Source organism: Balaenoptera acutorostrata, chromosome 3, assembly GCF_949987535.1.
Source record: "Balaenoptera acutorostrata chromosome 3, mBalAcu1.1, whole genome shotgun sequence".
NCBI lineage: Eukaryota > Metazoa > Chordata > Mammalia > Artiodactyla > Balaenopteridae > Balaenoptera > Balaenoptera acutorostrata.
In genome coordinates this window covers 127134456-127278634 of record NC_080066.1, presented here as the reverse complement: position 1 = coordinate 127278634, position 144179 = coordinate 127134456, and the positions used below count along the sequence as shown (strand labels likewise).

General features: G+C 35.5%; 1 pseudogene; it reads left to right on the top strand.

Annotated features, from left to right (window-relative positions):
• The first annotated feature begins 109773 nt into the window (after window positions 1-109773).
• LOC103014810 (ATP synthase subunit g, mitochondrial-like) lies at window positions 109774-110085 on the top strand (annotated as a pseudogene).
• The last annotated feature ends 34094 nt before the right edge of the window (window positions 110086-144179 follow it).

Below are 144179 nucleotides of genomic sequence, written 5' to 3'. Positions count from 1 at the left end.
TGTGTTACTATCTCTTCAATTCTGTCAATGTTTTCATCATTTATTTGGGTGCTCTGATGTTGGGTGCATATATATTTATAATTGTTATATCTTCCTGAATTGATCCTTTTATCATTATATCATGTCCTTTGTCTCTTTTTACAGTTTTTGACTTAAAATTTATTTTGTATGATATAAGTATGGTCACTCCTGCATTCTTTTGGTTACTATTCATATGGAGTATCTTCTTCCATCCTTTCGATTTTATCCTGTATGTGTCCTTATATCTAAAGTGAATCTCTTGTAGATACTATATAGTTGCATATAGGCTTTCTATCCACTCAGCCACACTATGTCTGTTGATTAAGGAATTTAATCCATATACATTTAAGATAATTACTGATGAGAAAGAGCTTACTATTGCCGTTTTGTGGATTGATTTCTGTATTGTTTGCTGATTATTTGCGCTATTGTTCATTCATCATTTTCCTGATTTTCTTTAGTTATCTATCTGTGGTCTCTGGTAGGTCATTGAGCTTCTACATTTTTTTTTGACATGCACAAGGCTTGGCTTGTGGGATCTTAGCTCCTCAACTGCGGATTGAACCCAGGCCCTAAGCAGTGAAAGTGTGGAGTCCTAACCACTGGACCGCCAGGTAATTCCCTCATTGAGCTTCTTTTAGGTGATTATTTTGAATTCTTTTTCAGGTAATTCATATACCTCTGTTTCTTTAGAGTTGGTTTCTGGGTATTTAATTTGTTCCTTTAATTGGGCCAGTTTCCCTGTTTATTCATATGCATTGTTAATTTTGCTGGTATTTTGTCATTTGACAAACAGCCAACTTTTGCTATATCTACAGACTGGCTTGTATAGGAGAAAACCTTCACCATTCACCCTGGCTAGATATTCAAGGGGTCTCTCAAACATTTCTTGCAAATGCATCTTTTCTGGGTCTGTCCATGTAGTTTCTCAATTGGAGAAGTTTGTCAGTTTCTTTTTAGGAGCTTGTAATCTCTTGCTCTTTCTGGTGTTTGTCTGTGATACTGCAGGTTCTCTGATGCTGCAACAAGCTGCAGAGCTCTCCTTTGTTCTGAGTTTCTTCTGGGCCTCCCAAGCATGCAAGTTTTCAATCAGTACCCTGAGTTAGATAAGACAGAAAGTCCCTCGGGCAGCCCCCGAAAAGCTGGAATGTTGAACGTACATTTCTCTTTTCTTTTTCTCTCCAAGGGAAGAGCCATGAGTTGGGCATTTTCCCCCCATAAGGCTGAGCTTTCCTGGCTTGGGGAAAGTGTTATCATGGGTAAAATATAATAGTTTTTCTTACCATTTCAATGTGGCTGTTCTTATCTGAGGTATTGTGACTTCTTAACTGATGTCTGGAGTTTTCATAAATTCTATTTAGACAGTATATTGTTATTAAGTTGGTGTCTCTCAGGAGAATAACGTCTGAGAATTCCTTTTCTCCCATCTCGCTGATGTTACCACCTCCACTGAAAGAACTTCAATATTCATAATGAAGATGTGGATAATACTTTCTTCCCTAATAGAAAATACTGAATGAGATTGAGCAGCCTAGGTTGCCTAGAATGAAGCCACAAAGAGAGGTATAGTGGCCATAGGGGCTGAGCAGCTGAATTTCAATCTTTGAAACTCCCTAAAATCATCCTGTGAGATAATAAATAAATAAATAAATAATCATATTCTTGGTTTTTGGCACAGAGCTCCTAGAACCCTTGTAATTTCCTAAATGACAAGAGCACTAGGAGCAACTTTTTTTTTTTTCTTTTTTCTTTTTCTTTTTTTTTAATATTTGGGCTTGGAGGCCAGTTTCTCACACAGAGGAACTCTCTTGGAATTTCCTGGGTGGTAGCAATATCTTTTGTTGTAATGAGGTGTCTTGGTGGGCCCCTGGATGGAGGCTGGTCACCAGAAAGACCAAGCCATGATTAGCTTGGAATTTTCAAACCCTTCCCCCACCCTTATTCCAGAAAGGGGAAAGAGACCAGAAATAGAGTTAATGATCAGTCATGCCTATGTGATGAAGCTTCAGTGAAAATCTCTGAAGTACAGGGTTCAGAGAGTTTCCAGGTTGTTGAACACATGAAGGTGCTGGGAGAGGGGCCTGCCAGCATAACACAGAAGCTCTGCACCCCTTTCAAGATAGCTTGCCCTATGCATCTGCTCCATCTAGATGTTCACCTGTCTCCTTCATCATATCCTTTTATAATAAACTGGTAAACAGAAAATAAACTGTTTTCTTGAGTTCTGTGAGCCACACAAGATAATGAATTGAACCCAAGGAGGAGGTCATGGTAACCTCTGAGTTATAGCTGGTCAGAAGCACAGGTTAACAACCTGGATTTGTGATTGGCATCTGAAATTGGTGGGAGGTGGTCTTGGCACAGAGCCCTTAACCTGTGGAACCTGATGCTACCTCCAGGTAGACATGTTAGAATTGAGTTAAATTGTAGGATACTCAGCTGGTATCCTAGAATTACTTAGTGTGGGGAAAAAAACCCTACACATCTGGTGTCATAAGTGTTGTGAGTGTGGTAGTAATGTGAGCTTTAAAGGAGAAACACATAGGAGGAAAGCTGAGTTTTTTCTACACACATCCTTGGGCAAAAACTACCATTTTTCTAACCTGAGGAGTGAAATTCGATATGCTGTGTTGTTTTCCTTCTTATAGATCCTGTAAAAGGAGCTCAAGCAGATATCTAAATCATTAGAATTTCTTAACTTCAAGCTCACAAAGACTTTTTATATGGGCATAAATTGAATATTTCTTTCTTTTTTACTCATTGCTCTATGTTGTACTTTTTTTTAATTTAATTTTTATTTTATATTAGAGTATAGTTGATTTACAATGTTGGGTTAGTTTCAGGTGTACAGCAAAGTGATTCAATCATACATACAAATATATCCATTCTTTTTCAGATTCTTTTCCCATATAGGTTATTACAGATTATTGAGTAGAGTCCCCTGTGCTATACAGTAGGTCCTTGTTGATTACCTATTCTATATATAGTAGTGTGTATATGTTAATCCCAAACTACTAATTCATCCCTCCCCCCACCTTTCCCCTTTGGTAACCATAAATTAGTTTTCTACATCTGTGAGTCTGTTTCTGTTTTGTAAATAAGTTCATATGTATCATTTTCTTAGATTACACATATAAGTGATATCCTATGATATTTGTCTTTGTCTGACTTACTTCACTTAGTATGATAATCTCTACGTCTATCCAGGTTGCTGAAAATGGCATTATTTCATTGATTTTTATGGCCAGTATACCATTGTATAGATGTACCACATCTCCTTTATCCATTCATCTATCAATGGACATTTAGGTTGCTTCCATGTCTTGGCTATTGTAAACAGTGCTGCAGTGAACATTGGAGTGCATGTATCTTTTCAAATTATCATTTTCTCCAGATATACTCCCAGCAGTGGGATTGCTGGATCATATGTTAGTTCTATTTTTAGTATTTTAAGGAACCTCCATACTGTTCTCCATGATGGTTGTACCAATTTACATTCCCACCAACAGTGTAGGAGGGTTCCTTTTTCTCCACACCCTCTCCAGCATTTACTGTTTGTAGACTTTTTGATGATGGCCATTCTAAATGGTGTGAGGTGATACCTCATAGTAGTTTTGATTTGCATTTCTCTAATAGTTAGCTATGTTGAGCAGCTTCTCATATGCCTGTTGGCCATCTGTATGTCTTTTATAGAGAAATGTCTAGGTTTTCTGCCCATCTTTTCATTGAGTTTTTTTTTTATTTTTTGATATTGAGCTGCATGAGCTGTTTGTATATTTTGGAGATTAATCACTTGTCAGCCACATCATTTGCAAATATTTTCTCCCATTCGTGGGTTGTCTTTTCATTTGCTTATGATTTCTTCTGCTGTCCAAAGGCTTTAAAGTTTAATATGGTCACATTAGTTTATTTTTATTTTCATTACACTAGGACAGTGGTCCCCAACCTTTTTGGCATCAGGGACTGTTTTCATGGAAGAGTTTTTCCACAGATGGGGGTCGGGGTATGGTGCAGGTGCTAATGCGAGCGATAGGGAGCAGCAGATGAAGCTTCGCTCACTCACCCGCCACTCATCTACTGCTGTGTGACCCAGTTCCTAACAGACCACAGACCAGTAGCGGTCCACATCCTGGGGGTTGGGGACCCCTGCTCTAGGAGGTGGATCCAAAAAGTTATTGCTGTGATTTATGTCAAAGAGTGTTCTGCCTATGTTTTCCTCTAAGAGTTTTATAGTATCCGGCCTTACATTTAGGTCTTTAATCTATTTTGAGTTTATTTTTGTGTATGGTATTAGAGAATGTTGTAGTTTCATTCTTTTAGCTGTCCAGTTTTCCCAGCACCACTTATTGAAGAGACTGTCTTTTCTCCCTTGTATATTCTTGCCTTCTTTGTTGTAGATTAATTGACCATAGGTGCATGAGTTTATTTCTGGGCTTTCTATTCTGCTCCATTGATCTATATTTCTATTTCTGTGCCAGTATCACACTGTTTTGATTACTGTAGCTTTGTCATATAGTCTGAAGTCAGGGAGCCTGATTCCTCAAGCTCCATTTTTCTTTCTCAAGATTGCTTTGGCTATTTGGGGTCTTTTGTGTTTCCTTACACATTTAAAAAATTTTAGTTCTAGTCCTGTGAAAAATGCCATTGGTAATTTGATAGGGATTCCACTGAATCTGTAGATTGACTTGGGTAGTATAGTCATTTTGACAATATTGATTCTTCTAATCCAAGAACATGGTATATCTCTCCATCTGTTTGTGTCATCTTTGATTTCTTTCATCAGTATTTTATAGTTTTCTGAGTACAGGTTTTTTGCCTCCTTAGGTAGGTTTATTCCTAGATATTTTATTCTTTTTGATGTGATGGTAAATGGGGTGGTTTTCTTGATTTTGCTTTCTGATCTTTCATTGTTAGTGTATAGGAAGACAAGAGATCTCTGTGTATATCCTGCAACTTTACCAACTTCATTGATTAGCTCTAGTAGTTTTCTGGTAGCGTCTTTAGGATTCTCTATGTATAGTACCATGTCATCTGCAAACTGACAGTTTTACTTCTTCTTTTCCAGTTTGGATTCCTTTTACTTCTTTTCCTTCTCTGATTGCTGTGGCTAGGACTTCCAAAACTATGTTGAATAAAAGTAGAGAGAGTGGACATCCTTGTCTTGTTCCTGACCTTAGAGAAAATGCTTTCAGTTTTTCACTGTTGAGAATAAAGTTTGCTGTGGGTTTGTCATATATGGCCTTTATTGTGTTGAAGTAGGTTCCCTCCATACCCATTTTCTGGAGAGTTTTTATCATAAATGTGTGTTGAATTTTGTGAAAAGCTTTTCTGCATCTATTGAGATGATCATATGATTTTTATTCTTCAATCTGTTAATGTGGTGTATCACACTTACTCATTTGCAAATACTGAAAAATCATTACACCCCTGGGATAAATCCCACTTTTAATGTATGTATGATCCTTTTAATGTATTGTTGGATTCAGTTTGCTAGCATTTTGTTGAGGATTTTTGAGGCTATGTTCATCAGTGATATCGGCCTGTAATTTTCTTTTTTGTGGTATCTTTGGTTTTGGTAACAGGGTGATGGTGGCCTCATAGAATGAGTTTGGGAGTGTTCCTCTGCAATTTTTTGGAAGAGTTTCAGAAGGATAGGTGTTAACTCTCCTCTAATTGTTTGATACAATTTGCCTGTGAAGCCATCTGGTCCTGGACCTTTGTTTGTTGTAAACATTTTAATCACAGTTTCAATTTCAGTACGTTTGACTAGCCTCTTCATATTTTCTATTTCTTTGTGTTCAGTCTTGGGAGACTGTACCTTTCAAAGAATTTGTCCATTTTTTCTAGGTTGTCCATTTTATTGGCATATAGTTGCTTGTAACAGTCTCTTATGATCCTTTGTATTTTTATGGTCTCCATTGTAACTTCTCCTTTTTTGTTTCTAGTTTTATTGATTTGAGCACTCTCCCTTTTTTTCTTGATGAGTCAGGCTAAAGGTTTAATCATGTTTGTTTATCTTTTCAAAGAATCAGCTTTTAGTTTCATTAATTTTTTCTATTGTTTTCTTCATTTCTATTTCATTTATTTCTGCTCTGATCTTTATGATTTCTTTCCTTTTACTAACTTTGGGTTTTGTTTATTCTTCTTTCACTAGCTGCTTTAGGTGTAAGCTTCGGTTGTTTATTTGAGATTTTTATTGTTTCCTGAGGTAAGATTGTATTGCTCTAAACTTCCCTCTTAGAGATGCTTTTGCTGAGTCCCATAGGTTTTGGATCATCATGTTTTCATTTTCATTTATCTTTAGGTATTTTTTGATTTCCTCTTTGATTTCTTTGGTGATCCATTGGTTGTGTAGAGTGTAGTAACATATTGTTTATCCTCCATGTGTTTTTGTTTTTCACAGTTTTTTTCTTGTAGTTGATTTCTAATCTCATAGCATTGTGGTTGAAGAAGATGCTTGATGTAATTTCAATTTTCTTATACTTACTGAGGCTTGCTTTGTGGCCCAGCAAGTGATATATATACTGAAGAATGTTTCATATGCACTTGAGAAGAATGTGTATTCTGCTGCTTTTGGATGGAATGTTCTATAAATATCAATTGAGTCCATCTGGTCTAATGCAGGGGTCCCCAACCCCTTGCCCTGTTAGGAACTGGGCCGCACAGCAGGTTAGCAGTGGGTGAGCGAGTGAAGCTTCATCTGCCACTCCCCATCACTCCCCACCTCTCGCATTACCACCTGAACCATTCCCTCCATTGCACGCATCACCCCCTGAACCATCCCCCACCCTGTAGTTTGGGGACTACTAGTCTAATGTGTCATTTAAGGCCTCTGTTTCCTTATTGATTTTCTGTCTGGATGGTCTATCCATTGATGTAAGCGGGGTGTCAAAGTCCCCCACTATTATTATGTTACTGTCGATTTTTCCTTTTATGGCTGTTAGTACTTGCCTTATATATACTGGGGTGCTCCTATGTTGGGTGCATATATATTTACAATGTTATAACTTCTTCTTGGATTGATCCCTTGATCATTACATAGTGTCCTTCTTTATCTCTTGTAATTATTTTAAAGTCTATTTTGTCTGTTATGGGTATTGCTATTCCAGCTTTCTTTTGATTTCCATTTGCATGGAGTATCTTTTCCCATCCTCTCACTTTCACTCTGTGTGTGTTCGCATATCTCAAGTGGGTCTCTTGTAGACAGTATGTATAGGTCTTTTTGTATCCATTCAGCCAGTCTATGTCTTTTGGTTGGAGCATTTAATCTATTTACATTTAAGGTAATTATTGATATGTATGTTCTTATTGCCATCTTGTTAATTGTATTGGATTTGTTTTTGTAGGTCTATTTTCTTCCCATCCTCTTTTGTTCTCTTCTCTTGTGATTTGATGACTATCTTTAGCCTTGTGTTTGCGTTCCTTTTTTCTTTTCTGTGTATCTATTGTAGATTTTTGGTTTGCGGTTACCATGAGGTTTTGATAAAGCAGTCTAATACATATATATATATATATGGTGTATGTATGTATATATATATATATATATACACATATACAAGATTGTTTTAAGTTGCTGCTCTCTTAATTTCAAATGCATTTACAATATCCTGCATCTATACTCTCCTCTTCTCATCACTGTCAGTTTTGATATATTTTTGTGTGGATGATTTCCTACTGTTATTGTATGTTTGCCTTTACTGGTGAGCTTTCCCATTCATAATTTTCTTGTTTCTAGTTGTAGCCTTTTCTTTTCCATCTACAGAAGTCTCTGTAACATTTGTTGTAAAGCTGGTTTGGTGATTCTGAATTCTCTTAGCTTTTGCTTGTTTGTAAAGCTTTTGATTTCTCCATCAAATCCGAATGAGAGCCCTACTGGGTGGTGTATTCTTGGTTGTAGTTTTTTCCCTTTCATCACTTTAAACTATTGTGCCACTCCCTTCTGGCCCACAGAGCTTCTACAGAAAAATCAGCTGATAACTTTATGGGGTTTCCCTTGTATGTTACTTGTTGCTTCTCCCTTGTTGCTTTTAATATTTTCTCTTTGTCTTTAATTTTTGTCAAATTGTTTAATATGTGCCTCTATGTGTTCCTCCTTGGGTTTATCCTGTATGGGACTCTGCACTTCCTGGACTTGAGTGTTTCAAGTTTTTGTCTATTATCTCTTCAAATATTTTCTCAGGCCCTTTCTCTCTCTCCTCCTTCTGGGACCCATATAATGTGAATGTTGGTGTGTTCAATGTTGTTCCAGAGGTCTCTGAGACTGTCCTCATTTCTTTTCATTCTTTTTTCTTTATTCTGTTCCACAGCAGTGATTTCCACCAATGTCTTCTGGCTCACTTTTTTGTTATTCTGCCTCATTTATTCTGTTATTGATTCCTTCTAGTGACCTTCATGTCAGTTATTGTACTGTTCATCTCTGTTTGTTAGTTCTTTAAAGCTAGCTCTTTATTTAACATTTCTTGTATCCTCTTGGTCTGTGACTCTGTTCTTTTTCCAAAACGGATGATTTTTACTGTCATTACTCTGAATTCTTTTTCAGGTGGATTACCTATCTTCATTTAGTTGTTCTTCTGGGGTTTTATCTTGTTCCTCCATCTGGAACATATTTCTCTGCCATCTCATTTTGTCTACCTTTCTGTTTGTGGTCTCCGTTCCTCAGGCTGGAAGACTGTAATTCTTCCTGGTTCTGGTGTCTGCCCCATGCTGGGTGAGGTTGATCCAGGGGCTTGTGCAGGCTTCCTTGTGGGAGGGACTAGTGCCTGCCCACTGGTCGGTGGGGCTGGGTCTTGTCCCTCTGGTAGGCAGGGCCATGTTGAGGGGTCTGTTTAGAGGCAGCTGTTGGCTCAAGATGACTTTAGGCAGCCTGTCTGCTGATGGGTAGGCCTGTGTTCCCACCTTGTTGGTTGTTTGGCCTGAGGAGTCCCAGCACTGGAGCCTGAAGGCTGTTGGTGGGGCCAATTCTCGGTGCCAAAATGGTGACCTCTGGGAGAGCTCACACCAATGAGTATTCCCTGGTGTCCACCACCAGTGTCCTTGCCCCCACAGTGAGCCACAGCTGAACCTCCCCAGGAGATCCTCCAAGACCTGCAGGTATGTGTGGCCCAGGCTCCTGTGGATTCACTGCTTTGCCCTAGGTCCCAGTTCATGTGAAACCTTGTGTGCACCCTCTAAGAGTGGAGTCTCTGTTTCCCCCAGTCCTATAGAGCTCCTGCACTCAAGCCCTGCTGGCTTTCAAAGCCAAATACTCTGTGGGCTCCTCCTCCTTATGCTGGACCCCTCGCTGGGGACCCTGACGTAGGGCTCAGAACTCTCAATAGTGTGGGAGAACTTCTGTGATATAACTGTTCTCCAGTTTGTGGGTTGCCCACATGGCAGGTATGGGATTTGATTATATTGGGAAAGCACCCCCTCCTACCATCTTGTTGTGGCTTCTTCTTTGTCTTTGGGTGTAGAATATCTTTTTTGGTAGGTTCGAGTCTTTTTTGTCAATGGTGTCCAGAAGTTGTGATTTTGGTGTTTTCATGAGACGAGGTGAACTCAAATCCTTCTACTCCACCATCTTGTCTCTCCTTTGAATATTTCTTTATTAGAGTAATTTTAATTAACTGAGTAAACACTGTCACCACCTACTTAGTGAGAGACACTGTTCCCAGTACTAGAGCAAATAATGGTAGTAATATGCGACAGATAAATAGATTTAAATAGCTAAATAGATTTAAAACATATTTAATTATTTCATGTACACAACTCTTTAAACCAATTTATATATCCCTTTTAATTTAATCAGGAAAACTCCCTTTAGATCAGTTCTGTTATTATCTGTTTTATAAGTGAGGAAATGAAGTATAGAATGAAGCATAAAGAACATGATAAAGTCTCCACCATCACAGACCTCATAGTATAACAATAAAATGTTCCAGAGGCTATAATGGTGTTAATTTAGCCTGACGAGGACCAGGGAAGGCTTCACAGAGGATGTGATGGTTAATAGCAGTTCAGCATCTGTAATATAGGAAACTTCTGGGAAGATGAGGTGGGAGTGATGGTGAGGTGAGGATGGACTGCAAATTGAAATGTAGGCAGTGGGAGCATTCCAAGCAAAGGAAATTAACTGCCATAGAAAGAGAGGGTAGGATAGTTTTTTGATGTTACTGAGAAAACATATGTCACCCTGTTCTCCAATTTTTTTTAACTCAAATGCTAGTTCAACATCCAGGGAATCCAATAATCTTTTATCCTAATTTTTTTAGTATCCATGAACCTTCAATTCACTTAAAGTCTTCAAAACAACATCCATATAGTGCACACCTGCAGGGTTCAATAAAGTTTGGGGTCACAAGGAGGGTTGTATCATTGTCCTACCCAGAAAATTTACAAATTAAATAGCATTTCTTATCCTTTAAGTTCTAACAAACCTCATCTAGGAATTCTTCACTGTCCATTCCAAGCAGGATCCTATCCTTCAGAGTTTGCTAGGGTTACAATTTTGTTAATTTTTAAGCAGAAGAGTTTTCCCAACTCTTTATGTTGTTATCATCTCATGTTGCTTACACCAAACACTGATTATAAATCTCTTTTCTCCCATGGGAAATCTAACATTTTTTCTGAAACACTTATGTTTCTCTGAAGCGTTTGGGAAATGCTGGGTCAGACGAATTGTTGTATAATTCCCTGAAAAGAGCTGTGAGAGAGAAGCATAGTAATTTACATTAGGACATAAAGAAAACTGAGTTATACAGGAGCAACCATATGAAAATGTCCCACAGGTGGAATGATCTACAGCCCAGAAGCAGACCTAAGTTTGAAATAAAGATAAATTTGGACAAAGGGCCATGTTTGGATAAGATAAGATATACTTATTATACTTATCTTTCATCCTTTTTAAGCATGGCTTTTATACTTTTTTCTCTTTTCAACATGTTTACACTTTTATGTAATATACATTTTTATCATTTCCTTTTTTATCTTAAGAATTTGAAACTTTATTGTAAGAAAAACAAACTACAGCACAGCCTAAGAAATGGAACTAGATATTTTTGCCTAATTACCCATATAAATCCTTTCACTCCTGCAAATCAAACACTACCCTCCACCTAGTTCTAACTTTAGTTCTTCACTTTAAAATTAACCTTCTCAGCTAGTAACTGAATAGGGTTAAGACCAAAGCTGGCTCTTAACATAGGCTCTTACATAGGTTAATTGGGTCTTATCAGTGTCTTACATAGGTTTTTAGGTACCAGAATTGACTGGGACAACTGCTCTATAAAGATTTTTCAGGCTAAAATTGTCTTGTATAATTTATGGAATAACATACTAGGTTCTTGGAAAATCCTTGTGCAGGCATTTAAATGGATTCAAAGTTGATTACAATTTATATTTTATGAACTATATCAAGAGTGGACTTTTAAAAAATTACTTTCTCTTTAATTTTGCAATCTGAGAGTAGAATTAGTGGGGTAGTCAGATAATTGCTGAACCACTGAAGTAGGATAAATTAGCAAACATTCTGTCACATGTACAGACTGATAAATTAGTATTTTTATGTACAAAATGGTGAAAATTTTCACTTTGTTTCATAAAATACTTAGTTATATTTAGGTATGTTAATTAAATACTAATGCATTTTTTCAATTTATACTAGGTGTAAATTTATATTAGGTATAAATCGATAAATGGAATAATCAAAAAACTAATTTAAAATACATGAGAAATAAATACATCCTTTGCATTACTAATATAATTTAAGATTCTAAGAAACTTTGGCTATTCATAATTGTTTTAGTTAACTAGATAATTACCATAACTACTAAATCAATTTTAAAGAAAACTTCAGATGATGGCAACCCAAATGTGTGGTATGGATTTTTTTTTACATTTACATAAGAAAAAACATATTAAGACTGAATATTTTTCCAAAACTAGCAGATTTTTTATACTTTTGCTATATATTTATTTGCAGATTTACCTAAAGCAATTATAGCAACTTTCTGAAGGCTGTTCACTTCCTTAAAATGTTTTTTCATTAATGATACATTAGGCAAATATTCTGTAATAACTATCCTGTTGCATATTGAACAAAGATTAAAAATCAGGAATAATATGAACTTATAAAGTAATTGGTTGCTCACTTTTAAAAATCAACATGTCTAATGTTTTAGACCTAAATACTAAATATTCCTCAAACTTTAAAAATTTTTTTGGAGAGTATTCCTTTAAAAGAATGTGTTTCAGTTAAACTGAATTTAGAGTTGTGTGTTAAAATTTGCCTCTTTCAAGACCCAATCTGCTGTCTCTTTTGGACATTATTTTCGCCTACCCAGATGAGGTGTTTTCTGTTTTTGTTTTTTCTACTTAATGACAACCATATTTTTCAGGGAAACCTCTACTTTGGTGACAAGCTTTAAAACTAAAATTTAATCACCAGATCTGAATACAGATTTCCAAGAGGTGGGGATTTGACGAGGCCTCAAATCCTGAACTGCAGTCTGAAACTATTTTTATAGTTCAGTGTTAAAATAAGTGTTACAGAGTGTGTATGCACAGTGTTATAGTTACAGTGGTAACAACAAAATACAAGTATATTCCATAACTTAAAAAGGAAATAAATTGTGAAAATATTTTCAGAGGAGTCCAGATAACAGTAATAACTAAATTTTTCTGCCCTCTCTCTAACTTGAAAATAACCTAGGACTCACACAGATCACTCAATTATAATCTTATCCAGATTTAGCCCCAGGGTCCCCAGTAGAAGTTACGATTTAATGTGTTTGTTTATGTTCAACATACACTAAAACAACTATGGGAAAAATACTCAATAGAATTGAGGTATATAGTGGTGAACAAGATATACAGTCCCTTTCTTCAAGAAAATCAACAATCTGGATGAGATTTGTGGTACGTAAACAGGTGACTACAAAAGTGGTGTGATAAATGCTCTGCTGGCTGTAACTACAGGGTGCTACATGAGCATACAGTGGGACACCAAATTCAGTCTGATGCTGGCAGATAAGGCTTTTCACTGCCAATGTCTTAGTTAACTCATCCATGTTCTGTTGGTCACAACTAAGTGAAGAGGTGAATTAAGGTAGAATGCTTTGAAAGGAGGAACGTTATATACAAAGCTATAAACATAACAGAGGGCACGGTGATTTCTGGAAAAATAAATTAACTCAATACCACTGAAAAATAACTTCAAGTAGATAATAAATGAGATGAGACTGGAGAGCTAAGAAGAGATTTTTATTTCATTTTAAGCTCAATGAAAAGATTCCAAGAGACGCCATAATGCATTTGGGGCTTTAAAAAAGATTACTGGGGCTGCCATATGGAAAATGTATTTGAGAACATGAAAATCAAATGTAGACACTTTTCCTTAATTAAATCCAAAAGAAGAAAAAAAAAAGCTATAAAAAAACAGGACAACTGGGGAAATTTGAATATGGACCATATACTGGATTACAGTATTCTCTCAGTGTTAAATTCTCAAAGCATAATAATTGTATTGTGGTTATGTAAGAAGATGTCCTAGTTCTTAAAAATAAATAAATGATGGACTATTTAGGAAAGAACTGTCATTAAGTAAGTCTGCAACTAAATCCCAAATAATTCAGGAGGGAGGAAAGGTGGGGAAGGGAATGGGGGAGAGAGACAAACTGAAAGCATTAAATCTTATAATTGGTAAATCAAGGTGAAAAAAATGTAGATGTGTATTGTACTATTCTTACATTTTTCTGTAGGTTTGAATTTTTTCAAAATATAAAAATTTCCAGAGAAAAACTAAAATAATAATGTGTTAAAGGTGGTCAAGGGCTTCCCTGGTGGCGCAGTGGTTGAGAATCTGCCTGCCAATGCAGGGGACACGGGTTCGTGCCCTGGTCTGGGAAGATCCCACATGCCGCGGAGCAACTGGGCCCATGAGCCACAATTACTGAGCCTGCGCGTCTGGAGCCTGTGCTCCGCAACAAGAAGAGGCCGCGATAGTCAGAGGCCCGCGCACCGCAATGAAGAGTGGCCCCCGCTTGCCACAACTAGAGAAAGCCCTCACACAGAAACGAAGACCCAACACAGCCATAAATAAATAAAAATAAATAAATAAATAAATTTAAAAAAAAAAAAAAACAAAAAAGAAACTTTCACTTGTTTTTAAAAAAAAAAAAAAAAAAAAAAAAAAAAAGGTGGTCAAGAAAAGAGAAGGCTATTCTGGTGATCCAGGATTTAGTATGACATATTCCCTTTCCCCCTCCCTCCCTTACGAACCACTTGGATTATTTTTTCTCTTATGGTTTGCTGAAAGTAAAAGTTACTTAAGAGATGATTGAAGTATCTAAGGATATTTCTTAGAACAATTAAAACTGTACCTAGCAGATGGGCTCGACTCAAGATAACTCTATCAGCCTATCATTTCACCTTGTACTGCTATCTTTTTATAATTACTACATAGTTATGAAAGGTCATACTTTTGTGTAGTAGAAAAATAAATGTGGTTCTGGCATTGTGATTGTACCACTGGTGTCTCTATTGTATAATTTTTGGAGGAGGTCATTTTTGTTTGTTCCAGTAAAGCAGGAAACTTGTCATTTGGGGTCTTGGTAACTTAAGTCATTGATCAATTTAAATATATGAAAATATTGCTCTTCTGTTGGCAAGTATGCAGGACTTAGTGAATGAACTTCAGACATTAAAATCTGATTTGTATCTCAAACTGGATATAAATTTATGTTAAACATTTCAAAAAATTGAGTTTAGAAATTTAGTTTTATACTGCCTACTATTTCTTTGAACAAGAATTTAGTCCACCAATGGCATTTTTCACAGAACAAGAACAAAAAGTTTTCAAATTTCTATGGAAACATAAAATACCATGAATAGCCAAAACGATCTTGAAAAAGAACAGAGCTGGAGGAATTATGCTCCCTGACTTCAGACTATTCTATAAAGCTGCACTAATCAAAATAGCATGGTATGGGCACACAAATAGACACATATATCAATGGAACAGGATAGAAAGTCCAGAAATAAACCCACACACTTATGATAAATTAATCTATGACAAAGGAAGCAAGACTATACAATGGAGAAAAGACAGTCTCTTCAATAAGCGGTGCTGGGAACTGAATAGTTACATATAGAAAAATAAAATTAGGACATTTTCTCACACCATATACAGAAATAAACTCAAAATGGATTAAAGACCTGAATACAAGAGTGGAAACCATAAAACTCCTAGAGGAAGACATAGGCAGAACCCTCTTTGACATAAATCATAGCAATATTTTTTGTAGCTGTGTCCTAAGGCAAAAGAAACAAAAGCAAAAATAAACATATAGGACCTAATTAAACTTAAAAGCTTTTGCACAGCAAAGGAAATCATTAACAAATGAAAAGACAACCTACAGAATGGGAGAACAAATTTGCAACTGATTATGACCAACAAGGGGTAATATCCAAAATATATAAACAGCTCATACAACTCAGTATCAAAAAAAGTCTAATCAAAAATGAGGAGGGGAGTGATCAAGATGGCAGAGTAGTAGGACATGAAGCTCACCTCCTCCCAAAATACATCAAAAGTACATCTACATGTGGAATGATTCTCACAGAGTATCTACTGAATGCTGGCAGAAGACCTCAGGCTTCTGAAAGGGGAAGAAAATCTCCACATAACCAGGTAGGACAAAAGAAAAAAGAAAAAAACAAAGAAAGGAACTGGGATGAGACTGGTGCCCCTGGGAGGGAACAGAGAAAGAGAAAAGGTCCCCGCACCCTGGGAAGTACCCTCAGCAGTGGGGAGATCAGCCAGGACAGACAGTGCAACACCTGGTTTGTGGCAGCCAGAATGGAGAGAGACCTGCACAGAGGGTCCATGCCACTGCCCTGTGCTCCCCAACCTGAAACCCACATCTGCCCATGTGGGTGGGGGCTGGATGCTGAAGCTCAGGCTTTGGAGATCAGGACAGCAAGACAACTGGGGTTGGCTGCATGGCAACAGCCCGAAAGGGCTGGAGACTGGTGTGACTGCAACTGAGAGTGTATGTGGAGGAAGCCCAGGCCTGCTTTAGAGGCCAGGCACCATTCTTTGGGGGGTGGGTGAGGGGAGGGGCAGGACCCACCACTGCAGCTTTTTACCCTGCGCATGCTTACAGGTAACAAGACATCACCTCTGGGAGCAGGTGCAAACCATCGCTGCTGCCCTCACGGGCTCCAGGACTGGTTGCTAGCCACTGCTGCCTCCCTTGTGGGCTCCAGAAGCAGTCATGAGCTGCCTCCACTGCCATCATGGGTTCAGGGGGCATGAGCCATCACTGCCACAGAGAGCCCTGAGAGCGAGCACCAGCTACCACATGTGCACAACTGCTATCAAGGGGATAACAGCCAGCACATGCTGAGGAAAGAGGTGGAAGTCATCCATACTAAAAACTGCCCTTGCACCAAAAATATTAAACCCACACAAGCTACACAGGGAGGCGCTAATATATATATAGCCCTCTAAGACCACAGTAGACAGTTGTTTCTCCTGATCTCACAGAGTAAGAGAAACACAAGTTAAATGAAGAAGCAGAGAAACCACTCCCAGTTAAAAGACCAAGAGAATTTTCCTGAAAGAATAAACAATGAAACAGACCTCTTCAGTCTACTAGACACTGATTTCAAAAAGGAGATAATGAAAATACTGAAGGAATTAAGAAGGGCAATTGACAAAAATGCAGAACACTGTAAAAATGAACTAGAAACTATAAGGAAGAGCCAAGAAAAATTAGAAAAACTCATTGGCTTAGACAACAGCTGAGCTAAAGGCAGTGAACAGCAGAATGAATAATGCAGAAGAATGAATAAGTGATCTGGAAGATAAGACTAATGGAAATCACACAGTCAGAACAGCAGACAGAAGGCAAAATGGAAAAAAAAAAAAGCAAGCAATATAAGACACATATGGGATAATATAAAGTGTGCCTATCTATGCATAATAGGGATTCCAGAAGGGGAAGAAAGAGAAAAGGGGATCAAAAATGCATGTGAAGGGCTTCCCTGGTGGCGCAGTGGTTGAGAATCTGCCTGCCAATGCAGGGAACACGGGTTCGAGCCCTGGTCTGGGAAGATCCCACATGCCGCGGAGCAACTAGGCCCGTGAACCACAACTACTGAGCCTGTGCGTCTGGAGCCTGTGCTCTGCAATAAGAGAGGACGCGACAGTGAAAGGCCCACACACTGCGATGAAGAGTGGCCCCGCACCGCGATGAAAAGAGGCCCCCGCTTGCCGCAACTAGACAAAGCCCTCGCATGAAACGAAGACCCAACACAGCCAAAAATAAATAAATTTTAAAAAAATGCATGTGAAGAAATTATGGCTGAAAACTTCCCAAACCTAAAGAAGGAAACAGAAATCCAGGTACAGGAAGCACAGAGGGTCCTAAACAAGATGAACCAAAAAAAAAAACCCTTCACCAAGACGTAATTAAAATGGCAAAGGTTAAAGAGAGGATTCTAAAGGTAGCAGGAGAAAAACAAAGAGTTAATTACAAGGGAACCCCAATAATGCTATCAGCTAATTTCTCTACAGAAATGCTGCAGGCCAGAAGGGAGTAGATATATTCAAAATGCTAAAAGTGAAAAATATGCAACCTAGAATACTCTACCCAGCAAGATTATCATTTAGAATAAAAGAGAAAGAATTTCTCAGACAAATGAAAACTAAAAGACTACAGCAATAGTAAACCTATCCTAAAAGAAATATTGAAAGGTCTTCTCTAAATAGAAAAAAAGCAAGAATCTATAGGAAAGAGAAAATCACAATTGGAAAGTAAATCAGTTAAATAAGCCAGTACACAGATTAATTTAAAAAATTATTGTGAAAGGGATGATAACTACAATGAACAGCAAAAGGAAAACATGAAGATGTAAAAGAGGACATCAAAATCATAAAATGTGGGGGAAGAGAGTAAGAAAACAGAGTTTTTTTGTTCTTTTTTTAAGAATGTGTTTGAGCCTATTTGACTATCAGTCTAAAGCAAGTAGATATAGGAAGGGGTTAACAGACTCGAAAAACAGGGTAACCACAAATCAAAAACATAAAATAGATACACTGAAACCAAAAAAAAAACACGAACATAAAATAAAAGGAAATCATCAAATCACAAAAAGAAAATCAAAATGAAAAAGGAATAAAGAAGAAACACAGAATCAACTGGAAAACAAGGTTTAAAATGGCAATAGATACATACCTATGAATAATTAGCTTAAATGTCAATGGACTAGATGCTCCAAAAGATACAAAGTGGCAGACTGGATAAAAAACAAGAGTCTACAATATGCTGCCTACAAGAGACACACTTTAGAGCAAAGGACATAGATTGAAAGTGAGGAGATGGAAAAAGATATTTCATGCAATTGGAAATGACAAGAAAGCAGGGGTTTCAATACTCATATCAGACAAAATAGACTTTAAAACAAAGCCCTTAAGAAAGATAAAGAAGGACACTATACAATGATAAAAGGATGAATACAAGAAGAGAATTTTACACTTGTATAGGAGCACCCAAATTTGTAAAACAAATACTAACAGACATAAAAGGAGAAATTGACAGGAATACAATAATAGTAAGAGACTTTTAACACCACACTCACATTAATGGACATATCTTCTATACAGAAAAAAACAATAAGACAACAGAGATCCTAAATTATAAAATAGAACGTTTAGACTTAATTGATATTTTCAAGACATAACATCCAAAAAAAAAAAACCCAGAATACACATTCTTTTCAAGTACACATGGAACATTCTCTAGGATTGACCACATGCTAGGGCACAAAACAAGCCTCAACATATTTAAGAGTATAGAAATTATATCAAGCAACTTTTCTTCCCACAATGGCATGAAACTAGAAATCAACCACAGAAAGAGAATGAGAAAAAATTGATTACATGTAGAGTAAACAACATGCTACTAAAAACCCAATGGGTCAACAATGAAATCAAAGAGGAAATTAAAAAACACCTTGAGAAAAATGACAATGAAAACAAAACCACACAAAATCTATGGGATGCTTCAAAAGCAGATCTTAGAAGGAAGTTCATAGCAATACAGGTCTTCCTCGAAACAAAACCTAATGTCAGAAGAAGGAAGGAAATAATAAAGGTCAGGGAGGAAACAAATAAAATAGAGATTACAAAAATAATGGAAAAAATGAATAAAACCACGAGCTGGTTCTTTGAAAGGGTAAACAAAAGTGACAAGCCACTGGCCAGGCTCACCAAGAAGAAAAGCAAGAGAACCCAAACAAAAATAAGAAATGAAAAAGATGACATAACAACTGATACTGCAGGAAATAAAAAACAACATAAGGAAATACTATGAACAATGATATGCCAACAAATTCGATAACCTAGAAGAAATGGACAAGTTTCTAGAAACATACAGCCCACCAAAACTGAATCAAGAATAAATAGATAATCTGAACAGACCAATCACTAGAAGCAAAATAGAATCTGTAAAAAACAAAAAACAAAAAACTCCCTACAAACAAAAGTCCAGGACCAGATAGCTTCACAGGCGAATTGTACTAAACAAAAGAGAACTTTCACCGATCCTTCTCAAACGCTCTCAAACACTCTCAAACGCTCTCAAAAGACTGAAGAGGAGGGAACACTCCCAAAGACATTCTATGAAGCTTCCATTACCCTGATGCCACAACCAGAGAAAGATACCACCAAAAAAGAAGATTACAGGCCAGTATCTTTGATGAATATAGATGCAAAAATGCTTAAAATATTAGGAAACTGAAGCCAACAACACATAAAAAGTATCATACACCATGACCAAGTGGGATTCATCTCAATTTCACAAGGTTGGTTCAACACACACAAATCAATGTGATACATGACACCAACAAAAAAAAAAGACAAAAAACACATGATCATCTCAATAGATGCAGAAAAAGCATTTGGCAAAATGCAACATCCATTCATGATAAAAACCCTTACCAAAGTGGGTATAAAGGGAACATATCTCAACATAATAAAAGCTATTTATGACAAACCCACAGCAAATATAATATTAAATGGTGAAAAGCTGAAAGCCTTCCTGCTAAAATCTGGAACAAGACAAGGACAGCCACTCTCACCACTTCTATTCAGCATAGCATTGAAAATCCTAGCCACAGCAATCAGACAAGAAAAAAAATAAAAGGTATCCAAATTGGAAGTGAAGAGTTAAAATTGTCATTATGAGCAGATGACATGATAGTATAAATACAGAAAACCCTAAAGACTCCATACAAAAACTACTAGAACTGATAAACGAATTTAGCAAGGTAGCAGGATACAGGATTAACATACAGAAATTGGTTGCATTTCTTTACACTAATAATGAAATATAAGAGAATGTAAAAAAAAAAAGACCTATTAAAATAGCACACCCAAAAATAAAATACTTAGGAATAAACCTGACCAAGGAGGTGAAAGACTTACATGCTGAGAACTATAAAACATTAATAAGGGAAATTAAAAATGACTCAAAGAAATGGAAAGATATCCCATGCTCTTGGATTGGAAGAATTAATATTGTAAAATGGCCACACTACCCAAAACAATCAACAGATTTAATGTGATCCCTATCAAATTACCCATGACATTTTTCACAGAATTAGAACAAATTATCCTAAAATTTATATGGAACCATAAAAGACCCAGAATTGCCAAAGCAATCCTGAGGAAAAAGAATAAAGCAGGAGGCGTAACCTTCCCAGACTTCAGACAATACTACAAAGCTCCAGTAATCAAAACAGAAACAGTGTGGTATTAGCACAGAAGCAGACATATGGATCAATGGAACAGAACAGAGATCCCAGAAATAAAACCACACACCTATGGTCAATTAATCTTTGACAGAGGAGGCAAGAATATACAATGGGAAAAAGACAGTCTCTTCAACAAGTGGAGCTTAAAGTTGGACAGCCGCATGTAAATCTATGAAGTTAGAACACACCCTCACACCACATACAAAAATAAACTCAAAATGGCTTAAACACTTAAACATAAGACATGACACCATAAAACTCCTAGTCATGAGCAAAACATTCTCTGATATAAATCATAGCAATGTTTTCTTAGGTCAGTCTCCCAAGGCAATAGAAATAAAAGCAAAAATATACAAATACGACCTAATCAAACTTACAAGCTTTTGCACAACAAAGGAAACCATAAACAAAATGAAAAGACAACCTACAGAATGGGAGAAAATATTTGCAAACGATGTGACCGACCAGGAATTAATTTCCAAAATACATGAACAGCTCATACACCTCAATATCAAAAAAGCAAACAACCCAATCAAAAAATGGGCAGAAAACCTAGACATTTCTCTAAAAAAGACATTCAGATGGCCAACAGGCATATGAAAAGCTGCTCATTGTCACTAATTATTAGAGAAATGAAAATCAAACTACAATGAGGTAACACTTCACACTGGTCAGAATGGCCATAATTAAGAGGTCTACAAATAACAAATGCTGGAGAGGTTGTAGAGAAAAGGGAACCCTCCTGCACTGTTGATTGGAATCTAAGTTGGTGCAGCCACTATGGAAAACAATATGGAGGTTCCTCAAAAAACTAAAAATAAAACTACCATATGATCCAGCAACCCCACTCCTGAGCATATAACCAGACAAAACTATAATTCAAAAAGAAACATGTACCCCTATGTTCACAGCAGCACTATTCACAGCAGCGAAGACATGGAAACATGTCTAAATGTTCATTGACAGTTGAATGGATAAAGAAGATATGGTACATATATACAATGGTATATTAGCCATAAAAAAGAATTAAATAATTCCATTTGCAGCAACATGGATGCAAATAGAGATTATCATACTAAGTGAATTCATTCAAAAAGAGATAGACAAATACCATATGATATCACTTATATCTGGAATCTAAAACATAACACAAATGGGCCTATATATATAAAAAAGAAACAGACTCACAGACATAGAGAACAGACTCGTGGTTGCCAAGGGGGAGGGGGATGGAAAAAGGATGGAGTGGGAGGTTAGGCTTAGCAGGTGTAAGCTATTATATATAGAATGGATAAACAACAAGGTCCTACTGTATCACACAGGGACTATATGTAATATCCTATGATAAATCATAATGGAAAAGAATATAAACAAGAACGTATATATATATATATATATATATATGTATGTATAACTGAATCACTTTGCCATACAGCAGAAATTAACACAACACTGTAAATCAACTATACTTCAATAAAAAAAAAGTGGGGGCAGAGTCAAGATGACGGCACCAGAGGATGCAGAGTTCACGTCTCCCCACAACTAGGGCACCTGCTGGACACTGGTGCATGACCTCAATGCCCAAGGAGATGGGAGGAACCCCCGAGCAGCCCGGTGGGATGAGGGGGTTAATGGGGCAGCAGAAGTGAAGGTTGGACAGGACCGGTGCCCCTGAGGGATGGCTGGGAGAGGGGAGGAGTTCCCACACCTAGAGGAAACCTCAGGGGCTTGAGGATCGGGGGGAGCATGCCTAGCGTTTCCCCTGCCCACTCAGCCCCAGGGAGCCTGCTGGGCTCCTGGGCCTGGTCCTCCACCCTGGGAGGCTCCCTCTGGCCGCCTGGATCCTAGGGCATAGGAGGGAGGGAAGAGGGGGGAAGAGGAGGAGAGGCAGACTCAGGGAGACCTTCCAGGAACAGAGAACCAAGGGAGGTGCAGCAGATGTTTCTCCCGCCCACTGGGGCCCTGGGAAGCCTGCTGGGCTCCCAGGCCTGGTCCTCCGCACTCCGGAGCCCCCTACGGCTGTGTTGGTCTGGGGCTGAGGGGAAAGAAGAGGAGAGGCGGATGGGGAGGGGCCCTCTGGGATCGGAGGATCAAGGTGAAGCGTGCTTAGTGTTTCCCCTACCCACTTGGGCCCCAGGGAGCCTGCTGGGCTCCTGGGCCTGGTCCTCTGCCCTCCAAGGAGCCCTCCAGCCATGTGGATCCTAGGGGCATAGGAGGGAGGGAGGAGGGGGGAAGAGGAGGAGAGGCAGATGGGGGGACTCTTGGGGACCGGAGGATCAGGGGAAGCAACTTGGGCATTTCCCCCACCAACTCAGGCCCTGGGAAGCCTGTTGGGCTTCTGGGTCTGGCCCCTGCTTTCCGGGGCCCCCTCCAGCCACGTGGGTCCCAGAGGCATAGGAGGGAAGGAGGGTGGGGAAGAACAAGAGAGGCCAATGGGGAGGAACCCTCCAGGACCAGAGAATTGGGGGGAATGCACCTAGCATTCACCCTGCCCACTCGGGCCCAGGGAGCCTGCTGGGGTCCGGGACCTGGTCCTCCACCCTCCAAAGCCAGAGGGACTCCTGAGTCTCTCCTGCCATGTGCTGAGCCTAAGCCCCACCCCCCACCCCCTAGGGCCTTTTCTGGCTCTGTGGGTCCTAAGCATAGGCCCCATCCCTGCCTAAACCCCACCCCTGCCTAAGGTCCACCCCCAACAGCCAAGGCCTTTTCCAGCTTTTTTTTTTCTGCTCTTTTTAACTCTTGTGGTTCTCTTTTACTTCCAATTTTTGTTTCATCTATATTTTTATTTTTCTATTTTTTCTAACATATCTGTTAGTTTTCTAATGTTATTTTTTATTCTTTGTTATTGTTCTGCTCCCCTATTTTTTCACTGCCACGTGAAGCTTGCAGGATCTTGGTTCATGAGCTGGGGTGTCAGGCCTGAGCTCCTGCAGTGGGAGCTCCAAGTCCAAACCACTGGACAGAGAACCTCAGAATCCAGGGAATATTCATCAGAGTGAGGTTTCCCAGAGGTCCTCATCTCAGTATCAAGATGCAGCTCTACTCAAAAGCCTACAAAATCCCGGGTTGGAAGCCTCAGGCCAAACAACCAGTAAAACAGGAACACAATCCCACCCATCAAAAAAAAAAAAAAAGACGACAAAAAAATATGTCACAGATGAATGAGCAACATAAAAACCTACGAGACCAAAAAAATGAAGAGGAAATAGGCAACCTACCTGAAAAAGAATTGAAAGTAATGATAGTAAAGATGATCCAGAATCTCGGAAATAGAATGGATGCACAGATCGAGAAAATACAAGAAATGTTTAACAAAGATCTAGAAGAACTAAAGAACAAAGAGAGATGAACAACTCAATAACTGAAATGAAAAATACACTAGAAGGAAACAATAACAGAATAACTGAGGTAAAAGAACAGATAAGTGACCTGGAAGACAGAATGGTGGAAATAACTGCTGAGGAACAGAATAAAGAAAAAAGAATGAAAAAAATTGAACAGAATTTCAGAGACCTCTGGGACAACACTAAATGCACCAACATTCAAATTATAGGGATCCCAGAAGAAGAAGAGAAAAAGAAAGGGTCTGAGAAAATATTTGAAGAGGTTATACTGGAAAACTTCCCTAACATGGGAAAGGAAATAGCCACCCAAGTCCAGGAAGTGCAGAGAGTGCCATACAGGATAAACCCAAGGAGAAACACACCAAGACACATACTAAATAAACTAACAAAAATTAGATTCAAAGAAAAAATATTAAAAGCAGAGAGAGAAAAGCAAAGAATAACATACAAAGGAATCCTCATAAGGTTATCAGGTGATTTTTCAGCAGAAACTCTGCAGGCCAGAAGGGAGTGGCAGGAGATATTTAAAGTGATGAAAGAGAAAAACCTACAACCAAGATTACTCTACCCAGCAAAGGATCTCATTGAGATTCGACAGAGAAATCAAAAGCTTTACAGACAAGCAAAAGCTACGAGAATTCAGCACCACCAAACCAGCTTTACAACAAATGCTAAAGGAACTTCTCTAGACGGGAAACACAAAAGGAAACGGCCCACAAAAACAAACCCAAATCAATTAAGAAAATGGTAATAGGAACATACATATCGATAATAACCTTGAATATAAATGGATTAAATGCTCCAACCAAAAGACACAGACTGGCCGAATGGATACAAAAACAAAACCCAGGTATATGCTGTCCACAAGGGACCCACTTCAGACCTAGGGACACATACAGACTGAAAGTGAAGGGAAATCAAAAGAAAGCTGGAGTAGCAATACTCATATCTGATAAAATAGACTTTACAATAAATACTGTTACAAGAGATAAGGAAGGACACTACATAATGATCAAGGGATAAATCCAAGAAGAAAACATAACAATTATAAATATTTATGCACCCAGCATAGGAGCACCTCAGTTGATAAGGCAAATGCTAACAACCATAAAAGGGGAAATCGACATTAACACATTAATAGTAGGGGACTTTAACACCCCACTTACACCTATGGACAGATCATCCAAACAGAAAATAAATAAGGAAACACAACTTTAAATGACACAATAGACCAGATAGATTTAACTGATATATAAAGGACATTCCACCCGAGAGTGGGAGAATACACTTTCCTCTCAAGTGAAGACAGAATATTCTCCAGGATAGAGCACATATTGGGTCACAAATAAAACCTCAGAAATTTAAGAAATTTGAAGTCATATCAAGTATCTTTTTTGACCACAATGCTGAGATTAGAAATCAATTACAGGAAAAAAAACCTGTAAAAAACACAAATACATGGAGGCTAAACAGTGTGCTACTAAATAACCAAGGGATCACTAAAGGAATCAAAGAGGAAATAAAAAAATACACAGAAATAAATGACAATGAAAACATGATGACCCAAAACCTATGGGACACAGCAAAAGCCATTCTAAGAGGGCAGTTTATAGCAATTCAATCTCACCTTAAGAAACAAGAAAAATCTCAAACAATGTAAGCTTACACCTAAAGCAACTAGAGAAAGAAGAACAAAGAAAACCCAAAGTTAGTAGAAGGAAAGAAATCATAAAGATCAGAGCAGAAATAAATGAAATAGAAATGAAGAAAACAATAGCAAAGATCAATAAAACTAAAAGTTGGTTGTTTGAGAAGATAAAAAAAATTGATAAACCTTTAGCCAGACTCATCAAGAAAAAAAGGGAGAGGATGCAAATCAATAAAATTAGAAATGAAAAAGGAGAAATCACAACTGCCACCACAGAAATACAAAGGATTATCAGAGACTACTACAAACAAGTACATGCCAATAAAATGGACAACCTCGAAGAAATGGAAAAATTCTTGGAAAGGTACAATTTTCCAAGACTGAACCAGTAAGAATTAGAAAGTATAAACAGACCTATCACACGTAATGAAATTAAAACTGTAATTAAAAAATCTTCCAACAAACAAAAGTCCAGGACCAGATGGCTTCACTGGTGAATTCTATTAAACATTTAGAGAAGAGCTAACACCTATCCTTCTCAAACTCTTCCAAAAAATTGCAGAGGGAGGAACACTCCCAAATTCATTCTACAAGGCCACCATCACCCTGATACCAGAACCAAAGATATCACAAAAAAGAAAATTACAGACCAATATCACTGAAGAACATAGATGCAAAAATGCTCAACAAAATACTAGGAAACAGAATCCAACAACACATTAAAAGGATCATATATCATGATCAAGTGGGATTATCCCAGGAATGCAAGGATTCTTCAAAATATGCAAATCCGTAAATGTGATACACCACATTAACAACTTAAGGAATAAAAGCCATATGATCATCTCAATATATGTAGAAGAAGCTTTTGACAATATTCAACACCCATTTATGATAAAAACCCTCCAGAAAATGGGCACAGAGGGAATGCACCTCAACATAATAAATGCCATATATGACAAACCCACAGCAAACATCATTCTCAGTGGTGAAAATTTGAAAGCATTTCCACTAAGATCAGGAACAAGACAAGGATGTCCACTTTTACCACTCTTATTCAACATAATATTGGAAGTCCTAGCCATGGCAATCAGAGAAGAAAAAGAAATAAAAGGAATACAAATTGGAAAAGAAGAAGTAAGACTGTCACTATTTGCAGATGACATGATACTATACATAGAAAATCCTGAAGGTGCCATTAGCAAACTACTAGAGCTAATCAATGAATTTGGTAAGGTTGAAGGATGCAAAATTAATGCACAAAAATGTCTTGCATTCCTATACACTAACAACAAAAAATCAGAAAGAGTAATTAAGGGAACAATCCCATTTACCATCTCAACAAAAAGAATAAAATACCAAGGAATAAACCTACTTAAGGAGGCAAAAGACCTGTACTCAGAAAACTGTAAAACACTGATGAAAGAAATTGACATAAATAGATGGAGAAATATACCATGATCTTGGATTGGAAGAATCAATATTGTGAAAATGACTATACTACCCAAAGCAATCTACAGGTTCAATGCAACCCCTATCAAGTTACCAATGGCATTCTTCACAGAAGTAGAAAAAAAATTTTACAATTTGTATGGAAACATAAAAGACCCCGAACAGCCAAAGCAATCTTGAGAAAGAAAAACAGAGCTGGAGGAATCAGGCTCCCTGACCTCAAACTACACAACAAAGTTACAGTAATCAAGATAGTTTGGTACTGGCACAAAAACAGAAATATAGATCAATGGTATAGGTTAGAAAGCCCAGAGATAAACCCCCACACACATGGTCACCTAATTTATGACAAAGGAGGCAAGAACATACAATGGAGAAAAGACAGCCTCTTCAATAAGTGGTGCTGGGAAAACTGAACAGCTACATGTAAAAAAATGAAATTAGAACACTACCTAACACCGTACACAAAAATGAAGTCAAAAATGAATTAAAGACCTAAATGTAAGACCGGACACTATAAAACTCTTAGAGAAAAACACAGGAAAAACACTCTGACATAAATCACAGCAAGATATTTTTGACCCACATCCTAGAATAATGAAAATAAAAACAAAAATAAACAAATGGGACCTAATTAAACTTAAAAGCTTTTGCACAGCAAAGGAAACCATAAACAAGATGAAAAGACAACCCTCAGAATGGGAGAAAATATTTTCAAATGAAGCAATGGACAAAGGATTAATCTCCAAAATATACAAACAGCTCACGGATCTCAAATTAAAAAAAGAAACAATCCAATTAAAAAATGGTCAGAAGACCAAATAGACATTTCACCAAAGAAGACATACAGATAGCCAAGAGGCACATGAAAAGATGCTCAACATCACTAATTATTAGAGAAACACAAATCAAAGCTACAATGAGATATCACCTCATACTGGTCAGAATGGCCATCATCAAAAAATCAAGAAACAGTAAACGCTTGAGAGGGTGTGGAGAAAAGGGAACCCTTTTGCACTGTTGGTGGGAATGTAAATTGATACAGCCACTATGGAGAATAGTATGGAGGTTGCTTAAAAAACTAAAAATAGAACTACCATATGACCCAGCAATCCCACTACTGGGCATATACCCTGAGAAAGCCATAATTCAAAAGGACACATGTACCCCCATGTTTATTGCAGCACTATTTACAACAGCCAGGACATGGAAACAACCTACATGTCCAATGACAGATGAATGGATAAAGAAGATGTGGTATGTATACACAATGGAATATTACTCAGCCATAAAAAGGAACAAAATTGGGTTGTTTGTAGAGATGTGGCTGGACCTAGAGTCTGTCATACAGAGTGAAGTATGCCACAAAGAGAAAAACAAATATCGATATTAACGCATATATGTGGAAATCTAGAAAAATGGTACCGACGAATCTATCTGCAGGGCAGGAATAGAGATGGAGATGTAGAAAACGGACATGTGGATACAGTGGGGGAAGGGGAGGTGGGACAAATTGGGAGTTTAGGATTGACATATATACCCTACCATGAGTAAAACAGATAGCTAGCAGAAACATGCTATAAAGCACAGGAAGCTCAGCTCGGTGCTCTGTGACAAGCTAGATGGGTGGGATTGGGGGGGGGGGATGGGAAGGAGGTCCAAGAGGGAGGAGATATAGTTATACATATAGCTGATTCACTTCATTGTACAGCAGAAACTAATACAACATTGTAAAGCAATTATACTCCAATAAAAAAATTAAAATGAAAGTAAATGGCAAACAAACAAAACAACAACGACAAAAAAATGGGTGGAAGACCTCAATAGATGTTTTTCCAAAAAAGACATACAGGTGGCTAACAGGCACATGAACAGATGCTGAACATCGCTAATCACCAGAGAAATACAACTCAAAATACAAAATTTATCTCACACCTGTCAGAATAGCCATCATCAAAATGTCTTCAAGTAATAAATGCTGCAGAGGGTGTGAAGAGAAGGAACCTTCCTACACTGTTAGGAGGAATGAAAATTGGTGCATCCAATATGAAAAACAGTATGGAGATTCCCCAAAAAACTAAAAATAGAGTTACCGTATCCTCCAGCAATCCCACTCCTGGGCATATATCTGGTAAAGATGAAAACTCTAATTTGAAAAGATACATGTACTCCAGTGTTCATAGCAGCACAATTTACCAAAGCAAAGACATGGAAGCAACATAAATGTCCATCGACAGATGAATGGATACAGAAGATGTGGTGTGTATACACACACACACACACACAATGGAATATTACTCAGACATAAAAAACTGAAATAATGCCATTTTCAGCAACATGGATGGACCTAGAGATTATCATATTAAGTGAAGTACGTCAGAGAAAGACAAATATCATATGATATCTTTATATGTGGAGTCTAAAAAAGTGATACAAATGATCTTACTTACAAAACAGAAATAGACTCACAGACATAGAAAACTTATAGTTACCAAAGGGGATAAATTAGGAATTTGGGATTAAAGCTACTATATATAAAATAGATAAACAACAAGGACCTACTGTACAGTACAGAGAACTATATTCAATATCTTATAATAAATTTATGATGGAAAAGAATATGAAAAAGAATATATATATTGCTGTGCACCTGACACATTGTAAATCAACTCTACTTCAATAAAAAAAAGTTTAAAATAAATTTTTAAAAATTTAGTCCATCAGGGCTTCCCTGGTGGCGCAGTGGTTGAGAGTCTGCCTGCCAATGCAGGGGACACGGGTTCGAGCCCTGGTCTGGGAGGATCCCACATGCCGCGGAGCAACTGGGCCCGTGAGCCACAACTACTGAGCCTGCGCGTCTGGAGCCTGTGCTCCACAACAAGAGAGGCCGCGATAGTGAGAGGCCCGCGCACCGCGATGAAGAGTGGCCCCCGCTTGCCACAACTGGAGAAGGCCCTCGCACAGAGACGAAGACCCAACACCGTCAAAAATAAATAAATAAATTAATTAATTTAAAAAAAAAAGGAAGTTGGTTTGTGAACTAGGTTCCCACTTCTCCATTCTTTGATCATTGAATAAAGCTTGTGCTGTTCCAGTCTCAGCATTGCTTTAAAAAAAAAAAAAAATTTAGTCCATCAATAAGTTACAGAAGTTCATTATTACTAGTAAAAATACAGGAACAACATGCCATCTTAGACTTTCAAAGTTCAACTGGTAATCTTTTGTGTATGTGTATGCCATGTGTGTACTAAAGTACTAGTCATCAGAAACAAGTCTTATAGATTCTACCAGTTTAAACTGAGGTACTGCCAGTGGGGGAGAGTAATAACACATTGCATTTTCTACCCGCCAGGCATTCTTTTAAGAGCTTTACTTGAATAAATTCATTTAATACTCGCCACAAATCTGCAATACTGATAAATTATTATAATTTTTAGTTTACAGAGAAGAAAGTTGAGTGTAGACAGTTTAAGTTCACAGAGTAAGCATTTGAGTGTGACCTCAAACTTAGCCAGTCTGGCTGCTGGTCCATATTAACAAGCAGAAGATGACTTTGAGAGAGACTTGGGAGTTATACAAGAAATATCTTGGCAATTACATTTCCATAAATAGCTCCACATATATTAATGTTATATTTCAAATGTATCTAAATTATGTTTCTAATAATAACAATCAATGTGATAAGGGTATTCCACAGTGTTTGTCCCAATTGCTAAAGATATTATAGTATGACTTGATAACTTGCTTGATGCCTCTTTGATACATGCAGTATGTTTCTCTTGCAGACAAAAGATTGTGTAATGGATGATTTTTTAAATCCCTAAAATTACATGGTAAGCATACATGTCCTCATCCCACCTTTGTCTGTCTTGAGCCAGTTAACTTATTCACTTACTTCAGCAAACCTTTAATGTCAGATCTCAGATCCCTAACATCTCTTTACTGAGTTTTATTTTATTGAAGATTAAGACTAACTTAACATAGGTTTACATGTTAATCTTTCCGAATAGTTTTCCACATAGAATTTGGTCTTCAGCTTGCACGTTATAAATAATCATTTGCCACTGTTGACGTTTTAGGGCTCATTGTAATAGAGCACAGTATCTATCAATGTTCATGTTTTTGAATACAAATAATGCACATGAGAATGAAAATTGAGTAGTGTTACATTTCTGAAATAATTGAAAATTGAGTAGTGTTACATTTCTGAAATAATCCTTTAGTTTCATCATCCATGTCTTTTTTATGGATCTTTATGGAGTATTTAAAGTATGCAAATCCTAATAATATGTAAATTCATTACACATAATTAGGTGAAACTTAACATTAGAATATTTTAAATATAAATTCATTTTCAAATTAAGCAATATTTCCCAAAACGGTAATCAAGAGAGTCTCATAATTCAATGTAATCGTTGTTAAAGCTTGTGAACTAAAAGAAATAAAAACATAATACTGCTACATTATCAAGTTTTTATTCAATAAGTGCAAGAGATCCAACTACGAATAAGACAAGTGCACTGCTCGTCCATGCGAAGCATAAAATAAAGCATAAGTACTCAAAAGAAGCAGCACAAGACATTAGAGGAGACTTTACAAGGGGCATCCAAAACTGCAGTGGGGACTCAGGGAGGCCATCCCAGAAGGAGTAAATTCATAACTTGAGACCCAAGGCAGCTAGGCTTTGGACCTAGGCTCTAAAAGTGTACAATATTATTCCATTTGAATTAACACAGAACAATCAAGAAATAGTTAAATTATTTGCACAGTGTCTGCAAAAAGAAATTAGAATCTTCTAATTTAATCGTTAAACTCTTCAACTTACTTAGTTTGAAGATATTTAAACCTTAGTTCTAAGGATGCTCATTGCTAAAAGCCTAAGATTATAAAAGCAAAATTTATGCAAATACTTGCATATAGAGTTCTAACAGTTCATTCACACTGAGTAAGCAACCCAAAATAGATTATTTATTTTTGTTCAACTGAAACTACATGAAAAGTTTGTGTTCATTAATACTCTGTGCAGGATGAATGTCAGCAATTCTAGGAAACTTACAGAAAGAAAAACATCAGTGATTAGGACCTCAATTTGTCACAGAAGATTCCTCTCACCAATTTTAAAATTCTCTTTTCATTGTCATAGTGGACTAATGTGGAAGTCATAACTCTGTGATTACATGCAATCATTTAAGTAGAAAACAAAGTTTTAATTTATGGACTGTCATCTCTTCAGGGGGATAATGTCCCCGGAGAGTCAGAAGTAATCAAAGTTAGTTTCATAATAGGAGCACTTATCCACTTTAATTGTATTGTTAGTGGTAAAAATCTTGGGAGCCGGGTGAATTATTACTCCTCCTTAGAGCCCCTGCACCAGCACACCTACTAATACAGAATAGGTGCTCAGTAAAACAGAATGGATTCATCAATTATATTAATCCTAAATATTTCTAATATTTATAATGATGCAGTTTTCTCTTCAGTGTATTGGATTTTTGTGCTTCTATACATTGCTACCAATTTTAAAGGGAAATTAAAAGAAGTAACATTTAGAAAGCACCAATTAAATACCACTTTTAAATTCTGTAACTTGAGGGACCTTCCCTGGTGGTGCAGTGGATAAGACTCCACGCTCCCAATGCAGGGGGCCTGGGTTCAAACCCTGGTCAGGGAACTAGATCCCACATGCATGCTGCAACTAAGAGTTCTCATGCCACAACTAAGGAGTCTGCCTGCTGCAACTAAGAAGCCTGCCTGACGCAACTAAGATCTGGTGTAACCAAATAAATTCTGTAACTTGATAATGTATTTTCCAATCAGGTATAGTCATTCATCTCTCATTTAATTCTTTGGCATTTTTGTCCAAGGAATGCTAATCTTATTTTTCTTTCATATATTATATATTTGATATGTACTGTAATATATATGCACATACACATATATGCTTCCGTGCGAGTATGATAATAGACATACATGATAGATATCTTTAAGACTGGACATGGGAAGCATCTTCTTAAGTCCCCTAACTCCTTTTTTTTAAATTCTATTACCTTTATTTTTTTTAGCAATTCATTTATAGAAATATTCTTTCATAAAGATGAATCTAATAAGAAGTAAATGAGTAGTGGTTATGAAGAACACAGCACAGAAAAACTCAGGAGGCTAACCAAAGAAAATGCTAAAGGATTAAAACACCAGAAAAACATTGTAAACACATACCTTTTTAAAACTACTCATATATCCACACAGTATAGAAAGTCTTTCTTGAATATGTGCACTGTTGATTTATAAAGTTATAACTAGGCAGAAAGTAGGACAATCTAACTGAGATGATGTAAAACCATTCACTTGCAATTTTATGATTTGGTGAAAGGCACATTCTTTCTGAATTTTAAAGGAATCAATAGCACTATTAGACTATTAACATTTGTAAATGTCTGCACCACTGAAGTAAATATAAAGAAATGTTTAGAGTCGGCTTAAGAAAATAAAACTGAACTTTTACATGACAGCAGCACCTCTGATGAACTTGTAATCTTTTTACTTTTAGAAAATTGTGTCACAACATTGTTACAACTGCCATCTAAATAGGTTGGAAAGAAGGATAAAATAATCTTATTAAATGTTGTGGCAAATAGCCTAGCATGAAATATTCCAAACCATAATTCCCAAATTGAGACCCTAGAAAGGCATAGAGATCAAGGGAAAAAAAGGAGTAACTGTAAAATATTAGAAATATAAAGAACACTAAAATGTTTCACAAAGACAGTGAATACCATTTTAAATTACTATTGAAACAGTCAAATCAGTATCCTCCTATACATAAAAATTATGTCAGCCTAAGCTTGTCAGAGAGTTACTATGAATATAAAAACAATCTTTCCTTTTTCTTTACTTTTCACAACAAAGACTGTGAGGTAAAATAATAGCAGTCATTTAAAAAATGTGTTATATTATTACTCATCTCTCATGAAAACATTCAACCTTTACATTTGGAAATATTTGAATAAGTAAAACAGTTTTCAATATTGAATGCCTCTACAAAAATACATCTATGATGAATTTGAAACTACTATGTATTAAATTTCAGCATGCCAATTCATTCAACTATATTTTTGAAACTAAATATATATTTTGAAATGTTCCTACTTAATGAAAGTAGAAAAATACCATATCAAGAAGGAAAAGAGAAGTTTTCCAAAGGTAATTTAGTATGATTCAAATATTGTGAAGAAAACATACATGATTTTCTGCAGTTTTACATATTTCCAAAGATTAAGAAGTACTTGTATATCAAGAAAAAGGTTTATTTCATTGATAATGATGAAGCATTTAAAGATTTTAGACTTAAGGTTTAATCTAGGTAAACTAGTAATTTGCAATCCTCAGTTGTACATGTAAAACAAATAATGTATAGAGAAAATACATTTACTAAAAATAAAGATAATGTTACCAATTTATTAGTAATAAAAATACATGTCTTAAAATAAGTAAGAGTCTAATTAAAATACACCCAACTCACTTTCACTTTAGAAAGAGATATTTTCAATTTTCAACTATGTTTTACTCTTTTTTTTCAGTTTCTTGAAAATTTCCTCATAGATCACAGAACTTCTGAACATTTTTTGCAGAATTAACTTTAATTTTTCAATAAATAAATTTTCCCAAAGAGTGGATACATGCACCTGCAAGCAAAGTACCGTCTGCAAAGTCCATCTAAATTCCTTGTTCATCTAATGCTCTAGTAACTTCAAACACATGGCATTGCATTGGCTATATCTTTAGTAAAAACTGGTGATTAGGAATTTACACTGGAAAAGAAAGGAGAGGATCTGGGGTGGTTCTAGTGATTTATGGCAGAAAAACAAGAAAGGATATGTTCAAGTAAATCATGCCTGATCGATTTTATTTTCTGTGCACAATTAACAGAATATAATATATATTACAGAAGGAAAGGAAAATATACAGAAGAAATCCAGCATGTGACTTCAGACACATAGAAAGTCATAAATATCCCTTCTATATGGGTTTCTAAAAAAGAGATACAAGTGTAGCTCAGGCCAGAAATAGAACATCAGGTGATTGATTATGTGAGACTTTATCATATTCTTTGTGCACAGGTGTGTGTGTGTGTGTGTGTGTGTGTGTGTGCTCCACATACAGTCTCGAGTATTAAAATTAAGGATAAATCCCAATGACTGAATATTTCTCTAACAGATATACCCTAAAGTGGCCCAAAACTAGAAGATACAGTATGACCCTCACAATAATATTCTAGCTTTTAACATAAGGGGAATTCAGGCAAAATGCCAAATGATATATAATTAACAATCTTATCACCACCTAGACCAATTCTTACTGTATCTTGTCCATATGTGATGTATATTATTTTTTCTTAGTTCTGACAAAAATACAATTAATGGAGTGTGATTTCCATTCAATACAGGAAGTTACAACCACTACCTCAAAAATGTTTGTTGAATGAATAAATATTTATTTACATGACACCATTCTAAAAAGGCTTTAAAAAGCTATTCTGCTATAATTTACCTTCATATTTTCTTAGTTATCTTTAAGCATAAATTCTATTACTTTCTACCTGCTGTTGAAAAAGTGATTTTTTATGTTGTGAATTACAAAGGAGGACATTTTTACAATTGCTGAGATAGCGCTGTGCAGAGACAACATCAAATCAAACAGAAATAATGTCACAAAAATATGTACCACATGTGCATCGATATATCGCCCTGGTTTGCATGACTGAATCTTACAAAGCATACTCCAGTAACCATGGGTTTTTGAATATTAAGCCTGTGAGGACTAATGGCAATTTATTGAATATGTCAGTGAAGCAGAACTTCAGTAAATCAAGTCCAAGTAGTAGGTAGATTATAGCACTTTTTTCCCTGTTCTTTTAACCAAATGACAGTTTTTTTTCTTTCAATCAGCGAAAGTTACAAATAGTCTAGGAAACAGCTGCAGCAAAAGAGCAATGATTGAAAGACCAGATGATCCTGTTTTATGACTCTTGGCACAGAGATTAAACCCTCTATTTCCAGCAATGCACAATTTCATGCTATTTCAGGGAGCTTGACCCTGAACTGAACTTCTTCAGCCTGTTCAGTTCAATGTGAATTTATAAGAGCAAGTGACAGTCTGTAGACTGTAATGAAAAAAAACAATGGAGAGACAGCTGTTTGCTTTCACAACCCTGCCATTGATGTTGAGAAAGGAAAAGCTGTGGGGCTGCTGGATTCCGAAGAAAATGAGTTGGGATTTAACATTTGCAAAGAGGAATCCTTTTGTTATGTACTGATTTGGGGTAAATTTCTGGCAGTGGAAGCAAGGGTCAAATTTGGGACGGAAAGGAATGCAGTGCAGAAAGGAATATAACCAAATTTCTAGTAGCTGATTGTGTTCTGTTGATTTGGGCACCTGATTAAAAGTTATATGTTATTTATCTTTCTTAAATTTAATACCATTTTGAATACATAGAAAAAATTTTTGAAAGTTGGCAAACTTGTAAAATTACCAATTCAGGATATGATTATTTTAAATTCCTTATAGAAATATTCTTTATTTAAATTGTTATTTTGGAGAAATACTGAGTTATTTGTATTTGGAATTTAAATATCATAGGTTAGAAATGTGTGTTTTTAGTTGTGTATACAGGACCTCTTATTCTAATATAAACATGACAATAAGAGAAATTTGTCCTTTTTGGGGGAAAAGTTTAAATTTCCCCTACAAAGGCATAATATGCAACAAGTTGTGACATGGATTCCATTAGAACTATCACAAAATCAAATTCCACAGTGACAATTATCGTTGAGCTTTATAACTGAAATCTGTGAAATATAACATTTAAAATTTTGGAGAAGAGAAATTTAGACTGTTAAAACTACTTGTACATTTCTGAATTGGAACATGAGATTTTTAAAAGGTCTCTGAAAGATATAGCACTATCTCTGGGACAAATACAGAAGTTCCCTCCCACAATTTATCCAACTTTAAAGCCCTTGGTACCTAAGAACTTTGATGTCAAGCTCATTCCTATACATGAAAAGTGTTTGGGGGAGAAAACAAGGATTCTTAAGACAGTGAAATGAATGTCTGATACTCTTGCGGAAGAAAACCCCAAAGTATCCTGTGCAAAGTATCGTCTATTTAGTGCACCGTATTTTCCATGAATATTTTTGGGATAGCTTATTAAAAATAGGTGGTTTTATAATTATCTTCTCTATTAAAGACAAATTATTAAAATCAAGCTGTTAATTTCCTTTTGAATCATAGTCATCTCTTATGGAAACAAATAGGACGATTTTCCTGAATACTTCTAGGGGCTGATAGATGACATCTTATCATGGAGTAGACCAGGGATGGTGAAATGGAGTTATGTACATGGCTCATCTACAGCACATTCAGTACATGAGGGGCCAGTAGAAATCATTAATATATGTTATGCCCTACCATGGTCAGTGCTTAATAAACATATACATCTTTACAAAGTTTACAGTCTAAATAAGGCTACTAAATATAATCCCATTATAATGAATGATAAAATCAGTAATGTCTAGAAGTAAATCAATGGTTAATATGACATGGGCTATAGAAACAGAGTTATATTAAAAAATTTATTATTTCAATGATTAAAAAACCTTTATTGAGTGACTGGATTTCAACTGCCTATTACAAGATATTTAGGAGTTCAAATTTTCCTCTTGTGAAATATTTCCAAATGAGTAATTTATGAATGAGACAATCTGAATTATGTAAAGTTCTGAATTATGTGTTACAGTAACTATTAGCTGGGCCATGTTAAAAGCACAGCACAGCAGTTTTCAATTACATTCACAAAATGGAATAATAGATATTGGAACTGATATACTTTATCAGCTCATGTACTTTTTATAAAATCATAAAATATCATTTTAATTAGTATAAATGGTAACATTAAAAAGAATTAACCTTTACTTACAGGGTTAGTAATTCTGTTATATGAGAGCTAAAAACTTGGGAAAAAAGCAATTGAACTTTGACAATTCATATTAAATGGAATAAATGACTTCTCCATTTATTAATACAAAAACCAACTAGTTCTGGCTTTTCTGTTTTTCTTTCTCACTCTCTCAGGGTAACATGAGGTTAAGTATTATAGTGCTGGTATACCTCATTTTATTGCACTTCATTTTATTGCACTTAGTTGATATTGCATCTTTTTACAAATTGAAGGTTTGTGGACCTTGAATCTATGCGAGCCATTTTTCCAAAAGCATAATTTTTAAATTAAGGTATGTACATATTTATAGACATAATGCTGTTGCACACTTAATAGACTACAGTATAGTATAAACATAATATTTTATATGCACTGGGAAATCAAAAAATTCATGTGACTCACTTGACTGCGATATTCAATTTATTGCAGTTGTCTGGAACCAAACCTGCAGTATCTCTGAGGTATGCCTGTACATCTCAGGGTGATATAAATCACAGGCATCTTTGTACTATTAGAAAAGTTAATATGGAGAGAGAGGACATATGTAATTTGACTTCAAGTTAAACTCATATTCTAGACTTAGCCAATCAGAGTGCCTGTTTCTCCAGTTTACAGTGATTGGTCAAAGAGAAGATCATCTGACCCAAACAGAGCCAATCAGTCTCTCAATGAAAGTTGATATATTAAAGTTAGTGGTAAAAGTTTCTTAATATATAATTCTAAGGGGTAAGGATCATGTAATGCTAAAGCTGTCAGAAGACATTGTTTCTCTCTCATGTGTGCACATGCACACACGTGACACATGATAGGAGAGAAAGATTGATTGACTTTAAAAGGAAAAATAATATCTGGGGCAAGTGGAGTTTTAAACACTCTAAACTACTAACTAATCTAGGCACATGGGTTTCAGTTATGTTCTGAATTCCCTAATAAAACTCTTATCTTTCATCCCGAAGGCTCCTTTAAAAATTGACCTTTCATCTTCAAGACATCAAGACTTCTTTGTGATACTGTTTTTGTTCTTTAGGCGTGTTCACAATCCAGGAATCAAGACTCGTAATTGAAAGGATTTTATATGTGTACCATTTAGGAACGCAAACCTCAAAATTAATTACCAAAAAAAGAAAAAAAGAACTGGAATGAAGTATACATATCTTACTAATAGTCCAACCCATTTAAAGATCACTGCTTTTTAATATGGGCATGTCTGAACTTTTAAAAGATTGTTTTTTAGGGCCTGAGGTAAATTGACATTTTCCCTTTACTTCATAATGCCACAGTTTTACTTCCATAGTATTCTGCAGCTCACTTGCTTCCTTCTTGCCTGCTTACACACACACACACACACACACACACACACACACACACACACACACACACACCCTGAAGGGGCTCTGATTCTTTTCCAGCAAAGTCAATACTCAATAATATTATATATATACACACATATAAATTCAGAATATAATGCATTTATTCCTGTCACCCTCTGTTTCAAACACTTTGGAGAGGTGGCATTTCATACCTAGATATTCCAATAGGTTACTTAATACAAAGTTCAGATGAAACTATCCGTAAATAACACCTTGATAAAGTGTTAAAATATGGTCTGTTCATGTGAAAAAAACATGTTAGAAATATCAAGTGCAGATACAGCAACCGGTTCAAACAAGGTTAATATTCGTCCGTTATAAACTTTTAAAGTGCAGTGAAAATTATTTGGGCCTTTGAATGACATTTTCAGTAGACAATTGTTTTCAAATGCTGACGATTTTAATGTAACTCTTACTTAAAACGTTTTAAATGATAATTTATTTCTTTAGGCATAAGAATATAAGCTCAAAGAAAACTTTCCAATTGAATAATTATTCAATTATTGTGGACTAAAAGTAGACATTCATATATATTAATATTAATGGAACAAAGGGTAACTGAGAGATTATAAAAATGAATCATGTGCTAAACCAAAAGCTGACACATAAATGGATTCCTACAGTGGAATCTGGAAAGGAAAATCAGTAATAAAATCTTAAACTGTATGTTTTGTACTCATATACAACAATGCAAAAATAATCTGCTCTTTTTCAACCCAGTATTGACTTTTTGTTAACTACCTAAATAAAGGTCACACAATGTTTGTGTTTGCATATAAAATACAAATAATCAATTTTAGCTTTTGATATAGTATTTCATAAAGTAATAAATGATGCTACTATACAAAATACTTTAGTGAAAAGAGATTTGTATTTGTCTTGTGCCACTTGGGTTCTAGTCAGGAATTCAAAAAAACACTATTTTCAACAGAGATAATTTAAATACAGGGACCTGGTTAAACAGGTGTTAGAATACTGAAAAAATAAAACATTCAGGTAACACAAGAAGTAGCTATGATCGCTAGGATTCAGGGAAGAAATAAAACAGTTTGAGGGGGAAAGTAAAGAACTCAGAAGGACGCCAAAGAATAGGTACTCAGAATTCTAAGGAGGGAATTTTTTTTATTGCCTCAACAGCTAAGAGAAAGGTCCTGTGGAAGGACAGCTGGCTGGCTGGGTCTTAGGAAGGGTTTTGGCAAATTGGTTCTAGGATTACAGAAGAAGCTGGCTACTCTAGCTGTCTGCTGTTGCCAGAGCAGTGAACTATCACTAGGGCGACACTGGCAGAAGAGCAAACAAACAGGAAAAAGCAAATCCTTCCTTCCCTTGCTCTTCAGTGTCCCTTCAGTGCTTGCAGTTTATAGAACCCAACAGAATTCCAGTGAACAAAGGGGAGATGGAATTTGTAGAACCTCAGGTGGAGAATCACAAGGAAAGGTCTTTTTGGACCTAGGAAACCATGGCTTAATTACTGGCACCTTTAAGCTGTCTGGAACCTTTACATAAGAATGTCAAGGAATAAAGATTCTTATAAACTTAAAATAATATTTTTATGGCTATTGTTTTCATTTCTTTTTTTGTTGTTAGCTTATATTTTATTTAGTGTTGTTTTCTGTCTTACTAATTATTTCTGATGATGATTATGATTGGATCAGTTAGGGATCAACAAGAAAAGCAGAACCACTGAGCCATTATGGATGTTGGTTAAACACTGTGAGACTTTTTTGCATCTGTTGCTTGAGGTTCACAGGGTGGCAGTTAAGAAGGAGAGATGAGCGTAAAGTGGGGAGAGCAAGGACAAGCTTAAACCCACAACCGTGATCTGGAATCCCTGAGCACATCTGGCTGGAAACCAAAAGGAGGGACAAGAACATTAGGGTGTCCTGCAGAAGCTTGTTACCCTCCACAGTGTGAAGCACACCCTGACCCAGGAGTCAGAAAAGCTGAAGGAGGATCCAGGGCAAGAGGGAGTGGGTTGCAGCCTGCCTTTTGCCCCACAGTGAGTGAGCCAGAAGATATGTCATAATGTGCAAGAGTTACAAGAGCCCTTGTTCTAATCTTCTGAGCATAAAATCAATAACTACTGTTTTACTCTGGTCCTCCAAATCAGGGCAAAAATATTTCTTGTATTTAATAGATCATTAAAGAGTTCAAAAGCAACACAGATATACAGAAGTGGATTCCTTCAGAGGAAGTGAAAAACATTTTGGACACCAAGTGTGTTCTAAAATGAGAGAGTTGTTAAGAGAATATGTAGATTTTGACTTGAAAAAATTACTTCTTGTTGCTTTAATAACAGTAGACCTAGAAAATATTTGAGATTTATTATTTTAATTCCTGTAAAATATTTCTTTGACCATTTGGTAGCCTGATTCAGCCAGTGATCAATACAAAAAATCATTCAGTGCAATTGCAAAAAAATAAATATGATCTTAATTGATGACTTCTTTTCCTTTGTAAAATATCTGTATGGTTTAATATCAAAATAATATTGTATATATATGTATGTATGTAATTTGCTTTTTATTAAGGTAAACCTATTTCTATAGCCCATATCAATGTAAACACAAATATTTTTATAAAAAGCTTTTCCCCCGATGACAATATGCAGGTGATTTTCCAGGCTATAATGCAAATTTCTTTGGTGTTTGATTTTGTTACTTTTAGAGATCTATTTTAAGTAGTTCATCAAGCTGAAGCTTTTTTAGAAAGCCCCCCAAAGACTATTAAAGAACAATAAAATAACAGTTTTCTCTTCATGCAAGACTACAATTATCTGTATTTTAAAACATTAAGCTCTAGTGACTGCACAAACTCAGTATTATAAATACCTTGCTTTCCATTAAAAAAAATCACTCAAATCCACTCTGTGAAACACATTTACTATGCAGTTTTCTTCTTTAACATGTAACCTGTATTCCATTCCTACAGTACGTCAGGGCAAGCCTTCTGAGAATACAGAATATTCTAAATTGATCCTAGCCCATTTTGTTTTTGCACTTCTGTCCTAAGGAATCTGATACAGTTTCCAGGCTTCTCAACACCTCATTAAAAATTAGAGGGAATGTCAGCAGGCACACAACCTTACAAATGCAGGTCTAACTTTGTAAATTAAACATTCTTTGCCTGTATGTATTATTTATTCCTGTTTGCTTTTAGGTTCCAGCACGTGCATGCTCACCGGCACTATCTTTGCATTTGGAAGTTCTCTGGATTTTGTGGGGGAGAGCAAATGACTTATATATGAATCAGGATTATGAATTATGTAAATCAAGCCACCAAGTCAGGGCAAAGAGGAAATTAAAGTTACTCCAAGAATCTCTTAGAAGAGAAAAGAAAATGCAAGAAAAATTCAGTCCTTAATAGGTAATCCTACTTAGCTACAAAGATTTCATTCAACAAATATGACAAGCTCTATTTATATGGAAGTTTCTCCCTCCTACTCTCAAGGTAACTAAATATGAAAGTATTGTTTGAAGTAATATCCTAGAGTAAATGATACTAGAAGTCTTTTTGATACACATTTTCTAAAGAACTAACCTCCAGAAAAAAATAAATAGTAAGGAAGGGGCCAATAAATTTTCATAAGTGACGTGCCAGGATTCTAAGTCAGTTTTTGTTGACTTCACTTGGGGTTAGGGTTTATACAAACCAAATTTATGTCTTAAGGGCAAAAAAAGGGCAGTAGGCAGAAACAGGGAACAGAAAGCAATAGAAGAAACTAGTTACAGAATGTTTGCCCAACTCCAACCTCTGGTCCAAAATTGTATTACTATTATTTTCAACATATAACATTGCATTAGTTTTACTTGATATAGTTTAGATATAATTAGATAATTAGATATATATGTAATATATTATCAGGTATTATATTATGTAATATTATATTATATATTATATATGATTAGATAATAGTTTGATTTGATATATGTATATAGTGCAAAATGATTACAACAATAAGTTAACATCTATCATCTCACAAATTCTTTTCCTTGTGATGAGAAGTTTTAAGATCTACTCTCTTAGCAATTTTCAAATATACAATGGTATTGTTAAACATAGTCACCATGCTGTACATTACATCCCCAGAACTTATTTATCTTATAACTGGAAATTTGTGCCATTTGACACCTTCACCCATTTCTTCCACTACCCATCCCCCACTACTGGCAACCAGCATTGTTCTCTCTGGGTTTAATTTTTTTTAGTTTCCACATATAAGTGAGATAATAGGGTATTTGTCTTTATCTGACTCATTTCACTCAGCATAACGCCGTCAAGGTCCATCCATGCTGTCCTAACTGGCAGGATTTCCTTCTTTTTTATGAATGATTTTTATATATAAACATACATACATACATACATATATATATATATGTAAAATATCTCAGTTTCTTTATCCATTCATCTGTCCATGGACATTTAAATTGTGTCCATGTCTTAGCTATTGTAAATAATACTGCAAAGAACACTATTCATTCTTGCAAATATCTCTTTGAAGATAGTTGTAGATACTTGTTTGAAATGGTGATTTTGTTTCCTATGGATAAGTAGAATTGCTGGATCATACAATAGTTCTATTTTTAATATTTTGAGTATTCTCCATACTGTTTTCCATAGTGGCTGAATGGGTTTACATTCCTATCAAGAGTATACAAGTGTACCCTTTTTTCCACATCCTCACCAACACTGTTATCTCTTGTCTTTTTGATGAAACCCATTGTAATAGGTATGGGGTGATACCTCATTGTGCTTTTAATTAGTATTTCGTGATGATTAGTGATGTTGACCACCTTTTCATGTACCAGTTGGCCCTTTGTATGTTTTCTTTGGAAAAATGTCTATTCAGTTCCTCTGCCCTTTTTTTAATCAGATTTTTTGTTTTGGGTCTTTTTTTGTTGCTATTGAGTTGTATGAGTTCTTTATATATTTCGGGTACTAATTCCATCTCAGATATATGATTTACAAATATTTTCTTCCATTTGGTAGGTTGCCTTTTCATTTTGCTGATGGTTTCCTTAGCTGCGCAGAAGCTTTTTAGTTTGTTGTAGTCCCACTTGTTTATTTTTGCCTGTGCTGCCTTTGCTTTTGGTGTGCAGTGAGTCTTTTATCAGCAATGTAAAGTTGAATCTTATTGTTGTTGTTTTTCATCCATCCAGTCTTTTGACTGGAGAATTTAGTCCATTTATATTTAAAGTAATTATTGATAGGTATGGACTTACTACTGCCATTTTGTTTATTATTTTCTGGCTGTTTTGAAATTCCTTTGATCCTTTCTTCTTTTTGTCTCTATTTGTGATTTGATGATTTTTCTGCAGCAGTATGCTCAGATTCCTTTCTCTTTACCCCACCAATTTATTATGCGCCATGTGTAAATAGGCTAATGGTGAACAGTCTGGCAGACATTTCTAATGAGCCATGTTTCAAATTTGTGGGATCAGGAAAGTGGGTACAAAATCAACCTCAGATAATGAAGAGTATGAAGAAGTGGAGGGAACACTATAGTCAGGGGTACCTGAGATAAGCAAGGGTTGGTAGGATAGCCACTTGGCAAAGCCTGACAGCATGATGAGAGGCTGTGGCAATGGGACTCTAAGAAAAGACAGAAATGGAAGAGATTTGGCTCTGCTTTGTACCACATACACTTGGGATCAAATTCTAAACTCTATACATTTTAGTTATCTAGGACACTGGGCTAGTTACTTAAACTCTGTGCCTCCGTTCTATCATCTGTAAGATTCATTAATAATATGGACCTTAATGTTGTTGGGAAGATTAATTGTGATGACATATGGAAATAATTAGCTGAGCCTTTGGCACAAAGTAAATGTTCAGTAAAGGACAGCAGTGGTGGTGGTACAGATGGTGATGGTGGTGATAATGATAATTGGAAGAACTAGTCACTCAGTAAAAGAGGGTGGATTTCAAGGAATATTCTATTTCCTGGAGAGGATGTTTCAAATTCAGAAAAGAAGTGCAGTTATTAATAGACTGAGGTACTGGGCAAGTTATCCAGGAAAGAATCCTACTAGAGGAAAACAATGCAGGTATTTAATTGCTTGGAATAAAGATTTGCTCTCAGGAATAATGGAAAGGGAAACTTGGTCTTGGGAATAAGACCAAATCAAACTTCCTAGCAATGGGACACATGTTAAGGCTAAACTAACAGCATATTGGCTGACTTGTGCTCTAAGTCTTACTCATTTTTAGTTTATTAAAACCCAACATTAACTAATAACTTTGAACCACCTTAACCAATAGCTAATGAATGACGTTAAACCTGAACAGCTTGACTGTGCATATTTTTTGAGAAACGTGCATCAAAATTACTGGCATATACCCTGTGAAGAGAAATGAGTAACATACATAACAGATGATACCCACATTTTTAAGTGGTAGTACTAGAGCAGATCTAGTTTGCTATTTGGAATCTGTGATGCTTTTTATTTTTTATTTATATCTGAATCTCAAATTTTATCTATATTTTCTCAATTGAATTGAGTCTGTCAGTTCAAAATCCACTTAATAGCATTTCAAGACTAGATGAGTTTTATTGGTGGGGGCAGATTTCCATTACTAAAAATATCAGAGTAAATTCCTAGTATGGGAACAGCATTTCTTGAAGTCTTAAAATTTCCCAGAAACAAATGAATATAAAAACTTTCATACAACATTGTTATTTTTTTAAAAAATACTGCTAAGGATAATTTGAATAATGTATGTATGTTATATAATAACATAGCATCAGTGCTAATTGTCTGATTTTGATAATTGTACTGTGGCTTTGTATAAGAATATCCTTATTTTTGGGAAATATACACTGAAGTATTAAGAGATAAAGGGCATGATTATGCAAGTTACTCTCAAACAGGTCGGAAAATGTGAGAGGAGCAGAGAGAAAGAACCAATAATAAAGAAAATTAAATTAATTAAATGTTAATAAAAATAAAATAATGCTTCTGGAATCTGGGTGGAGAGTACACCAGTATTATTTGTACTGTATTTGTGGCTTTTCTGTTCTGATATTACTTCAAAATAATAGATAACCAACAAGGACCTACTGTATAGCACAGGGAACTCTGCTCAATATTCTGTAATAACCTAAATGGGAAAAGAATTTGAAAAAGAATAGATACATGTGTATGTATAACTGAATCACTTTGCTGTACACCTGAAACTAACACAACATTGTTAATTAACTGTACTCCAATATAAAATAAAAATTAAAAAAAAATACTAATCAATACTAGTCTCCCAATGTTATGGTGATTTTACAGGAAATGGTATGAAAATAGATGCAAGACTTGGAGAATGCAATATCAGTTATATTAATTATTTAAAGCATGTTTACTTTAGTGTAGGAAACTGTATACTATTTTCTAATATTCTAATGGCAGTATGCTATTATGCTATATGTGAGTTAAACTTACTTTTGAATCCTCATCAACTTTTTGACTTTGATTTTTTTCCTATTAATGATACCTACATTAGACGTCAGCAAAAGGGCTTGTTAATTTAACAGAAAGAAAATTATTAATAATATTCTCATATATTTTTCTCATTAAATTCACATTATAGGAGTAATGGTTGTTTTAAATGGGCATACTTATTAATAAGAAAAATGCACACATTAATTTAAAACCCTAATGGCTCTGGTACTTTTAACTGTTCTAGAAATAATTTAGGCACACTTCCATGAATTTCAGTTCTCGTTTAATCATACTTTTAAATGATCTATGGCAAACACAAGGCAATGTACAGCAAAGGTCATTAGAAGGAGGCATATATATATAGTTGCTTAATTTCTGTGCTACTATGACATCGTTATCTGTGACATGCTGCTATTTGATGTTACCTTAACTAAAGTACATCTAACAATACAATGTCCTCAGTGAAAATGGCTATCCACAGGATGACTTTCTCAGCATAGTTTTATTTTATCTGGAAAGTCCTTCTGTTCATTTTTCTTCTCCACCCCTTTTCCTTTTTCCTTTAAGCCCTTAGGCAGTTAGTTATAAGGAATACTTTTAGGTATTTTTTTTCTGTACAGGGAATAAAATGATATAAAATGAATCAAAATGTTAAGTAGCTTCATTACTTCATTTCTTTAGTACCCATTTACAGGTTAGCACTTTTCAACCAACTTTAAGTCCCCCGTATTCCACTGAAACAGAAATTGTTCTAAGTCATGAAATCCAAAGTCATTTTCTTTGTTCCCATTTATTTTGATATCTCAAATAGCTCAATATGAGGTAATGAAAATAAAAGGACTTTACAATCAGATACACCATTGTTTGACTCCTGGACTTGCCATATAAAGAAGTTTGTTGGTATTTTGAAATATCTCTATGTCTAGGTTCTATCTGAAAGATTAGGATACAATACCTATATTTTAGGGAAGAATTAAATGAAATAATGGATGCCAAACAAATAACATGGGCCTAAAACATATTAAACTTTCACAAATTTAGTGTTATTTAAAAGAAAATTTCATCAGGCAAAAAGTCCTCTAAGGGTTTAGAGGATACTGTAGCCTAAAAAGTATCATTGGAAATGTAAAACTTGAGTTAGCTGTTTAAAGAATGGGCTTTGGTTAAGCTAAGATGAAAAAATAATATATTCTATGTATAAGTGAGCAAGTCATATTGCAGAAATGGTAAACAGACCAGTTCCGCTGAAGCAGAGATTCAGGGGAAAAAGTTGGGGGCTGATTTAGAGAGATGTGAATCTCTGATTGCTATGTCAAGAAGCTTGAACTTTGCCTTTAGACAAGGAAGAACTACTGAAGTTTCCTTTTTGACAGGAGGGCGACTTTATTGAAAGTAGCGATTAATGTAGGTTGGTTTAGAGAAGTATTAAGCAGTATGATTTGGAGATTTGAAAGGAGTACCAATAGGGAAACTAATTACACATACATGAGTTTATAAAAGTTTGCCTTTAGTATTTGCTATGAGAAGTGACAATAAATAATAACTTAATTTATTCAATGATATAAGTTGATAAAATTATTATTTAGCTAATTTTTTTGGATTATAGAAAAGAAAGTTTCACAGACAATTTGGAGTATTTTTGTCTTGAGTGATTAGGAGGAAAAAATATTGTCAAAGACAGAAATTACAGAAATCACGGTGGAGAAAGGTACTTTGTCTAGAAGAGAGTTTGGTTTTTAAGATTGAAATTGGGTTGAAATAACTGCAGAGAAATTCTCTGGAGACAGTTTGTCACACGACTCTGGAACTTGAAAGAAATGAAATGCAAAAAATATATGGATATATGCATTTATTCCCATGGCAGTGACTGAAGGCTAAAATGTCAGTGCTTACCCACTAGTTAGTGACAGCTACAGGAACCAGTAAATCCCAAAATTAAACTGGTAGGGTAATCTGGATAGTACAGTGTGACAAAGGCCAGAGTAAGAAAGAATTTCAAGATGTAAGAGAGAAGTATGATCATGGTAACTTCTACTGAGCCTCCAGAATATTCCAAACACTAAGCCTAATACACAGTATTGCATTTAATACATTCAACAATCCTGGGAGGAAACAGTTTACATGTAACCACACACCCTGTGAGATTTTTTTTCCTGTTGTTCAAGAATTTAGGTTAAAACCCAAACTGAAGGGCAAAAGCATTACCTTCTCCCCACTTTAAGTATAGAAAGTCATGATCAATTGGAATAAGCCACATCCCAGCAGCATTATTGAAAACTGCCATATAGAAATCTAGCCCATTAGTATAAAAAGAGGACTGAAAATTAAGGACGTTATTGAACTTTGGTAAATGCAGTGGCTATTAGCTATTACCTTGCCTCCAAAAGCCAAGAGAAATGAACTCCACAGAGAATCACTCATAAAGACAAGGGATCCCTAAAAGAAGTGAAGAGTAGAATTTTGTTATATGTTAGAGTATATATTAGGGTTTGAAAGTCTCTACTTGGTGATCTCTCCCTGTGCTAACTGATCAGGGGAAAAGGGAACTGGGTAGTGGATTGTTTCCTGAGGGACTGCCAAGTAAGGATAAAACTAGATTCTTCTCTACAAGTTCTGGCTCCTAAACAAGTGCAGAAGATAAAAACTAAAAGCCAATGCAATCTGGATTGTTGGTCAAGAAGGCTAGATAAATTTGGGGGCTGCAGCGTTGGTAGGACCCCCATAGCATTGGGACATACAGCACACATTAGAGGGAAGAAATGTGAATGTCATCAGATGAAATCAGCAGGAAGATGTGTAGGAATAGATAGCACATGCCTGGAGAGAAGCAGGAAAGTGACTCTCCAAAAGTCTTAGTGAAGCCTGTTGTAATTGTTGCCTGCTCCCTTTTAGTTTTTTTGTTTGTTTGTTTTTATAAATTTATTTATTTATTTATTTTTGGCTGCGTTGGGTCTTCATTGCTGCGCACGGGCTTTCTTTAGTTGTGGCAAGCGGGGGCTACTCTTCATTGCGGTACGTGGGCTTCTCATTGCCGTGTCTTCTCTTGTTGTGGAGCACGGGCTCTAGGCACGCAGGCTTCAGTAGTCGTGGCACGTGGGCTCAGTTGTTGTGGCTCGCAGGCTCCAGAGCGCGGGCTCAGTAGTTGTGGTGCACGGGCTTAGTTGCTCCGTGGCATGTGGGATCTTCCTGGACCAGGGCTTGAACCCGTATCCCCTGCATTGGCAGGCAGATTCTTAACCACCGCACCACCAGGGAAGCCCTGCTCCCTTTTAGTTGATAGCCACAAAGATAATCAGAATGAGATTATGCCCAACAAGGAGAGAGCTACAAGCTTGCCAATTTGATATTTTACACATTCCACATTCCACGTTCCACTCTTTCTTCCCCATCCCTATCCTGACAACACACTTTCAAGTGAAGAGGAGTATAAAAAGATTGATCCTGCCTTTTCTTTATACTTCAAGCCCTACAGCCAAGAGAAACCTAGTCAGCATAGGCAGAGAGGAAGAGAAGAGGTAGAAATTCAAGTTTTTAACTTAATAGGACTTAGTCTCTATACCAAAGTGAAACTGTTGATTAAAAAAAAAAACAAAACAAAGTATTAGAATCTAGCCAAGACGTCGAAAGGGACTCACTAACAACTGGATGAAGGTAGAGTCCAACATGGTATATTTGGAAGATAGTTATTATAGGCATGTGTCTGATATTTAACTATATTTAATAGATAAAGAGGTAATTCTTGTATTTAATTAAACTCTCAAGTTGCTGTACATATTAACCCATTCCATTTTTCTTTATTAGTGGGGCATTTTTCTCCATATGGCAATTATATAATAGTTTGATATTTTCAAGTTACCATTAATACTTCCATTTCTTCTACTTTCTAGTAAGTTAATGCTCTAGAACTCTAAATATTTACTTTTTATATTAATTTAAATTTCATGTTTTAAAAACTCTAACAACATTTAAAGTACATTTGACTGGATATTTTAAGGTGGCTTGGTATGCAGAGATAGCGATAAATTATTTAAATGTCAAAGGCTTACTATCTTGATCTAATAAAGCCTCCCTTTAATACTAAGACCCAAACTGGCCAACCAAAATGACCTTAATATTTCCTTCAGCTTGACTACCCTTTAGACTGGCCTCTTCCTGCCTATAGGCCTCTGACTTTCCTCTCACCCAAGTCCTTAAACAATTAAGAAGGTCTACCCACAGAAGTCTCTTCTCTCCCTTTTCTTAGAGTTATAATTGGAAACTTTGCCCCCTTTACATGTATATCTTTTTAAAAGACCTTTTGCCAACCTGAGACTGCCTTAAGGACCTGGGAGCCATCCTGTTGAAATGTAATCCTCAAGGAAGATAATATCCCTTCTTCCAGTCTCTGTGAGATGGTAGGAGCCCAACTTCAGTAGGTACCTCACTCCAAGTTGTAAAAAATGCTTCCTGTTACGAAAATATGAAAAAGTTCAGGGCTTCCCTGGTGGCGCAGTGGTTGAGAATCTGCCTGCCAATGCAGGGGACACGGGTTCAAGCCCTGGTCTGGGAAGATCCCACATGCCGCGGAGCAACTAGGCCTGTGAGCCACAATTACTGAGCCTGCATGTCTGGAGCCTGTGCTCCACAACAAGAGAGGCCGCGATAGTGAGAGGCCCGCGCACCGCGATGAAGAGTGGCCCCCGCTTGCCACAACTAGAGAAAGCCCTCGCACAGAAACGAAGACCCAACACAGCCAAAAATAAATAAATAAATAAATAAAATTTATTAAAAAAAAAAAAAGTTCACTTTTCTTTTACAGTAAGTTCAGTTAGCACTTGCAGGTGGCCTATATTCCGCCTCTCACTTTTCCCCACCTATCCCAGCTCTTAAAAACTCTCAAGCCCTTTGTTAGCAGAGTTGAGTTCAGAGTGCATCCTAGTCTCTTTCCCCTACTGTAATAACCTTGAGTAAAGTCTTCCTCACCTGTTTAACCCTGCCAGAGCAGTTTTTGCTTTGACACTGCCATCCCCTTCTCTCTACTGTTCTCTAAATTATGAAGTTAAAGGAACATTAACAAGCTGCATGTAAAGAATATATGCTCAGTCCCTCCCAGACTGATTCCAACGAAATCTTTAAAAAAAAAAAGTGAACACTAAGAGATGCCTATTCTATTACAAAAATGGTGCTAATGTTAGTAACATAGATTTAGAGGATATTTTTGAGGGGAAGGAAATTAGTAGCCATTGTAATGCTTTATTCCAGTAGTACCATGGGTATTTTCTTTCCCACAGCATGTGCAGAAGTGCTTATTTGACCATTTATATAGAAGCCTAAATATGCATCCACTAGATCCAGACTTTTTCTCCTTTGGGAGTGCTCCAGTTATTACGGCATTACTAGAAATCCATTTTTCTTTTTTCTTTACTTTCCTTTTACCCCTTCCTTTCTTCCTTCCTTCCTTCCTTCCACCCTTCCTTTTCTTCCTCTCTCCCTTCCTTTTCTTATCTCTTTCCTTCTTTCTTTCTCCTTCTTGCCATGGATATTTCAATCAAGTCTTTTGTTGGCACTGTAAATATTCAGCTTTTCATATTTCCCTGATAAACACCTGTTTTAGCTCCTCCACTCCACATAATTTTCCAAATATTACTCACTACTGTAAATGGGAGACAGCATCTCTGAGAGGGGCCTCTTGTCCACTGACTAGGAACTAAGGAAACCAGAGATAAATATTGAGCATATTTGGGTAGTTCAAACAAAAATCTTTAGTCTGAAAACAGAGAAATGTGGAATTTATAATAACAGCAGTATTTACTAATTGCTTAATAAGTGCTAGGCAGTGTTCTAAATGATTTTTTGTGAATTATCTTCCTTAATTCCCACAGCTACCCTATGGAATAATTACTATTATTAGGCCCGTTTTATAGATGGGGATGCCGAGGCACAAAGAGGTCACAAATTTTGCAGTGACTCTAGATTCAAAAACAGGCGATATGTCTCCAATGCCATCCCAGTGCCATATCCTTAGTCTTTCATTTTCTGGCACGGTTCATACAGAATTTTTTTCTGCCTTACACTTGAAATAAGTCATTTCTGAAGAGACAAAGGCCAAGTTTATCCTTTAGAGAGTATTCTTCCTGTCACTCGAAACATATATAACTACGTGTTCTCACGCCTCTCTGGGGACGAAACTTCCTTTAAGTGTTTTCACCTCCCTCTCTTCCAACCCATTACACATAATGCCACTACTGATAGGCAGATAAAAGAGTTCTGAACATGGATCTGTTTTTTTGTCTGACAGCCTGCGTCTCGTTTCAGTTTCTCTCTATTTTATCAGAGAAAGGAGTCTAAAAATCCCACTGAGTAAAGCATGTTGTTCCTTCACTCAGAAACTTATATAGACCCTTATGTGTTATTTCATCAGTGCTTTAAAGAAAATATTTATAACTCTCTACGTAATTGAAATATCCACTAAATTCCTATAATAGTGACTTTTTTTGCATTCTCCTGAAAGATGCCTTAAGCTTGTTATATAACTTTAAACATTATATCCTGAGACGGATTATTTTGTTTCTTGAGGTATGCCATACATTCATCCCTCGAAAAAGGAAGAAGAAAAATAACAGTTCCTGTATAATGAAAATAATTGCAAACATTGTTCAAACAAATAAACAAATGCTAGCAATCATACAAAAGATACAGTTGTACTATGCCATTCTCTTATTTCTTCTTATAAAGGAAACATTTTTTAAAAGTATCCAAAAGAATTTTTTTGGCAGCTGGATACACATTCTTTATATTAGAGGGAAAAACTAACAAAGTAAATATACATTTGAGAAAACAGTAGGAGAGAAATTTCACACACAATTGGGCTCAGAACTCACCCTCAGATAAAGCTGACAAATTAAATTATAATTTGCAAAACAGGAAAAAGTTCAAAGCTCGTATTTAATAACAGTTGTTCTTCAGGTTACAATTTCTTTTTTTTTTTTTAATAATTTGAGTTTCCAAAAAATTTTAAAAATTGATTACATCAATTTATAGCCCATTTGTTTCCTTAAACTCTGGTACTTGCTTATTTCTTACTCAATATTTTTACAGGTTAGCTTGCTTGTGCATGCTGCTCTTGTGCTTTGTTAAAAAACAAAATTTGAGTAAATTTGAAGATCTAATTGGCTATATTAAGCGATTCATGAGTCAGACAGCATCTCATCATGGAAACCTTTTATAGTTAGGGGGAGATACAAGAAAAGAAAGTCATCAGCAAGGAAAAAATAAGAGTTCATTGGAAGAAAGTAAAAGTTCAGATGACAATGGCTTCTCATTGGCCTAGCTGCAGCATTTTCCATTGCCTGGGCTTGTTAGTGGGCAAGAAGGAAGTCTTCCTTCCTCCTGCTGGGGTAGTAAAGTAGCTGTACTTCCCGTTTGGGAATGCAAGATACCTCTCTTCCTGGGGGGGGGGGGGGGGGTCAGTAACTGATGCCTTCCCGTCGGGATAATTAATGTTTTGTTTGGGGTAACTGATGATGAGTAGTAGGGTGTGAGAGCTCCCTCTACTGGTCTGCCTGACTCCAATTTTACTTGTGGTTTATTTTTATTCATTTTCACATCTTATACACTTCAATTTATAGTATTAACAATAATTGTCAAACCAGAGGAACCATCTTTTGTTTCCTCCAGCAACTGACAAAAACATGTTTTCACCAGCAATTTAACAAGGCCAACACCTGACACATAGATTTTGCACTTGAGATAAAACAAAAAGCTATTTTTATTGACAAGATTTTCAGAGAATTACACAGAAAATAATCCTGAAAAACAAATCATAACTGTACATGACTGGATGACTAAAATGTCCTTTTAAACATGTCTATAGTGTAGTATCTGACTTATTAATGTGGGCTAATAGTAAATGATAGTATGTCATCCTAGGTAAATCCTAGTGATAGGAATATATAGAAAATCTTTTGTTGAGTAAGCACTGTGATGACCTATTGAGTCAAACATCTGGTCTATAGCATTTTAAAAATAAAGCTCAACACGAGGTTCAAATTCATACTCTCTACTAGCTTGGGATCTTGGGCAAATTAGCTAATTTCTCTACATCTAGATTTCCTCATTTGTAAAGTTAAGATAATAACAACTCCCCCCCTCATAACATTGTTGTGAAGGTTATCTAAAAACAGTGTGTAAAGTGTTTAGCACAATGTTTGACACACAAAAGAATAATAAACATTAGCTGTAATTATTGTGGCTATTTTTTCCTACATTATCACTATCATCCTACACACATCTAAACTTAGGACCTGATTTTCTATAGCCTTGAAGTGTTCTCTGTCAATTTCTCATATATTTTTCTCTCCAGTAAACTGGCTCTCTTTCTTTCTTTCTTTCTTCTGCTTCTTCAAGTGTCCCAATCAAACATACATACACATACACATTCCTTGCATATCATGACACACAACTGAATCAAAACTCTCAAGTCTATCTTCAAGCCAACTCAACCACTATCTTGGAAGCATCTTGAGAGATCAGAGAACTTACATGAGATATGATTTTCAAGATATATTTTATATTGAGACCCCTTAAATTCTTATTAGAAGCACAGAATGTCTTCCAATCTCATAATTTTCATTTTTATGTCTTCCAGGAATATGTTATGAGTTTGAAGGCTAAAATACTAAGCAACAGTAGCACTTCTGCTTCTAGGGTAGTAGAGTATGACCCTATGAAAAGCCTGCTGCAGCTAACAACTACAACTCGTGATAAAATGCAAAGAAAAAAACACACACAACTATCTGAGGTTTAGAAAGTGAACCAATCAAGGCAGATTTTGGAGAGTGGCCCAAATTTGGAAGAAAGGACCAACAAAGGTTGAATATCCAATTTTTTTAGCTTGGCATGAAAATACTCAGGGTTATAAAAATAATAACTAGAACTAAGAATTGAATGTAGCTGTGGAAGTGAATTTTATGTGTCAACTTGACTAGGTCATGGGGTGCCCAGATATTTGGCTAAACATTATTTCCAAGTGTGTCTGTGAGGAGTTTCCATATGAGATTCACATTGGAATCTATAGACTGAGAAAAGCAGACTGCCCTCCCCAATGTTGATGGGCACCACATTCTATTGAGGGTCTGAATAGAACAAAAAGATGGAAGAAGGGAATATTTATTCTTTCTGCCTGACTGCTGAGCTGGGACATCAGTCTTCTGTCTTCAGACTGGGACTTATACCCTCAGCATTCCTGGTTCTCTGACCTTTATACTTGAACTAGAATTATACCACATTCTTTCCTGGTCTCCAATTTGAAGATGACGGATGTGGGATGTCTCAGCCTCCATACTAAGTGAGCTAATTATTTATACTAAATCTACATATCTATATCTATATGTATCTTCTACTGGACCTGTTTCTCTAGAGAACCCTGACTAATACAGTAGCATTGTTAAGGTAAAAAAAGTCACTTGTATTTTATATACTAATAGCAAACAACTGGTAATTAAACTATAAAAACTCCACTTACAACAGTGTAAAAAAAAAAAAAACCTAAAGTTTAAGAAAATATATACAAGACATCTCCACTAAAATCTAGAAAATACTGCTGAGAGAGATTAAAGACTTAAATAAATTAGGAGAGATACTATTTCATTAAGCAGAAACCTCAATATTATTTAAATATTATTTCTTTTCAAACAGATGTATAGGCTGAAAGCAATCACACACATATCCCCCAAATTCCAACAAATTTTCTGGAAGAAATTAATAAGCTTATTATAAAATTCATATTGAGATGAAAAAGACCCAGAAAAGCCTAACCAATTTTGTAAAAGGAAATGAAGTTTGATGACTTACACTGACTATTTTAAAATAATAATATAAAGCTACAGTAATCAAGGCTTTGCAGCATTAGCATAACGAAGGACATATAGCTCAATTGGACAATACAGAACACAGAAGAAGATATTAAAAATATATGGTCAAATGATGGGACTTCCCTGGTGGTACAATGGTTAAGAATCTGCCTGCCATTGCAGGGGACACAGGTTCAAGCCCGGGTCTGGGAAGATCCCACATGCCGTGGAGCAACGAAGCGTGTGTGCCACAACTACTGAGCCTGTACTCTAGAGCCCGCGAGCCACGACTACTGAGCCCGCGTGTCACAACTACTGAGGCCCGTGCACCTAGAGCCCATGCTCTGTAACAAAAGCCACCGCAACAAAGAGTAGCCCCTGCTTGCTGCAACTAGAGAAAGCCCACACGCAGCAACGAAGACCCAACACAGCCCCAAATTAAAATTAATTAATTAATTAATTTAAAAATATATATATATGGTCAAATGATTTTCAACCAAGATTTTAAGGCAAGCTTTTTTCAGAATATTATTTTTTAAAATTTTGATGGAACAATTGCTATCTGTATAAAAAAAAACCATCAACACTGACATTACAACATACACAAAATTCACTCAAAAAAGAGAATATACCTAAATGTAAAAGTTAAAACTATAAAACTTCAATAAGAAAACTTAAGACAAAATTTTCATAGCTTTGGAGTATGGAAAGATTTGATAAAAAGCATAAAATAAAATTGAAAAATTGTTCTTTATTAAAATGTGAAGTATTTTTCTTGAAATGTCATCATTAAGAAAATGAAAAGAAAGCCACAGGATGAGAGAAAATATTCACAATACCATATCTATCTTACAAAGAACTTTTATTCATAATTTATAAAACTCTTACAAAGTGCAGAGGATTTCAATAGCAAGCCCTGTTCATAAAAGAAGATATACCAATAGCAATTAAGCAAATGAAAAGATGTTCAGCATAATCAGTTATCAGGGAAATGCAAATTTAAGTATAACATGATACCATTATATAGACATTAAAATAGGTAAAATTAAGAGGCATGCAAATACCACATGCTGTCAAGGATGTGGAATAACTGGCACCCTCATATATCTCTGTAAAATGGTACAACATTTTGAAAAAGTTTGGCGGTTTTTTTTTTTTTTTTTTAAGGATTTTCTTATTTATTTATTTATTTATTTATTTATTTTTGGCTGTGTTGGGTCTTCGGTTCATGCGAGGGCTTTCTCCAGTTGCGGCAAGCGGGGGCCAGTCTTCATCGCGGTGCGGGGACCGCTCTTCATCGCGGTGCGCGGGCCTTTCTCTATCGCGGCCCCTCCCGTCGCGGGGCACAGGCTCCAGACGCGCAGGCTCAGCAATTGTGGCTCACGGGCCCAGCTGCTCCGTGGCATGTGGGATCTTCCCAGACCAGGGCTCGAACCCGTGTCCCCTGCATTAGCAGGCAGATTCTCAACCACTGCGCCACCAGGGAAGCCCCAGTTTGGCAGTTTTTTTAAGTTAACTATGCACCTACCATAGGGCTCCATTGTTTCACTCCTGGTTATTTGCCCAAAAGAAATAAAATCATATGTCTACATAAAAAGTGTGGACACAGATGTTTATAGAAGCTTTCTTCATAATATACAGAGCCTCACAAAAATCCAAATGTCAATGAATAACTAAACAAAATGCTGAATATTTGCAAAGACCTAAATGACTGGTACACTCATCAATGTACATAAATATCAAAATTATGCCAAATGACAGGAGCCAAACACAAAAGAATGCATATTCATTTTTAGAAATTGTTAAAAAGTGCAAACTAGTTTATAGGGATAAAAAGCAAATCAGTGGTTCCCCAGGGTCAGGGACAGAGGGACACATAGACTGCAAGGAGTATGTTGAAGTCAGCTTCCAAGAGGGACTACAAAAATACCTGCTTCAGGTATTTCCACTCTTGTGGAAACCCCTCCCACAATCATCAGGGTTGGTCTGTATGACCAATAGGGTGTGACAGAAGTGATGGTATGCCATTTCCCAGATTAGAATATTAAAGACTACAACGTCTGTTGTGGGCTCCCTCTTGGTCACTTTTCAGGTCACCCCCTTTAAGGGTAGTCAGCTGCCATGTAATGCAGAAATTCAGGCAACCTATGGAGAAGCCCACAGAGCAAACACTTAAGCACATTTACCAATGTGGGTGGGTGAACCACCTTGGGAATGGATCACCCAGCACCAGTCAACTTTCAGATGACTGCAGCCAAGGCAACATTTTGACAGCAACTTCATAAGAGACTCTGGAATCCTACCATCCAGCTAAGGTGCTCCTAAATTCCTTATGCACAGAAAGTGTGAGATAATAAATATTTGTTATTTAAAGCCACTGAGTTTTGGGGTAATCTGTTACACAGCGATAAAGAACTAATACAGATTTTGGTAAAAGAACTACAGTGTTACCATAACAAACACTCAAAATGTGAGCATTGCTTTGGAACACAGCAGTGAACTTTGAGAATAATGCTAGCAAACACTTAAAGAGCCTTGACTACATTATTCATAAAATTTGGACTTTAAGGAAGTTGTCAGTGAGGACTTAAAGTGAGGAGAATCTTATTAGAAACTAGAAGAAAAAAGATTATCATGCAGTGGTAGTTTAGCAAGATTGTCACCTATAATAACGTAAAAGATAGAAAACCTATCTGATCAACCAAGTGATCTAGTGTGGTTTTCAATCTACTAGAATCTATGAGCTATCTTGTCCTTTTATGGATTTCTTACCTCTATATAAATATGAATGTATGGACCCCTGAAATAGTCTTGGGATTCCTTGGGTTCCCCAGTTCTCCAGAAGAAACTTTACTGACAACACATTTTATTTTTTTAAGTGGTAGTGGAGATGTCATAGAAAACCTACTAGACAGCTTTAAAATGTCAGTGTTTAAATATTAAACAAATATTCCATTGAAAATATACCAAACTCTGATTTATCAGAAAAACAACTCAATATTTGTCTGCATATGATTTATCGAAAAGGAGAAAGAATAATCAGAGGTGAGGTAAAGAAATTAAATTTACTACTATTTTTATCTTGGTGTATAAAGCAAAAACATGTAAAAACCCCTGAACAATAAAACTGATTTGGAACTTTGTGAGAAAAAATGAAAAGGGATAGAGAAAGTAAAGAGGAAAATAAATTAATTCTCATCCTGAACTCATTTATTTCAGATAAATGAAACTAAATTAAAAAGATCAATCACAAATTAAATAACACTTCATTTTAGGTTTTTATTTTTTTTTACTTTCATGCAGCTGTTTATATTAATTGAAAACAAACTTGTAAACTCTAATATTTTCATGTTCATTTTGGTTCCCAGTGATAAGAATATTAGGTTATTAGCCTTATGTAGAGATGTCATACAATCATTTTCTTGAACTAAAGTGTCACAGTGATTTGAGGAAAAATTAATCTTTTTCATGACATTTTAATTACCAATGGAATTTGGATGGAATAATATTCATATAAGCTTGTACCATTTAATTTCTAACTATGAGGGAATGAATGGTCACTGAGGTTGAACTTGTAAATAACTATATAACCATATCACACAGGGAATAATTTGAGGAAAGGCAAGGGTCAAGTCTTATAAATTAAAATATGCTTGGGGAAAAAAAGAAGAAAAAAATACTACGCTTGGGTTTTCTATCATCTAAACTTATTTGAAGTTAAGAATTACAAATATTCACAGTTATTGTGGAAGGAAAATAACGTATCAATCACTGTACTTGCTGGGTGCTTTACATTTATCAAAGGAATCATATTCATATTTATAAATGCCTCATTCTCAGCATACTGAGATTTAATATCAAAGTAAATTTGGATATGATTTCAGACAGATAACTTTATGTTTACCACTTTTCTTCCAGTATTGTTAAAGCAAGAATCGTTATATGTGGCCAGTCATCTGCATAAACAACTTCCTTTCATTCTTTTCCGTTCTCCACTAATGGTCTTGGACTTTTGCTATCAAGCATATTTTCCTCTCAAGGATTTCTCAACCTTAACATTATTGGCATTTTAGGCCAAATAATTTTTTGTTTTGAGGGGCTGTCCCGTGCATTGTCAGCATGTTTACCAGCACCCCTTGGCCTCTACCCACTAGATACTAGAAACCTCCCGACACACACACACACACCATCTCCCCAGTTACACAAAATATCTCCAGACTTTGTCTAATGCCCCCTGGGGTACAAAATCATCCTCCTCTGGCACTTGAGAACTGTCACTCTAGAGCAGAAAAGGGAGACATTAGGAAAAATGAGATGTGTTTATTTTCCCAATGATTTGCAAAACACAGGTCACTGAGGCTTTCATAGTTGGGACATTAATGAGTTGGTTAGGACCTAATTTGAATACCAGTATCGAGGAAATTCCTTGTATAGGAAAATATCAAAGTTTTCTTTTTTTATACTTTCTTGCTATGAGGATTGGCACAAGATGCGAAGATCCTGTTGAGATGGATAGTTGTGATAGTTCAATTAATAAACTTTGGGAAACTCTACATTTGGATTGGGCCATGACTTGGCCTGAATCACATGTCAAGGAACTACTGATTTAGGGACAACAAAATCCTTCAATGATTTTTTTTTTTGCTAATAGTCAGGTTTAATCTTAAATCCTTATGTTACTCAGCTATTCCCAAAGTGATCCATGACACACTATATTAGCTATACTAAACTGTTGAAACTTATAAACTGTATAAACTAAACTGTATAAGCTTCCAATTAGCTATACTAAACTGTAAACTCTTTGATGGCAGGAAATCTGTTTTGTGTGTGAATAGTATGTACACTACCCTCATCTTGATATTAGTACTGTCGGGACCTTTCTTCCTTGCTGCTCATATATCAGTATCAGGTAACACTAATTAACAATGGCATTCTTTTCTCATTTGATTCCTTCATAGCCCCAGAATCCTCACCAGAGCTCTCTAAGAAATCTCTGTGAATTTATTGTAGTTCCCCTATAAAATGAAAACCCTGTAATTTCTGGTCCAAAAGACAATGATGGACAAAAACTTACATTTGCATTGTTCTTTAAATATGGCAAAATTTGGGTACTCTTTTTTATTTGAGTCTCAAAAGAGCCTGTGATTTACAAAAAGAAAGTCTTATTATATTGGTATGAGTGAAGTTCAAGTTCTTGTGACCAACAGGTCCAATGTACCTTTACTCTAGGAAAGAAATTCCCTATCTCCCCTCTTAAATAATATTCAATTTAAAACAAAATGAAACTATGATATATTCTGTATATTTCCTTTATGGTATTAATAGCAGTCTTAATTTACTAATTTGTTCACTGATTGAATGTCCCCAAACAGCCCTGAGGGCAGGAGACTCACCTAAATAAGTGATACTTATAAATTTTGACATATAACAAAGGTATTTAAGTGGATTTAAGTGAATCAAAAATAGAATCTTACTGTATTTACAAAGCAAACCATTTGTACATAGCAGGAAGCTCAACTTGAAACCAAGCAGTCTTTATCTCAAGATTCATAATTGTCTGGTTATACTTAAAAAACTGCAGACATCAGAGCTCTGGGGTGGTTAAGACTGCCTAGGGTCTAAATGGATGAGGGTCAAAGGAAAGAAAACAAACAACAAACAAACTTGGCTTAGAACAATTTCTCAGAGACAGAGAGGGGACAGGATTCTGAGTATAACATCTACCTCCCTCAAGTTATTGTGTCATCTCACAAAGTCTTAGGGATTTATGCCTGAATCCTTCGGAGAGACTGAGTATCAGCAAACAAAAAAGGCTAACAAATTTAAAAATGTAAACCATTATGATATCAAAAACAAACCCAATAAAGAAAGAAAACTCTTAAGATGCTCAGAGCCCAAGCAACTCTGCCTGGGAGCTTAGGTAACAGAAACACCCCGAGGAGGGGCAGACAGTATTCTCCCATTGTCCATGGAGAAGGTGGCATGCTTTGGCCCATGTAGGGCTCTAGAAGACATGGTAGTGATGCATCAGACATGTACAACTGTGACTCGGCAGAACCCGTCTGTGCCTGCAGGGCTGGCAATAAATGATTTGGCAGCAGCAGCGACAGAACATGGCAGCTTCAGCAAAGGCAGGAAGTGTTGCAAAGATACTTAGAGGACAATGCAATCTGGGGAGTCCCAGCAAGCTAGAAGGAAAATAACACCTGCCACAGGGCAACTGAAAGAATGTGTTCATATATATGTGCAGCATGCCTGAAAGACTCCACTTTTCTTTCCTCAAGTTGATGTGGCTTTGGAAACCTAGGTTGGAGAGAGCTGAATTTATATAAATTTTCTTTTTTCTTTTTTAACACAGTACCCTAAAAACCACATGCAACTAATTGACTACTTTGATTGACTTGACTAAAGAAGCGAATGAAAATCACATTAAATGTAAATGAAGCAAATGGTTTCACTTAACTGATCAATCCCGAGTCAAAATGGTCACTCTGCTGATATGTCCTTTTGAAACAGAGCAGGACCCTATGGTCCTTGCCCCCATGTCCTCAGCCTGCCTTTTGTTTGCAGAAAAACTTTAGCCAAAGAATGAGTTTAATCAGAGAAGTGAAAAATGCAGAAACAAAGGAAAACAGTCAACGAGACCAAATAATAATAGTTTAGTCATTAAGCAAAGTCAAGGACCTTTATTTAGTTCCTCTTCAAGGGCTATAGATAATATTCTGAGCCCTGTCCTTTCAGCTGTATTATACATACTGAAACCTCCATCAGGTGGAAGAAGTTAACTACATGATGACCAGACTGTAGCCATGACATAAGCTGCCACAATTCTGAGAACTGGCCTCAAAGAAATGGGAACAAACCAACCCTGGAACTAAAGACTAACTGTACTTAAAACCATCAAGACAATCCTGAGCAGACCACTGCATGACCGATTTCAAGACGACTGTCAGAGCTGACTGTGCTGTTTTTGCATGTAGCCCTCTCCCTCTGTCTATAAAAGATGTAGCCCACTGATTGTCCTGGGTCGGAGCGGGGGAGTCGGCCTCTGGACAGGGGTCTGCATCCCCACCCACCACCCCCCTTCCAGGTTGCCAGCCTCTGAAATAAAGCAAACTTAAGTTTCCACCAACCTTGCCTTTTTATTGGCTTTAGAGCAGTGAGCAGCTGGACCCCCACTTTCGGTAACACTTTCTTCAACTCTGGGCTGAAGAAAAATAATACATCTTGATTGATTTCCATTTACTAATTCACATCATGAACTAAGAAGCTTTCTGCCCTTCTTAGGTTTTGGGAATAGAGTGGTGACAAGACAGAAATGGTACCTGTTCTCATAAAATTTACATCCTACTGGGAAACCAAGTAAACAAACAAACTGGATAATTTCAGGAAAGGCTAAGTACAAAGCAAAAATAAAATTGAATGGCATGTTAGTGACTGGAAGGTGAGGTGTCTATTTTGCATTGGGTTTGGGGGAGACATTTGAATTGGACCTAAATAATGCCAACAGAGCCACCCAAACAAAAATATGGGGGAGGTTTATTCTGAGAAGGAGGAATGCCAAGTGCCAACACTGAAAGGTAAGAAAAGGTTGCCATGTTCAAAGAAGAAAAGAGATATCAGCATGGCTGGAGCTTAGTGAGATAGAGAAGGGAGAGAGCAGGTTATAAAGTGAGTCAGGGACAAATCATATGAGGCTTTAGAGGTCATAAGAACTATAGAATTCATCTGAGTGTAATGAGAAGCCATCAAAGAATTTGAGGCAGGGGAGTCACGTGATTTTATTAGCTGCTCTGTATGAAGACTGGATTTGGAAGAAATGTATAGTATCTCCACTAAAACAACAACAACAACTATCTCTCTACAGTCCAATGCTGAGAACTGTATAATTAACACTATTTTTTTTCTTCCTGTAAAGATGATTACATTTATTCATTAGTGCCAGAGTTTAATGACAATACTACTGACTTAACAGTAATATTGAGGAAAAGAAAATTACTGTCATAACTATAACTTCTGATTTCCATATCAGTCTCATTTATAATATAATTATGATGCTATAAAATTCAATCATAAGAGAATATCTGTAATAATTATAGAAGTAATTATTGTGCCATTCATTTTAAGGTCATTAAGACAATTGCATTTTTGACTTGAAGATGTGTGTAAAATCAACCATTTATCATTTTATTACCAATTATTGACAAGAGAAAGCCAATATCGCCTTCAATAAATCTATGTATTTGTGATAAGTCCAAGTAAAGGCAATTAAGCTTTCAACAATGTATCTTTATAAATTATGAGGTTTCCTATATTTTAGAACACAAATAATTTGATCCACCAATTGCTGATTACTCACACCTATTTTTACAATGTGAAGTAAATAGACCAATAGTTGCTGGGTTAGAAAATACTAGTTTTAATATTTTTTCTACAAATGTAGACACTTGAATGACTATTTGTAATATAGAGACTATTTCAGCTCCATTCCCTATCCTAACAGAAACATAGTTGTTTGCTCATTGTTGTAACTCAATAAATGTTCATGGTTATTATTCTAAGTAAAATTATTAGATTTTAATTTTCTTTTCTGTAGACATACCAAAGACACATAAATCTTATTTCTGTAAGTGACAGCACACTTTCAGGAAAGTCATTTCCATAAGAGTAAAATTCTAGAATTCTAAAAAATAATTTATTAAAAGCAAGAATTGCTTCTTATTATCTTTCAAATATAGAAAAACAACTTTGTAAATTTTGCCAGTGTTTCCTAAAATTGTCTTCATATTTGAATAATAGTCCACTGTGATACCTTGGGGCAAAAAAAGTATGATGAAAGTAAAATGGGACTCATACATTTTAATGTAACCATTTTACAATTTTAAAGTGAAATCACATGCTCTAGAAGTTACTTAAATTGACTTCCTGCCTTCAAGCATGAGGAACTATTTTTAAGATTGAACTTGAGTGTTTGTCATATCAAAGTATTATTTAATGACATATAAGTCACAAGGAGAGAAGTATCTGAGCTAAGGGAAAAAAAGATGTATCTTGATGTCTAGTATTTCAAACAATACAAAGAATCAGACATTATTATCCCCATTTTATAGATAAGAAAGATCAGACTCAAATGGCTAAAATACAAGTTGAGAAGCCCAGGTTAATTTAGTCCTAAAAGTTTTATGGTACTTCCTGAAACACAATTCTGCCATTGTGCCTATTATATACTTGTCTATTAAATCCTCATCTGTCCTTAAATAGCACTTATATTTTGGCTTATATTTAAGATGTTTTTATTATACATGTTAAACACTAAAGTCATATATAGGGTAGATACATGGGAAATATACTATTTAATTACCTGATATAATTTTTCAGTAGGCTTCTGCCTATAGAATTAGGCTGTAGAAAACTGTGATACTCAAACCTTATTTATGTTCATTTAGAAATGGTAGAAGAATAATTTGTGTAGCTTGCTAAGGTAATCGTGCTGGAGTTGAAAAATGAATCAGTCCATTAAAATGTACATCAACTTGAATAGTTTTTCAGAAAGTCCTCCAGAAACAGGTGGAAAGAGACATACATTCAAACTAGGGAAAACAATGGAAATCAATTGTCTCATTCAATTCACATTCAGATCCTTTCGAATCACCTCCAACCTGTTTTTTCATGCTCATTCCCTTCATGAATCCTCTACTCCAGTGAAATCACATGCTTTGAATTCTTTTTTTTTTTTTTGGCCCTATGTATCTGCCTCACTGAACAGACTCCACTCATTCCCCCTTTGCCTGCCTAAATCCCTCCTGCCCTATGGATCCATGTCAGATATCATGCCCTAACCATGTTGCATTTCTTTATACATTCTTTCTCCTCAGTAATTCGATAGCATTCAAAGCTATGCTGGTACTTACCTGTGTTTTGTTAGTATATTTTAATATTATAAAATGAATGTATAACTATAGATTTTATACATAAATATAACTATTTTTCTATATTTATATATTAACAAAAACCACAATCACTAAATATTTCTCTAAACATATTAACAGATATATAAAAATTTCTTAATCCCTCTTTATATTCTTTTATGTGTTTTTTATATTTCTGTATATTATCTTAGTTTCACTGAAAAAAGAATTCTTGTTTGTTTTGTTCACTGACATATCCCCAGTGAATAAACAGTGCCAGGCGCGTATGTACGGCTCAAGTAATATTTGTTGGATCTCTACGCAGCAGCTAAGTTATGCCAAAAGGCAGAAAATAAAATCTTAGTCAATGCTAAACAAACCCAGGAATTTGAGGTTTAAACCTTGCTAATTCAGGATTCTCAGCACTTTTCTCATTCTTCCTCAGGTTGTAGGAGCCTATGCAGTGCAGGGAAAGTGGAATGGGGGGGAGGTCCTTTGTTTATCTGTAATTTACTGCTTTGTACATCATCAGCCTCTCATGATTATTCTTACCTGGATTTGCCAAGATGTTCAGTCTGTCTCCAAAATCCTGCAAAATAGTCTACAAAGTTGGTGTGAGCACTCCGTGCCTACTCGTCTGTACTCAAGGCCTATTTGAATTTCTCATCCTTCTCTTAGTCACACACTTGCCTACCTTGGGGGTATAAAAAATCTTTGTGCCCTCCAACTCTGAGGCTTATGAAGACTCAGCCACATGACCCCACTACCTAATCTGTGTTAGCGCTAAGAGCTACATAAACTCTTTACTGAAACTTCTTACCTCCTACCTTTGCTAGTGCTGCCATCTCTCTCTTCTGCCTATGAATCATTTCCCTCCCTCTACTATCTGTAACCTGTAGTTTCAGAGCTAGTCCCTAAAGAGAAAGGACCAAAATGAATAGATTCCATGTTGGTATTGTGAGTCATACCATTAAGTAGGCTGTCCTACATCCTGAGCCCATTTGTACCCATAGTTTGAATGGCAGGAGCAGGAAGTGAAGTCCTGGCATGTATGTAAGTGTCTGCTGAGTCCACTGACAGTTCTTTCCTTACCTAAAATTTTCTTAATTGATGATTTACTATAGTCCCAATGTTTTTACCTCATTACGGAAGCCTGCCACTGTTTCTTATTGAAAATTATAGATAGAACATAACAAGCACTTCTTTGTACAACGGTCGGAAAGAATAATAGACAAAAAAGAAAAAACAGAACAGAGAACTTAGCCTGGTTAGCAGCCTGCAAACTCACCACAGATGACAGTGAGGACATTGCATGCCCTGGACCTTGGATCCAGCCACTGAAACACCACTCTGCAGTCTCCTTCATTCCCATCAGGCCTGTGATCTTGTGCCCTTGTGCTAAACCCAGAGAAATCTTACAAAACTTAACTGCAGTGTTTCTCATGCTCTGCGTTTACTCATTCCATAAGCTCTTCTAAGCAAACTCGTCTCCTTCTATAATACAAGATCATAGGGCTAGTGGTTGGAAGAGAAATGATTCAAACCTCCTGACCCCTAAATCTATGCTTGTAACTTCTAAACCAAACAGCCTCCATCCAAAGGTCAATACCCACTGATTTTTGGAGGTGCCTCTGCTCCATGAATCTATACGGTCCCATGCAGTTCCATCACATTTACTGGGCCTTGATTTTAAGGACACATCGTATGAAATCCTAATAAGAGCCTATCAAGGCCCCTGGCTATTCAATTGCCACCTGAATTTTTAAAATATCTGCTATTCCATCGCCCACAGTATTTAAACCAATCAGAATTAAAATGGATACTGTTGCACCTCCTCAGACATCATGTCCCTTTCCAGAGATGTGCTCAGCAGCAGTATAGAAAACCTTACTGGCTCCTGTTCTACAGTGGTTTCCTCCTTGTAGTGACTTTCTTCTGTGCCCACTTAGCTAAGTTGGAACTGTGTTCCCCAGAATCCCCTTCTTCCAATGGTTCTTGGCTAGGATTGGCCACATGATATTTTTGCATGAGCTCTGGAAGGAAGAAGTAAAGCACCAGCCATGTTAATTCTCTGAAGAAGGATGTGGGGTCAGGTGGTGCTGCATCTCATTTACATTGTCTTGGACCTCTTAGCCCACCTTGTTGGCTTGAAGCAGCACCCAACTGGCAGCTCTCTGAGCTCCAATCAGATCTTCTTCAGCTTCTCTGTTGCCTAGGCCAGGAGTGTATTCAGCAACATAATGAAGAATGCCAGTTTTTCGTGCCGGTCAACCTCATCGCTAAGGTGAGAGGCTTGGTAATATTGAGAGGTCAACATGAATTCCACTTCACATACAGGTTCTAGTTTGTCCTGGTCCTCCCCTGCTTCACATTCATCTTTTCTTTCCAAATGCCTGCCTTGTGGACTTCAGGCCAAGTTACAGAAGCAGAAGCATGTAAAGTGTTTAACCAACAACCATAATTGTATAAAATCAAATCCCTATAATAAACCCCTCATCCTGTATCACACCCAGGAGCTCTGCTTCTCTGAACAAACCCTTGTACCTAATAAGCACTCATTGTTTTATTAAACTAACCTAAAAAAACCTGAAATTGATATACACATTAATGTTCTACACAGTCATAAATTTCTTGATAAACGTGGTCAAGAAAGAACAAAAGGGTGAAGGGACATTTGAGTGGACTTTTGGTGTATGAGTAAAACCTGATTGTTAAAGAGAATTCTCCAAAAAGTATCTAAGCTCAGAGAAGAGGCATTCTGCAGTGTCATCACGATAGTGTCATCCGAGAGGTTTACAGGAGAGTGTTTCTCAAGTTTTAAACATCTACTGGATATTTAATGGACATACAAAACAACAAATTTAGAAGCACAAAATCTCTATTTTTTAAAGAATAAAAATGTATTGAAAATTAATAATAGTCATTAGTAATGGCAATAACAAAAGTGGTCTCATGTAAATGTTGGATAAAATTGCATAAGATTGTTCATCATGACTCCTAAATTCAATTTAATGGCAAATAGCTATAAGTGAATGTCCACACCTGATGGGTTTTGTTTCTTATATTTCTTTTATTAAGTCAGAAAATCCTAATTCACAATAATTCAGCATAAACATTTGGTGGCTTCATTATATTTCTGGGCATTATGATTTTTAAAAAAAGTCTGAAAACAAAACTCACAGGTACATTGTTTGCCATCAGTTCTGAGGAAGTAAGGTCCTACGTAGACTTGCATACAGATGCTAGCACATTTTGAGAAGGAAAATCTGGCTTTAGAACTTAAAACTAAGGGTGCTCCACAAGTGTTGACCCCCTGCCCTCTGATCTTGATGAGCCTTTTCTAGTCTACACCATAGATCATAAATTGATAATTTAACCAAATAACAAAAATTATCTTGTATCTTGGTTTCCAGTTATACAGACAGCAATAAAGTGTTCAATACTTCTCCATCACATACATGTATACATGCAAAATTGAGTCACAGTCTGCATGACAGTAACTTAATTCAACTGTAGAAAATGTTAAATTTCTCATCCCATCCCCAGTTAGTACTATTTCTTCCACATTGAATGTCATTAGTATTATGAAACATCCAGCAATGACATCCAATATTTGCTAATGGTCAGATTCCTACTTTTTTTCTAAGAATGTTGGTCCTGAACTGCTGGTTTAAATAGCTCCTAAGTAGCCTAGGACAGGTGACATGGATGAATTTTTGACATGACATGAATGAATTTTTATTCATTCATGACATGAATGAATTTTTAAAATACATGATTACTCTTTATATATATATTTATATATATATATATTTTAAAAATATCAGTTCTATTCGTTTAAACTGTTTTTTTGTGTTTTTTTTTAAATTTATTTATTTATTTTTGGCTGCGTTTGGTCTTCGTTTCTGTGCGAGGGCTCTCTCCAGTTGCGGCAAGTGGGGGCCACTCTTCATCACGGTGTGCGGGCCTCTCACTATCGCGGCCTCTCTTGTTGCGGAGCACAGGCTCCAGACGTGCAGGCTCAGTAGCTGTGGCTCACGGGCCTCGTTGCTCTGCGGCATGTGGGATCTTCCCAGACCAGGGCTCGAACCCATGTCCCCTGCATTGGCAGGCAGATTCTCAACCACTGCGCCACCAGGGAAGCCCCCTATATATATATTTTAAACTTTGTGATTCTCCCACACTAACAGTGCAGTGATATTTAGGGAGACAACTGAAAAATTTTCTATGATAAACTTCACTTTGCACTCATAACTAGAAAAAACTCGGATGATTTATCAGAAGTCACGTACACAGTTTTAATGCTTTTCAAAGTTTCATGAAGAAACTATATTTGACACTATGAGTGAATAACTATTGGCTTCCAGTCCAATAAAATCTAAAGATTAGATATTCACTCATTTTCACTGTTTCCTTTTCAATTACTTGTGTGAAATAATCACCAATATAATAGTTATTTGTGCCAATGTCAAGAGACAATTCCCCATGGGTGTCTCAAATTTCTGCATGCTTTCTGAACAAAGGCATTACCAGTTTTTGTTCTGGACTACCTTTTCATGGATGTTTGTATAGGGCCTCTGGCTAATGGTTGGCTTTCTTGTTCCCTCTCAACTTCACATATTCTAGGGACATAATGTTGAGTATCATTTCCACACTCACATGTCTGATGCCTAAATTGGTTTTCTGAAACATCTGGGACTAGCTACACACTCTGTCCCCATGTGACATCTCCACATATCGAGCTTGAGCCTCTTTACAGCATGGGCTTCTTCACAGTACAGTGGTCTCAGGGTAGTTAGGCTTCTTACCGATGGGTGGTGGTTTCCTCCCTGTCACCTCAAGCAAACATCCCAAGAGGCCAGGGTGAATACTGCAAGACTCTAAGATGTAACCTTGGAAGTCCCAGAACCCTGGAAGCCCACAGCCTTCTATTGGCCAAACAAGTGATAAGACCATTCTAGATATACAAGAATTAGTATTAGGGAATTAGTCCTCACCTCTTAATGAGGCGAAAAGCAAAAAAGATGTAGCCATTTTTATTTTACCACACCCATATGTACATTCCTGAAACTTGGGAAAAAATTACTTCAGCAGTATTAAAATGTTTATGATTTAGGTTTGGCATGCCGACACCTTCTTACAAATATTTATAACATTTACTCATTTATTTCCATAATATCTATCCTTGGCTCCCACAATAAATTCTTAGACTATATAAGTCAACTGAAGCCTCTGATGCAATTTCCATATAAGTAAATTGATGTTATAGATATGGCTGTGCTACCTTTAACATTCTTCCAGAGGGAATCCTAGAAAATAGCATTTCTAATATTTTCCATGCAAATTTTCAATGTAATAATCCACACTGGTGCCAATAAAAAACAGCCACAGTGGCAATACACTTGGGAAGAAAATTGATAAATGTGATAAAAATGTACAGTTAAAGTTATCTTGCTGACTTTAGAACTTTATCAAAGCAGAATAAGGCCAAAGAAAAAACTGCCTTAAAACTTCGCTTTTGTGGAAGGTAATGGGCATGAATAATTGATGAGAAATAAGAATTTAAAAATTAAATTTAATTAGAGATGAAATGTAATAAATTGGAAATATTTAAGAAAAATATCAAACAGAAAATTTTTGTTGAAACAATGAAGGTTACAAAAGGGAATATAAGAATGAAAATTTGATAAAGTCACACTATACAGATAAAAATATGAATTTATTTACAGAGAAAAATGTGCAAGTAACCCTAGACTTATTTATAACATATAGATTCTAGTCTCAGTTCTAGTTTTAATATACTATCAAAATGAACTCGAGCAAATCGAAACCTCTTCAATTCTCTTTTACTGGTTAAGTTAGAATTAGAATTACAAACACTTTTTCCATTTTATAGACTTTTCTGTGTTTTGTTCTTTCTCTGTGTATAAATATACATATGTATATGTATATGTACTATATATATTATACATTGTATATGTATATACTGTAAATAAATATCCATTTGTAATCTTTGTAATAAAGCAAGCATACATGTATATGTATACTTGTACAGTGTGTGTGTATATATATATATATATACATATATATATACACACACTTGCACACATACACATATAGGTAGTCATACAAAAACACATTCACACATGTGTAACATTCAATATATAACAGAAGGTACATAATAGATATAGTATGTGCAATTAGTTTAGAGATACATAATTTATATACTAATTTATAAATAGATACATAGTTTATAGATACATATAGGTCAATTAGTTTATACTTATAAAATAATATATTTGCATGACAAACGTTACAAGGATTACAAATAGATATATACTAAAAAGTTAATCTTCCTCCTATCTCTGTCATCTGGTTCAAATTCCCAGAGTAGAACGGGGATAACAGTTTATGTGACTTCTCAGAAAGTTTCTTTTTGCATGCGTGTGTGCACACACACACACACACCTGTATATATTTTTTTAAAAATGGAGGCATGTTTTCCATAGCATCACAAATAGATTTATTATATTCTTTTCATGACTTATTTCCATAATTTATTTACCTGTAATATTTTTTCTTTTTTATGAAATGTCGTTATAATTCCTTTTCCCAATTTTCCATTCAGTTATTTAACTTCTTAATTATGAGTATTTCACATATTTTATGTGTGTAGTGAATGTGGGTTTTTTTTCAAATTTTTATCTTTTGATTTTTCACATTAAAACAACTTTTGTTTACATAGTCTTAAAAATGATTATGTACACATTTTCTCTCTTTTTTTAATTTGAAAATTCCAAATACCATGTTATATTTGCACTGTTTGATTTCTAAACTCCTTATAGCTTTTTTAAAAAAAACTATTACCTGTCATTTCTAAACTTAGAAGAGAGATCAATAGAGTGACTCTTTCTGAAGTCAGAGAAAGAAACCCAACACATGAAAATCCAGGAAACATACAAAATTTATCCTGAAGTTCTTCAGTGGAGACTAGTAAGTGTGAGCATTTAGCTTCTTGTCTTAGCTCTAAATATTGTGCTTTAGTTTATTCTAGTGGCTCTAACAGAAAAGTTATGTTTGCTCTGAACTCCATACTCTTATCTATGGTCTAGAAACAACTTCATATTTCAGTCAATAAATCAGTAAGTATACTACTGACTTACATATTATATGCCTGGCAGTGTCCTAAGTATGCAAATGGTGACAAAAAAATATAAGACCTAGCTTTTATGTATTTAAGGTATATAACTGCTAGTTTGGGGTAGCGGAGCAGATTACATACATTAAAACAACTAGAGAGTAATAATCTTGTGTCTCAGAGTCCAATTATAAATTTTAAGAGAAGGGATTTATCTATGAGGTAAATTTGGAGGAGGAGAATATCTTAGAGCTTGAGCAGTAAATTAACTTATTTCTATTCTCTAGATAGGAATAAAATAAAAGTTTGGAAATAAAGGGAATTAAAAAAAAATGAATTAGGGTGAATATGGAAACACCTTCCTGCACTGTGATTTTGTGCTGAAGAGTAATGTGAATAAAGATGGAGCTAGGAAGAGTTTTAAGTTGTATGGAAGGAAGGAAAGATCCACATATGTTTTTCAGACATTGCATGATAAATTTGAGAGAGATTAGGTTTATCATTTAATGTGATATATACTGGAGGGGGAGCTAGAAGAAGGAAAATCTGTTGTTACAGTGACATCTGTGCCTTAGCTGGCAAATATCTCTTGTAAATCACTGATGGTAGAAATGGGGCAAGATGATAAAAGTCCCAGGTCATTTAAAATGATTTGGGAATGAGTCAAAGGCGAAAGCCTGACATCCTGGTTTAATCTATATACTGTGTATTGAGAAGAGTGTTAATTTAAACAGGATGTAGTTTTAGGAAATAAATGATGTATTTGTTATGTTGTAGTGTGGAAGGATATTGCTTTTTTTTTTTCTTTTAATTCAATGTCCTTCTAATTTTGACTTAAGCAATAACATTTTCAAATTGTTTTATGGTAGTTGTAATGTGGCTGAAACCACTGAGTAAAATTTGTATTTAATTGGAGTAGTGGGCTCTCATCCACATACTTTCTAGGTTTAAAAAAAAAATTCTACTGCAAATTGACTTAGATGATTAGAAACAGGCAGGATATATCTCATATATTGGTACGAAAGCAGTTTTAGACAATTCCTTCACCTAAATTAAGTCAGAAAAATTTTTTAGGAAATCTTCACAAGTCTTTTTTAAGGTTGTAAGTCTTTTCTCAGGGTGTCTTTTGGACAAAAATATTTTCTTGTTTATTGTCTTGTAAAAAGTGAGGGAAATAAGAAATTTACTAAATATTTGCCTTCCTACTTTCTAAATATTGTTCATTAAAACATGAGAAAAACTGTCCAGCAACATAGTCTGTCTCTGAAAATCTTGTTCCCCAATGATATTTTATGGAAAATTATGCATGTTTGCCAGTGGCCTTGAGGTCCACCTTAAAGTTAGGCCTATTCTCATAATATCTCTCCTTTCTATCAACCCACAATGTTCTACAATCATTTACTGCTAGGCATTACATGGATATAAAGAAATAAAAGTTACAAGCCTAACTTTGAGAACCTATTAAATATTCAACCTATTCAACCACTATATCCTTTTATTACGGTGGGACTTGAAAATCACCGTAAGTGCCCATTCTGATAAGCATTCTCTTAATTGATGGAAACATTCACCTTTACAACTGAATAATATTGACAGAGATTTCTAAGAGTTTCAAAAGAAAAAAATAATATAACTGCTTTATATTCTCTTTTTTTTTTTTTGGCCGTGCCACGCGGCATGTGGGATTTTAGTTCCCCAACTAGGGATTGAACCCCCGCCTCCTGGAGTGGAAACATGTAGTCTTAACCACTGGACCACCAGGGAAGTCACTATATTTTCTTTTTATATCTAAACTTTGTTTCACATGTAACATATAAAAAATTTTTGTCAGCAATTCTAGGATGACTAATTATCCCACTTTGCCTGGAATAAGGAAATTTCTGAGACATGAGACTTTTCGTTTTAAAACTGAGTTGGTTACCCTATGAGACTGGACTACCTTATAATGCTATTTCTATATATTCCGGTTAAGTGGTAGAGATACCGAATGCTGGTAACATGACTTCCCTGCCTTTATGTTTTACTTTTTAATTCATCCAAGAATCATGCTTCTTTTCAAAGTACACTACAAATTTCTAAATTTTATTAACAGGTATTTTTCTTTCATAGGAGTATTATGGAGAAAAGTTAGAAGTTCCTAACTCTTGTAGGCACTGGAACTTACATCAAGTTCATCTAGCTAATGCTAGTCACAGACGTGAAGGGTGGAGACAAATCAACATCTCTTTTGTTTTGCAGTCTTACCTTATGGAATAAGCAAGAGCAATGGATTTCTTAAATGATTTTTAAAAAAACTCACGTTGTGTTGTAAAGCATATGCCAGGGTTTATTTCTTCAAAGTGTTCAAAGCCATCAATATGCAAGGGAAAGATTTTTTTAATGAATAATTTGTGTTCATTACATCTAAATGTACTTTATCAAAACTCTGACATTAGAAAACTCATGGGATTTTCAAAATGAATTTTAATTAAGATCTTCCTGACAGGTTTAAAAGTGTAAATATCAGCAAAAGAAACTTCACCTGTACCAAATTTATCAATTTATATATGTAGACTCTCCCAGTGGTGCTCACTATTATGATTCTGTTACTAGCTAAAAACTGTATTTGGAATGAAGTGCTGATTTCATTTAAAAATGCAAAATTTTAGAAATTCATATCCCAAATTACTTATTAAGATTATCTAAACCATCAAACTTCAGTATTCCCAAGTTCTAGACACATTAGTTGATTCAAAATACAAATATGCATGTTTATTATATAGTTAACCTCAACTGAATTCAAGCCTAATAGAGTACAAAAGCACAAAATCTTGTAGAGAAACATATTTGTGATCAAACACCATTATAATCTATCAAAAATACCCTGGTGGCTTCCCTGGTGGCGCAGTGGTTGAGAATCTGCCTGCCAATGCAGGGGACACGGGTTCGAGCCCTGGTCTGGGAAGATCCCACATGCCGCGGAGCAACTGGGCCCGTGAGCCGCAATTACTGAGCCTGCGTGTCTGGAGCCTGTGCTCCGCAACAAGAGAGGCCGCGATAGTGAGAGGCCCGCGCACCGCGATGAAGAGTGGCCCCCGCTTGCCGCAACTAGAGAAAGCCCTCGCACAGAAACGAAGACCCAACACAGCCATAAATAAATAAAAATAAATAAAATTTTAAAATACCCTTATAATACTAATTGCATCATACCATTTTCTTCTTCAAATACTCTTTTCTCCCAGACATTTCCTGTCACTAAAAATTAAAGCCCAGGATTTTTAGCTTTTGATAAAGTTATAGCCTGGATGTCTTCCTCTGCTCCACCACTTAAAAGTTCTGCTCTGAATTCTATTCACAGTCCACCTTTCAATCTATAGATTTGCGTTTTCAATGTCCCCATATATGCTGGGAAACTCTGTTCTTCTCTGCATCTCTCAGCCAAATATCAAGGTATGACTAAAATCACTTTCTCAATAACATTTCTATAACAATTTCATCCAAAGTTCTCTCTTCTCCCTCTGCGTTCTGATACCATGTCACACATATTCTAAGCTGAAAAATCCATGCTTCTTAAGGACATCCGTGCTATATTCTTTTTTGTTATCAGTAAAAGCACGCAATAGATATTCAATAAATGTTAATGAGTTAAATAACTCATGTAGAAGTACAACGAAAATGTGATAATAAGAGATTATTATCTGCAGGTGATCTGGTAGAGTTGTTTTCAATTGCTCAAAGTAGATGTATAACGTATCGGGTTGGCCAAAATGTTCGTCTGGGTTTTTCTGTAACATGGTACGGAACAACCCGAACAAATGTTTTGGCCAATCCATATGAAACCTTTTGATATATTTCTGAAGATTTGGCAAAAGAAAGAAGGTGACACTTTTCTACCCACAATGTGGAGCAATTTAATTTGCTGTATTCAATACAGAGATGATTTCTTGAGATGATACAGAAATTCTCATTAAGAAATCATTTTAGGACTTCCCTGGTGGTGCAGTGGTTAAGAATCTGCCTGCCAATGCAGGGGACATGGGTTCGATCCCTGGTCCAGGAAGATCCCACGTGCCGTAGAGCAACTAAGCCCGTGCGCCACAACTACTGAGCCTGCGCTCTAGAGCCCGCAAGCCACAACTACTGAGCCCGTGTGCCACAACTACTGAAGCCTGCATGCCTAGAGCCCATGCTCTGCAACAAGAGAACTCACCGCAATAAGAAGCCCACCCACCGCAAAGAAGAGTCGCCCCCATTTGCCGCAACTAGAGAAAGCATGCACGCTGCAACGAAGACCCAATGCAGCCAAAAATAAATAAAATAACTAAATTTAAAAACAATCATTTTACTTTCATTTCTTTTAATAGCACTGCTAAATATAAGGTTGGGCATTTGAACAAGCCTTTATTGAAGAAATCTGTGTAATTATAAAAAAGTAAAAACTTTTCATCAATTGAGAATATATAAATTATGCCATATTCATAGAATATTATTTGTTAGTGAAAGCTAATTAGTGTATATATCAATATATATTTCAAAATTTTAATGTTGAGTGAAAAGCACATTATAAAATTATAGGTATAGTATGTATATTTTTTAAAAAACATTAAAAAGTGAAACTATTTTTTTTAATTGTCTCTACAGAAGTACATAAGTTAAAAAGCTTAAAATTGATTTTTAAGGGAAAATGACATGGCATAATTGAGAAGGGATAAAAGCTATTTAATTTTTTCTGTAATATTTTTACTTTATTTGAAGCAAAAACACAAATACTAATATTTATTAATTTTTGGAGAAAGTCTATGCATGTTTCTTTTGTTATTATCTGAATATTTCAGTATTTTTATACAATTCAAAATAAAAATATAATATTTCACTCCTCAAAAAATTAATGCCTATGCATATGTTGAGAAAATTCTCATTTATCTCAAACACCAACCCCTTCTGTTTGTATGACAGGTGTTAAGTCAGGTGATTTCCCAAAGGTCACATAAGGAGTAAAAGATAGATCCAGATATAGATAATAAATCTGAAGCCTTGCTCCTGTTCTAATGCTTCTTTTATTAAATCAGGCTAAAATATGTGATATGTATTTTACATTGTCTGTGTATATTTTTTTTTATCATCTTCACTGGAAGCCTGGCCAAAACACAATGGAAAACTCTATCATAATAAACAGTGTTTGGAGAAGGAAAAAGCAGGTTGGTGTCAGTGACGTAAAATAGACAAAAGAGTAAATGTAAAAATTCTTCAGATATTTTGTATCAGTTTTTCTATCAAAAAGAATCATGGTCAACCTGGAAAGGTAGACAAACACTGCTGAGAAAAATCTGAAGCTGAAGCTTCATGATGACGTGCTAAGGGACCTCCTACTTATTATAAATTAGCTCAAACATCTTATGCGGGGGTGTTGTTAAGAGTATTTGTTTAAGTGAGGTCATGGAACTGATCTTAGTGATGTTAATGATATATATGTATATAGATATAGATATAATTACATATAAAATGTTATATAAGTACGTATGTATACAGTTGACCTCTGAACAGCACAGGTCCACTTACACGAGGATTTATTTCAATAAGTTTTTACTACAGTACTACACAGTCTGCGGTTGGTTGAAATCACAGCTGCAGAGCCATGGATAAGGAGGGCTGACCGTAAAGTTATATGCAGATTTTCGACTGTGCAGAGGGTCAGCACCACTAACACCAGCTTTGATGTGCAGAGGGTCAGCACTACTAACACCAGCTTTGATCGAGGGTCAACTGTACACATATAAACACACATACACACACACATATATACATGATATGTATATGAATAGAGAGAGCATGAGATTGGAGAGGAATAAAATGACAGCCAATATTAATTGATATTAATCCATATATTTTTTCATTTAATCCTCTCAATAGAGGAAGAAAACTAGCACAAAATGGCTTAAATCATTCAAATTCACATAATGTTTAAGCAATAGAGAAGGGATTCAAGCCCAGACTACTTGACTTCAGAGCCCTAGTTCTCCAGCAACCTCTCTTCCTATTTTCAAAAGGTCTATTTTGAAAAGTATTTAGATCAGTGATTTTGACATTGATTCCTGGCAAATGCTGAATTGATTGTCACATAGATGATCTGTGGATTCCTAGTGTTAATTTATATGGTCGACTGAGCTGCTACGGAAAGGTCTGCCTTGCCTGATATAAACACTTACAAATGCTGGACACACTATAAAAACTTCTTAGCCTGTATTGTCCAAGGAATAAAGCAGCCACCCTTCATCACAATGCTTGTAATGAACATTTTCTCCCATAATGATCAAGTGTAGCATCCATGAACTTTCTAATTAACCACAGGTAAAACCTAGTCATTGTGACGCTGCCATAAATAGCACTACCAACTGTGTGCCTCTTGTGAGATAAATTTCCTAGAAGGTCATCATTATAGTTGAGCAGAACACCATAGTCAACTGAATTCGGGGAAGTACATACACTGGGTCTGGTACAATTTCTAACAAGACAGCATGGAGAGTTTAAGCTCATGCTGGACAACACAGGCATATCAGATCATTCTATAGAACCTAAGTCCAGAGCTTGAGTGCTGAGAAATTGTAATCTAGGAACTTCAGGGAAGAGGATGTCTGACCCCTCTATAAAACTGGTAGCCTCAAAAGATTTTCATCAGTGAAAATTGGACTAGAAGAATTGCTAACTGGCTGAGGAAAACTAAGTAAACCTGTGGAGGTAGCAAAGGTTGTGAAAAGAAGAAGCAAAACTCACTTATGAGTAATAAAAATCCTAGGATAGGGTCTAAGTTTATACTCTCTTCAGAGTTCACTCAGAGCAAAAACAAAAATTGGCTCTTTAGGTCATTTCCACAATGCAGGGTACAGACCTGGGCATAAAGAAAAACAAAACAAAACAAAACCCTGAAGTTGAGTTCATATTCAAAATCATGGATCACACAGGATGACAAACTACCACAAAGGAGAAAGCCAACAATATAAGAATAAGAATATAAGATATAAGAAAAAGATGATTAGACTCACCATAATAATGGAACAATATTTAAAATGTTATATGTTAAAATACCTATATAGGTAAGAAAAGGAATAAAAACGTTCTAGAAATGAAATAATATAGTCACTAAAATTTTAAAACTTAAAGAGATTTCCAGTTTACAGTTTATACTCTATTGTAAACACTGAAAATAATGTTTTTTCTACCTTTACAAGAAAAATGTGCAAAAACACAAACTCCATATGTTTTCTTAAAATCATGAGAAAGAGAAGTTCACAGGGCAATCAGCTAACATAACATCTGGGAAGAAACGGTCAACTATTTACAGAGAGAAACAGTCACCTATTTACAGGGAGAAACAGCATGTGAACCCTTGCCTAGATGAAACAGATATCAGACAACAATTAGAATTTAGCAAGAAGAATTTAGCAAAAATAGTTAACAAATTGGTAGCATGCAGACTGGCAGGTGAGCATGATGACTGCAGATATAGGAGGAGTTCACACCATCTTTCATCTTTCAAGCTCTTTCTAAATAAACCTCACCAAGTGCTCCCAAAAGAGACCAGGGAGAGTTCTGTGAAAACTTCCACATTGGTACAGAAAAGAGAAAGGGAAAAGTAGCTGTGGTGGTTGGGGTACAAATCTCCATGCTGAACAGAATACGGGAGAGGTTAATATAGATTAACATACGTTAGAACAGATGTCTGAACAAAGAATCTCATTAGGGATAAAAGGGGACTTACGTAATGATAAAATGGTCAATTCTCCAAGAGGACAAAAAACCAAACACACGTGCAACGATCAACAGAGTTTCAAAACACGTGTAATAAATATTGATAGAAAGAAAGAAGAAATCAAATCCACATTTATAGGTGAAGATTTCAATACTCTTTCATTACCAATTGATAAAACGAGTAGGCAGATATTTAGTAAGGCTACAGAACATCTGAAGAACACAACCAACCAACTTGACCTGATTTACATTTATAAATCAGTCCACCCCATAACAGAGTATGCTTTTTTTTTTTTCAGGTACAAAAAGAATATTCACCAAAGTAGATTATATTCTATTTGGTCTATCTGGACCATAAAACAAACTTTAACAAATTTAAAGGAATAGAAAACATACAAAAATGTGTTACTGGATCATAACAATTTAACTAAAAATCAATAACAGAAAGATGTATGGAAAACCCACAAATGTTTGGAAATTAAAAGAGTACACTACCAAATAACATGCGATCAAGAAATAAGTCTCAAAAGATACCAAAACTATTTTTTGCTGTATGAAAATGAAACAAATCAAAATTTGTAGAATGTAATTAAAGCAGTACTTAGAGGGAAATCTAGCATTAAATGCTTATATTTTAAAAGAGAAAAAGAAGAAAGATCTCAAGAGTATTCCAAGCTTCCACCTTAGGAACTAGAAAAAGACAAACGCTTATATTCAAAGCAATCAGAAAGAAGCAGATCATAAAGATAAAAGTAGAATGTAATGAAATTTAAAAAAGAAAAATAATAGAGATCAATTAGACAAAAAGCCAGTTATTTGAAAAGATCAATAAAATTTATGAAACTCTAGTAAGATTGATGAAATTTTTTAAAAAATTAAAAAGAAAGGGAAGACAAAATTACCAACACCAGGAATGAAAAATAAAACCTCACTTCAGACCCCATACACATTAAAAGGATAGTAAGAGAATATTAACAACTCTTTTCTGTAACTTGAAAATTTTGATAAAATGGACCAATTTTAGGAAAGACACAAACTACCTAGTCTCACTCAAGAAAGAATACACAACCTAAATGGTACCATTTTGTTAAAGAAATTGAATTTGTAGTGAAAATTTTATTTTAAAAAATCTTCCTAAAATTGGAGGGATTTAGTGGTGAACCTTACCAAACATTTAAGGAAAAATAATACCAATTCTACGCAATACATTTCAGAAAATTAAGAGAATAAAACACTTACCCACAAATTTTATAAGGCCAACAGTATTATAATACCAAAACTAGACCAAGACATTATAAAACTACAGATCAAGATCCCTCATGAATATGGATATAAAAATCCTCACAAAATATTTTAGCAAATCAATTCCAAAAGACAATATAAAAAGAATAACACATTATAACAAAAGGGGGTTTAATCCCAAGAATACAAGGCCAGTTCAAGATTCAAGAATTGATCAATAAAATTAATATTAACACCATATTTAAAAAAATCATATGATCAATTCAATAGACGTAGAAAAGCACTTGACAAAAATTCAGTATCTATTCATGAAAATAAAGCCACACATCAGGAATAGAAGGAAACTTCCTTAATTTATTAAAGGACATATACAAACACATTAAACACATCATATTTAATGGTGAAAGACTGAATGCTCTCACCCAAGATTGCAAACAAGAAAATATAATACTGGAAGTCTTAGTGAGTTGAGATTAAAGGGATACAGATTGAAAAGAAAGAAATAATAATGTCTCTCTTCACAAATGTGATTATCTCCATATAAAATCCCAGAGGATCTTTAAAAAGATTCTAGAACCAATAAGTGAATTTTTAAAAGTCTCAAGATAAAAGGTTACTATACATACAATTCATTGTATTTCCATATACTAGAAATAAGTAATAGTTACTTGAAAAACAAAAACTCTACCATTTTCAATAGAACCAAAAACATGAAATAGTTATATATTTAACAAAAATACATGTAGGTTTCTGTATGCTTAAAATTATGTATCTACTGAAATAAATCAAAGAAGACCAAAATAAATCAAAAGCTATACTGTATTCATAGATTGGAAGACTCAATATTGTTGAGAACTCAATTATCTGCAAGTTAAACTAGAAATTAAATGTAGTATCAATCAAAATGCCAATGGGAGTTTTTCTTTTAAATGTATATCAACAAGCTGATTCTAAAATTTACATGGAAAGACTAACAAATTAGAATAACCAAAATAACTTTTAAAAAGAATTAAGAAGTTAGATGACTCACACTACCAGATGTCAAGCCTTACTATAAAGCTGCATTAATTAAAGACAGCATGCTATTCCCTAAAGAATAGACATATAGATCAATGGAACAGAATAGAAAACCTAGAAATTGACCCACCAAATACAACTGATTTTTTAACCACTACATAATTGACACCAACAGATTTTTTGAGAAAGACATTTCAATAAAGATAGTCTTTTCAACAACTGAAACTTGAAAAATTGGATGTCCTTATGCACAAAAATAAATTTCAACCCATGCCTCGAATCTTACAAAGTTAACTCAGAATGAATCACAGACTAATGTAAAAAATAAAACTAAAAAATGTATAGATGAAACCCAGGGAAAATCTGTGTAAGCTTCGTTTAGGTCAAGAATATTTAGATACAACAACAAAAGCATGATCCATAATAACTGGACTCTATAAAAATTAAACTATTTTAATCTACTAAAGAAAGTGTTATAATAATGAAAAGACACAGACTGAAAGAAACAATAACAATCCTACTCTAACAAAGAGAAATGAAACTTATGTCCACACAAAACCTGCATACAAATGTTTCTAACAGCTTCATCCGTAATTGCCAAAACCTGATTAACAACAAGGACGTCCTTCCCATGTGAATGGATAAACAGCCTATGTGAGATATTGCTCACAATGTAATACTAATCAGAAAACAAAAAGGAACAAACTATTGATTCACACAACATGAATGAATCTTAAACACACTTTGCTAAGTGAAAGAAGCCAGATCCAAAAACCTATATCAGGGTTTCCCAAGTTGTGCACTACTGACTTGCTGGGCTAGGTAATTGTTTGTGCACTGGAGAATATTTAGCAGCATTCCTGACTTCCATGCACTAGAGGCCAGTAACATCCCCTCCACTACAGTCAATAAAAACATCTCCAGATGTTGCTAAATATTCTTTGGAAACAAAATTTTATCTCATTGAGAACCACTGGTCAACATATTGTATGTTTCTATTTATATGACATTCCTGGAAAAAGCAAAACTATAAAGACAAAACAGGTCAGAACTTGCCAGAGATCGGGGAAAAACAAAGTGGTTAACTACAAGGGAATTGGTGGGGAGACTTCAATGGGGCTGTTCTGTGCCAAGGCTATGTTGGTGGATATATTACTCCATGCATTTTTCAAGCTGTACACCACAAAGAATGAAGTTTACTGTTTGTAAATTTAAAATAAATTAAAAAAAGGATGTGAGATGAACACAAAGTCAAATACAGTGATATGGGAACCTAAATGTATTACAAATAAGTAACGTGACCACGATGTAGAGAATGGAAAAGAAAAAAACTGACTTTAGTTAACTTTGGAAAACAGTATTTTGACTGGGTATTATAAGGCTAAAGACAAAAAGAACAGTAGACAAATAATGTACTATAGTTAGTAAATCTGTTTCTCAAATGCATATGGGTTAGGAGTTCTGAAGTTAATTTATGTATATAATAGGGCTGAAAAAATAAGTTAATTGCAGATAATGAGAGACAGGTTTCTCAGTGTCAGAGAAAGAAAATTGCAAATACTGAAAGGGAAAGGCTAGAATAAGACCTATGGGGTTGAACTATAAGTAGAAATATGATGAACTTATGGTCTTTAATATATATATATACAAATATTTAGATACAAAGAGAAATCCAAATATGTTTTTATGTACATGTGCTTAATCTAAGCTTAGTCTGTGAGAGGTCCTGGAATCAATGACACCCTAGCAGCAAAGAGCACACCAAGCATTCAGACCTTAGTGTTTAAAAATTAGATCTTTCCAATAAAAAGAACTTGAGATTCCTGGAGAAGTATTTGATTCCAGGTCTAGGGAAGGAAAAATACAAAATTAGTGGAGCATCTTATGGTTTCAAAAGTAAGAAAATGCTCATAAAAAGATGGGGACACAGAAGACTATGTGAAAGAGCTCCAATAACCAACCTGGATAAATCTGAGCAAAAATATAAATAATGATAGTATTATATTATAACCCATAGAATAATGTAGCTATTCATGCAGCCAACTAATATAAATGAATAATTAGATAAATATATAAAAGTGAGAGAAGGGATAGCTCTTCCTTATAAACTAAATCTAATCAATAAATGTATAAAAACTGAAGAAAACTTTAAAAATTTCCACTGGGACTCCACAACAATAATTATTGATGGCAAGATTACATGCTAAAATTATTATGCAAACTTTTGAGTAGAAATTAAGATCTAGGATGTTTGTATAGTGTCAAAATATCTTCCCCCAGGTACTTAATCAATACAGAATGTAGAAACAGTAATTCTAGAGCATATAAACCTGGCATATACTACATCAAACAAGTGATCAAAGTTAATATTACCAGTTATGACATCTAACATTTTGTGCCCACTGATATGATATACAGAGAAGGACACACCTCTTCTGTGATATTCTTACCAAAAATATTTGTATAACCTCAATCTAATCATGTGAAAACATCAAGCAAAATAAGCCTAAAAAGGGACACCTCCTCCAGAGAAACAATGAAATGGTGGAGAGTAGTAATGACTTAGTGTGTTATTTTTATTTGCACCCAGAAAGCTGAAAACATGGGCAACTAGCTTGATGACACTGTGCATGTGAATGGATCACTGAGCTGAGCTGGTCAGCCCTCCACTCATCAGGGGATGAAGATAAGCTCTCTTCTCCACTATCCTTTTACAATACAATGGGAAAAAATACATAAAAAATTATTTTTTCAGGTGTACATCTGTGCTTTTCTTTCTCCACATCCTTTTTAAAATTATCTTACTTCTGGGACTTCCCTGGTGGCACAGTGGGTAAGAATCCGCCTGCCAATACCAGGGACATGGGTTCCAGCCCTGGTCTGGGAAGATCCCACATGCCACGGAGCAACTAAGCCCATGCACCACAACTACTGAGCCTGCACTCTAGAGCCCGCAAACCACAACTACTGAGCCACAAATACTGAAGCCCGCGTGCCTAGGGCCCGTGCTCCGCAACTAGAGAAGCCCGTGTACTGCAACAAAGAGTAGCTCCTGCTCGCTGCAACTAGAGAAAGCCCACGTGCAGCAACAAAGACCCAACAGCCGAATAAATAAATAAATTTATTTTTAAAAAAAATTATCCTACTTCTTTTTTATCCAAGATTACTCAGGCTCATTAAAAAGACAAAACAGAACAAAAACTGTGGGACTACTGATTCTCTGAAACCTTTAAATGTCTTAGCGGCAGACAGAGAAGTCACTAACCATTAGAGAGAAACTCATTTCTTTTTGTACTAACTTCAGAAGGTGAACTGAAAGTTACCTTCAACTGAACACTCACTTTCAACATCAAGGCCCAGTGAAAGACTCTGAAAATGGATTTGGATATATTTAATTAGAGCTAAGTTCTTTCAAGGACTTTAGATCCTTCTGGTAAAGATCTAATAAAATAGTGTTAGACTGAAGTGTTTGGATATTTTAAGCTCAACAAATAGCCTGTTCAATTATTAAGCCTTTCTCAGTCCCTTAAACTATAATCAATAATCCCTCATCCCCGGGTTCATCTCAACTCCAGAATTTATATATCATTTATTGTATTATACCTTGACCCCACCCTTTACTTAGTATATAAGCCTGATCTAAGGTCAGTGAAGTCTTATCTACCTAAACCATCATAGTGCTTTGACTAATGCCTTGTATATACTGGAGGACAGATAAAGGTCTACTGAATAAAATAAATTGTCAGTAGTTTTATTACCCTTTCTAGCAAGATAATTGCTATCTCTATCTCTATACCCATACTTTTACCTATATCTAGTATCTACCTGTCTATCTAGATATAAATATAGAGATGTAGATATATAAATGGGTATAGACACAAATCTGCATCCGAATTACTTCTTAGCATTTAACTACTGTGTCTCTAAGGATACACAATCTTTATATGTTACTAAAAGTTTTAGTGGTTCTGCCACAATCACAGGTTATAATTCAGATTTAGAGAGGAGTGCAACAGTGCTGCACCAAATGTTTACACAAAGCCATTGTTTTAGGAGAACTTTTAAATAAAAGGTCAGAGGAAATTCATATACTTACTCATTCACAAATTAATGAATTGGTTCTTTTGGCAAATCAAAGAATGAAATATTTAGTAGAATGTGAACCCTGGAGGGAAAGAATTTCTGTTTTGTTCTGGTGTGTTTTTAGAGGCTGGAAGAGTGCGTGGAACATAATGGGGTCTCAATAAATACTTCTGAAGTGAAGGAATGTATGAACTCTAAGAAACATATAAATCAGAAAACATTTTTCAGCAAACCTTCTTTATTCTCTAATCAGAAGTAATAATTGTAATATATTGCCTGCATGGATTCTTAGCCATAAAATTTTTTTCTTGGATGTTTCTACAACATCCAGAAGACGTTCAATTTGACCCTACCCCAATCTCAGTAAGGGAAGACAAAAGATGCTCATCTACAGACAGAATCTGATCACTGTTTTTCCACTTAGAGACGAAAAGCTTCCTTTTTACAGACAAAATGATTGACAGTGATGACATCCAATTAGAACTTTTTTTCTCATTTGGGGGTACTAGGAGGTTTTCTCTCCTCTCAGCTAGCATGTCCTGATTTTTTATGATAAATATAAAGGAGTATTCTTTATAAAACTAAAGACTGTCCTTCCTATTTGTTCATTTTTTGCATATATTATCTCTTGAGAATGGATATTGTCCTGCATACTAGTTTGGATTTCTATAAGCTCACAGATGAAGGAAACGTCACTTGCCAAATGGCCAAAAACTGCACTAGTCCTGCTCAAAAGGTCCTGGCCAAGAACCACTGCAATTCATATCATCTTTCTTTGCCTGCATCAAAATATCAGGAACATTAATCAGCGTAGATATGCCAAATACAATGAAACACTTTTAAAATGCTACCACTTAGAAATCATTTTGAAGCACACAAGAGTGTAAAAAGGAACGCCCAGTTGTTCACTCAGTAGACCTAATATCCAGCCACAGCTTTGTCAATTAATTCCTGGATGATGCTTTTTGAAGAAACAACAAAGGTGGCAATTATAGCATGAAAAATAAAAAGGAAATAACTAAGAAAAAACACACATCCATTAAATGCTAAGATCAAAGTGATCTTTCATATAACTCATAAACAGCTTAAATATTAGTAGTTACGATGACTTTCAAGTTTACTTTTGAGTAAGGGTTCACCATAGTATTAATCAGAGACCTTATAAATTGGGTTTGGGAGTGAAATCTGCTAGCATGGCATTATAACACAGGTATTTACACCCAGATTTACACATTAGTATTTATTGTACCTCATTGTCACTATGTGTAATTTATAACACCATTCTTACTGAAAAAAAAAATGAGATGAGGGTAGAATCTATAGTACAGATTGACGATTTTATCATACTTTGACACATCATTCCTAAAATGTGCTAAGTCTCTTGAGTGAAGATATTTATCTAAATAAATTAATCTAATACTATACAAGTTGATCATTCTAGCTTAGGGATGATTAACTTCCTTGAAAGTGTGAGTAGAATGATTGTGATTTTCTATAATATGTTTTTATCATGAAATTGTCCTGATATTTTACTTTATATTGGCAACAATCCATCACCACTACCATGTCTTCCAATCTGCTGGATTTATAGCCTTGAATCTACAATTCTTGAAGAATTGTAAAAATCAACCTTTTAGTCTTAGCTAAATTAGGAGAGAAAAATCCTTCATTTTCTAAAGGTCAAGATGTTCTTTATAAAGAAGAGTTTATATCAATTCCATAGCATTACATATAGATACACATACTTATCATCCTTTTTAGAAGCGTACTTTCTTTAGTGCACAAGTTTGCGTTAGGGTTGTACTGAGTTCATTTTTTTTCTATGGGATAAAAGGCGCTTTAATGAAATCAATCTTTGGAGATGTAAATTTACTTTTACTGGGAAGGTATCTATACTTTATCCCAATTGCTAAACAGTATTTTCTTTGCATGCTGTCTCACATATAAAATTTTAATAAATTACTGCTTTTGTAAAAGCACAGTGTTTTCAACCTTGTGATAAAGACAGAATTAAGATTTAGTTAGAACAGTGTCGATAAATAGGATAAAAGGAGGAAGAAGAGGAAGAGGCATCAATAGAGCTGGAATTATCGGGTTGACCAAAAAGTTAGTTCCGTAACATCTTACGGAAAAACCCAGATGAACTTTTCGGCCAACCCAATATTTATTATTCTGAGGACATGATAACAGATCTCATCCCCATCATGGAGTTATCCAAATTCTGTCTAACAAATATAGCTGCGTAATCCACATAAACCAACTGAGAGTGCATTTGCCTTTGAGAAAGAACAGAAATTCAGGAATCATGGTGGTGTCAGGAATAAGGGAGAAAGCATGGCTGGTCTAGGGGGTCAAACTTAGATGCAGAGCCACCAGGCATGGTATCTCAGGATGCTGTACAAATCAGGAAGTCATGGCCTAGGGAAAAAGCCAACAAGAGATAGGGACAATTCTGCAGTTTAAAAAGTTATTACTTCTCAAACCCCAACCTTAATCTTGTCCTGGGATTAGCACTTTAGTATTAATTCTAAACCCAGCTGGTTGGAGACTGTGAGATTGCTAATATAGGTATGGTGTGTGTTGATCAGAATTGGTTCAGTGGTTGGATAGGACTGAGTCTAAGGCCAAGGATAGCAGGTGATAGCTATGGAAAGGCAGCAAAGGTTGACACTGGCCTAGAATAAATATTAAAGGCAAATTATATGTTGGATGATGGTTTACTGATCTTTTGAGAAGATATATTCCAATCTAAGTACAGAAGAACAGACTGATTCTATACATCTTGCCCCAAATTATATGGATAATAAAAATAATAGTTCCCTTTTTTGGGTAATCCATATGTGCAGTTACATATGCTGAGTTATTAGTATAAGTTATCCCATTAAATCCCCACAACAATGATACAAAAATTACATACAGTTGTTATCCCATTTTAACAATGTAGAATCTGAGACTTAGAGAAATTAAGTGGGGCCAGGATTTAAATTATGGCCTGTGAATTAGTTACTTATTGCTCCATAACTAATTATCCCAAAATTCAGTAGCTGAAAAAAAATTATCTTACACTTTCAATGGGTTAGGAATCAAGTAGTGGCTTAGCTGGGTGTTTCTGATTAGAATCCTTCAAGCCTACAGTAAAGGTGTCAGCTGGGACTGCAGTTTTCCCAGGGCTTGACTAGAGAAGGATCTCTTAAACGCTCACACATGTGGCTATTGGCAGGTCTCAGAAGATCTCCTTCCAAGCTCACACACATGAAACTCTCCCTAGAGCTGCCTCAAAAACTGGCAAAGTCTTTCAGGCTCGGCAAGCCAAGAGACAGTGAGAGAAAGCACCAAGACAGAAGCCAAACTCTTTTTTATAACCTAATCTTGGAAGCAACATGCCATCACTTCTTCCATATTCTATTGTTTAGAAGCAAGTCCAGTGCACACTCAATGAGAGGGGATTTTACAAAGGCCTGAATACTAGGAGGTAAGGACTCTTGGGGGCCATTTTACAGGATGCCCACCATAATATGTATTCCTCTGAAGCTATATTCTCAACAAAAACACTCTATCACCTTTGTCTTAAATTTTAAACTCTTAACCTCTCCTGCTTGGATTTTTCTAACTACACAGTCATAGATCTATAATATCACAAGCCAAGCAGAATAGCTATTTCTTCATTTTTTGCTTAGTTGATAACTGTCCTTTAGAAAAGATGAACAACTCTGCAAAACGTAGCACGTTCAATCTTCCTGAAGCATATATTTTTCATTGTGTAGCAGGTTCCTGCTATTAAGATAAGAAATAAAATGAAAATGAGCTTTCAACCTTGCCTGTGAGGCAAGCTTTTTTCCGCTGATACTCTCTTTGTGAAATGTAGATGCAAGAGTAAAATCAATGCTTCTTCTATAACAAAACCTGAATGAATGCATGGTGCCTACATTTAGAAACCCCAGTGCATACATTTTTAATCTTTATTTTATTAAATATAATAAATTCAAACTTAGGAAGCTAAGCAACAATGTTGTTTTATTTCTATATGTTTGATACAATTGCATTTTGTGAGCAATTACTTTTTCATGTATTCTGATTTATTAATGTAAAACTAATTCATTTCCTACCTAGTACAGAAAGGAAAGAAAAATAAATTCTACAAAGGTTGTAAAATTTTAATAATTTGTTTTTCAAAATAGTAAAGAAAACTCAATTTCATAAATATTTAAATCCTACTTTCCTTTAAAAAAGTGTTGGCTCTACACAATGATATTCAAACAGGCTGCTCTATCTCAATTCTCATTTGGTTTATCAAGGATTTAGGTTTTCTTCAAAGAAATAATTAGTTTCATTTAATCATTTCTTCACCTTGAAAGAGTAATCCTACTAGCATTATATAATGCAAAAATAAAATGTGAATCAATTTTAGCAATAATCTAGAAAAGTGTAATAAGAAGCTTACAGGACTCATTTTATGAAAGTGTGTCAGAACTGATTCCATTTTTCAATTACATTTTATTTTTATTAAAAATATATAAACATGCTTTTAAAAGGCAAATAGCACTACAAAGTTTATAACAAAATGTAGCTATTTCCTATTCCTCTCTTCCTGACCCATAAGTCTTATTCTCCAACAGCATCCCCTAATACACCTTTAGCTGTTTCCTCAGGCATTTAACATTCCTGTATGGTATTTCTTCAGTTTTCAATTTTAGGCAGTTATTTTGTTTTGAATGGAAGATGAGAATTTACCTCTCTTACAAATAACTCACACACAACAGACACACAAGCACACAGACTCTCATACATAGTCCCCATAGCTTCCTAATGTAGTTACGTCATAATATTAACTAAATCAATGTGCAGTGCTTACATGATTCTGACGAGGTTAATACTGCTCACAGTGAGACTAAGTGGTATACTACTGACCTCAGGTGGCCTCGGCCTGCAGTGGCTTGAAGCAAGGTTTTGGTTCCCAGTCAGAGATTGAGGTCGGGTCACGGAAGTGAGACACCGAATCCTAGCCACTAGACCAGTGGTCAGTGACAAGGCCCTGGCCCTTTGGCTTTGCAGAAAAGAATTCCCACAAAGACGGAAGGTAGTGAAATAAGTAAAGTGCTTATTAGGAGGAAAAAAGTACAGGTACGTATGGAGAGACACACAGGCGGACTCAGAGAGAGTCGCACACTCATAGTAGTTTAAATCACTTATAAGGGGCATTTCTTCCAGGTTTCCTTTAGCCAATCATTTTGCTTTGCCTGGTTCTAAGCCCATATTTGGTTTATCTCAGGATCCTTCCGTGTGTGCGTGCGCATCTCTTAGCCAAGATGGATTCTAGCAAAGAGGGCTATGGGTAGTTGACATCCCTTACTATGGGGTGGCGACCCCTCCCTTTTTGACCTCCAAGGAGCTTTCTAGTCGGGAAGGTCTCCTTGACTTCGAGAATGAGAAATACATGGTCTTTTATCTTCTATCTGGGAAGGGCCCAGCCTCCTCTCTCAATTGTCCTGCTATTCTCATCTTGGAGTATCAGTCCACAGGGAACGAATCTCTAACTGCTTACCCTGGGGGTGCCCATCTACCTCCTACCTCACTACGACTGCAACTCTTTTACAACTTCTTGTTTCTCCTGAAGATAATAATTGTCTTATTACTTTTCATTTCCTGTCCCATAAATTCAAATGCATTTACAAATTGCTGCTAGCCTGTTTTGAGCTACATAAATGTGTATTATACACATACACTGACATACACAGGATGATGTGTAGTGTTTTTGTCACTTGAGACTTATTTCTTCAGGTTCCACTCAGAGATTGTTTCATCCAGGGTCAGTTTTCATCGGGAACTGCCAAAATTTTTCAGGACAAGATGCTAAGTTATAAACCATACAACTTTATACTCAAATGTACTATGTTTGTGGCACTGCATATACAAGTATATGCCCTTAACACACAGGAATTCAGATAAATTGTATTTTTGTACAATTTTCATCAAAAAAATTGTGGTGCATTTATAGTCACGAATTCTATATTATCCAGTACTTTCCCGACTGAAGAGAATGTACATTTTTTTCTGGGCTTTGATGAGAAATGAATGCTCTGCTTACAATTTGCATGCATGATGGTTGGTAGGTTTTTCCGCCTCTGTAAATTTCACATCCTCCATCTCCTTCCCTACCTAGATCTTTCTGGTGTCAGCTGCAAAAGGACACATTCTTATAGTGATAAATCTCTGGCTCTGAACTTTGATGCCACTAAGGCAGTTAGCATAATGGTAACAGGAGATTACTAGAAGCTATTCTTACACTACCACCTGGCAAAACATTAATTACACATGGAAATGACATAAGCCTCATAAATATATCCTACTAAACACAATATAATGTCTCCAACACAGCTTCTTCTTAGCTGGATCCCCAAAATGCCTAACACACCTATACAAGGAAATGTGACTGTCTTAACCAATAGTGGTTATCTTTCTTTAAAATTTTTTCAAAATCATTTGATTATGTCACCACATTGCTAGGGCCCTTTCCATTTATTGAAAGGGGGAACTGTGCAAGTGAGGGATTCTAAAATTGAAGATTCATTAACTTTATAGTAAATCCACCAATCCCCCACCCCTGCCATTTTTATTAAGCATATGCAGCAGTGGCTTCCTGAGAAGGGGATAGGGAAAGTTAACACTTGAGTCCTTGCATGTCTAAAGACGGCTTTAGCCCACCTTTACATTTAATTATTAGTTGGTTATGAATAGAATTCTAGGTTGAAAATCATTTTCCCAAAGAACTTTGAGGGTATACTAAGAAGTCCAATGTCATTCTAAATCCAGTTCTCTCTGTGTGATCTGTTTTATATATATTTTATTTTGGATGATTTTAGGACTTGTTATAGGTTAAATTGTGTCCTCTTAAAAATCCTATGTGAAGTCCTTTTCCCCACTACCTCAGAATATGACCTTATTTGGAAGTAGTGTCGTTATAGATACAATTACTTAAGATGAAGTCAATAGGGTTGGTTCTAATCCAATCTGATTGATGTTCTTATAAAAAGGGAAAATTTGGACAAAGAGTAAACACACATGGGGGAAGACAATAGGAAGAGACACAGAAAGAATACGGTCATCTACAAGCCAAGGAGAGAGGCCTGGAATAGGTCCTTCCTGCACAGCCCTCGAAAGAAACCAGGTCTGCTAACACCTTGATCTTGTGCTTCTAGCTTCCCAAACTGTGAGACAATAATTTTTTTTTTAAGTCACTCAGTTTGGGGTACTTTCTTACAGAAGCCCTGGAAAACAAATACAGGACCTTCTCTTTATTTTCAGTGTTCTAAAATTAGATCATGATATGCTTTTAATTTTTTTTCTTCTGACCTCCCTTTTAATATGGAAACACAGGCCCTTCACTTTGGGGATTTTTTAAAATGTCTTTAATAAGCTGCTACCTTCAGTTTTCTGTTTTTTCTGAAATTTATGTTCACATCTGAATTGAAATTCTTAGTTTAGTCCTTTAACTTTCTCATTTCAAGTTTTTTTATCATTGTCTTTTTTTCACCACTTACTGAGTGATTTCCTCAATTTTGTGTTCTAGCCCTTCTTTGAATATATTTCTACTGTATTAATTTTAATCTCTAAGAAGTCTTGTTTCCTGAGCGTTCCTTCTTTCATATTATCCTGGGTTTGTTGTTGTCTGTATCTTCTTTTTCTTAATTTTTTTTTTTTAATTCAGAAGATTGGAGGTTTGGATTGGGATCAGTTTGGCAGATCTAATTGGTCTTGGCTTTTTCACTCATGTATCTATGATCAGCTACTGAGTAGGCTAGGGATGCTTCTCTGCTTCACATATTCTTTCATCCTCCAACAGGCCAGCCAAAAAGTATTCACATGAAGCTGGACATAATTTCTCTCCACAAATTTGCTTTTGAGTGTTCTGGAGTCATGTTTGCATCCCTAACACCCCGCCAAAATCCTCTTATCTAGGTCGCCAATGGTTCCATGTTGCTAAGTAAATGGTAAAATCTTAATCTTATCTTACTTGATCTACCAGGAGTTGCTCAAACATTTCTATTTAATTTTTTTTTTAAATGTTGAGTCCAGTTAAAAGGACTACTTTTTCTAATACATCTCTGGGTGATCCCTATAAGTCTCCTTTGCTGGTTGCTCCTTATGACCACATCTCTAAATATTGTTCAACAGGCTTTAGTCCTTAGAGCTCTTACCTTTTTAAAACTTATACTAAGTTCTGTTGTCATATCATCCAGTCTCAGGACTTGGGAAAATCCTATTAACGGGATGACCTACAAATTTATCTCCAACCCAGTTTTCTCCCCTAAACTCCAGACTCTTACATCCAACCACCTACTGAACATGTCAACTTGAATGTCCAAGAGGGATCTCAGACTGACATTTCCAAAATTGAGCTCCTTGTATTCCTACCACCCAAGCCTATTCCTGTTGCAGTCTCCCCCATTTCCTAAAATGGCAACCTCACCTTTTCCATTTCTCAAACTAAAAACCTTGCAGTCCACCATGACTTTTCTCTTTCTTTACAGTTCATATCTAATTAATCACTGTAACCTGTTGTTGCTAACTTCAAAATATATCCAGAATCTCACTACTTTTCTCTATATCTATTTCTATAATCCCAGTCAAGTCATCATCATCTTTTCCTGGATTATAGTAATAACCTCCTGAATGGTTCTCCTTACTCCAGCTTTGCCCGACTCTCATCTTCGTCTATTCATAAAGCAGCCAGAATAATCTCTTTCAAATATAATTCATACCCTATCACTCCTCTGCTTGAACTCTGATAGTGTCTTCTCAATTCACTGAAAGTAACAGGTCATTTACATTATTTTTAATCTTTTGAGATATAATTGACATATACCATTGTGTAAGTTTAAGCTGTACAACATGTTGATTTGATACATTTATATATTGCAATATGATTACCACTGTAGTGTTAATTAACACCTACATCATGTCACATTAATTATTTCCTTTTTGTAGTGAGAACAATTAAGATCTAGTCTCTTAGAAACGCTGAAGTTTATAATACAGTATTGTATTATAAACTATATTGTTGACTATTGTTGCCTATAATCACTATGCTGGTAACTGGAACTCCAGGACTTATTTGTCCCTTAGTTGAAAGTTTGCATCCTGAAACAAATCTCCCCAATTCCTCCACAATCCCACCCCAAACACCTGGTAACTACCATTCTACTCTCTCTTTTTATGAGTTCTTTTTTTTTTTTTTTTTAGATTCCACATATAAATTATATCTTACAGTATTTTTCTTGGTCTGTCTGACTTATCTCACTTTGCTTAATGACCTCAAGGTCCATCCATGTCCACTTACATTATCATGAAAAAAAGTAAGGTTTCAAGGAATACATCTTACAAATGATGTAAAAATATTATAAAACCTATAGAAAGTTATAGGTTATAAAAACGATAAAAGAGGACCGGGATAAATTTTGAAAGACCTAGATCTAGTCCATGTTTATAATCAGGAAAAGCTTTATACTAGAAAATAAAATGTCTCCAAAAATTGATCTGTTATCCTAGTCAAAACCTTTAATAGATGAAAGAGAAAACTGCCAAAAATAATCAAGACTCCTGAAAAATAAGAACAAGGATGATCTAGATTTACAATAGGTCTTAACATATGATATCACTAAAATATTGTATTATTAACACAATGGTATAATACTGACCAATGAAAGAAGAGAGAGACTGGAAATAAACTACACACAAAAAAATCGATATATGACAAAAGTGTATATTGTTTTCCATCAAGAAAAGAGTATGCCAATTCATACACTCATATCAATTTCAGATAGATTATGGACTTAAGTATGAGAGACAAAAGTATGAAAGGTAAAAATTTTTAACTCCTAGAAGAAAATTTAAGAGACTCACTTTACAAGTCTAAATAGGAGTTTTTAAAACAAAAAAGCACAAAATCACAAAGAAAATTTTGACGAATTGGGCTCTATTAAAATTAAGAACTTCTGTTTATTAAAAATTACCACAAAGACAATGGGGAAAGATATTTCAAAACATAAAACTGGGGACTGGCAATATAACATGTAAAGTTCTCCCACAATAAATATAGGATAGATGAAAGAAATTGAAATAAAAAATGGCCAAATTCATAAAGATGCATTTACAGAAAGGAAACATGATTGGGCAAGAAACATATAAAAATACACTAATCTTTAGCAGGGAAATGATCAAATATCATCTTACACTGACAAAAAATAAAAAAGTCTTATTATACTAAATATAGGTGAGTATGTTCATCAACAGGAACTTTTACATATTTCTGACAGGAGTATGAACTGGTACAACCTCTTTGGAAAGATATTTGACATTATCAATAAAACCAGAATCCTCACCTAGACAGTGTAGCTAGAGAAGAGAAGAGGTTTGCACATAGAAGATCCAGAATTGCCAAAGCAATTCTCAGGAAAAAGAACAAAGCAGGAGGAATAACCCTCCCAGGCTTCAGACTACAGTAATCAAAACAGTGCAGTACTGGCACAAAAACAGACATATGGATCAATGAAACAGAACAGAAAGCCCAGAAATAATCCCACACACCTATGGACAAATAATCTTCAACAAAGTAGGCAAGGATATACAATGGGGAAAAGACAGTCTTTTCAACAAGTGGTGTGGGAAAAGTTGGACAGCTGCATGTAAACCAGTGAAGTTAGAGCACACCCTCACACCATACACAAAAATAAACTCAAAATGGCTTAAAGACTTAAACATAAGGCACAACACCATAAAACTCCTAGAAGAGATCATAGGCAAAACATTCTCTGACATAAATCGTACCAATGTTTTCTTAGGTCAGTCTCCCAAGGCAATAGAAATAAAAGCAAAAATAAACAAATGGGACCTAATCAAACTTACAAGCTTTTGCACAGCAAAGGAAACCATAAACAAAATGAAAAGAGAACCTACAGACTAGGAGAAAATATTTGCAAATGATGTGACTGACAAGGGCTTAATTTCCAAAATATACAAACAGTTCATACAACTCAATAACAAGCAAAAAACAAAAAAAAAACACCCAATCCAAAAATGGGCAGATGACCTAAATAGACATTTTTCCAAAGAAGTCATACAAATGGCCAACAGGCACATGAAAAGATGCTCATCATCGCTAATTATTAGAGAAATGAAAATCAAAATTACAATGCGGTACCACTTCACACCGGTCAGAATGGCCACCATCAAAAGTCTACAAATAACAAATGCTGGAGAGGGTGTGGAGAAAAGGGAACCCTCCTACACTGTTGGTGGTAATGTAAGCTGGTGCAGCCACTATGGAAAGCAGTATGGAGGTTCCTCAGAAAACTAAAAATAGAATTACTATTGATATATGGTCCAGCAATCCCACTCCTGGGCATATACCCAGACAAAACTATAATTCAAAAAGATATATGAACCTCTATGTTCGTTGCAGTGCTATTTACAATAGCCAAGACATGGAAATGATGTAAGTGTCCATCGGCAGATGAATGGATAAAGAAGATGTGGTGTGTTTATATATATACACACACAATGGAATATTAATCAGCCATAAAAAGGAATGAAATAATGCCGTTTGCAGCAACATGGATGGACCTAGAGATTATCATACTAAGCAAAGTAAGTCAGAAAGAGAAAGACAAATACCACGTGATATCACTTGTATGTGGAACCTAAAATACGATAGAAATGAACATATCTACGAAACAGAAACAGACCCACAGACATAGAGAAGAGACCTGTGGTTGCCAAGGGGGGAGGGAAGAACTGGGAGTTTGGGACTAGCAGATGCAAACTATTATATATAGAATGGATGAACAACAAGGTCCTACTGTATAGTACAGGGAACTATATTCAATGTCCTGTGATAAACCAAAATGGAAAAGAATATGAAAAAGAATACATATATGTATAAATGAATCACTTTGCTGTACAGCAGAAATTACAACATTGTAAATCAACTGTACTTCAATAAAATATTTTAAAAAAAGAGAGAGAAAAGGTTTGCAGACAGAACCTTCTCAATATCTACAGAAGCAGGTATTTAATAGATTTATACTATGGATGCTCAGTATATATCAGTCCACTTCATGATCAGAATTGTTGGCAATGGTAGATAACACTTACATAAGCTTAGATAAATAATTTTTCACATATAGTTTTACAAATTTTGGAAGACCTAGTTTTATTCTTAAGGTCTGATTTGCATAGAATCAGAGAAATAATAATCTTTCTTATGAAGAAACATATAAGAAAGAATTTGAGTTTTGGTCAAGTCTCCATAACCTATAGGTTAGTTTTAAATTGGTTATTTAAAAATGAATATCGGCAATTAATATTTGTATCTGTGCTGCACATCTACACATTTTAATAGGTGCTGACATTCTACATGTTCTGGATTTACAAAAACCACTATTTCCTTATGCCGTTTGCAACTTAAAACACATTGGAAAAATGTGAAGCCCTATATGTATTTATATTTTTTAAAAACCTATACAACAGATAATATTAAAAGAAAATATGGCCAAGAGTAAACCCCTCCTCATTTTTACTGCTTTCAATATGCTTTTCTCCATTTGCATAGAGCTTTCTGAATTCTCAGTTATGCTTGTTTTCATTACTGCCTTTTGTTTTAGCCTTGTTTTCGGAATTTTTTACTATATGCCAAGGAATATAAAACTGGGATACACAAACAAGGAAACATTAGTGACAGTATACTTTCATCAAGTAACTCTAAAATGTTCCCACACAGGTAGGATTGTGCTGATAGAAGGCTCTTTTACAGAGAGAATCTATCTACTTTTAACTATAATGTCTAAAGTGATAGAATCTCTGCCAGTACTTTCTATGAGAAGTAGTACATGATAAAAGAAAATATATGGTTTATGGAAGCAGAAAAGGATTTAGAGATTTTGAAGCATATCAATATTTTTGGATTTCTCCCCAAAACTAACTCCTAATTATGAAAGCAATCATAAAAATAATACTGATTTTAATTTTTGCTCTAGGAATCATGGCCTTTTCATCATATTTGAAAGGGCTGAATTCTAATGTTTGCGATTCAAAACACATGAACAAAAGGCAAAGAATTATCTCTAAAGCTTATTGCACCATAATGTTTCCCTGGGTTGTTGACAATATGTTCTGGTGAAAACGTTCACATGTTTATGCATCGAAGACTTATCATCTGAGTTAATTAAGCATGAAGCAGAAAACATTTTTGGAGCACTTGTTACTTGGACCTTTTTCATTTCTTTGTGGTGATTCACAGCACATACTGTTTGTGACAGTCACTGGGTTGCTGATAACTGAATGGGTTTTCAAGTTTGAAAAGTTTGATAAGCTTCTTGTCTCATGAGGCCAAAGCACTTAGTTACTAAAGCTACCAGGCTGCTGTTGGTATAGTGGAAAGAAAAATTAACAGATAAGAAGAGCAAGAGCAGAGGGGAAAAGGGGTAACAGGATTTTTTTCTCTTAATCTGGGAAGGCTGTTTACAGAAGTATTTTCCCTAGGCTCTGCTGTCAGAGAACCTGTCATCACACCATGACACGACTGGATTCTGCCAATGATTCTGTGATTCTATCATTTTTAACAGTAGCCTTGAAAACTGCCCAAACAATACTCTTTAATATCTGTGGGCAAAAACCCATGTAGGCAAAATGTTTAATTAATTAACATGCTACTTGAGGGCAGATGCCACAGCTAGAAATAACTGAAGTTTTGACATGGTCTTTAAAAGGCTGTAATAATTAAATTGTACACATTATCAAAATACTTGAAGTTTCATACCCTGTTGATATAAAGCCTCCCTTCTTATAAATCCCTTTTATATTTCAGATATTAAGTGATCTCAATTTTCTGAAGGAAACACATTTTAAAAGGTTACCTAATGACAAGAGTTTATTCAACAAGCTAACAAATAATTTCTCAGTCATAAACACAAATGAGATTCCTTCTCCTTCCTTAGAGCTAAATGGTAAATATTACTTCTTACTCTGAAAAGAGTTGGGCCTGACGTTATTCACAAGGTGAAACAACTCCATTCGTGAGTTTTTAGAGGACTATAAATGAATTTTTTTCTACATGTTGAATTTTCACAAGTATTCATAAAATGTATTCAATCTTCCATTACCTGAAAAATCAAATTAACAAGTTTTCATCTTGGCAGTTAACTTATAGTGATATAATTTCAAGTCTTCAAAGTTAATATGTCTATGCTGCTACAAGACCAGTGTGACTCCTTAGGCATGTATATAGTCAGAAAAATGATAGTATCATTTTGCTAGAATTTGTAAAGAAGATATAAAGTATTCCAGTTCAAAATTATTTTCAAAATATTTCAAAAATAGTTTCAAATTATCTCTAGGTCTCTCATTTCTTTTGGTCAAGGCAATTGTAAGATAGGGGAAAACACAATCAAATACACTAAGGAAATAATTGCCTGCAGGATATCTGTATATGAATGTATAATTATGAGAAATTTTAGATGGCTAAAGCCAATGGAAAGAATTATCTAAATTGGGGAGGAGGGGGAAATGAAAGAAAGAAAATATATAATAAAGCCAGTCAGTATTTTTTAGCCAATTGAAGGTCTAAAGAGATGAGTGATAAACTACCACTCCTTAAAAGTGGAAATAGTCCTGAATACATGTTGAGATATCATGATCTTTAAAAGAGTTTGTATAAAAAGCCAAGGAATGCAGAATTCCATGTGAACATGCATTGGCCATTCCTGCAGGTTTCCCTTTCACCATCTCAAGCGTAGGATTTGGTCACTCATGTATAAAGGCAACCGACAGTAACATGAGGTCCAGTGTTAACATCTGGATGCATATGCATAGTTACTTGAAGTCACTAAATGTTTCAGTAAGTTACCACACATGTTATAATTTGTGAAGAAGTTTCTTTTCTTGACCTTTGGTTGATTCTCTCCCATATGAGAATCTTAATGTATTCTCTCTTCAGAAAAAAATAATAATATTATTTCCTAAGTAAAAAATAATAATGACAGGGGCTTCCCTGGTGGTGCAGTGGTTGAGAATCTGCCTGCCAATGCAGGGGACACGGGTTTGAGCCCTGATCTGGGAAGATCCCACATGCCGCGGAGCAACGAGGCCCGTGAGCCACAACTACTGAGCCTGTGCTCTAGAGCCTGCGAGCCACAACTACTGAGCCCGCGTGCCACAATTACTGAAGCCCGCGTGCCTAGAGCCTGTGCTCTACAACGAGAGAAGCCACCGCAGTGAGAAGCCCACACACCGCAACAAAGAGTAGCCCCCGCTCGCAGCACCTAGAGAAAGCCCGTGCTCAGCAACGAAGACCCAACACAGCCAAAAATAAATAAATAAAATAAATAAATTTATTTAAAAAATTAAAAAAATAATAATGAAAAAACTGCCAAATTCCAAATTTTAATAGCAGTTTGATAAATTTTCCACTTACATGAGCAAAATTTTCTTCTTCTGTTCTTTCACCTTGACAGTGATAAAATATTCCTAGATCTAATGTATGTTTTAAATATATATTTGTTTTCACATGGGCTTTAGTGTACAAGGAATATTCATGCAAATAAACTTCTATTTAGACATACTGATAGATTTTCTTCATTTATCATTAAATAACTTCGAAATATTAAACTATTATGTCCTTTTCCTATATTTCACTGGTTTATTTTAGTCAATGAAAGGTTTCTAGAACATGTGGAGAAAGACCTACACACCAAGCATATTTAAAATTACTATGTAATACGTGTGTTTTTTTAATAAAAATAATGTTATTTTATTCAGGTCTACATAATTCAATCTATTTGAATTATCTCCTATTTTATGTAGAAAGAAGTGATGGGCTTTTTTTTTTTCCAATTGTCTTCTGTACTTGTTTGCTTTAGCAAGAATCAGTGGTCTGGGAATTGGATACCATTGTAGCTATTTATATACTTTCATCCCTTTCTTTGGTCCTATGTCTCAAAGCACTGGGAAGAAACAAAGGATTGAATGATTTGTCTTGGGGCCAAACTTCATTGACTGACCCAAAAAATACATTGAAATTAAAGATCCTTCTAACCAAACTGAAACAGCATTTTGAAAGGAGTATGAGCACTGGTTTTGTACCTGGAAGCTAAGCTTTATGGCCATTTATTAGTTTCACCTTATCCATAGTCCATTGAGAAGAAAGGATAGAAAGCTGCAATTTCTAGAGGCTAGAATCAGACAATAAACAAACTGATCAGTATACAGTTTCAGATTTTGATTTTCTGAGGTTGGAAGAATGGAAAGGAGATAAACAACTTAAAAATTCTAAGAGAAAAATGGAGACTTAGTGATGGGAATCCAAAGGGATTTCATAGGCATTTGTAACTAACCTAAGACATTACAGGGGAAAAGAAATCTTGAAGACCCTTTGTATCAATGAGTACTAAATCTGGCTATGCATTATAAAAGGCCTTGGGAACTTTTATAATATACTAATGCTTGGACACCATATCCCAGAGATTCTAATGGAATTTATTTAGAATGAGGCATAGGCATAAGCATTTTTTTCAAAGCTCATAGGTGATTCTATTTTGCAGTCAGGGTTGAGAATCACTGGTCTAAATCACTGGATAGGAATTACCTTGGGATCTTGTAAAATGCAAAATCTGATTCAGTAGCTCCGGGGTGGAACCTGATAGCCTAACAAGCTCCTGGGTAAAGTCACTGCTACCGTTATTGCCACACAGTTGAGAAGCAAAAGTCCCATACTCCGCGAATTTTCATTCCTCCTGGAGGGAAGGTGCTGTATCAGGTGTTTTAGCTCCAGTCAATGTTGCCAGCAGGTTTTGTATTTTCCCCTTAACTCTAACTTTAAGAATATTTCTTTTTAACTTCTATAAACTGACCCTTTCAATATTTATCCCTCAAAGTAACACATCATTCAGACACATATTTTAAAAATAATTCATTAACTGCTGTGTGTTATTGCTGGGGTTCCCAACAAAGCAGACCAAGTGACTGAAATTAGCATCTGGGGAGTTATAAGGGACTACTCTTGGAATCAACAGCTGTGGACAGGGAAGAAAGGAGGAGGGGCAGAGGGAGAAGGTGGTCAGTAGAAGCAGCCTTTATACTTTATAAAGCCTTTATACTCCTGCATTGAACAGTCACTGGATGTGGGCTGCCCCAAGATGGGAATATGACTTTGGGTGAGATGACAACTGAGGGCTGTCTGCCAGAGTGCTCCCAGAGGCTGAGAGAATAAGTCCTTCAATCTTAAAGAAGGATCTTGGCAGTGCAGCATAGAGTCCACTGAAGTCTACTCCTTGTGCTTCTTGAATATCCTTATAAATTCTGGGAGTGGCTCATAGAGGATTATAGGCTTCTTTTCCTAGTGGAAACGTATAAAAGGACGGTCACTGGGACAAAGGACAGTCATCACCACTGCAGCTGCTGTCAGGATTATAACAGACATCATCTCTGTCTTCTACCACCCATTGTAGATTCTTCTCTCCTAAGCTAGCACTTCTTACTGGGTAGTGTGACACAGTGCCTCATCCTTGAGGGGTCTGAGCCTTGGACACTATGTTCCCAGGTTGTGGTGGTTACACCTGTCCACTGACCATTAAAATTATATAAGGAATTATCAAGCAGTGCCCAAGTAGATGAACATATTCTTCCCTGTCCCTACTGTGTAACAGCAGCCCTACCTTCTGATAAAGCAAGTCGATTGCCCCTGCGATGAATCTTCTCATCTGCTAGCCCCTGAACATGGGAAGCCCAAAGTTCCAGGCAGATGACACAGCTTATAATTCAATAAAGCTCTTGCTGTGTCCATGGTGAACCTGTTGTATACCTTGGAGAAATAGGACTTCTGAACTCTCAGAACCCAGGGCACACTTGACAAGAATATGTATTTGCTGTTGATGATGGTAGGTGTTGGATATCTATATTCGTTTACTTTGTCCTGAAAGCAAACATGAGGTTTCTGGATCAGGGAAGATTACTAATACAACAGTAAGCACTTCTGTTCCCCATACCTCATTTTCCGCCTTCCAGCTGATGCAATGAGAGCCATATGGTTGGGCCTGCAAGTGCACAAAGGAGGTTTCTTGCCCCAAAGGAGAAAAACCCCAAAATTATAATTCTGGGAGCAAATAGGGATTACACACTGCCCAGCTGCCTCCCTCTCCTCCAGAGAGAGAGAAATAAACTTTATCTTCCTGGGATAAACAAATCTTCTCTGGGAAGTGAAGAGGAAGTTTCCCAATTTTTAACCCTTTGGAATGTAAATGGATGACTGACATCAGATTTTATCTGCCTTTGTAATGTAAATACACACCTCTGGGAGAGAAATTTCTCAATCTCTCCAGAGGTCTCTATTCAGTCTTCTAAATTCTAGATTTGTTCTTTAACTGAGTTCCAGGTACAGAAAAACTGGGAAAGGATAAACACAAAATTTAGAGCAGAGCTCGCCTTTGGAGAGAGGAGATGAATAAGAATATGAGGGGACGCACAGGGGCTTCAAAATATTCCTAACATCCTGTTCCTTAACCTGGACACATGAGTTTCATCTTGTTTTATATAGCTTCTATACAGTTTATATTATTGTGCATGTATAAAATATTGTGAAATATGTGGTTAATTCAAAATTTTTAAAGAATATCAGGACTACTTTTCCATGCCTCATGTTGCTTTTTATTTACATTACCAGCAGAAATCCCGGCTCACTCACAGTTTGTGCCACACTGCTTTATATATCTCCTAACTTGACACAAATCTACCACAGCTCTTCAGCATCCCAGTGTTTTCTAGATTCCTCTGAAATCCAGGATTAAATATCCCCATACTATCATCATCATCACTTTCTTTACCTTGATACCTTAACTCAGGAGTCTGCAAACTATAGCCTCCAGGTCAAATTCAGCCTGATGCCTATTTTTTGTAAATAAAGTTTTATTGAATCACTCATTCAATTACATAAGGTCTATGGCTACTTTCCCACTATAAGAGCAGAGTTGAGTAGCTGTGGCAGAGACCAGGTGGCCTACAAAGCCTAAAATATTTGCTAGGTGGACCTGTACAGAAAGTTTGCCAACTCCTGTCTCATCTAAATCCTGGCTCTTTCCTGAGGTCACAGCCTCCACCTAGCCCTCTCAAGACAAGGCTACTTTTTAATTTCCCCTTCGTATGTACCTCACAACTGGAAGATAACACAAGGGTGTTATTGATACTTCTAAACCATGCTTCCTTCCCTTGACTTTTAAAAACACAAAATATTTGATACTCATGCCATTGCCCAATATACTTACTTAGACAGCCATAACCTTTAAAGACCTCTCAAAGACGAATCTAGCCCCCAGATTACTGCCAGTCAACCCTATTGTGATTGTACATTTGACCATGCTATTATCAACAACCGCACTAACTCACCTTATATCCACATCCCTCTCTTTGGCCAGGCTAGCCCATCCTTCCATCTAATTTATTCTACAGCCCACACTCTAATAATATTTCAACTTTAACTACACAACCAGTCCACTGTTTCATTCTTCATTACCCACCCCCACTGCCTTTGAAGTCTAGTTTCCCTCCCTAGGTAATCTAATGCAGTGTTTCTCAAACTTTAGTGTGTATATGAATCCCCTGAGGATCTAACTAAAAACGCAGATTATGATTTAGTAGACCTGCGTTGGGATTTGAACTCTTTTCATTTCCAACCAGCACCCAGGACGGCTGCTGTTGCTGGTCCTGAGATCACAGGAGCAAGGGCCTAAATGTCATGTTCCATTAATTTAAAAGAAGTTACAGGGAAGGTTAATCAATGGGAGATGTTGAGTATAGTGAGTTATGTCTGAGTTTGCAAATGTATAACTCTTATTAGGCTATTTGTGTTTGCCTATTTAGAGCCCATTGAAGTTAGGTTCCTGCTTTCCTCCAGAAACTGAGAGATAAGGACTTTACCTTCCTTGATGATTACATTTCAAAGGGACGGCCCTCAGGTCCTTGAGAAAGTCATTCATGGGTTATAAAACTGGCAAAAGGCTTTTAAAAAGATTTATATCCTAAGGGGAATTTACAAGTGATCTAAAGTAAATGCTCTAGGAAAAGGGAGATCAGGAGCTTAAGAGTCAGAAGGCTGTCTAACGTTTAGTCAACCTGAGGGAAATTTTAAGGCCATCTTGATCAACTGCCTCCCATTTATCCTCCTTTCTAACTTTGATTCTCCCCTGAATAAGTCAACCAAACTCCTCTCTCTCTCTCTCAGTCTCTCTCTCTCTCTCTCTCTCTCTCTCTCACACACACACACACACACACACACATATATTAATATTTAACAGTCTAGTAGTAAGTCATTTCCCCAACAGTCCTACTCCTGAAGCAGGAGGGAACGGGGTAGGGCAAAACCTTTAAAGAATGACATAGCCATAGGACATGACAAAAACTGGTATTAGGTCCAAGATGGCAGAAGATTTGACTTCCCGTAGATCTTGAACTTCATTATACCCTCATTGTAATACATTAGCATGCTAAATGACACACCCACCAGTGCCATGACAGTTCCAGGGCCAACCATAAAAGACCAAAAAGTGGGCGGTGGCCCAATTCCTGGAAATCCCCAACTCTTCCCCGAAATAGTTGGAATAATCCTCCCACTCATTAGCCTATGAAATTACCCAGCCCATAAAAACTAACCACGCCATATTTCAGGGCCTCTTGCCTTCTGAGATGGCCCACACTCTGTCTGTGGACTGTGTTTCTCCCAAGGCTGTTCTTGCCTTTTGAGATGGACTGCATTCTTGTCTATGGAATGTGTATCTCTCTAAATAAATCCACTTACCTATCATTTTGTCTCTCAGTGAATTCTTTCTGTGATGAGACATAAAGAACCTGAGCTTCATTAAGTCCTGAGACAAGGTGTGTGATCTCAACTAACAGTGGTTCAAGTCCCAATCTGGGTTTAGGCTGGGTTCGAGTACCGGCACGTGGGTTCAAGTCCAATCTGAGTTGCACGGTTTCACTCCCATGAAAGCCTATTTCTGTTCCAATGTTCTCTGTGTCAGGAAATGCTACCACTGTACACACTAAATGCTCAGCCAAAAACCTAGGAGTAATCATTATTTCCTCTCTAAACCTTGACATCAAATTCATCAGCAAGTCGTACGTAGTTCTATCTCAAATATATATTCTTTATCCATCCACTCATTATTTCTATTGCTCCAATAGATATATAAGTAACACAAAGATCCATTAACTCTCATTCGTCTATTGCAATATCCTGCTAAGTAGCTTTTCTAACCTTGCTCAAAGTCTTTCATACTCAAGTGATCATTTCAGCTAGGGGGGTATTTTGAGCTGGGATATTTGCATATAGGATTATTTATACCTTAGCCTTTATGAAACACTTATAAGGAATAATACAGAAAATACTGCTGTTATTTTTGGTGAAGAAAACCAATTTTGTATAGTTTATTTCCACCTAAATAAAACATGAATTTTGTTTTAAAAAAAAAAAAAGCTAACCTTTCCAGAAGTCTACTTCAATAACGCTCAGCTTTCCAAACACTGTTTAAAGTTTCACCAATATTTAATTCCATATTATAAGCTGTGATTTTCACTATAAGGCAGCTTTAAGTGTGTTTGTATTTATTATTCCTGTAAACAGAAGATAAGCGTAATTTATGTATTTGTACAGAGCTAAAAAATCCATATGTTGGCTCAGAATTAAAAGTTTTCAAGCCGGTCACTCGGGGTGATGGGCTTTCCGTACTAGAACCATGGCCCAGTTTGCCCGTAACCTCATGGAGAAGGCCCCGGTGCTGGTCAACGCTGCCGTGACTTACTCGAAGCCTTGACTGGTCACATTTTGGCACTATGCTAAGGTTGAGCTGGTTCCTCCAACCCCTGCTGAGATCCCTACAGCTATTCAGAGCTTGAAAAACATTATCAGTAGTGCTCAAACTGGTAGCTTCAAACAGCTCACAGTTAAGGAAGCTCTACTGAATGGTTTGGTGGCCACTGAGGTGTGGATGTGGTTTAATGTTGGCGAGATCATAGGCAAGCGTGGCATCCTTGGCTATGATGTCTGAAGACCAATCTTTGCTTTATTATTTGGGTGTTCTTGGACCATGTGTGAGCAGACTGCTATTTGAATAAAATAAGACAGTGTCAAAAAAAAAAAGTTTTCAGTGTTTAACCAAAATTTATTTCAACTTTGTCCATGAATGTTGGTATAATAATTAGACACTAAAACCTAGATTTCATTTTGTAAAAGTATTACTAACCCAAAGTAGCAGTATATGATTACCAATCAGAAGTTATTAGATTAGGCCTTTATTCTTAAAAAGTAAGAAACATCAATAAATGGAAAATCTATTATCAGTTTTTGACATAGATTTTTTGATGTCTTTTTCAAAGACAAATATTTTCCAAAAATCAAGGCTATTTCAAATTAACAATTTCAAACCCTTCCCATCATTTTTACCAGAATTCCTAAGTCATGTTGTATGACTTTATTACCAATCATTCATAAGCACACTTAAGAATTTTTCTATAAAGTATGATGAAATTGTCCTTAAAGCTATAATTTCTAAATTGACTATGAATTATGAATCTGAAGGAAAAGTAATGCCTAAGAAATAATCATTATTGATAAATAGCCTATAAGAAAGAACTGTGATAATTATGAATGTTTCAACAGCAAACAAAAGAAGTTGAACTTAATTTGGCTTCAGAAAAGAGAAAATTTTATTATAAGCATATGTATTTCACAGAACATAAAGACAAAAATGCAGCTGTGTCTCATGAACAAATCGAAATGTGCGGGTTGACTGTCCTCAATCTCTCTTTGTTTTCACATTCTTTCCTTCTGTAACTTCCTTCAGTTTTTTTTCTCATGCTGCAGACCAGTTCCTCTGCTTTTTAGGCAAATCCCTCTACTCTTCAGAAAACAACTGAGTTTAAGATATCTGTCTCTATCCCAATTCCAAAATTCTTAGAGGATAGATCTCTTTTCTTACCTTTTATCAGAAACCTATCTCTGGCTACTAACTTTTGCTAAATAGGCTATAGTTTTTTCAGAGTAATTACGAGGATGGATGGAAGGTAGTTCCAGAAAACTAATATGACTGGTCAGATAGAGTAATATGTATGTAGATTTAAAGACTCAATAGTATAAAGATGTCAAGCTACCCAAAGTGATTTATTAATTCAATGCAGTTATCATTAAAATTCTATGTTTGATGAAATATAAGCAGATTCTAAAATGTATTTAATTTCTCAAAGGACTAAAAATAAATAAGTTACTGCTGAGGAAGAAGGTGGAGGGAGGACTGGTTTTCTAAATATCAAGGTTTCCTATAAAGCAAAGTAATTAAGACAGTGAGATTTTACGGCAGCATAGAAGTCAGACCAATTAAATAGAATAGAGGGACTTCCCTGGTGGCGCAGTGGTTAAGAATCTGCCTGCCAATGCAGGGAACACGGGTTCAAGCCCTGGTCCGGGAAGATCCCACATGCCGCGGAACAACTAACCCCATGCGCCACAACTACTGAGTCTGTGCTCTAGAGCCCATGAGTCACAACTACTGAACCCGTGGGCCACAACTACTGAAGCCCGTGCGCCTAGAGCCTGTGCTCCGCAACAAGAGAAGCCACCACAATGAGAAGCCTGCACACCACAACAAAGAGTAGCCCCCGCTCACCGTAACTAGAGAAAGCCCATGCACAGCAACAAAGACCCAACGCAGCCAAAAATAAATAAATAAATTTATAATAAATAAATAGAATAGAATAGAGGTCCTGGAAACAGACACAATATCCACAATGCAGATATATGGCAGAGGTGACACTAAAGGACAGTGGGAAGCATGGTCTTTTGAATCAGTTGTGTTAGGAAAATAGTGTGTCAACTGTGGAAAAAAATTCAGTATGCCAAAAAAACCCCAACAAAACAAAAAAACATTCATCACCATATAATATCTTGTTCCAAAGAGATCTTAATTTTTTAGATTTTTAAGTCATGGATAATTTCAGAACTAAGAATAAAGAGATATTTAGAGGCTATTTTATTAGAAATTTTAATGAGAATTTAAACATGGCTAGTCCAAATTTTATTCTATATTTTCCTATTTTTGAAGATATATACCTAAAATGGACAATATCTTCTGAATAAAACCAACTTTTCATTATTGCAATGTATGAATGATGAACATATCCAGCTTATAAATATTGGTTCCAGATTGCAAATACATCTCTAATAGTTTCAAATTCATCCTTACTTCTTGTTCTTCTTTTAGCACTTATATAATCAATACACAATGAAAAAGTTTTTTGAAACTCTGACAGCTCACGGTGTTTTTCTTCTGCTCCAAAATTGGAAAGTAGTCTCAGTTTTAGGTTTATAAATACGAACTAGATTGATGAAACCAGTGGATTTTGTTTCACATCTACACCATCTATTTCCTTCCAATGTCTTTTTCCAATTCTTACTCTTAGCATTTGTCCACTTATGAGCATATCAAGAACATTTTGGTGAATAAACATAATAAAAGATGAAAGAATATTGTCACACATCCTTTCAAAAAAAAGTTCAGATTCTTTTTTAATTGAAATATAGTTGAATACAACATTATACTGGTTTTAGGTGTACAACATAGTGATTTGACATTTATATACATTATGAATTGATCACCGCAATAAGTCTAGTAACCACCTGTCACTATACAAAGTTGTTGCAATATTATTGTCTATATTCCCTATGCTGTAATTACATCCCTATGACTTACTTTATAACTGGAAGTTTGTACCTCTTAATCCCCTTCACCTATTTTGCCTAACCCTCCCATCTCCCTTCCCTCTGGCAACCAACAGTTCGTTTTCTGTATCTATGAGTCTGTTTCTGTTTTGTTTGTTCATTTGTTTTGTTTTATAAATTCTACATATAAGTGAAATCATACAGTATTTGCCTTTCCTTGTCTGACTTATTTCACTTAGCATAATATCCTCTAGGTCCATCCTAAAAATGTCCAGATTCTTGTTGCAAAATTTTGTGCAATGATGTCATTCCAGCTGAATGACTAACTGAATGAGAATATCATATTTTCCATTTATCCTTAGAAATATATTGTTCACTTGTTGATTTTTGAATTTGAGAAAGTTCATCTCGGACATCATAATCTGAAGACTCATAGCTGAGACTGTGCTTATAAAATCTACTTCATTATTAAGAGTCTAGGGTTCATTGTGGTGTTGCCTCACCTCCTGATTTATCTCCTGATTCATATCATATTTGTGAAAACTCTTCTTTCATAAATTTTCTTCTCTTCGCCATTATAAGCAGAAAATTCTCAACTGTGTTCAAGAAAGGTAAGACAATACTCCAGAGATGATGTTTCGAATCATCTTCTTTACTTTTTGAGAAATGGTTACAATATTTTGGATAAGGCAATAAGAAAAATAAGAATGATTCAATGACAAAGGTTTGTTTCTTTTCATTTCAGCATGAGCCTTGTAGAAAAAAATGCATTAATCTTCTACTTTCTTATTATTTCAATCTTTTTTAAAGCATCATTGATAATAATTGATGAGTAATGACAATCCCCACTATGATAAAATAGCCGGGTGTTTCAAGATACAGAAAAATAAGATCACTGAGATCCTGTTATGTAACTTTAACTTATAAAAGGGTTCCACGTATCATATGGTAACTGCAGATAGAATGAGTTTTATTAAAAATATTCCTTTTTTCCTTTGACAGACTTTTAATAAAGAATAAAGTTCCTAAAGTATCAGTCCTTATATATAGTTAGAAGCACTCAAAAAATGAAACTCAAAAACAAGAAATGGGTTCAATGAATGCTGATGTTGTCCCAAAAGTTAATTAGAACTCCAACTTTTCTTAGGGAAATTAAAAACCTAAATGTGAAAGGCAAAGCTCTAATGTTTTTAGAAGATACTCTGTAAGAATGTCTTTATGATCTAATTTGGCTGGGATGTGTCCTGGGCTTTGAAGTTTTAAAAGATCCCCAGTTGATTCTAATGTGTAGACAAGCTTCAGAAACAATGAGCTCAGGGAATTTTTTATTGATATTTATGAAGATCAAAGTTTAGATTTGTCAGTTTTTTGCTTTCAAATGGATCTCTTCCTTCTTTTTTCTGTTTTCATTAAGCAATTTTTTAAGTAAAAAAAAATACTAGATAAACCATTCTAAGGAAGCTTATATTACTGTATATCTTTAATTTGCTCTAATATTGCTGTATATCTCTATATGTATCTATCTCATGCAGACATATCATTAAAGATTATGAAGATACATACAAACATATTTATATTTGTATCCAAATAATCATCTTTGGAAAACAAATATCAGTACAGAACTGAAAATGTACCACATTTGAAATCACTTTGAAAAGCTGGTAAGAATATCTGTGCATTTTGGCGTGATCTTTCACATTCTATTTTTGTAGTAATGATATTTCAACTCATAAGTAGTCATTTTTTTAAAAAGTAGCTGGGTGCCTGAGAAAGGAAAGAGATTTTTCTCTTCTGACGTTCAGCGAAATATACTAAATTATGCCATGTTTAAATTTCCAACATTGCATTTCCATCAGACAATAGCATTCTGTGATTAAAAGATGAATCAGAGAGATAAAATGAAAATTGAAACAGGAAATATCTTCAAGTTAGAGGCTTGGTTGGCTTCTCTCCCTTGGACTGATTACACACAACGATTTGAAATCGTTCTCTTTTGCTGCAATGAAAAGGCAACTCATTGTCACCAGAATCAATCACTCAGAGGTGAAAAATAGGCCAAATCTATACTAGCAGAACATGCAATGAAAATAACTTCTGGTTTTGGAGAGACCCATGATCAACTGAGATCCTAAAATTATTGCCAGCCAAAAGAATTAGGGTCTGTTAATGGGGAAGCTAGACTTCCATATATATTTTATACAGGATAACATGCCCAAGTTTCCCTATATATATTGTTTCATGAACTATATTGTGTAAGAAATCGGGGTGCCATGGCAACTGCTATATTATTGTGTATCTATCACTTCCATTTCTTTTGTGGAATATCAAGTCTTCAACATATGGATAGCAACAGGACAACAATGACAATTTCATTTTATCCTTCCAAGAGATGCTTTAATTGTAGAAACAATAATAACCAACCAACCAATCAACAAACAAGGAAACAAACTATCTTTATCATTAATTGGGCTTATGGCACATTAAGGAATGTGTATGTTGATGTGGAGGAGTTAGATCTCATGGGGGATTAATGAGCATATTAAGAAAAAAAAAATCATTATGAGGAAGCCGACTGGCAAAAAACCACCACACGCCAGAGGTGAGGGAGGGAATGGTGGTCTGAGGTGCAATATTGAGGCTGTATTGAAAGTATCCTTTTCTAACCATTTGGTGGTGTGATGTACACTGGGGAAAAAAAGAGGCGCATGTATAAATTTAAGAAGCTGAATTGCTTAAATTCTGTAATACCTTAGACCCCTAAACAATATCTCTAACAAAAGGCAGAAGATGGATGCAATTATTCTCTCTCTCACCTGCCAAAGCCATCAGAGCACTATGCAAGTAGAGTATTTCCATCGGCACCTGGAGAGGTCAGCCGGATGTAAACTTCACTGGTATATCTCTAGCTCATAAACCATAGACTATCAAGCTCCAAGCTATATAAGTTTATTAGAGGTGAGAATAGCTGAATATTTCAATATATGTGTACATATAACTTTATATCCTATTTTTATAAAAATTAACAATTTCCTTTAAAAATTTTGGCAGGATTTTTCCTCATTTCCAATCTTGGTTGTTCTTTTTTTCTTTTTTGTATGTTTATCTCCTACAGTCAAATTTTCCAGAGATTTGCTGGCTTTATTCTTTTTATTCTTTTAATTGTTCATTCAATAGACCAGTTATTAGTCATTCCTCTATTCTGCTTTTTCTTTTCTAATCAATGTGTAACTTTAAACTTTGTCCAATTCCTTAAGTTTTTATAAGGTTTAATCTTTTTTAAGGCTTTGAATAGTTATTTTAATAATCTCATCTTTTATTAAAACAATTTTAAAGGCAAGAAACTTCCTGTGAATAATATTTGGGCTGTATTGTATTAGTTTCAAAATGCAGTGCCATTATCTTTATTTTTTTAAAATACTTTTACATAGAAAATGTTATTTTATTCAAAGGTATGTTTAAATACATACAATTTAACTACATTAGTTTTAAATTTCAAGAAAAGGTAGATCATATCAATGAGCACACAAAGGACTGTCATACAGTGCTGCCTACCCCATGGCTACTTGAGTCAATTCTTTGGTTCTTTTCATTTTCATGTCATTATAATAGAAGTGTGGTTTTATTATCTATGCAATCCAGTTCAATACCTGTCAATAATACAGCAGATATTAAAGACTACCTAAGAACCTTAAGTCCAATTGGTTTCTTCCAAATATCTGAAAACCATGTGAAGCGTCAGCAGAAAATTTATGCAAGAACCATAAGTTCTTTAAACATTATCTCTAATAGAAGCCAGATAATGTTAAGCTTAAATATATTAAAATGTATTACCATTTATAATACTTCCCATAATTCATCCAGAGAGATATCTTCAAGGTATCATTGGAATTAATTAGTAAAAACTCATCCATTGGGTTTGGATCACCAATGAGCGGAGCATTTATTTGTGTTTGAGGAGACACATAATAGATAATCTGCTCTATATAAGGTGAGGTAAGTCTGAATGATTCTTCATTTTTTTTTTTTTTTTGGCCTTTTTACTGAGTATGGAGCCAATGCAACTTTACAATGTATTGCTACACCCTACCAGCAATTCATCATTCACTATTTCAGGTACAGAGAAGGCATTATAACAGGAGCATGGCTATATGAATGGCATACAAGGATGGTATAGCTTCAAGTGGACCCTGAGGATAAATATTACTAATTTTTATAGTACTAATAAAGTGAATTATTAAAATATTTAAGAAATGTAAACAAATAAGGATATTTTAGTATTAAGACAGAATAAAAATAAACTTTCTGTTTAAAAGTGAATAGCTGGTTGTTTAGAAACGTCTAACATCGCACCTTCAATATTAACATCCTAGAGAATTTAATTTATAATAATTAGTAGCATGATTATTAAATATAGTCATGTGTCATGGTTACCTTATAGTTTTTGAAGATATAATCTCTGAGTGCAAAGGGTTTAATTACACTCATTCATAGATATTGTATCATATTCCCTTTAGTCTATTTAAAAAGAGGGATAAACGTCCTCTGAAATATCTTATAAAACATTCTTTTTTTTTAATATAATATAACTTTATTTGTTTATTTATTTTTTATTTTTGGCTGTGTTGGGTCTTCGTTTCTGTGCGACGGCTTTCTCTAGTTGCGGCAAGCGGGGGCCACTCTTCGTCGTGGTGCGCGGGCCTCTCCCTATCGCGGCCTCTCCTGTTGCGGAGCACAGGCTCCAGATGCACAGGCTCAGTAATTGTGGCTCACGGGCCCAGTTGCTCCGCGGCATGTGGGATTTTCCCAGCCCAGGGCTCGAACCCATGTCCCCTGCATTGGCAGGCAGATTCTCAACCAGTGCGCCACCAGGGAAGCCCCTAAAATATTCTTAATATGGAACAAAATCCAAATAGAATGTTTTTGAAAGTTAAAAGAAGCTAATTACCAGTCCCTTGGAAGTCTTTTTGAAAATAGCTTTTAAATCTTGCCAGATAAGTAGCAGCTTGCCCAAAAGGGGATAGAGAAATTATTCATAAAATGGCATTTTACATCTAGGAATCTTTCCTGGAAATTAAAAGCTGTTTGGAGAGATTAAAAGGCTTTGGGGAAATGGGCAATAAATTGTAAACATCTTCCTAGATTATAGAACAAGATGTAAGGTCATTTTCAATTTTAAATGAGGAAATTGTTTAGGAAAAGGATTGAAAAAGACTGGATCAAGGTATATTAAATAGAGTGATACTTCAGCTCCTACAGGAAATAGGTACTTATATTTAATGACCTATTACTTTTAAATTTGTTGTAATATACTCAGTTATAATTACACATTTGTGTTTGTATTTGTTTCTGTGTTTGTATTTATATCCATATTTAAGGTAAATAAAAAATGCTGAAATTGTGGGTCTAGAAATTATAAATAATTCCTGAGAGACATGGGATCAGATTGACAAGAGCAGCAAAAACACGTAGAAAAATATATGCGAGGGGGCAATGTAGGAATAAGATTGTAATGGGGCCTCCCCCAGCCCCCAAGGAAACAGCTATAAATCCTGCACATAATGCAAAAGGCAGCTCCTTGAAGGCCCTGGGGAGTGAACAGAAGCTTCAGACTGGGAAACCATAACAGGATATAATTAGCTTTAGAATATTATAAACAGATTTTGTTCCAAAGAGGAACAAAATCTTTCATTTGTAGGAGGATAGACAACAAAAACTGTCAACTTTAAAGTACTGGGGAAAAAACAACTGCAATAGGGAGAAAGAAACAGAAAACCAGTGACACTTAAGGTGCAGGAAATTATCCTGTGCCTAAAACTACAGTTAAAGCAGGTCAAGAGCAACTGTAAAGGCCATAATTCCATTATTCAGGTACTGGGATGGCCAGGATTAAGACATAATCAGACTGTCAGAAAACACTCCCCACCATGCCATGTACAACTAGGCTAACAAGTGCAAGTTACAAGTAATGGTTGGGCCTCCTGGGACAAAAGCAAGAGGCAAATTTCAAGCAGGCAAAATTCACACTGAATGCTGAAGGTGGAGCTGACACTGAGAAATGATAAATGGGTCTCCACCCTAAACAACCCTCAAGCAAAGTGGGCCCCACCCTAAACCAAAGGTACTGCTGGAGGAATTTGAAGCCTGTGGTGCACTGTGGGTAACTACAGCAACAACAAATCTCAAAACCTGCCCAAGCCCTGACTACATCAATTCAAACACCTACACTAAAAGCCGAGCAAAAGGAAAGTTATACCCACCTCACTGTAACTAGTAAAAATGTCTTTCAAAAAAGCAGAGGACAAATAAAGACTTTTGCAGATAAACAAAACTGGAAAGGATGCATTTCCATCACATCTACACTAAAAGAAATGTTAAAGGAGGCTTTTTAGGCAGAAGGACTATGACACCAGACAGCAAGATATTCATCTGCACAGTAGAAGGAAGAGCACTGGAATAAATGAAAATAAAATAAATTTTACTTTATTTTTTCTTATTCTTAATTGCTCTAAAACATAACTGTGTGATTAAAAATAGTATGAAAGAGTTGTATGTCTATAGTATGTGTAAGAATAAAATGTCAGACTTCTCTCGTGGTGCAGTGGTTAAGAATCCATCTGCCAATGCAGGGGACACTGGTTCGAGCTGTAGTCTGGGAAGATCCCACATGCCGCAGAGCAACTAAGCCCGCACGCTACAAGTACTGAGCCTGCGCTCTAGATCCCGTGAGCCACAACTACTGAGCCCGCACACCACAACTATTGAAGTCCGCGTGCCTAGAGCCCATGCTCTGCAACAAGAGAAGCCACTGCAATGAGAAGCCCATGCACCACAACGAAGAGTAGCCCCAGCTCGCCACAACTAGAGAAAGCCCGCACGCAGCAACGAAGACCCAACACAGCCACAAATAAATAAATAAATAAATAAATAAATAAATAAATTTTTCAAAAAAGAATAAAATGTATACCAATCATAATACAAAGGATGGGAGGGAGGAATTAGGAATTTACTGTTATAAATTCCTTACACTATATGTGAAGTGGTATATTATTTGAGGGCAGAATGATTAATTAAAGATGTATATTGTAGACCATGGGGCAACCACTAAAATTTTTTATCTGCTAAGTTGACCTAATTGACACTGAAAGAACATTTTAGCCAACAACAACAGCAAATACATATTCTTTCAAATACACATGAAACAGTTACCAAAATAGATTATATTCTGGGCCATAAGACAAATTTACACAAATTTAAAAGAATAGAAAGAATACAAAGTGTGTTTTCAATAATGTAATTAGGCTAATTATCAATTACAAAAAGCTATTTGGAAAAATCCCATGAATACTTGGAAGTTAAACAGCACCCTTCTAAATAACCCATGCATCAAAGATGAAATATTAATATATACTCAATTTTGAACTGAGTGAAAATGAAAATACAACATATCAAATTTTCTGGGGTGCAGCTAAAGTAACGCTTATAGGCAAATGTTTGACATTGCATGCCTATATTAGAAAAAACAATAAAGCGTCAAATAGTAATTTATGCTTCCACAGTAAGAAATTAGATAAAAAAGGGCAAACTAAACTAAAATCAAGCAATAAGATCAGCAATAGTAAAGATAAGATCAGAACCCAAGGCAGTATGGCATTATGCAAATGATAAACACATCAATCAGTGGAGAGCCCAGAATAGACCATACTGTCAAATGATTTTTATTTTTTTTTAAGAATAAAGGGAAGTCAATGGATAAAGAATGGTCTTTTTCAAGAAATGCTGCTTGAAAATTTTGACATCCATATATATAATCATGTACCTCAATTCATATCTTACACTTTATGCAAAAATTAACTTACAATGTGTTCTGTCCTTAAATGTAAACCATAAAATTATCAACCATCTAGAAAAAATTATGATAGAAAAGCTTTATGGCCTTGGGTTAGGAGATAATTTTATTTATTTATTTATTTATTTATTTATTTATTTATTTATGGCTGTGTTGGGTCTTCGTTTCTGTGCGAGGGCTTTCCCTAGTTGTGGCAAGGCGGGCGCCACTCTTCATCGCGGTGCGCGGGCCTCTCATTATTGCGGCCTCTCTTGTTGCAAAGCACAGGCTCCAGACGTGCAGGCTCAGTAGTTGTGGCTCACGGGCCTAGTTGCTCCGCAGCATGTGGGATCTTCCCAGACCAGGGCTCGAACCCATGTCCCCTGCATTAGCAGGCAGATTCCCAACCACTGCGCCACCAGGGAAGCCCCAGGAGATAATTTTTAAATACAACACTGAGGGGGAGAGATGAAGATGGTGAAGTAGTAGGACGTGAAGTTTACCTCTTCCCACAAATACATCAAAAATACATCTACATGTGGAATGATTCTCACAGAATATCTACCAAACGCTGGCAGAAGACCTCAGATTTCTGAAAGGGTAAGAAAAATTCCACATAATTGGGTAGGACAAAAGAATAATGAAGAAAAGAAAGAGAATAGAATTGAGATGGAACCTGCATCCCTGAAAGGGAGCTGTGAAAGAGGAAAGGTTCCTGCACTTGGGGAAGTCCCCTCACCAGCAGGGAGATCCGCCACGACAGAGGAGGAGATTTGGAGCCTCGGAGGAGAGGCAACCGGTTTGTGGCAGCCAGAACAGAGAGAAACCTGCACAGACAGTCAGTGCCACTGCCCTGCACTCCCCAGCATGAGAGGCACATTCGCTGGTGCAGGCAGTGGCTGGGTGCTGAGCTTGGGCTTCAGAGATCAGACCTGGGGAGAGAACTGGGGTTGGCTGCATGGAAACAGCCTGAAGTTGGCTGGAGTCTGGTGCGACCACAACTGAGGGTGTATGCGGAGGAAGCCCTGGCCCAGCTTAGAGGTCAGACACCATTGTTTTGGGGGGTGGACAAGAGGAAGGACCCGCCATTGCAACTTTTTTCCCTGCACATGCTCTCAGGCAACAGGACATGACCTACACGAGCTCCAGGAGCTGTCACGAGCTGCCATTGTTGCGGGCTGTGGGAGCGCATGCAAGCAGCCACCACCACCCTCCCAGGCTCCAGGAGCAGTTGCAAGCCACCTACACTGCCATCACAGTTTCCGGGGGCATAAGAGCCGCCACCACCACCTAGAGCCCCAGGAACAGGGAACACCTGCCAAATCTGCACACACCCTATCAAAGGGATAATGGCTAGCACACACTGAGGAAAGAGATGGCAGGCATCCTTCCTAAAAAACAGCCCTTACACCAAAAATATTAAACCCACACAAGCTACACAGGGAAGCTCCAAAATATATACAGCCCTCTAAGACCACAGTAGACAGTTGTTTCTCCTAAACTCACAGAGTAAGAAAAATACAAGTAAAATGAAGAAGCAGAGGAACTGCTCCCAGTTAAATAGCCAAGAGAATTCCCCTGAAAGAATAAAAAATGAAAGACGCTGATTTCAAAAAGGAGATAATGAAAATACTGAAAGAATTAAGAAAGGCTATCAACAGAAATGCAGAGTACTGTAAAAAGAAACTAGAAACTACCAAGCTGAGCCAAGAAAAATTAGAAAACTCATTTGCTGAGACAAAAGCTGAGCTAAAGGCAAAGAATAGCAGAATGAATATTGCAGAAGAACAAATAAGTGATATGGAAGACAGAATAAAAGAAATCACCCAATTAGAACATCAGATAGAAAGTCAAGTGGAAAAAAATGAAAGCAATATAAGAGACCTATGGGATAATATAAAGAGACCTATGGGATAATATAAATATGCCAATTTTCACATATTAGGGCTCCCAGAAGGGGAAGAAAGAGAAAAGGGGATTGAAAGTGTATTTGAAGAAATTATGGCTGAAAAATTCCCAAAACTAAAGAAGGAAACAGAAATCGAGGTACAGGAAGCACAGAGGCTCCCAAATAAGATAAACCCAAACAGACCTACACCAAGACATATTATAATAAAAATTGCAAAAGTTAAAGAGAGCATTCTAAAGGCAGCAAGAGAAAAACAAAGTTAATTATAAGGGAACCCCCATAAGGCTATCAGCTTATTTTTCTACAGAAATATTGCAGGCCAGAAGGGAGTGGCAAGATATATTCAAAATCCTAAAAGGGAAAAATACACAACCTAGAATACTCTACCTAGCAAGATTATCATGTAGAATAGAAGGAGAAAAAGAATTTCTCAGACAAGCAAAAACTAAAAGAATACAGCAATATTAAACCTGTCCTAAAAGAAATATTGAAAAGTTTTCTCTAAACAGAAAAGAACCAAGAATCTACAGGAAAGAGAAAAACACAATTGGGAAGTAAATCACTTAAATAAGTACACAGATTTAAAAAAAAATATGAAACATTTTTGTGAAAACAATGATAACTACAATGAACAGCAAAAGGATAAACATGAAGATGTAAAAGAGGACATCAAAATCATAAAATGTGGGGGAAGAGAGTAAGAAAACGTAGATTCTGGTTTTTTTTTTTTTTTTAGAATGTGTTTGAGCCTATATGACTATCAGTATAAAGCAAGTAGGTATAGGAAGGGGTTAACATACTTGAAAAACAGGATAACCACAAATCAAGAACATACAACAGATTCACAAAAACCAAAAAGAAGAAAACACAAGCATAAGATAAAAGGTAATCATCAAACCACAAAAATAAAAACAAAAAGAAAGGAACAAAGAAGAAACAGAATCAACTGGAAAACAAGGTTTAAAATGGCAATAAATACATACCTACCAATAATTACCTTAAATAACTATGGACTAAATGCTCCAATCAAAAGACATAGAGTGGCAGATTGGATAAAAAAAAAAGAGCCTACAATATGCTGCCTACAAGAGACCCACTTTAGAGCAAAGGACACACATAGATGAAAAGTGAGGGGATGGAAAAAGATATTCCATGCAAATGGAAATGATAAGAAAGTGGGGATCACAATACTCATATCAGCAAAAATAGACTTTAAAACAAAGACCATAAAGAAAAGTAAAGAAGGACACTGTATAATGATAAAAGGATCAATACAAGAAGGGAATTTTACACTCGTCAACATATATGCACCTAATATAGGAGCACCCAATTATATAAAAAACATACTAACAGACATAAAGGGAGAAATTGACAGGAATACAGTAATAGTATTCCTTTAACAACCCACTCACATCAATGGACAGATCTTCTAGACAGAAAATCAATAAGGCAGCAGAGGTGCTAAATGATACAACAGAACAGCTAGACTTAATTGAAATTTTCAGACATAACATCCAAAAAAACCAGAATACACATTCTTCTCAAGTGCACATAGAACATTTTCTAAGATTGACCACATAGTAGGGCACAAACCAAGCCTGCACAAATTTAAGAGTATAGAAATAATCTCAAGCATCTCCTCTGATCACAACATAAAACTAAAAATCAACCACAGAAAAAGAAATGAGAAAAAAAATGATTACATTGAGACTAAACAACATGCTACTAAAAAATCAATGGGTCAATGATGAAATCAAAGAAGAAATTAAAAATACCTTGAGACAAATGACAATGAAAACACAACCATACAAAAATCTATGGCATGCTGCAAAAGCAGTTCTTAGGGGGAAGTTCATAGTGATATAGGCCTTCCTCAAAAAATAAGAAAAATTTCAAATAAACAACATAACCTACCACTTAAAATAATTAGAAAAAGAAGAACAAATAAAACCTAAAGTCAGCAGAAGGAAGGATATAATAAAGATCAGAGAGGAAATAAATAAAATAGAGATTAAAAGACAATAGAAAAAAATCAATGAAACCAAGAGCTGATTCTTTGAAAGGGTAAACAAAATTGACAAACCTCTGGCCAGGCTCACCAAGAATAAAGGTGAGAGAACCCAAATAAGCAAAATAAGAAATGAAAAAGGGAACATGACAGCCAATACTGCAGAAATACAAAAAACCACAAGGGAACACTACAAACAATTATATGCCAATAAATTTGACAACCTAGAAGATACGAACAAGTTTCTAGAAACATGCAGCCCACCAAAACTGAATCAAGAAGAAATAGATAAGTTGAACTAACCAATCACTAGAATTAAATAGAATCTATAATAAAGCAAACAAACAAAACCAAGAAAAAAAAAAAAAAAAAACTCCCTACAAAAAAAGGCCAGGACCAGGACCAGATGGCTTTACAGGAGAATTCTACCAAACATACAAAGAATTTATACTGATCCTTGTCAAACTCTTCCAAAAGACTGAAGAGGAAGGAACACTCCCAAAGATATTTTATACATCCACCATCACCCTGTTACCAAAACCAGGTAAAGACACCACCAAAAAGGAAAATTACAGGCCAATATCTTTGATGAATATAGATTTAAAAATTCTCAACAAAATATTAGCAAACCGAATCCAACAACACATAACAAAGATCATACACCATGACCAAGTGGGATTCATCTCAATTTCACACGGATGGCTCAACATATGCAAATCAATCAATGTGATACACCACATAAATGAAAGAAAAGACAAAAAACCACACGATCATCTAAATAGATGCAATAAAAGCATTTGACAAAATTCATTATCCATTCATGATAAAAACTCTTACCAAAGTGGGTATAGAGGGCACACATCTCAACATAATAGAAGCTATTTATGACAAACCCACAGCCAATATAATACTCAACAGTGAAAAGCTCAAAGCTTTTCCTGCTAAAATCTGGAACAAGACAAGGATGCCCACTCTCACCTCTTCTATTCAACATAGTATTGGAAGTCCTAGCCACAGCAATCAGACAAGAAAAAGAAATAAAACGTATCCAAATTGGAAGGGAAGAGGTAAAATTGTTTTTATATGCGGGTGACATAATACTATATATAGAAAACCCTAAAGACTCTACACATAAACTACTAGAACTGATAAATGAATTCAGCAAGGTAGCAGGAAAAAAGATTAACATACAGAAATCAGTTGCATTTCTTTACACTAACAATGAAATATCAGAAAGGGAATGTAAAAAAAAACAAACTTTCAAAATTGCACCCCCAAAAATAAAATACTTAGAAATAAACCTGACCAACAAGGTGAAAGACTTATATGCTGAGAACTATAAAACACTAATAAACAAAACTGAAGGTGATTCAAAGAAATGGAAAGATATCTCATGTTCTTGGATTAGAAGAATTAATATTGTTAACATGGCCATACTACCCAAAGCAATCTACAGATTTAATGTGATCCCCATCAAATTACCCATGCCATTTTTCACAGAACTAGAACAAACAATTCTAAAATTTATATGGAACCAGAAAATACCCAGAATTTCCAAAGCAATCCTGAAGAAAAAGAACAAAGCAGAAGGCATAACTCCCAGACATCAGACAATACTGCAAAGCTACAGTAATCATAATGGTGTGGTACTGGCACAAAAACAGATATATGGGTTAATGGAACAGAATAGGGAGCCCAAATATAAACCCACACAATTAATCTTTGACAGAGGAGGCAAGGACATAACAATGCGAAAAAGACAATCTCTTCAACAAGTGGTGTTGGGAAAGTTGGACAGCTGCATGTGAACCAATGAAGTTAGAACACATGCTCATATCATACATAAAAATAAACTCAAAATGGCTTAAACATTTAAACATAAGACATGACACCATAAAACTCCTAGATCACAGGCAAAACATTCTCTGACATAAATCATACCAATGTTTTCTTAGGTCAGTCTCCCAAGGCAATAGAAATAAAAACAAAAATACACAAATGGGACCTAATCAAACTTACAAGCTTTTGCACAGCAAAGGAAACCATAAACAAAACAAAAAGACAGCCTACAGAATGGGAGAATATATTTGCAAATGATGTGACCAACAAGGGCTTAATTTCCAAAATATATTTACAAACAGCTTATACAACTCAACAACAAAAAAACTACCCAATCCAAAAATGGGCAGAAGACCTAAATAGACATTTCTCCAAAGAAGACATATAGATGGCCAATAGACACATGAAAAGATGCTCACCATCACTAATTATTAGAGAAATGCAAACCAAAACTACAATGAGGTACCACCTCATACCGGTTAGAATGGCCATCATGAAAAATTCTACAAATAACAAATGCTGGAGAGGGTGTGGAGAAAAGGGAACCCTCCTACACTGTTAGTGGGAATGTAAGTTGTTGCAGCCACTGTGGAGAACAGTATGGAGGTTCCTCAGAAAACTAAAAATAGAACTACCATATGATCCAGCAATCCCACTCCTGGGCATATATCCAGACAAAACTATAATTAAAAAAGATGCATGCTCCCCTATGTTCATAGTAGCACTGTTTACAATTGCCAAGACATGGAAACAACCTAAATGTCTATCGACAGATGAAAGGATAAAGAAGATGTGGTACATATATACAATGGAATTCTACTCAGCCATAGAAAAGAATGAAATAACGCCACTGAATCAACATGGATGCAACTAGAGATTATCATACTAAGTAAGTCAGAAAGAGAAAGACAAATACCGTTATGATATCACTTATATATGTGGAATCTAAAATATGACGCAAATGAACCTATCTATGAAACAGAAACAGACTCAAGGACAAAGAGAACAGATTTGTGGTTGCCAAGGGGGAAGGGCTTGGGGGAGTGATAGAGTGGGAGGTTTGGGTTAGCAGATGTAAGCTATAATATATAGAATGGGTAAATAAGGTCCTACTGTATAACACAGGGAACTATATTCAATATGCTGGAAAAGAGTATTTTTTTAAATGTATATATAACTGAATCACTTGGCTGTACAGAAGAAATTAACACAACACTGTAAAACCATTATTATTCAATAAATAAATAAATAAATACTGAAAGCACAACTTATAAAAGAAAATATAAATTTTACTATCTGCCTGTGAAAGACATTGTTAAGAGAATGAAAAAAATAAGTGCAGACTAGACAACAATATCTGTAAAACACATACAGTTCTAACACATGACTTGCATCCAGAAAATATAAGAAATCAATTAAAAATGGTCAAAAAAAAAAACCTACACTGAAACTTTATCAAAGAAGGTATGTGTACATTTTTGCTCACAAAGTAAGACTCTGTTACATTAGAAAGATTTTGAGAAATTCTTGAGACGGGTGTTCATGATGTGGAAAGACAGTATCAGAATTAGTAGTGGTGTACTGTTTTCATAAATAAAGCTAGTAGGTCCTAGGATGATGGGAAGCATGCCACTGTTCAATAACCATCATTCTGAGGATCTGTTAGATAATAAAACAGCTCCTAGAGGTTTCCAGTACACACAGCCGTGGAGTCCCCAAGAAGAAACAGCTGATCAGAATCTGAGAGGACAGCAAGGAGAAGGATGAGAGGCAGCAGTTCTCTTGTCAGCTCTGACTCTTCCGACAAAAATTCTGGTAATGAAATTGGCCCCAAACCAAGAGCTTTACTACCAATTCCAAGATCAAATGATTTAGAAGTCACCTGCTAGAGAAATGGTTGCCAGATGTGCAGCTGATCTGAAAACTTTACTCTGAAATTGTTTTGTAGGCTTTCCTTATTTATGCCTATCTCAAAACATAAAACATACTGGTGCCTACATACTAGTCATCTCACTCAAATCATTTCCATTCATATGACATTAACTGTTACCCACTATATATCAGGCAGAACATTTTAAATCACTAGTACCAAGGAAGAGAAATAGGGCATAAATGACACCTAGATTTGAATTAACCTTAAAGTTCATGTGCAAAACTGAGTAAGCCCTGTGTTTAGTATATAGCTTTGTAAGTCCTACCAGTTAATGTTGTATGGGGTTGGCTATAAGTTAGGACCTAGGCGGATGCTTCTTAAGCTTTAGTGTGCATGTGAATTCATTCAGATCTTATTATTGTGCAGATTCTGTTGCAGTAATTCTGAGGTCGGGCCCAAAATTTTGCCTTTCTGAAAGGTTCCAAGCTGATGCAGATACTGCTGGTCTGTGGAACACACTTGGAATTTTAAGAGCCTAGAATACTGAGTGCTTCTCAATACTGAGTAAACTCAGAATAACTTTATGTAGTCCCACACGTGACCAAAGAAGATGCTGCTACTGTAGGTCTAGGGGCAAGACCAGGCTGCAATAAGTGCAAAAATCATTTGTAGCTTTAAACACATAGCTTTAATCTCAAGGCTCTTACTTTGTGTCATCACATTTAAAAAAATCTTTAAGCCTAGTCTAGAAAATTTACTTTAGGAAGTACTAATATCAATACATTTTAGCAAAATTCCTTTAAAAACTGAAAATAAACATCATATACAAGAAAACCCATACTGAGGTTCAGATAAGTAATATATTTGAAAATTCATTTAGAAACAATATTACATTGGAAGATCATGTTAACAAACTCTCCATAATTTTACCTTAGCAAGTAACACATAATATTTTAAAGAGTATTATCGACTTGTCCAAAAATTATTAAACTTTATGTGAATGAGGTATTATAAATGAAATCTCTCCTCAATTTCTGGCCACCTCCAAGTTGAGAAATGAGGTTACTTTTTCAGGGATAATTTATTCATTGATTTTATTTGTATTCTTTCTACTTCAGAATATAAAATAGCAACCTATCATAACTGAGATTAGAATTGCCATTTCTTTATCATAATGCTCACTGAGGCAATGAAAGAAAAACAAAACACTTGCCTAGTTCTATTTGATTTGTTTCTTCTGCACATAATGATACCTTGTAGTTTTCTAAACTATTATTGGAACAGAATTTTATTTTTCGCTTTAAATGAATTTTTTTCTACTTTTTCCTAAACCTGTTTATTTCTAAAACTATTTATATTTTATCTTTAAAACTGATTTTTCTCATCACCTTATAATTTAATTTTTACTTTATATATGTGTATATATATACAAACACATACAAGTATAGAATATTTTTAAATAAAATTAATTTTATTTGAAGAAACAGGTATATATTCAAAGAAGAAAAAAATGCTTAACTAGAAATAAGTTCTCCTATTCACTTCACAGGTTTTTTTTGTCAAGATCCCTTGTTTAGTAATAGCATATATACTCTTAGTATGTATAAGCAGGGCCAGTGTATTAATAGCTTATATACTCTTAGTATGTATAAGCAGGGCCAGTGACCACACTATGTGAGTTTTGTAGAAGCATAACTTTAAAATTATCTCTCTCTCATCTTAGCTTGTTTAACAATATTGTCATCTTGAACCTCTAATTTAGTCTTTAAATATGTAAGGAATATATTTAAATGCATTCTCCATTAACTATCTATTACTTTTATATTAAAGCTAAAACAAATATAAAGGTGTGAAGTAAAACTCATGTTTTATGGCAAGACAAGAAAATTTTAAACATAAAATTTAAACATTTTTCTCTGCCCTTTGGCCTCTTCTCTCCCCTCTACTGTGCACTGTGTATCTGCATTATGCATGGACAAAACCTCCCCCATTGCCAGAAATATCTGCTCATAAAGAGCAACATTCTCCTAGCAACAATAAGACAAGTCCTTAAAAGATAACATTCCTTTTTGATCTTGTAAGGGGTCACATGACACACCACTTTGTACTTGCAGACCTCTAACTCAAAAAACTTATATAATCATGTTTTGACTTCTGATGGGTGAAACAGTTCTCAGAGCTTTCTGAGATGCTGTTCCCAGGTTATAATTTGGCTCAAACAAAAATTTTCCATTACTTTCTTAGATAGTTTTTCATCAACAAAGGAAAAAATGAAACGTATTACATAATTATTAATATGTAATTATTAATATGTAATATTATATAATTATTCAATTTAGTCTCATGCAATTTGAAATATAATACTTGCATATCTAATTTGTAGCATTAAAATATAACATCACTACTCTAGGAGTCAATTCAAGAAGCAGATCATTTACAAATACATTAAACTGTAAAGACCATAAAACTATGTAAAATAAAATGGATAAATGAGAAGTTTCACTTTGTTTTTTTTGACTTATGTTAAGCATGCACCAGCATTTGGAGATGTTTGTTTGGATTACACTGAATGCAGTGTAGTCATTATTTCATCAGTGTGTTCTTTTCATTGCATACTTTATAGCATTGCATATATAGCCTGGGTGCATTTACATAATTATTGTATCAAAAAAATTACTCTTAGGTAAATATATAAAAACCACTTTTATCCTTCAAGAATAGTGGTATTTTAATAAACTTTCTTTTCAAAAAATATTTTGCAATTTCCAAGCCTCTCTGAATTCTCTATATTTTCGATCAGGTAAATGAAATTTACCCTTATTTTGAACTCAACTGTTTACAAATAATAGAATAAAATTTCACCCTTGATTCATTACATAGTTATCATTTGCATATAGTTATTTTAGGGCATTCTGACATTCAGCTGATATTATTGAACGCCTATATCATTTCACCTGCAGTATTCATTGCACATAACCTTATACATTGTTAGCATCAATAAATTATATAATAGTAATACATTTTTTCAATTTAATAAATAGTTCCTAGTCTAAAAGGCTGGGCTAAGTAATATTGGCAATTGTTTTAACGCTGGATCTCTCAGAACTGGCAATATGTTAATGTACATTATGACTTCTCAGGAGGAAGATTTTCCAGGATTTCCCAAGTATTTCTGATCATGGAAATTATTGTTTGTACAATATGTCTCAAAACTATTGTGCTGCGGTACATAATTTGTTATTGGGGGGGTTGACATAAAGTACTGTGTAAGAAATAATGGCAAAATATATAGATTTTTAAGTGGTCACTCGCCTTAATAAATACTTATTTAACTGAGTACATACCCATTAAAAGGACAATACAGCACTTTTACAAAACATATAAAATGTGATTAATAAAATAACTTATTTCCATAAAATTTGAGATTTTAGAGAGCCCATCTGAGTATAACTTATTTAGCACAACTTAGGAAATGTTTTGTGGTAGAGACATGTTAGTATAAGTCTGTTAGATCTAGGGTTAAATCACTCCTAGAGGATTGTTTACAATCCTTGGCACACATTTTAACAGAGAAGCAAACAGTTATTTGTTGAGAATAGAGGAACTGAGATGGTAAATGGGCCACATATTTGATGACCAGAGGTACTGAGATTAATGTGAGGAAAGGAGAAAACAGACTTTTTACTTTACAATGTGTAAGCTAACTGTTCAAAAGTATAAAAGACTTCTTGGGAAAGAATAGATTTCTCTGTTAATGATGGTACTAAAACACAGATAAATTTATTACTTCTTTCTTAGACTCCTAAAGAGAATACAAGGGTCAAACGAAATGTTACAAAAATATATTTTCAAACTTTACATTCTATGATTCTATAGTCCAGGAATAAAAAAGCAAGCTTTCTATTTTGTAATATGTGGATTGTTCACATATTCTAAGTAGACAGAAATAAAATTAGTTCATATAATAGCCAAATTTATCCCATTTTATCTTATTTAATCAACATGTAAATTCTGAAGAGATAATAAACATCAAAATCCTAGTAAACCCAATGGCTTTGGGGACTTGTCCAAATGAAATCATTCCCTCCTCCTTTGATTCTACTTGACCTTTTATGAAAGAACAACCATCACCAGATTGTTAGGTTTGAAATTGCTATAGAAAATCAGTATAATTTTGAAACAATAGATGGATGGGAAACATTATAATTATCTCAAATGACTAGGCCAAGATAGACATTTTAATAAATGATGTTGGGACAATAGGGAAGCCATTTAGAAAAACTTGAAATCAGATCCTATAAGGTAACACACAGCTACACAAATTCTAAGAGAAATAAATGACTGAATTCCTTCATTACCTGAATGTATGGGAAAGCTTTCAGACTATAAATCAAAATGCAGAAGCAATAAATGAATAAAGTAATAAATGTGACTACAAATTTAAAAGTATAACTTTTACATTGCTAAAAATATCTCAAAGTCAAATATAAACAAAAGACCTGGGAGAAAATGTTTGCAAAATATATCAGACAAAAGACAAAATCCATTACATATAAAAATCAAGGCTATTTTTTTTTTAATTGAGAAAATGAGTCCAGTTTCTAGTCAAAATGGAATAAGAAGTATCAGAATATCCTCTCATTTGAAACAACTATGACAAAACATATGATACAACGACACTCAAGTTACTGGACAACAGACAGTGAAGGACAGCCCTCCCTAAAAGACTGGAAACAACTTAAGTGAGCCTGACAATTGTCCCAGGTGACATCCTGGAGAAAGTTTCTGGGGAAGAGTGAAGGAAAGAGAGCCTAGGCAAATACAATTGTCTCTCTGGTTGAAGAATGGAGCTGGGATCTAAGGAAACCTAGACAATTTCACAGAGCAATTTCATAAGGCAGAGTGCTGGAGAGAGAGGGCTGCACGTACCAGCAAGGAGAGGATGTCACAGATCTGAAGAGGGTACCTATCAATATTCAGCTGAATACCGATTGCTCATTTGTATGAGGAAACTAAGGTCTTAGAAAGAATCACCTAAAAAGATTATAAGAAAAAGGGAACAGAGTTCATACAGGGCTTAGAAAAATTCCTGTTCTCACCGGCCTGAGTGAAAAAAAACAACTTGTAATTAATGGGGCCACAGCTAGAATAGTCAGAGTCTTGACTCAGTAGTAGGGAAAGACTATCTTTAGTCCAAACACAGTTCTAGTTTCACCTAACAAAAAGTAAGACTCAAATGATCAAACTCTTCCCAAGTAATTTGATCATGTTCCAGATAAAAAGGTCAAGGATATTTATAGGAAAACAAAATTGCCCTTACACATAAAAAGATAAAATTCACAATATCCAGAATCTAATTAAAAAATCACCAGGAATGCAAAAAAGTACAACACAAAATACAAAATGAAAATACATCCCTAAATGAGAAGGAAAAAAAATCCATTAAAACTGACCCAGAAAATGATAGAATTAGTACTCACTGAAAGTTATTATACATTCAAAAAGCTAGAGGAAAGACTGAACATGCTAAGGAGAGACATGGATAATATTGAAAAGTCTCAAATCAAACATCTTGATATGAAAACAAAATGTCACAGATAAAAAATACACTGGATGAGATTAATGATTGGTTAGACATTACAGATAAGATTAGAGAACTTAAAGATGTAGCAATAGAAACACGCCAAAATGAAACACAGAAAAAAGAAGAAGTCTGAAAACTATGGCCTCTGGGCCAAATCCAACCATGCCCACTTGTTTCCATATTGTTTATGACTATTTTACTAGCGTAACAGTAGAGTTGAGCAGTTTGTGACAAGAACTATAGGCCCACAAAGTCAAAAATATTTACTGTCTGGCTCTTTACAGAAAAGTTTACAAACCCTTGTTCTAGCCAATGTAGTAAGACATATATGATAATGAAAATAATGATGGGTATGATGACAGAGGTAGTAGCAGTAAAGTATATTATTTGCTTAGGAATAAATTAAATTTGTATTCACAGAAAACATAATAATTTATAGAAAATTTCACTGAATCTAAGAAGTTACCATAAGTGAACACATGAGTTTAGCAAAATTATTGGATAAAATATATAAAATTTAACTGCATATCTATAAACTGGCAATCAACAATCAGAAATTAAAATTATAAAAACAATATCATGTACACTTGCATTAATAATACAAAATATTTAGGAATAAAGCTGACAAAAATATGGTCAATAGCTATACACTGAAAACCACAAAACTTTGCTGAGAGGAACTAAAGAAGCCTTAAATGGCAGAGGGAATTGACTACAAAGGGCTAGAAGTGATTTTTTTAGAGTGATGGAAATATTCTATTTCCGGATTATAGTGGTGGTTGCATGGCTGTGTCAGAACTCATCACATTTGTACACTTTAAAAGGGTGAATATTATCACATTTATAACTTAATAAGCTTGTCCCAAACAAATCCTATTTCTTTTAAAGTGCCAAAGACATGAATAATTAAAAATAAAAAATAAACATGAATGATGTAAACTTATGGTAAGGGATACAAAAATTAAAACTATAGTGCAACGCAATTCCTCACCCATCAGATTGGTCAAAATTTAAAAATTAGGCTAAATTGGGAGATTGTATAGTATACAATCTAGTATATATAAAACAGATAACTAATAAGAACCTAGTGTATAGCACATGGAACTCTACTCAATACTCTGTGATGGCTTATACGGGAAAAGAATATTAAAAAAAAAAAAAGAGTGGATATATGTATATGTATAACTGATTCATTTTGCTGTACACCTGAAACTAACACAACATTGTAAATCAACTATACTCCAATAAAAATTAAAAAAAAAAAGGCTATAGGAAAACTGAGACTCTCATACATCACTGATGGGAAGACAATCATGAACAAATTTGGCAATAACTAACAAAACTATATGCTGTTTATTCTTCTGCATTGAAATTCCATTTCTAGGAATTTACCTTGAAGATACAACCACAACAATACAAAAATACATATGCATGGGATTATATATTACAGGATTGTTACTGAACAACACTGGAGACCATTAAATGTCCCAACACAGAACTTTGCTTGAATAAACTGTGGTACACGAGCATAAGTGTAAAAAGCAATGTGCAAATGAACACCCACACCCACCCACCCAAACTGTAAGAAAGAAGAAATAAGGAAACATGCATAATTTGCTTACTTTAACAGATTGAAACTGAAGGATCCTACTTCCAGGAACAATGTCATGAGGCAGTACTGCAATCCCCTCTGCAGAAAACAAATATAAAATTGGAAAATGTTATTTAAAATCAGCATTTCAGGCACTAAAATAAAGGACTAAAAATTCAGATAACAACTTGAGAAGTATTTATACATGATAATTTGTTACTGTGTTGTGTAAGCACACAGAATTTGTGGTATTCTTGCCCCATAATCCCACCCTCACTTAGAGCTGCAAAGCCTGCCGCTTTACCAGCCAGAGGTACTGAGTACCCTTTGAGGCAAGCATCAGAAGCTTCCAGTATTTTAAAAGGCAGATTTTGGAAATGAGAGACCTGAAGACTGACTGAGAAAATAAACTTACCACACAAGCCTCCCTGGCTGAAGGCTGACTAAACTACCTACACCTAAGGAGATCCTAGAAGCCCAGTGAAAATTGAAAGCCTGGGGAGACTTGAGAATTTTCTCTTTGAATGTGTACCTCAAGTCACACACACAACTCAGAGAGCAAAGGGTGGAAGCCTTAATTGCGTAAAGTATCTGACCTTAACCTTTGACTGACTTTAAAGTATGCAGGAAGAAGCTATGTTATTGGAAAAAAAAAAAAAAAAAAGCAACAGAGATGGCATACTAGAGGGAGATAGATTTCACAGTATGAATCCAGAAATTTTAATTGCCTATTAAACAACTAATTAAATTAAATGAATAAACAAATAAAAATACAGAAATTCTCAGTAAAGCAAAATAGAATCAGAAGTTGCTGCATTGTATTGTCCACAATGTCCAGTTTTCCAATAATTATTAGCTGTGCAAAGAAATACTCATGAACAATCAGGGGAAAGAAAAATAGAGCCAATAGGAATAACTCTCAATGTCTGAGTGTGCCCAGAGGCTGGATTTAGCAGACAAAGGCTTCAAAGCAGCTTTTATATATATGTTCAAAACTTAAAAAAAAAGAAAGAATTATAAGATTATGTGCTAAGAATTAGTGAACAAATAGGGCATCTCATTAGAGAAATGGAAACTATGAAATCATCAAATGGAAATTTTAGAGTTGAAACACACAATCAAAATTCTCCAGATGGGTTTGACAGCAAATTTGAGATGTCAGAGAAAGACTCACTGAATTTCAAAGTAGACTAACAGTAATTGTCTAACATCAAAAACAGAAGAAAAATAGATTGAAGAAAAATGAAAGAATCTCAGAGATGTGTGGCACAATATCAAGCATTCCACAGTAAGTGAAAGTGGAGTCCCAGAAAGAGAAGAAAAAAAGAAAGGGGCAGAAAAATACTTGAAGAAACAATGGCCAAGAACATCTCCAATTTGCTACAGAACAATAACTTTCAGATCCAAGAAACTTAACAAATCTCATGTAAGAAAATACAAAGGAAATCATACATAGATCCATCACAATCAAAGTGTTAAAAGCCAATACAATAACAAGACCAAGAGAAAATACAAAACATTTGGGGGCAATGAATAGTATTAATGATTGGCATTTCATCAGAAACAATGGAAGCCAGAAGAATGGTATATCAAAGGTGTTGAAAGAAAAAAAAATTAACAGTCAAGTAAGAATTTTATATCTGGTGAAACTACCTTTCAAAAATTAAGGTGTAAAAAAAGATGTTTCTAAGTAAAGAAAACCTGAATTTGTTGCTACCAGATTTGTGCTACTAGAAATGCTAGTGGAAGTCCTTGAGACTGAAGAAAAATGGACAAAAAGGTAATTTGGATTGACAAGAAGGAATAAAGACATTGGAAATAGTAAATATGGAAATTAATATAAAAGTATACATACAGCGTTTCCTTCTTTGACTTTCTTTAAAAGACATGGTTGTTTAAAACAAAAATTGTAAAATTATATTTTGAGATTGATACTGTATATACATGTAATACATATCACAATAACACACAAAAAAGAGGAAATGAAACTATACTAATGCAAAGTTTTTATATTTAATGGAAGCAAATATGTATTTATTTGAAGTATACCGTGATAAACTAAAAATGCGTATTGTAATCCTTGGAACAACTATTAAAAACGATGTAAATAAGCACCACTAAAAATTCAATAAAGGAATTAGAATTGTATAATAAAACATTTTTACACAAAAGAAAGCAGTAAGGGAGGAACAGAGGAACAAAGTTATGATACAAAATAAATATTAAGATGGCAAAAAAGTCAATCATATCAATAAATACTGTTTATGGCTTAAATAACATAATAGAAAAGGCAAATATTGTTAGACTAGAGCAAAAAGCAAAGCTCCAAGCATATGCTTTCTATAAGAGATTCATATTAAAATCAGACACAGTGAGGTTGAAAATAACAGAATGCAAACACAAATCACAGGAAAGATGAGCAATTATTCTTACATCAGAAAATATAGGTTTAAAACAAGAAATATTAATAGAGATAAAGATGGAGATTTTTATGAATATACAAAAGTCAATACAACAGGAAGATACAACAATTACAAATGTAAAAGTACCTAACATCTGAGCTTCAAAATACATGAAGCAAAAACTTAGAAAATTAAAAGAAAAATTAGAGAAACAAACATTTATAGGTGGAGATATTAACATTTTCTTAGTAGCTGATAGAAAACATAGATAGAAAATCAGTAAGAATATAGAAGACCTGAAAACAATATCAACCTCCATGGCCTAATTGACAATTGTAGAAAACTTCATCCAACAACACAAAAATATATATTCCTTTCAAACAACCATGGAAAATTCACCAGGATAGAACATATGCTGGATCATAAAATAAGTCTCAATAGATTTAAAAGGTCTGAAATCAAACATTACCAAAAGTGACTCACAAAGAAATTTAAAATTTTAATAGCTGTGTATCAAGTTAAGAAGACTGCAGGTTAAAGGTCAATATACACAACTCTATTTTATCAATTTTATTTCTATATACTAACCAAAAACTTCCTAAAATGAAATTAATACACAGATTCCATTCACAATAGTATAAAAATAAAAGTTCATATTTAACAAAAAATGTATAAGACCTAGAAACCGAAAACAACACAACACTGTCACAAGAAATTAAAGAAGACCAAGATAAATGGAGAGAGATATCATGTCCATGAATTGGAAGACTTAATAAGTGCTAAGATGTCAAATTTCCTGAAATTTATTTATAGATTCTATAAATAAACCAAACAAATCCAAATTCCAGCAACCTTTTGCATAAATTGACAAATTGACTGTAAAATTTTTGTAGAGAAGCAAAGGATACAATATATCCAAAACAATTTTGAAAAAGAATAATAAAGTTAGAAGATCTACAACCTGATTCTAAGATTTACTATAAATCTACAGTAATCAAGACGATATGGGGACTTCCCTAGTGGTGCAGTGGTCAAGAATCTGCCTGCCAATGCAGGCGACATGGGTTCGATCCCTGGTCTGGGAAGATCCCACATGCCGCAGAGTAACTAAGCCCGTGCGCCACAACTACTGAGCCTGCACTCTAGAGCCTTGCGAGACACAACTACTGTGCCCTCATGCCACAACTACTGAAGTTGGTACGCCTAGAGCCCATGCTCTGCAACAACAGAAGTCACCGCAATGAGAAGCATGCCCACCACAATAGAGTAGCCCCCACTCTCCACAACTAGAGAAAGCCCATGTGCGGCAACAAAGACCCAACGCAGCCAAAAATAAATAAATAAAATAAATAAATTTATTTAAAAAAAAGATATGGTATTGGTGTAAGGATTACACCAATACCATATCATCTTGATAGATATATGTCATATATATACGCACTTATTATATATACTTATACATCATTTATATATTATACATATACATGTATATATGCTGATTAGTGGAACATATAGAGTCAAAAAAGAAATCCATACAAGGTCAACTGACATTCTCCAAAGATGCCAGATAATTCATTGGTATTGGTTCACAACCTCAGGAGTTCCCCAGGTGAATTTGAAACTGGTCCTCAAACACAGAGGGCAAGAAGTGACCAAAGAAAGAGGAAGACCACAACAAACTGGTAGGTGGCAGGTTTAATAAACAAGGGAACTTACATATGAGGTTTGTCTTGGGTGGCAACAAGATGAGTAGATCTCTGCACCCACCTTCCAGAATCTTAAAAGTTTATATAGAAGCCTTAACTGGGTTCAGTCATGTAAACTGTCCAGATGGTCTCAACACCACCTTACTATCTCAAGGCTGTGTCCTTGAAAATGGCTCCCACTGTGGGAGTAGTGGGTGTGACATACATTCCAAGGAAAGAGCAGGGGGGAGGAACCAGCTCTTGGGTCATGTCTTCTCTATGATCTCCACCAACAACTAGGGAAAGGATAATTGTGTGTTTTTTCTTTCAATAAATGATATTAGAATAACTGTATACCCTTAAAGGATCAATAAAGGGATATTGACTAATGATTTATTTCATTCAGTGGATTATATTCCAGTACTTATTTATTTTTATGCATAAATTGTCCCTTATTTGGCCCTCTGGACCATTTCATGGCTCCTTTAATATAAGTGGTAAAGTTGGAAAATCCCCATTTTGCTACTGAAATAATAAAAATTGTTTGGGCAAGACTCATCAAAAGATTCCACATCTAAGGGAGGATTCTGATGAGAAAACAATAGACAAACCCAAAATAAGAAATATTTTATTTTAAAAACAAATATCAGTGTCTTAGAAAGACTAAAGAATACCACCAGATTAAAGGAGACTACAGGGACATGACATCTAAACGCAGTACATAATCATGGAGAGGATCCTGTATTGCAGGTGGAAATATTATAAAAGGAAAATGGGTCCTAGCCACTGGGTAGGTGATAGAATTGAGATACAGATTATCAAAGTATCATATCAATGTTAAATTTTCTGTATTTCATAATTGTATTATGATTTTAAAAGAAATATACACAAAATATTATTAGAAACAAAAAGAAGTAAAGACACAGCTATAAAGCAAATATGTCAAAATGTTAAAAATTGATGAATATGAGTAAAGGATATACTGGAGCTTTTTGTAATATTATTCTTCTTATATTTTTCTAAGTTCAAAATTATTTCAAAATAAAAGTTAAAAAAAACCCCACAATAACCATATATAAGGTAACAAAAAACTCAAGATATTTCAACAAACTGGGAGGCAAACTTTATTTAAGGAAAGCCAATTTATGAAGAAAACAATCAAAACCAAAACTTTTTTTTAATTTAATGTAAGGAAATAGTAGGCTTATCTCATCTTAAGAAAACATGAGTAAAAATACAAATATAAGCCTCATGAGAAAGTAAACATTATATGAAAATAATTTTGCTCTTTTTATTTTCCAAAGGGTTGAGCACCAATCCATATGCGGGTAGATAAGATAAAGATAATAAATAAGTGCAGCCAAAAGACAGACTTCTTTTCTGCAAGTGCAAAATAGTCTGTTAAATTTTTAACCTTTGAAAAAACGTTTGTATGTGGAACGTTCTCAAGTTACAGTTCATCCACTACATTGTGATAGAATAACACCTCATCATATACCATTAAATTAAAAGATATGCACTTTACTAATTAATCTCAATACCCATATGTTCTCTGGAATGGTTTGGAGTTCATACACAGGAATAATTAGTTTTTTAATGCATTTATACATACTTATGGTAATCTTACTTGTTGAAACCAAATATTTCAATCATGTCAATGCTCATACTTACTAACCAAAACATCTGGGCGTGGGCACAGAATTTAAAAAGAAAGTTTCTTAAAATTATGCGATAAAAAAAAAATTATGGGATAAAACAAAATGTCTCTTTCATCCTTTGTATTCAGATATTATTATAATTAAATTTAGAGTTGTGACTGGCACTTAGCAAATTAATGGGATTTAGATATGTGAAATACAGTCCAAGGACATTTAACAAGGAAGTAGAGAAAACAAAAATATACCCGTATTTTCAACTTCTGTCTAATGCTCCCTTCTCTATACTATACTTACTGTTGACTAAAGTTAAAAATACGATAGACAAAATTCTAACAGATATAGAAATACTTCATAAATTATTTATATGAGTCCATTATTTATATGTGTGTTTTTGTTGTAAGTCACAAAAGTATTTTATAATTTGGTGAAACATTTATAATAGAATCTCTTGTATTAAAAATCAGGGAAATAATTTTTAACATTTTTATCACAATAGTATAAAAAAATTAAAATGAATTAAATCCCATTACAAAATATTTACATTTCAGATTGTCATATTTACATGTTATTACATAAACCCCTAGAGTCATGGAGCAAGAGCATGTCCTTTAAGGTAGAGAAACATTTTCCATTTGAAAAACCCACTCTTAATGTGCTTTATTAGGCCCTAATAGAGACTGAATATAGGGCACTAAATGACCTGAGACCAATGAAACTTATTATGAGCTAATATTAACAGATCTACCAAATAACAAGACATAGTAGAAAAACAGAATATGGTGAAAATGATTTATTTACTTGTAAATAAGCTCAAAGGCATGCCCAGTTTCCCTACCTCTGCAGCACTGATGCTTCTCCCTCAATTCACACCTTTGGTCTTCTCTGTGTTTCTTATAACCAACTAACATAAAGTGAAAGGACTTAGGCCTGATTCACAAATGTGTCAGTGCGGTAAGTTGGTTGAAGCCAGAAATGGATGGTTGCTGCCCTTAAAGGGCAGTCCAGAAGGACTTGATTATAGAAACCTATGTGAAAGAAAAGTTGGTCTTATGTAGATATATAATAACTCTTGGGTAGTGGGATCAGCTTGGTTAGTGGGTCAAGAACCTGAAAGGACCAAAACTGCAAGATCTGGGGACAAGAAAGTCTGGGGAAGAAGCATATGGATCCATATATGGAAGAGTGCACAAATGCATGCATCTTTATAACGCACATAATACCAACCATAGAAGATACACTTCAGAGAAGACAGAATGACCTGTCCTGACAATATCAGACAGATACTCTCATCAGCCACTCCAGTGATTTCACTGTGGGCCCAGAAAAGGAGGGATTATGTTTGCAAAAGTGGTAGCTGCTGATGAGATAATAGCATAGATTTCCTCTCACTATGCGGATCCGGCTATTGATCTTACTGAATAAACAGTCTGCCAACATCTGAGACTGATTTTGGCACCTTTTATGGCACCATTTTTCAGGGAGGTCATCCAGCTACCTGGTGACAAATCAATTACATTATACACTTTCAACCTTGAAAGGGTCAGTGAAACTCCCCCAGTAGAATTGATAAATACTCCAGATATGATACTCTGGATCATTCAACAATACAAATGACATTGATCAGCCATAGATCAGCTGGATAAAGGTAATAAACTCTGGAATGAGTGCTGGAAAAGGGAGATGGAAAGTAACAATTGTAACCCAAGTACGATTTGTAGCTCAATCTTATAATTCTCTATAGCCTTTTAAGACGTATTGCAAATAGCTATTACCTTGAACAATTAGACTTGCACATCCCCTTCATTAGCAGAAGAAGTGAGGGCAACCTATTCTTATTCTATAAACCATAACTGGGTATCATTGAAGTATGGGAGAGGATCTGATTAGTCCATTGGGTAGACTGAATCACATCCAATTCATATGTCTCCTTTGCTTCACTTGGCTTTACCTGCCTCCTGATTCCTCAGGCATTTGGGCAATGGAGTACTCTAACTGCCATTGCTCTGACCTCATCTCTCAATAGTCCTAAATATTGTAGGGTTTCCCAGAGTGAGGGCCAGGCTCTGACAGAGTATCAATTACCCCAGTGGAGCAGAAGCTCCGACAACTACGGCACCTAAGCCTAGACTGATCCCACCCACAGAGGCTTTGGCTCTTCCCACAAATTCCAGACTCAAATGAAGCGCCATGCTCAAGGTCATGATTCTGCATTCCTCAGCAGCTGTCCAGGAGGTGCAGGCAACACCACCTGGAAGGGTGAGGGAACAAATGCCCTTTGGGCAGATTTTGACCAATGAGAGGCAATATACGCGAAGGAGCCATAGAATGAATTCCTCTCCCTTGCTCTCCAAAGGGTTATTCTGAGGCACAGTAGCCCCAGATGGCCTAGCCAGAGACATTGCTTAATTGAGCACACAGTTGTGTTTATGAAACTGTAGGCACCTTAGTAATATACCAATATTTGTCTTACTCTTATGCCTCATTTCCTTTTTCTTTCACTCTTGCTTCTCTCCGTTTGTACTCCTCAATAAAGCATCATCGTATAGGCTCTGCTTTTGAGAACCCAAGCTAAGACATAATAGCATAAAATAAGATTTCTTTATTCTACACTTCCAAGAAATTATATAGGCAAAAATGAAGTGACTATCCTACCACAGCTTTAGGATTACAGATGATTCTAGTTATTTATTGCTACAGAACAAAGACTCCAAAACTTGATGGCTTAAAGAATGAATTACTACTCTCATGGGTCTGTCAGTTGACTGAATTCAGCTGGGAGATTTTCACTCGGGGTTTCTCACGTGGTCACAGTCAGATATCAGGGGGGCTATAGTCATCTGAAGGCTTGACTGGGATGGGCATACAAGATGGCTCATACACGTGGTTGGCAGTTGCTGACTGTCAGGAGCTCCACTGGGGTTGTCTACCAGAGAGTCCACTCATGGCCTCCAGTGTCTTTGAATTCTCAGTTTGGTGATCTGCTATCCAGAGGGAGCATCATAAGAGTGAGAGTTCCAAGAGGTAAGAAGTTTCCATATCAGTTAAGTGATTCAC